General features: G+C 37.4%; 1 protein-coding gene, 1 long non-coding RNA gene and 1 pseudogene across 5 annotated transcripts in view; 2 read left to right on the forward strand and 1 right to left on the reverse strand.

Moving 5' to 3' along the window:
• CCDC178 (coiled-coil domain containing 178) overlaps window positions 1–22196 on the reverse strand; it is a 395761-nt gene extending 373565 nt beyond the window's left edge. For all 4 annotated transcript variants that reach the window (XM_070452800.1, XM_070452799.1, XM_070452797.1 and 1 more), the window contains exon 1: window positions 22125–22196. The gene's annotated coding sequence lies outside the window, so the exon portion shown is untranslated. The remainder of the gene's footprint in view (window positions 1–22124) is intronic.
• Window positions 22197–55059: 32863 nt separating this feature from the next.
• Window positions 55060–56312, forward strand: LOC110146516 (eukaryotic translation initiation factor 3 subunit M pseudogene; annotated as a pseudogene).
• Window positions 56313–65242: 8930 nt separating this feature from the next.
• LOC110146484 (uncharacterized) lies at window positions 65243–102158 on the forward strand. The gene is made up of 3 exons (XR_002316569.2): window positions 65243–65294; window positions 81449–81578; window positions 102076–102158. It is a non-coding gene; the product is annotated as an uncharacterized lncRNA (long non-coding RNA).
• Window positions 102159–133304: the final 31146 nt, after the last annotated feature.

Genomic DNA, 133304 nt, shown 5'->3' on the forward strand with positions numbered 1-133304 from the left:
GACTGAAACAAACAAAAAAATAGTTGCAACACTAAATCCTGGCAGGAATGTGGAGAAATTGGGTCATTCTTACACTGCTGGTTAGAGTATGAGATGACATAGCTGCTATGGAAAATAGTTTAGCAGTTCCTTTTAAAACTAAAAATGACTGTCAATATGACCCAGTTAGTTGCACTCTTGAATATATATCCCAGAGATATAAAAAACATATTTTCACTCAGAAACTTATGCAAGAATATTTTTAGGAGCTTTGTTCATGCTAACCAAAAAGCACACTACCCAAATGTCCTTCAGTGGTACATAATGAAAAGTTGTGCACATCTGTAACATGAATACTACCCCACAATAAAAGGGAACAACTCTTCATACACACAACACCTTAGATGACCCAAGATGAATTATGCTGAGTGGAAAAAAAATCTCAGAAAGATGTGTATTGCATTTCATTTATGAAATAACATAGAGATGGAGACAGGATCATTGGTGGGAAGAGGGTGACATCAGGGAATATTGTGATGATGTGCAATTAAATATCTTGATGGTGGGTAGTAGTTGGTGCTTACACAGAGCTACACATGTAATACAATTTCATAGAGCTATATACACACACACAAATAAGTGTATATATTATGGGTGAAATCTGAATAAGTTGTATGGTTTGTGGTTTGATACTGTACTACAGTACCTTATGATGCTAACACTGAGGGGTGGTGGGTGAAGCAGACAGAAAAGCTCCCTGTATATTTCTTTGCAACTTCTTATGAATCTATAATTATCTTTAAATTAAAAACTTACAACAAAAAAAAAAGCTATAAGGAAAAGAAAAAAAGATACCTAGAAAATCCTCATGCTTGTGGAAATTAAGAAATAAAACTATAAGTAAACTATAATAGAACATATCACAATGGAACTTAGGAAAAATTTTGAACAATGATCATGAATATAAACATATCACAACATATGGGACGCACCAGAGCAGTGATTGGAGGAGACAGTGTGAAGGTGGGAGGAGGTCTATTTTAAATAGGGTCTTTGGAAGGAAGAAGTCCTCCTTAAGAAGGTAACTATAATGAATTGAGAGAATGTGCCATAAAATTTTAGGGAAGAGTCATCCAGGAAGAACTGAAAGAGATCCAAAGCAGGAATAAGCTAAGAATGGCCCAGAAACAGTAATTGTAAATAATTAACTCTAGAACCAGCATTAATGCGAAAGCAGAAGTTAACAACCAAAAGGTCTAGAGCATTCCAGCTGACATTCATCAAAAGCATCCTATCAGCCGGGGCCTGGCCCCTGCTTCCTGGAACCCTCAGGCTTTTTTCACCATGGCAGACTAGCTTGTTAACCTGCCCTTCATGGTTCTTGCCAGAAAGCTGATTGTTAAATTTTCATTAATTTTGCAAGTCAGTTGAGGCCATGTGGTAGTTTGAAAAGCCATGGTGAGTAGATTTACACCATGAAAATCAACAAATGCCACAAATCAGGTCTTGTTTCTGTTTTTGTTTTTGTCTTGAAATGTGGTTGTTAAATATTTATCAATGCACTACTACCAGAAAACACAGATTCCTAAGAAAACAGGACATAAGCTGCATTATTAGGTAAAATATAAGGCTACTGGAAGAGAGAATGAGACAATTATAGATAAGATTATTGGATTAAGTGGGGTTATCAAAGCTACAATCCACTCAGAAGGAAAGCAATGAATAATTTGTTTCTAGAAATTGAGTCATGAGGAGGAATAGGGTCATAAGAATGGAATGGTAGGTAAAGGAGAATGTTAATTTTAGGCTAAAAAAGTTTAGATATCAATTGTTTCAAATATTATATCTTCTTAAACTATTTCCAATTTGTCCCTTTTGAAAATACCACCCTCTGCTTCAGGGAGGAAATAGAAGGAATCAGATTTAAATTCTAATTTAATATTACCAAACCCGTAAACCAAGCACATGTGTACCTCGCAGGACCTCCTCCTGGTCTAACAATGCAGGGTATCCCTTGGCTGGCTTGTCCCTAGTTGTGCCAGAGCTCACAACACCTCCCTCCTAACTTACCGCTTCCAATTACAATTGTAAAATTCTTGTGCTCTTTTCTTAAAACAGTTGTTTTTGTTGACATTTGCAAGGCCACACATTTCTTTCTTTTCAGTTCCCTCCCAATCAGTTGAAGTACCTTTCTTTCTGTTGCTCTGATTCCTTATGAAAACCCCTGCATCAGAGCATCACTTTCAGTCTCTATTTACTCTACTACATTTTCTTCTAATAACTCATTGTTCAGTTCAGTTCAGTTCAGTCGCTCAGTCATGTCCGACTCTTTGCGGCCCCATGAATCGCAGCACACCAGGCCTCTCTGTCCATCACCAACTCCCGGAGTTTACTCAAACCCATGTCCATCGAGTCGGTGATGCCATCCAACCATCTCTTGTTACTTAATATTTATTATAATTTTATAAACGTTTCCTTTATTTTCTCTTTTTCCGTTAGAGTTCAGGATCTACGATGTTCACTGCTGTGGTCCTAGCATCTACAATAGCACTATTAAATTGAACTTTGTACAGTGATGAAAATGTTCCGCATCTATTGTCCAAAATGGTAAGCATTACCCTAAGCCACATGATCACTTAGAATCATTTGATCACTTGAAATGTAGCTAATGTAACTGTGGAATAAATTTTTAATTGTATTTCATTTTAATTATTTGAAATTTAAATCACCATATATGGCTAATGAATATGATACTATATTGGACAGCACCTGAAACATTGGAGGAGTTCAAAAGGTCCTACTGAAAATGAGGGACTTGCCTGGTGGTTCAGGGGTTAAAATCCACCTTGCAATGTAGGAGACATGGGTTCAGTCCCTGGTGGGGGAACTGAGATTCCACGTGCCACAGGCCCACTAAGCCTGCACGCCACAACTGAGCCCTCACACAACAACAAAGGATCCCGCCTGATGCACAAAGATCCTACAGGCTGGAACCAAGACCCAGTGCAGCCAAATAAATGTTTTCTTAAAAAGCATATGAAAGGATGCATGAATGAAAACAAAATGCATTTAAGAATGAAACACCTGCAGTCAGTTTATCATCCTACAGATTTGTTTGGGAATGTCACTTTCTCCTCTTTCTGTTTGTGCTTTCTGGCACTGACTTTCTTATTCAATTTTCAGTTAACATTTTTGCTTGTTTCCAAACTTGAATAGTGTATGACATGTAGAATTCCTCTTGTTTCACCACTCTTCATCTGGCATCTCAGCAAATCACTACATTCCTCAAATTTTGTTTGCTTCTTCACTGCTAAAACAATTTCTGAGCTATCTATCTTTCTAGAAAGAAAACCTTCTCATCTTACCCATTTCCTCTCATGATTCTGTGTTTAATTGTTTGTTTTAAATATTCTTATTGTGAAATATTACATAGAAATATTTTTAAAAATACCTTGTATCCAACAATGCAGCCTAAGAAATAAGTGGTTAACAGTAATACTCAAATTCCAGTGTATTCCTCAGTGGTTCCCTTCTTCCCTCACCAGAAATTGCAGCCATCAAATATATAAACCCCATGGTTTCAGTTTATTTCTATCACATATGTATCTCAAAACGATATGCTTTATAATACTGATTTAGTGTTTTACATCTTTATTTGAGCTTCCCTGGTGGCTCAGATGGTAAAGAATCTGCCTGCATTGCAGGAGACCTGGGTTTGATCCCTGGGTCAGGAAAAAGTTGGCTTAAAACTCAGCATTCAAAAACCTAAGATCATCGCATCTAGTCCCATCACTTCATTGCAAATAGATGGGGAAAAGATGAAACAGTGGCAGATTTCATTTTCTTGGGATCCAAAATCACTGTGGATGGAGACTGAAGCCATGAAATTAAAAGACGCTTCTTGGAAGCAAAGCTGTGACAAACTTTGCATGTTAAAAAGCAGAGATATCACTTTGCCAATAAAGGTCCGTGTAGTCAGAGTTATGGTTTTTCCAGTTGACATGTACAGATGTGAGAGTTGGACCATGAAGAAGGCTGAGCACAGAAGAATTGATGCTTTCTAATTATGGTGCTGGAGAAGACTCTTGAGCGTCCCTTGGACAGCAAGGAGATCAAACCAGTCAATCCTAAAGGAAATCAGTCCTGAATATTCACTGGAAGGACTGATGCTGAAGCTGAGGCTCCAATACTTTGGCCACCTGATGTGAAGAGTTGACTCATTAGAAAAGACCCTGATGCTGGGAAAGATTGAGGGCAGAAGAAGCGGGTGAAAGAGATGAAATGGTTGGATAGTGTCACTGACTCAGCGTACATGAGTTTGAGAAAACTCCAGGAGAAAGAGAAGGACAGGGAAGCCTGGCATGCTGCGTTCCATGGGGTTGCAAAGAGGTGGTCATAACCTAGTTACTGAACAACAGCAATCTTTATATGAATGATATTATACTCTACAAATCATTCTACATTTTTACTTGTTCATTACATTTTTGTGATCTGTCTGTTTGCTATTTACAGCTGTATTTCATTCTTTTTCACTGCTCTATAGAATTCTATTCAGTATAATATTCTCCTGTTAATGACCATTTCAATTTTTTTCAAGTATTTTCCCTATGTTACTAAGTCTTCTGTAAGATTCATGTACACTTTTCTTTGTGGATTATACTGGAATATTTCTAGGGTATAAACCTGGGGAAATATGTGCTCTGATGTGTTTGTTTTCTTTAGTCTTTACCAATTTGAGATATAGGCCTTTGTTATTAATATGCATTAAAAAGATATTCTCACAGTTTATTCCAGCATTTTTACTTTTTAAAATGTTTATTTTTAATGGGAATAAGAATAATAAATCAGTTACCCCTTGCCCAAATCCACAAACAATATCAAAAGTCACCTCTTAAGAGACCTTAGAGACTCATACCCAACATCCACAAAAATTAAAGTCTTAAATCAGTGACAATAAGTACCATACACTCTTCTAATACCTAACAAGTTGTCTGTATTTATAGATTTTATCTTTATAAGATGCTGTTTGTTTGTATCCATGTTATTTTAATGACTTTGATAAGGCTATGAAATTAATGTGCTATTTTCCTGCTCTTTCAAATTCTCATAAAAATATTAAGCAGTCTTACCTTAAATCATTTCAACATCCATGATTCATTCATACATTTTTTTCCAGTAAACAGTGCAAACATACTGATATTCTTCCAGTAATTATGAATACCATATTTATTTGTTTACTCTCCCTGGCTTTATCTATAATTCAGCTAGTTTATTTTATTCTAATATAAATGTGCCCCAAAATAATTAAAGTCTACATTCTTTTCATAAAGAAGGTTTTTAAAAAATGACCTGACAATGGAAAATACTTCATAAACTGTTTTAATATTCAAAAAGTGATTACTTTTTACCCCATCATATATAGCTGAAATTTTAAGCTCATTTAAAGTTATGATTCAAGCAAAAATTATGTCAAATATTCTATTTATATAACTTCTAAATCCAGTTTAAACATAGCCAGTAAAGAGCACAGAATAAAAATGCAAACCATCAAACAAGGAGCAAATGGGAATCAGAGTTAGGATCCTGGCCAAGGCCAGTAATCAGAGATTCAGAATTTGAGCAGAAGAATGTCCAGCCACCACTGAGACTAACAATCTAAAATGACTGAACCAGATTACCAATTATATTGGTTATTATTTAGTTGCAAATGAGAGACATTCAGCTTAAACAAAAAAGAAAACATAAAAACACACACACAAAAGGAAAAACCACAACATTAAAAGGACTATTTATGGAAAAGACTCTGGTTAATTAATGGGAAATATCAGCAGTCCATCTGTAAGAAAAGCAGGAATTCAGGGACTCAAATGCCATCAGCAGAGAGAACTGCCTCAGCATCAGATGTTCCTTTCCTACTTGTTCTGATTTTCTTTTTACAACTTGACTCTTTCTGTTTCAGACACCTTGGCTGTTGATACCTTCTGAGTTTTATATTGAAGAGCTTCACCCATCAAAGAAATGCTGTCTTTTTCTCAGATTTGATTCCAGTTATCTCTGGGAGAATTTTAATAAGCCTTACTTGGACCAAGTGCCTATATTTGACCCAATCAATTATTGCTAGGAAGTCAGAATATTATTACTGCACTAGTTTAAGTCTGCTCTCTATTCCTGGCCATAGGTATAGGGCCAGGGTAAAATTGCCATGTATTAGCATCACTGCCCTACTATAATCTGGGGGGTGATGGGTTTGGGAAGAAGATATACAAGACCAAGCAAACTCTCCTAGAGGCCCTATTCCAAAAACAGCAGGCAGATTCATAGGTGGTGGTTCCACACCAAGAAGAATATTTTGTCAATTATGCAGGGATGTTTTGGATAATTCCAGTTTTTCCAACAGTGAGCAAAGCTTTGTTGTGAGGTAGAAAGCAATATATCACCAAAAGTGATTAAGGACAAACTACAAAATCATTTATGTATTGTATAGGAAGAATTTGGAAAATGTCTTAAGAGATTGGACTGATTTACCTTCTAAGATCCACTTCAGTTTAATATTTGATAATGCTTAGTTTATTTCATTTCATCCATTCACTGATTCATTTCACAATTTTCAGTTCGGATCTTATTTATGTTACTGTGCTACTTGTTTAGGGTACAAAAGAATAAGATATATGCCCTCAAGGTATATATACATTTGATTATATATTTTATATTTTTAGTAATACCAAGAAATTTTAACCCAAGGCCTAGAAGTTACATGTCCATGAGAATAAAAATATTCCTTTCCTGTTTACCACATGTTCTATATTAAACCATACCAGTCATAAAAACAAGCCCCACTTACACTTCCATGCTGCCATTCCCCTGCATATTCTTTTTACTCTTTGTAAAGAGACCTAAAGGAAAGGTAGAGTAATAACATAAAATGCAATATAATGTCTCCTTTTACTTCTCATCCCCAAATTTACTTATTCCTTCTCCCTATGCTTTCTTATATAAATTCTGCCTTGAGTGCTGCTTTCACAAAGAACCTGGTTTGTCTAATCTTTTAGTTTGGTTTATACAATAGATTTTTTATGACACTGTTGAAGGTATTGCAAAATAGTAATGAAAAGTGCAGGAAGACAGGGCATTTTTCTACATCATTCCTATCTGTACCTATAATAGTTTCCTTTATAAATCTTTAAGCTCTATTCCTCTGATTTCTAATCTCTTCTCTTTCTTTAATGACTTTCTATTGACTTTATGTCTATATTACATTCAACAGATTAGAGTTAAGATGCATTAAATATTATATCTCATGGTTTTACTAAAGCTGAGCACATCTTCAGAAAGATTAAATATCATCTCTTCCTACAAATCAAATTAGTACTGAAAAAGCCAGTTTCTACACATTTATTCATAAAGATATCTCTACTGTATTCTGAATTTGTCTAAGAAATGAGCTTTCACCTTTTGATAATTACATGAGGCATAAAGAAAGGCAAGCAAATCAAATCAGCTTTTATGATGTTAAATTATTTCATAGGTCAATATCATGTATTAAATTATGATTTCACCTCTGGGTCACATCAAATGATTTTACAGTGAGTGTACTGAGAAACATTTACATTTGCTGTAAAATATGAACTACTTAAATCGTTCATATTCAGTAACTACTTTATGTCTCAAAAGTAAAATAACAAACTCTTATGAATTTGAGCTTTAAAATTCTTACAGAAGAAATACTTTATAAATTAGAAAATATTACATCATTTTAATATGGGGTAGTTTTTGCTCCTGAAGAAACGTGCCTTTTGATTTTACTTTTTTAGGACTTTCCTAACTATGGATCACTTCAAATCTATTTCTGATAGACATTTTGTGGAATACAACAAAAATTTGAGAATAACCCCTCCCCTCTCAAAGTTTCAGTTTATTTGGAGATACTACTGTTTGATGAAATAAAGGCATCCTGACCCAAGGAAAACAAAAATGATAGCTGTTACTAATACATACTGTCTCTCAAAGTCACTCAGTCATGTTGTACTCTTTGCAACCCTATGGACTGTAGCCCACCTGGCTCCTCTGTCCATGGACTTCTCCTGAAAGACTGCTGGAGTGGTAGCCATTCTATTCTCCAGGGGATCTTTCCAACCCAGGGATCGAACCCTGGTCTCCTGTATTGCAGGCAGATTCTTTACCATCTGAGCACCAGGGTGGCCCCACTAATACATATTACATATGCATTTACTCTTCACAACAACCTATGAAGTTTGTACAATACTGGCCCTATTTTGCAAGGGAGAAGACACTCAGCAGTGTCTTGTGGCTGCCAGTGCAGAACCAGATTTAGCCCTGAAGTCAACCACCACTCTATACTCCTGCTAAAGAGGGCCAGTGTTCCTAAGATGACACAAAAGAGCAAAAGAGTCTTCAGGACCCTCTAAGGTGCTATTGTTTTAAGGTTAAAAATAAATATGCAATTTTCGTCAATTATTTGTTAAATGTAAACCTGGTTTGACTTTGGAATCAGTGGGAAATTATTTCAAAGTCTCTGTTTGAGACTATAGAATTACTCTCAAAATTAAATAGATTTAAAGCTTAAATGTTAAAGAAAAGCAAGCAGCTAGAGATTGTTTATGTAAAATAAGATGAGAAGGGCCTCTGAGCACAGCACCAAAAACACATTAACATTCTAGAGATAAGGCTCCACAAAAATTTAGTCACCTAGCTATGAAAAGGGCTTCCCTAGTAGTTCAGCCAGTAAAGAATCTGCCTGCAAAGCAGGAGACCCCAGTTCTATTCCTTGGTGGGGAAGATCCCCTGGAGAAGGGATGGGCTACCCGCTCCAGTATTCTTGGGCCTCCCTGGTGATTCAGACGATAAAGGATCTGCCAGCAATGCAGGAAGCCTAGGTTTGATCCCTGGGTTGGGAAGATTGCCCTGGAGGAGGGCATGGTAACCTATTCTTGCCTGGAAAATCCCATGGATGGAGGAGCCTGGTAGGCTGCGGTCCAAGGGGTCACTAACAGTTGGACATGACTCAGCAAGTTCACTTTCACTTTTCATGTCCATGCATTGGAGAAGGAAATGGCCACCCACTGCAGTGTTCTTGCCTGGAGAATCCCAGGGGCAGGAGAGCCTGGTGGGCTGCTGTCTATGGGGTTGCACAGAGTCAGACACGACTGAAGCGACTTAGCAGCAGCAGCAGGAGCATAGGGGAGAGAAAATAGCATAATATGAATAACATACATTTCTCTTTTGGAAAGGAAATTATAAAATTTTTTAAAAAGACATCTTTTAATTCAGGGAACCATACTTAAAGAGATAGAAAATGAAAAATCACTTCTACCTAGAAATTCTTTTTATTCAGGTACCCATGCTGTAAATCACTTATCTTTATTAATCATTCAAACTAGAGGATGTAGAATATTTGTAACCCCTAGGATCAAAGAACTTATTAAGAAAAGTAAGCTTGAACTTGATTGCCTCACTGTGAGAGTTAAGTTCTAATGTGCTAGGTTTTAGACTAGTCATTCTATGTAAAAAGATAAGCATCTCCTCATAAAATGATTTTCTTTCCTACCTAAAATGTAACCTTTTTGTTTTTCAACACTTTCAGAACATGTAGAGATAATTATGAGATATGATAAGGAACAACGACTATAAGAAAAAGTTTTGGTTTATAAATTGAATTTATTTTAATCACTTCAGATATATCGGCACCTACAAAGAATTATCTCTCAAAAAGATTAGCCTTTGTTTTTCCAAAATTGAAATATGCCAGAACAGCCTTGCTTGAATAAAAAGCAGGCCTGTGATAGCTTCTAAACCTAAACATAATAACCCTATTGTGTGACTTTATTCATTCTTAAATGACATTTTTCTTCATTTTTTAATAACGGTTTTATCAGCAATAAACATATTAAGTTCACAACAGAGCACTTTTGATTAAATAGTCTTTATATCTTAACTATCCTGAATTATATTTGAGGGTGTGAGAGTCAACACTATGTGTTCATTGCATAATTTTCTCTTTCTGGGCACATAGGAAAACTAAATTACAGCAGTCCTTGACCTTATACACATTCCGTTTGCTCTTTCAGCCTTCTTTTCCTTTCCACAGCAACATTGGAACCCACATGTTCTACATCTTAGATCTACAGTGATAGAAGCTAGGTTCCTGGGCTATCTCTTACAAAAGACCCACTTAGGAAAACTGCCTGGTCTACATCACAGTGACATCATTACAAAAGAGATATTTGTTTCATTAAATCATTGTGGTTTTGGAATTTTTACATAATGTAGTCTCAACCATTCTAATAGAGGTTTGCATTATTAAAGCAATTAGCTGATTTAAAATATCGATTGGTAGGTAAAACCATCATTATTTGAAAATGAAAAAGAGCAATAATAATGAAAATGGCTGAAATGATGACTCACTGTTATCAAAACTAAAGAATCAAGTCGATGTAAGTGAACTATAAGTGATTATTCCTTTAACAGTGTTTTGGTAGAATATGGAAAATAGATCTCTTGTGTTTTATAAAGTTCTCTTTGTTGAAAGCTAAGAACATGTTCTGTATGGTAAAGCATGTTCACATTTTCCTTGGAATAGCTGAATTACAGAATTCTCAGTTATGAACATATTTTGATTTTGAATTTAGGAACATGATTTTTCATAGAAAACACAGTCATACTGTATTATTTCACATCTGGCCATTTGTATACCACCATCATTTTTTTGTTGTTATTAGGTTCATATATTCCCTATGCTTTCAGTTCAGTTCAGTTCAGTTCAGTCACTCAGTCGTGTCCGACTCTTTGTGACCCCATGAATCGCAGCACGCCAGGCCTCCCTGTCCATCACCAACTCCCGGAGTTTACTCAAACTCATGTCCCTCGAGTCGGTGATGCCATCCAGCCATCTCATCCTCTATTGTCCCCTTCTCCTCCTGCCCCCAATCCATCCCAGCATCAGGGTCTTTCCAATGAGTCAGCTCTTCGCATGAGGTGGCCAAAGTACTGGAGTTTCAGCTTCAGCATCAGTCCTTCCAATGAATACCCAGGACTGATCTCCTTTAGGATGGGCTGGTTGGATCTCCTTGCAGTCCAAGGGACTCTCAAGAGTCTTCTCCAACACCACAGTTCAAAAGCATCAATTCTTCAGCGTTCAGCTTTCTTCACAGTCCAACTCTCACATCCATACATGACCACTGGAAAAACCATAGCCTTGACCAGATGGACATTTGTTGGCAAAGTAATGTCTCTGCTTTTTAATATGCTATCTAGGTTGGTCATACCTTTCCTTACAAGGAGTAAGCCTCTTTTAATTTCATGGCTGCAATCACCATCTGCAGTGGTTTTGGAGCCCCCCAAAATTAAAGTCTGACACTGTTTCCACTGTCTCCCCATCTATTTCCCATGAAGTGATGGGACCAGATGCCATGATCTTGGTTTTCTGAATGTTTAAGCCAACTTTTTCACTCTCCTCTTTCACTTTCATTAGGAGGCTCTTTAGTTCACTTTCTGCCATAAGCGTGGTGTCATCTGCATATCTGAGGTTATTGATATTTCTCTCAGCAATCTTGATTCCAGCTTGTGCTTCCTCCAGCCCATCGTTTCTCATGATGTACTATGCATGTAAGTTAAATAAGCAGGGTGACACTATATAGCCTTGAAATACTCCTTTTCCTATTGGGAACCAGTCTGTTGTTCCATGTCCAGTTCTAACTGTTCTTCCTGACCTGCATACAGGTTTCTCAAGAGGCAGGTCAGGTGGTCTGGTATTCCCATCTCTTTGAGAATTTTCCACAGTTTATTGTGATCCACACACTCAAAGGCTTTGGCGTAGTCAATAAAGCAGAAATAGATGTTTTTCTGAAACTCTCTTGCTTTTTCGATGATCCAATGGATGTTGGCAATTTGATCTCTGGTTCCTATGCCTTTTCTAAAACCAGCTTGAACATCTGGAAGTTCATGGTTCACATATTGCTGAAGCCTGGCTTGGAGAATTTTGAGCATTACTTTACTAGTGTGTGAGATGAGTGCAATTGTGCAGTAGTTTGAGCATTCTTTGGCATTGACTTTCTTTGGGATTGAAATGAAAACTGACCTTTCCCAGTCCTGTGGCCACTGCTGAGTTTTCCAAATTTGTTGGCATATTGAGTGCAGCACTTTAACAGCATCATCTTTCAGGATTTGAAATAGCTCAACTGGAATTCCATCACATCCACTAGCTTTGTTTGTAGTGATACTTTGTAAGGCCCACTTGACTTCACATTCCAGGATGTCTGGCTCTAGGTGAGTGATCACACCATCATGATTATCTGGGTCGTGAAGATCTTTTTTGTACAGTTCTTCTGTGTATTCTTGCCACCTCTTCTTAATATCTTCTGCTTCTGTTAGGTCCATACCATTTCTGTCCTTTACCGATTCTATCTTTGCATGAAATGTTCCCTTGGTATCTCTAATTCTCTTGAAGAGATCTCTAGTCTTTCCCATTCTATTGTTTTCCTCTATTTCTTTGCATTGATCACTGAGGAAGGCTTTCTTATCTCTCCTGGCTATTCTTTGGAACTCTGCATTCAAATGGGAATATCTTTCCTTTTCTCCTTTGCTTTTCGCTTCTCTTCTTTTCAACAGCTCCTCCTCAGACAACCTCCTCAGACAACCATTTTGCCTTTTTGCATTTCTTTTCCATGGACATGGTCTTGATCCCTGTCTCCTGTACAATGTCACGAACTTCTGTGCATAATTCATCAGGCTCTCTGTCTATCAGATCTAGTCCCTTGAATCTATTTCTCACTTCCACTGTATATTCATAAGGGATTTGACTTAGGTCATACCTGAATGGTCTAGTGGTTTTCCCTACTTTCTTCAGCCCTATGCTTTAAGTAAAGCAATTATACCAATTCACATTTTAATATATATTTTCTACTAGATATTAAAATAAATACTTAGCTATTATTAATGCAAATGATCAAGGATGGTCACAAATTAGTCTTGTTGTCACCAGTGATATAAATACCCCTCTTAGAAACCACTCTTATAATAAAGGATGGTTAGGTTCCCAGGTAACCACATCACATCCACATTTCCCCCAAATAACACCAAGTTTGTTAAAATATTGCTATATCAGATAGGTCTGTTGAAATATTAATTTGTATCTATTCTCCCCATATGCTCCTCCCACACCCTTCTCCCATTTTTATCTCATAACAAGATTTCGTAGTTCTCTGCTGCAAGGGTTTTGGACTGGAGGAAAGCACAGGCAGCTTGAGATGACTTTGATCTTTAACTCAAGGTGTGTCCTGAAGATGAAGTTAGGATCAGTAAGAAGTATTTAGTTAGGATCAGTTTAGAAGTTTTCCCCAAGACTTGATGGTAGAGGTCTGTGAGTCCAGGAAGGCTCTGGCAGTAACCAAGGAGGTGACCAGACCTGCGGCAGGGGGATGACTGTTAGGAGCAGTCAGAAGGCTGCCTCACAGGCATGAGGACTTCCAGTTGCACCCAGTGTGTGCACTCCTGGGGGGCAGACCTGTGTAGTCAGCCAAGCCTCCGAAAAGCCTGGAACTCCCGTTGGACCACAGCACGCATGGGAGACAGTGTCTGGGTGGGACTCTTAAATTTCCATATGCTCTTGATGCAGCTACAGACCCCAGACACTTGGTACAAATGGTTTGATCTCATTTGCGGAGTGGGACAGAGATGACACCAGATGACACCAGAGTGAATAAAAGTAAATTTCCTGCTAAAATGGTGGAATGGGGCCACGAATGGAATCTAGTTGATTTAGGGGGAAATTTTAAGTGTGGTATTCTTTATACAGCTCAGTTTGTACACTAAGATCTATGCTTTTCTACACTAATAAGATCATTCTGCCAATAGAATCTAACCACATTTTAGCAGTTTTTCTAAGGGAACTGTGTTTTACTTTAAGATTGCAGTTCTATATTTCTCCAACCCAGATGTTAGTATTAGCCCCTCATGTCATCTCCCTATACACACACACACCTACCCACACACACACAGACGAACACACACCCCAATACAATACTCCTAGGCGTACAAGCCAGTGAGGGCTCCTCCTTCTAATTTTTCACACTGTAGGATCCTTAGCCAACAGAGATAGAAATCTCTTTTGAAAAACACATATAAAAACTTCTCTAAAGAAGGACTGAACAAACAATGGGGAAAGCCTTACCATTTATTATCATTGGTAAGAGAAACCATAGAAAATACTTTGGAAAGTGGTATGCCTTTGCTCGTTGATTTAATTACTGTTTTATAAGGTATCAACAAGTAGCTCCCTTGAAACTGTTCAGATCTATTATCTGTTAAGAAACTTAAGTGTTGACAACTCAGGTACATTGATTAACATGGTATTATGATACATAAAATATGACCTTTCCAGAGGTTTGTTTATTGCCTTTATAAAAGTGTCTGTGTGTTAGTCGCTTAGTGGTGTCTGACTCTGCAACTCTATCGACTGTACGTAGCCCACCAGGCTCCTCTGTCCATGGAACTGTCCAGGCAAGAATACTGGAGTGGGTAGCCATTCCCTTCTCCAGGGTATCTTCCCTGCCCAGGGATCAAACCCAGGTCTTCTGCATTGCAGGCGGATTCTTTACCATCTGAGCCACCGGGGATCCGGCTTTATAAAGAAAAGACTCTAACATTATCAACTTTTCTAAGGTTATATTTGAATAATGAAAGTGAAAGTGAAGTCGCTCAGTCGTGTCTGACTCTTTGAGAATCAATGGACTGTAGTCCACCAGGCTTCTCCGTTTTCCAGGCAAGAATATTGGAGTGGATTGTCATTTCCTTCTCCAGGGGATCTCCCCCACCCAGGGATCAAACCCAGGTCTCCCGCATCGCAGGCAGACGCTTTACCCTCTTGAGCCACCAGGGAAGCCAAAAGCTACTCAATGTTTGTTAACATTAGTGTAGATATTTTAATGACACTAATCAAAATTTGTTAATTCTTCTAATGCAACACTCTTCATTCTGCCTGTCATTTTTATAAATTTTGTAGGAATCCTGAGTTTTCCCACAAGGGATATTTAAGTTCTACTGAGAATTGTTAGCTAGTGCTGATTTTTCTGCTTTTGCTAAAGGATATCCATGCCTTGGCATGGCGCCTCCAGAGTATAGCTGATTTGTATTCATCCAGATTCCCTAAATGATCTTCCCCCAAATGCAAGCTACCGAATTAATACAAACCATATGTTACTAAATAAGAAAGAATTCTAGCTCATATGAGCTACCAAATTAAAATTTAATAAAAATGGTAAGACTAACTCTCTCTTGAATATGACCTCGGCAGAAGGTCATTATTTTTTCTCCTCGAAATTTCCTCAAACCCGAAATTGAAAACAGGTAATGTACTACCTCCACTGACCCCATCACCTTCTATTCAGTCAGTGTTCCTCTTCTTACCTTCTTTACCAGAGCCCAGTAAGTCATTCAAAGGGAAGGAAAATATGAGACTAAAACTAATAAGAAAATAAAGAAGAATAGGGTGAAGTTTGACAATGAAGCTTTATTTCCCTCTAACTATAGCTGTAAGCCATTAGTTGAAAAATTTAATAATATACTAAGGTTTCCTATTACACGTTTCATTCTAAACAGTAATGCACCTTAACAGCTTCCCACTCCATGATTGACCAGTAATTCAACAAGAGTGATTTCTTTGTATGGAAAGGTACTTTCTTATACATTAAAAAAAAAAAAAAATCAAAGTAGATGTCACTCTGAGGTTGTCATTATGCCATGGGGGGAAAGAAAGTAAGTAATGCTTTCATTAATGGTTCTGTTTTTGAAAGGTTTTAAAATATAAATATTTGGATTTTTTCAATTACTATGATTTATCAAAGATCTCAATACAAGCATTACTTAATATATTTTCAAGGATTTGTATAATTTTCACTACTACATGATTTTAAATAGTTAATATTTAGTGTAAAAATCAGAAATTCATCGAGTGGTATAGCTCTTGAGAAATACTAAGTCACATTGGAAAATTAAGCTCTTCACTTAATTTCCTATTTGTAAGTTATCGGTTAAGAGAAACAGTTTCTCTGTTTTAAGACAAACCAAAGATATAAATGAAAATAAATAAATAATAGCACCCAGTAAGAAATCTGTGCTTAGAAAAATAACTGAAAAATAGAGTGTAAATGTGTGGCCACCTGGAGAAGAAGAAAATCAAAAGCAATTGGCAGCATTCAGAATCTATTACAAAGGAGTTATGCAAGAGCTTCTTACTGCAGGTTTCTGTGGAAGTGTTCAAATTAGTGAGTAAAGAAACACATTACATACTACACATTTGGGCCTAGTGATATCATTTTATACATGATCTCATGGCATAATATTTGCTAACTAATATAAATTAACTTGGCTATAAATGTTATCATACTGATTGAAAATTTGCTAGCATACCACAAAAAACAGCCAGTTATAATGAATGACACAGTTTGATGAAATTGTCTAGAGCCAGAGGGATGATATTGGATCATCTGTGATACATCAGATTATAAAATGCAAAGAAATTAATAAATCTGAAAACAGTTGAGATATCAAACAGGTATAAAATAAAGAGTAGAAAAGAAAGGAGATGTAATGAAAATGACATAAGTCAAAGAAACCAGTAGAAGTTCATTATAGTGGGATCCAGAATGGTTCCCGTCATCATCACAAGTATAATTTTGACAAGTACATTCCCATTCGCTCCTTCCAAATCCGAATGGGGGAGGAGGGAGAGAAAAAATAATTTAAAATATTCTTTACCACTATTATCTAAATCAGTCCTTCAAAATTCCCCCCAAATGGCAATAGTTCCAAAATCAAATTCCATTACCAGTTGATGTTTTCCTGCTGTACTTTTGAATGAAGAAATATGTGTTTTATTTCTCTTTGAAGGTAGCCATAAAATTTTAAAATTAAACTTCTGTTCTTTAGCTACACTAGCCACTTTCCAGTACTCAGTAACCACACAGGTATCAGGTAGCCTCTGCATTTTAGAACAGTTCCATCATTGAAAAGTCTTTTAAACAACACTGTTCCAGAGCATGTCAGTAGAATATCATCATTTTCTATGCATATTTTCTAAACTGTATATTCATTTATTTATTCAAAAATACTCACTGAATATACCTTATATACTAGTCACCAAAAATACAAATATGAGTAAGACCCCCTTTTTAACCATTTAGAATCTTTCATAGGAGAATGTTAGTGACCAGATAGTCACAGTCTAGTGCCATGCCATGGACAGTTAATAGGAAGAAAGCAAAAAAAAAAAAAAAGTGATGCAGAAGAGTACTAAGGATTGATTACTGAGGTAATCAAGGTAAATATTTTTTTAATTAAGCCAGAAGAAGTAGAAACGGAGAGGAGAAGGAAGAACCAAAAGGTGTTTAAGAGGCATAAATAGTGTGATTTGGTGAGAAATTGAGTGTAATAGAAAAGCTTCTAGCTTGAGGGGATGAAAGAATCATACCATCATTATCCTGAATTGAGTCTATGTGAGGAAAAATTAGTAGGGTTTAGAAGAGAGATGACTTTCAATTTTTATATGTGGATGCTTTTTAATAGTTGTATGTATGTTTGTGCAAAATTCATGAGAAAGTTTGAGACTAGAGCTGAAGTTTTGGGTATTAATATTGTGGAGCTGGTAGTGGATGAAATCACACAACAACAAAAAGGAATGTTGTCAATGAAAGCCAAGAAAACAAACATTAAGAACTTGTTAGAGAAATTGCCGGAAAAACAGAAATGAATGAGATCATAGAAAACAAGAGAAAGGAATTTTAAGAAGGTGCCAACAACCTAAAGAGCTTCAAAAAAAAAGTTGCATAAGATAAAAACTAGGGGGAAAAAAATGTCCATTTAATGTGCCAATAGGTCAGGAGTGACCTTAACATGAACATTTACCTTAAGTGACATGAGCAGAAGATTGGTAGCAAGAAACCCATGAGTTAATATGTGGGGAAGAAGGAAAGATGTGAGTAGGACACTTTTTCTGGAAACTGAACAGATTTGAGATGGAAAGAGCTATACATGAAGTGATATGTAGATGCAGGAAGGGATTTTTACTCATTTGCTATTTCTATTATGGAAAAGGTTTGAGCATTTAGTTTAAAAGTTTCTGTGTCCATAGACCATGGGTCCACCTTAGCTGGTGTGGATTACTTATAGCTTACCTACAGAGCCACTGACCCTTGGCCAATGCTATGGAATGCATTAGCTAAAGATAAATGTTTTGAAACCATGGGCCTATAAATTGTTTCAGAACAAGATATATCAGCCTGCAAGTACTGTTTAGTAATAATAATTGGATTTATAATTGTACTTAATTTCAGAGTCTGGAGGAGGGGGCTTTCAAATTAAAGTCTGGCAGCATAGCTAGAATATACCTTTTATGAGGAGTTCATGATAAGAGATCTCCATCATGAGCAAATTTGAGTTTTCTGCTTAGGAGGTGCTTGAGATGTGTACACATATGGTTAGACCAAGAATACCTGTGTGACCCAGAGATGGGAGAATAAAGAAATCTATGCCTGAGATCTCTGGACCCTTCCCTGTGAATGTCTTTCTTCTATTGTTTCTGTGCTATATCCTTGCACACTTGTTCCAAGAGCATAAGCTAAGTAAACTAAGCTCTGTAAATCTGTGGAATACTGAGGGTGATTAACACATAATTAACACTGGCTAACATAATTTTAATAGCAAAAGTCCTCAGTTTTTCAGCCTCTTGAGTAATTTGTCACAAGTGTAATTTAGGGGCTCAATAATTACAATTACTGAGGCTAGGTTTTTTCTCAAGGAAAAAAAATAGAAATATAGTTACATTTTCACAAAACAAGTTTAAAAGAAAAAAAATTGTCCAGTTAACCATGAAATTTGTTACTAACAACAGCACAGGGATATTTGAATAACTGATTTTCCAGGCGAACTATTTGATTGGTTCATTAAGAGAATAATCTATTTTAGATATTCACACCTTCTTGGTTGTACTCTTTCACTGTATTTTCAGCTATTTATTCACCTCTCTATCTTCACTATGTAATTTCACATGCCCAAGCATCCCATCCATTTCTTTGGTTTATGATTAAAAAGCCAAAGTTTTTCCATCATCCTCAACAGTGGAGTGAATCCCTTCAGTTCACAGAGAAAACACTTTTAATTACCTCTGTTCACACAAAGATCCTATAAGTACTTAGGAAAGAAAGCCAGATGGCAATGTTCATAGATATAAACTAAGCGATACAAGTAGGAGACAGTTTAATAAAGTGCTAAAGGACATAGATTTAAAATCAGTTAGATGTGGAATAAAATTCCAGATGGGCTTCAAGGTATGACCCTGAGAAGGGTAATGAATTTGAGCATCAGTCTCCTCCACTGGAAAATGGTGAAAACAATAATGCTTCACAGTGTTACTATAAGGATTAATGTAACATATATATGCAAACTGTTTAGTCCATTGACGAGCATATAATAAGTGCTTAATAAATGGTAATGATTTAAATTCAGTGAATAAGGGTTCAATAGCAAAGTATATGTTTATGAATATAATCCTTAACCTTTCCAAATCTCTCCACATCTCAGTTTTTTCCAAATAGGAGAGTAAAATTAAATTTACTTAACTGAATTTTTATGAGCATGGAGGGACTGAATATATAAATGGTCAATGACCAGATCACATATAAAAATAGAATTCCAACCCACAATCTCTGCACCAAACCATCCAGAAGCCAAACCAAAGCCTCTGCAGCAAATCTTCCCCGAACAGTCAGTGCTTCGTCAGTTACTTCCAGCTCCCCTAATATCTGCCTGCACTTCTAATTTAGGACCAACCAGAGAAACCCAAATAAACTCCTCAAACCAACCTCAGAGGATGCTCCACTTGTAGTTAGCCCGCCTCTGGTTTCCCCATGTCAGCAGCTTCTGGTCAGAGCATACCTGAATCCTTTCTCTTTTCCACTATAAAACTTGACCACTCCTCTCTCTGTCTTTCAGTTTCTATCCTAAACAATGATGGTGGCTGACTCCCTTGCTATAGCAAGCTCTGGATAAAAAAACTGTTTTCATTTGGGTGGTCTTTTTTTCCACAACATTATAACTGAGTTTAACCTCAGTTCAATGCCAATTTTAAAAGGCCACATATATTTTATTAGTGTTATTATTGTGCAATAAACAGACATGATCATTAAGGCTCACCCATGCAACCACCTGCTTGTGGCTGTACTACTTTTCCATCAGGTATGTAATACAGATGCTCATGATCAATCCAGTTCTGTCCCTGCATTGTTAATCAAAACCCATTCTTTGCTGCTGTGAGAGTTCCAGGTGCTTAAACTCTCTTCTTTTCCTTTCTGATCATATGTCCTACCTTCTCTGTTTTGTCTGGACTCGTGTCTAGCATTCTAGCAATTCTCTAGTCAGCATTCTCATATACCTAGATAACTCTGAGTAGAAAAATACTCTTTTTTCCCCAGAAAGGGGACTCATTTCTTTTTGAGTGTTTCCCCACTCCATCCATGTGGTTTGATAGATGCTATGAATTCTAGTAGCCCATCCCAAACATGAATGCTGTAAAAACAGGCAGGTTGAACCAACTGGGGTCAAGAACAGTTGTCCTAGGGCATTTCTAGATTTTTCTTACTAGGTTTAAGACAGAATCTTTTAGTCTTAGAGCTCACAAATTCCCAATTTGTGAGATTTTCAGAGCTCTTGGAAGTCATGGTTCTAGCCTGGTGGAATAATACATTGTGAGAATGATGTCTGTATTCAAAAAGTAAAAGAAAGAAGAGTGTATGCAGATATCATTCACTGCTCTAGGAAACAGAGAAGAAAGAACAAAGTTTAGTTGAGTATGGGCTTACACTGAGTCTTAGACAAGAGCAGAGGAGAGAAAGCAGGGTTGTGGATAAGAGCCAATGCAGTTACCACCATGCCAAGACTTCACCCAGGGAGAAGGGGAGGATTAACTTCACACTCAGATTTTTAATAGTTTTGGAAACTAGCCAGATATGGTTAATAATAAAGCCTTCAGAATACAACAATAAAATGAGAACTGTTATATACCTGAGTATATATACATGAAAATGCAGCAGTCTCACATATAAATGTCTAGATAATTGTTCAGCATAAACTGAAAGTGAAAATCCTTCAGATTGTTGATGTGTCTTGACAATTAGCTATCCATTTTTCTCTGAGTTCTTGACTTTGGTAAGTTTGCTATTGGCATAGTAGGACCAAGAAAAATTATTGGGGTAGAGGGAGAATATCTCAAGAATGCTACACTTGGGTCAGGCTGCCCAGACATGTCATGCAGTAGTAAGTAGGCCTGGAAGCTACCAAATCAACTCACAAGTATTTGTTGAATAATCAATGAATGTCAAGAAAGAAATAATAGAAAATGCTTTGAATTGGGAGTCAGGAGACCCTTAGTCTTCCAGGTCTGAAATTTGCAAATTCTTGACTTTGATCAAGTCAATTAACAGGCTCTGAGCCTCGTTCTTCTCATCTGCTGAAGGGAGGGGTTACAGACCATCTCACTGGAGGCCTTATAGGAATCCAGCCACACAACAGGAGGTGAGCTGCATCCGGGAGCAAGCAAAGCTTCATCTGCTGCTCCCCATCGCTGGCATTACTGCCTGAACCATTCCCTTCCCCTCAAAAAAAAGTGTCCCAGAAACCAGTCCCTGATGCCAAAAAGATTGGGGACTGCTGAAAAGACAAAATCCCCAGCCTCTTTCCTAAGATGTGCAGTATTTGGGCAAGGCACTTGAAAGATGAAATATCAAAAGAGGAAATATAAATAATAATTCAAAGTAATAATACTCGAGCCCCACACTATTATAAGCAAAATAAAAGGTAGAAATAATTATTTTAAAAGAATAAGACCTTAGGGATTCAATTTTAGACAACGTGAAGTTCAACTGGGCGGCCAGTGGAGGGAGACTTCCCCTGCCTGCCTAAGGCCCTGAGGATTTTTCTCATATGCTCGCTGAGTGACAGTTTCGCCTCAGCCTCCAGAAGGAGACTGATAGCTAAGGGATGGACCGAATGGGATAGTAACCCAGGCGGAGGCGGCCCAGGGTACTCGGGTCTGTATGCTGCCGTGTGGGCGGCTGGAGAGCTGGGAGCTCCGGACTCACCAGCTCATCTGTCTCACCGCGCTTCGCCTGTCCACCCCGCCGGCTCCGCTGCGCCCGCGACCGAGGCCCCCGGGTCGGTTACCCGGTGTTCAGGCAACAGCGGCGGCAGCCGCTTGGGACCGCGGGCTCGCGCTCTGCGGTGCCTACTAGCCGGTCCTGTGCCAGCCCCGCGTTTCCTCTGCGGACCCGTGCTGCCGGGCTCTGCGCGCGCTCTAGGCTATTCGGCGCCGCCAGCTCCCCACTCTTATTTCTTTTCTAACCAGTTCAATCCCACCAGACTCCTTTTGGTCTGTAGTGAAGTGGGACGCGGAGGTGGGGGGTGGGGGGCGGGGGAGGGGACGACAAGCAAACTGTAGCAGTTATGATTAGAATCAGGATCAGATTTCTTTAGGGCTTTCCAGGTGGCGCGATAGTAAAGAAGCTGCCTGCCAATGCAGTAAGACGCGGGTTTGATGCCGGGGTAGGGAAGATCCCCTGGAGTAGGAAATGGCAACCCACAGTCCATGGGGTCACAGGGTCGGACACGACTGAGCACGTGCCCAGAGTTCTTTAAGGTGAAACAGCAGAATTCCACTTCTTTGCTCCTGAATGGGAAGTTTCTGATATCCTACCCTCATCGTCTCCTCTTAAGAGAAAATCTTGCAGCCTCTGCTGTCCCAGTGTGAGGACTACAGGTGATAAGATCCTTTTGGTTTGATTGTTAGTTCTAAGGTGACGTTAGTACTGAGAAACTTGAACAAACTACAAGGAAGGATAGGAAATATTTGCTTTGCGTCCGGAGGTTGAGGTGGGGAAAGTGATGAATTGAAGACATCTATGGGTTTATTTCTAATAAAACAAATTTTTGAAGTGTGATTCGTCTAAAAAAACCTTAAGTGTCACAAAACACATACCTAAACTTTGTTTCCAGCTCAGTGAAATATACTGTGACCTGAAGTTAAAGTGTTTTCAAAGAAAGAGTCTTGTGCATTACAGTATGCTCACCAAATGTCTTCTTGGATAAAATCAAACACTAAACGATGGAATTGAAGATGGTTAAAAACATAAGATCAGAATAAAGATTAGTATTCTTATGTAGTCAAATCATACTTTCAGGCAACACTGGATACAGGCAAAGGTCTGGCAAGGTTAAGGAAGCAAAATCTATTACCTTAAGAGACAATTCAATTAGTAATCCTTTTTAGGGGAGGGGAGTCTGCAAGGCCATACCTGGAATAAGATCATTCCAGCCAAAGATGTAAAAGAGGAAGCAATAACAAGCAACCTGGAGAGAGGTCTTAATCTTAAATTCATATATGCAGAAGCAGAGCTCTTTTTGTAATTAAAAAATAGATTCCAGAATGCACTCTCCAGTTTCCCATCTTCCTCCATTAATTATTTAAATTTGACATGTTAGCAATACAATGTTAAATTTAAACCAAATGAATCATTTGCATACCAGTAAATATATATTCATGAGGGTTCAAATCATCTAAGTGAATATATTAAAACAATAGCTAGCCTTTTTTCCACCAAAAAAACTTTACCTACTAGAAACTTCTTTCTTGAAATTTTTTCACTTAATTAATTAGAACTCACTGATTCATAATTCCTATACATGCAATTATGGTAGAATTCTAAAGTGAACCCCAAGGACCCTGACTCCCTGGTATACATACTTTGAATACTTCTGGGCTTTTAATAGGATGGATTGTATTCTGGTAATTAGCTTGCTATATGACACCATTGGCTTTAAGGGAGATTATCCAGGGTGAGTTGGATTTAACTGGGTGAACCATTGAAAGGGGCTGGCCTCCTCTTGGAGTCAGAGATTTGAAACTTCAGAGGAGCATTGGACACAAGGGATATTCTTTTTGTCAGCTTTGAGGATTGAGAGGGCCTTAGCAAGAAATGTAAGCAGCCTCTAGGAGTTGAGTATGGTTCCAGCTGACAACCAGCAAGGAAACTGAGGACCTCAGTCCTACAACCTTCAAGGAACTGAATTTTACCAACAATCTAAATGGGCTTAGAAGAGGACACTGTGTTCCAAATGAGAATATATCCTGCCAACACCTTGATTTTAGCCTTGTGAACCCTGAGCAGACCACCCAGTTAGCCTCTCCTGGATTTCTGACCTACAGAACTGTGAACTAATTGTGTTGTAGGCTGCTACATTTGTGCTATTTGTTACATAGCAATAGAAAATTTATACACCTATTAACTTACTTCAAATGAACAAAACTGGGAATTTTTTAATAAAGATACAGGGTTATCTCAGGAAACCCAGGGCAGGATTGTAGAAGAAACTCAAATGGACCAAACATCAGACACTGCAAAATGAAATCAGTACTAGACCTAGTGTCATAAAGAACACAGTGGATAAGGTTATCTTATTAGCAAATAGGAAAAACAGATTTTTTATGAAAATAAAACAGAAGTAGCTGATTTTTCTATAGCAAGAATAAAGGATAGATTGAAATATTAACCATACATACAGAAAATAATGATCAAATACACTCCCTGCAAAACTATCACTCAAGAATGAGAACAACAACAAAAACTCCATATTTTGAAAAAAAATGAAATTTACCATTGGCAGAGCTATACTGAACTATGTGCTTTAGGAAGAATGAAACTAATAAAGCTATTGAAAAGATGTGTGGTTAAATCTAAACAACCTGGCTATATGACAACAGTCAATCATCCACTTGTCTTCCAATTGTCCTTGGCTTTCTCTTCCTAATAATCTCCTATCCAATTAGTCCTTAAGACCTACACATGCAACTGTTTTAATATATCTCCTGACAGTACTAGACTATTTCAAGAATTAGATTTAACAACAAAGTGCTCTGGGCCTCTTCTTTATTACTTACACTGGAATTATTTAGAGCTGCTTTTAGATTAACTAAATGCATACCACACCTGCCATAGAAAATTGGCTGAATACTCCTATTTATTAATAATAATGTTTTATTAAGATGGACCAGACGGGTCCTCAGCAGACAATTGGAATTGGCATCTAATTATATCTAACAGAGTGGCATGATATAAATTTTTTTAAATTAAAAATTATTGTCTTTGGCAGACATTCTCCAAAATTCAATTTGCTTACATCAAATTACTTCTTACAGCAACTTAGCTCATTTTTATGTTGTAAGTAATTCATACTGATGTACAGTGAGAAAATAAGACATTCAAAAAGAGCACTACTGATGTTTTTCTATAATGATATATGATTCAAAATATTTCAAGATCAGAACCATTTTGCTCTATCATCAATGGTATAGAATTCAAAGGTAGTCTTATCTCTATTCATGTGCTAAAGATTACCATTTATGCTTTCTAAATTAAATTTTAAATGACCCTAAAGGCTTAACATGTTTAGAGATATCTCTGTTGCCACCCTCTGTAAATTGTGGTAATTTATCCAAGTGAGTGCATCTGAATTTTCATCATAAGATTACATCCATCTCATCTGCTTTTAATAAAGCATATGGATCTGCTTTCAATCCATATGCATTATAAAATACCTGCAATATAGTACTTCATCAGAGTACATAACCTCAAATTCTCTCTAGGCAGTTTTATTAAAAACTTGCCTGAAGGGATACTAGATGCAGAATATTTGTTGTTTTAAAGATGCAAAGTTATCTGCCTTTTCTAAATGTTTACAGCTCTTTTCCAGAATCAGATGCAGCCCACGTCAAATTACCTATTTGAACATTATTAGCTTCCCACATAATGGGATCATTTTTACTGTGACATTAATCTTTCAACTTTTATCAAAAAGCACTCTGATTAAAAAGACATATGAAATGTGCCAATGCACTAATAATGGATGATAATGTCCATCGTATCACTCAATGGACCCATACAAAATTCTGTGTAAGAAATTGGGTATCTGTGTGTGTATATGAGAGAGAGAGAGAGAGAGGGAGTGGGGGAGGAAGGGAGGGAAGGAAAGAGAGGTTGAGGAGACAGTATTAAAAGAGATTAAACAGGCAGTTGTTTAACTCAAGAAATCAGTATAAACTGTGTATAAATTATGAGATTTATATAGATATCTGAGTCTCTCCTTTTATCTTGTCTGCCAGACTCTAAGCTTAGTTTTAGCAACCATATTAGCCCTTTGGCCTTTATTTTCTACTGCAATAAACATTGCATTTGTTTTCATAGTATATTTTTATTGTTTGCATGTGTGCATGCTAAGTCACTTCAGCCATGTCCAACTCTTTGTGAACCAATGGACCATAGCCCAATAGGCTCTTTTGTCCATGGGATTCTCCAGGCAAGAATAGGAGTCAGTTGCCATGCCATCCTCCAGGGGATCTTCCTGACCCAGGGATTGAACCTATAGGACCTTACATTTGTTGTGAGAAACAATGACTTATATCAACATAAATCAAATGGTTTTATAAAGGATACTGCTCAATATAACCCGTGAAAGTCCTATCATTCAATAAGCTATAAACATTAATTTCTGCACAACTGGGGGAAAATAAGTTGCTATTTCTCATACAGTCATGATGCCGTCTGGTCCATAACACTGTCTTAGCACATTGAAATGTTGCCTATAAGATAGCGTTGACTAAAGCAGAATCTAGTGTGTTAGAATTAATCTCAGTAGTGAAAAGTAGCAGACTTGCAGTCTGCTGAAGGCACAGTACTCACATCTCCAACCTAAGCAGCATAGTGAAGAATTATTCTGGTGGTTTTGGTATATTAGCTATGCCAGAATCCCTATCTCAACTATGTGTGCAAAGCAGAACTTTTGGTACCAGGCACCATATTAGATTTGAATGTCTTTACCTCTTGATTTTTCCATCCCCTTTCAAGGGGTAGAGTCCTAATATTCTTATGGGAAACTGTCTCATCATCAAACAAGTCATGTAAGAGAGATGAATAGATAAATAAGTACATCCATACATATATCATGAGCAAGTCTCATGAAGTACCTTTCATTAAAAACATTAATGAAAGGGGAATAAAAGAATCTCCTATCTCTGCTCAAAGCTGTGTATCTGTGATCAATGAGAAGGATCATTTGTAATTTCTAAGTTTACTCATTGATATTTTGCTTTTCCTGAGAAAGTTTTGGATAACAAATTGTATTATTTATGCTATTATCTATTTGTGCACCGTTGGTGGTGTGGTGGTGAGTATAGCTGCCTTCCAAGCAGTTGATCCGGGGTTGATTCCTGGCCAATGCAGTGGGCCGACTTGGGCTGCCCTGGTGGCTCAACTGGTGAAGAATGTCGAATACTGCCACATGCCAGCCTCTGTCCATTTCTCTACTCAGATCTACCTCTTCGGTAGATATTATCCCCCCCTTTTTAAGTGAGATTGTCATTTAGAATAAGTTCAATGACTGGCCCAGAGGCACAATTAGTAATTAATGAAGTAATACTCACACAAAATTGTGACTAAAATCAGTGCTCTTCACAACACACCACTCACAGAGCCTGTTTTATAGGAAAATATAAAAGCTCATCCCCAAATAGGTGTTTAATTATTGTTTACTCCACTTAGGTCCTGTGAAACATGAACCAGACAAGATCGTCATAATAATCAAGAAGGACATGAGGTTCAGAGTCAGAAGGAAAAAAAAACCTCTTTTCTTTAGTTGGGATTCTGTCAGGAAGTAGATGAAACACTCAAGAAACAACTGTTTTAGTTTTGTTTATTAAACTTATTTACACAGAGCACCAGACAGTATAGAATTATAGAAGCAGTATAGAATTAGTTGAAAGCAGACTTAGATTAGTTGTAAATGTACTCTGAAAAATCTATGGGAATTCCTAAAAACGTCTCTAAGTGTATTTGATATCATTAAAGAAAAGAGAAAGTGGAATCATACAAAACGCCCAATGAAACCCCCCAAAAGGCAAAAACAAAGGGGAAGACTTTTTAAAAAGAAAAAAATTCAACAAACTGAAAACTGATATTATCTGACTTCAAAACTACTATAAACCTTCACTAATCAAGCAGTGTGATTTTAGTAGGAGAACACACAAACAGATCAATGGAACAAAATAGAAAGCCCAGACATAGACCCAAACAAATACAGTCAATTAATCTGTGACAAAAGAGCAAAGGCAATTTCAGTGGAAAAAATATAGTCTTTTCAACAGATGATTCTGGAACTACTAAATGTGCTCAGTCACTCAGTTGTGTCTGACTCTTTGTGACTCCATGGACTGTAGCCCACCAGGCCCCTCATTCAATGGGATCTTCTGGGCAAGAATATTGGAATGGGTTGTTGTTTCCTTCTCCAAACTACTAGATATCCACAAGGTTAAAAAAAAAATTAGACCCTTCCCCAAAATATTAGCTTAAAATTGATCATAAGCCTCAGTGTAGAATGCAAACCTATAAAACTTCTAGAAAATAACAAAGGAGAAAATCTAGGTGACCTTAAGTTTGGTGGTGACTTTTTAGATACAACATCGTAAAAGGACAATCCATGAGAAAAAAAATTGATAAGTTGGACTTCATTAAAATGAGAACTATCTGCTCTTTGAAAGATGCTATTAAGAGAATGAAAAGTCAAGCCATAGACTGGGAGAAAATATTTTCAAAACATATATCTTATATAGGACTGGCATCTAAAATATATTGTAAAACTCTCAAACCTCAACAACAAGAGAGCAAGCAACTCTTTTTATTATTATTAATGGCCCAAAGGTCTGAACAGACACTATAACTGAGTTCTGATATCTGTGAAAGGAGAGTGGTAAGATGAGGCTATAGTGCAGCCCTGAGAATGTCTCGGCCAAACCAGGGGCGGAATCCAGGGCCACAGCTGTCCCTGATAGGAGTCCCATTTGGAGCAGCAGTGGCTTGGTTCTAGCAGCTGCCTTGGTATCACTGTCATACTCAGTGTGAAAGCTATGAGGCATCCCAAAGTTGCATCACAGGCTGACAGCTAATTACACTAACTATATTATATCCTTTCTCCCAGGGTCATCTAAGCTGGGCATTTCCATGGCTTTCAAAGTAGTTCTGAGTAATTATTTGGTGTTCTAGTTCAGATGTACATTCCAAGAGAAATCCATTTAACAATCCAGGAGCAGTTATTCAAATAGACAATAATTTTCAGCAGAATAGATCATGAATTTTGACAAAATGCAATATGAGCTCTAGGGCAGCTTCCCAGTGGCTCTGTACAACACCTCAATTTGTGACAGACTCCCTTAATACTGTCACATTCACCATGACAGAAGGCAAGAAGCAGGATAGTTGACACCCTCAAGATGCGGCACAGCACTTTACAGCTCCTGGTACAGTTGGAAACTGGCAGCATTAGGGTCACCTGATAAATAGATCAAGGCAGCACAAACAGAGTTAGTATATGTTGCCTTCAATATCCAAAGAGGTCCACCAAGTGACTTGCTTCTTTGATTAGTGATGAGGTGCCACCATTTGTATTTCACTTCCTAGGTGGTCTAGTGGTAAAGAACCCACTTGCCAATGCAGGAGAGACAGGAGACCCGGGTTCAATACCTGGGTTGGGAAGATTCCCTGAAGGAGGGCATGGCAACCCACTCAGTATTCTCGTCTGGAGAATCCCAGGGACAGAGGAGCCTGGCAAGCTACAGTCCATAGGGTCACACACAGTTCAACACAACTGAAGTGACTTAGCACATAGAAAGTAACTTCACGTGCTCAAGACCACCAGACCCTTAGCAGCTTCATATATATAGTATTTACGTCATACTGGAGAATTCCAATTCTCTGGAATCAGTGTGGTTTACTAAGGCACCTAGGGAAATTTCATTTTCTTAATCATCCGTAAAAGTAGCATTATTTCATTAACACAAGGAAGTTGTATTGTATGCTCTGGAACTTGTCAAATGCTAAAGGGTCCTTCAGACTAAGAAAAGAGAAGTGAAGATTTGGCATATTGTTATGGCAGGAAGTGAAGGCATGTTGCTGTCTTCCAAGTTAATTTCAACTTGTTTCTGATTATCTTTGCTGATAGGAGTGGAAATAAGAGCATTTGTTAAATCTGTGCATGAATAACCTGGACTAGGGGATCTGTTGATCTGCCACCATAAAAATAACACATCTAGAACCACAGGTACAAATCAGCAGCTGAATTTTCAGCAATTCTGCAGTCATTCTTTAAAGACCCAAGTACTTTTGCACCAAACACGGAGGTAAAGAAAGAACACAGTAGGAGTAAGTACCTTGGTTTCTTCATCTTCAATCATAGCACTAATTTGTAAAAGTCCTCTGGAGATTTGGCATCATTACCTTTGGTTTATTTTCTTGGTCAGAGGTGGGATTAACTAGAGGGGCTTCCACTTGGCTTTTATACCATAATAACTCCCACTCCCTGGACCACAGTATCACTGTAGATATACTACTAGATGCAAAATATATCCATTTCCACTATATGTTTTTTGGATTAGGTAATAACCACATGATTGGTGTACAGTCACAGTGAAACCAGCAGAAGGAAAAAGGAGGCCAAGTTCCATATATAACTTGAGATTTCTGTAGTCTTCACTGTGCTGTACTTTAGACATTTTGGGTCTCCAGAGATAAGCATCATTTCAGAGGCAGGATCTAATAATGTACAAAAGTTCTGGGAAAATTCCTTAACCCAGTGCATATCAAAATGACCATTGATCCTTGTGGGCAAGGTTTTGAGAGAGTCACAGTCTATATGAGCAATTGCTCAGTTAAGGTATTTTATTTCTGGGAACTGGCTGAGGTCTGAAAGTAGGTAAGAGATTATGAATCCCTTAAGAAGATATGCTTCCCTAGTGGCTCAGAGGGTAAAGAATCTGCCTGCAGTGCAGGAGACCTAGGTTCGATCCCTGGGTTGGGAAGATCCCTTGAAGAAGGAAATGGCTACCCACTGCAGTATTCTTGCCTGGAGAATTCCATGGACAGAGGAACTTTGCGGACAATAGTCCATGGGGTTGCTAAGAGTTGACTGAGCGATTAACGCTTTCACTTCTTCACTTTTAAGAATATGTAATTTTGGTTTTTGTGCAATAGATCCAGATACTTTCTGCCTATATGTGTCTAAATGCCCAACTGTTTTATTCCTACGACTCCCAAAATAATTGGACTATAACACAATTTCCTATGGGACACTTCATCTGATTGTCATTCTACCTGTGCTATTTATTATGGTTATTGTTCTCACTTTGTATCTGACAGTAAAGTGTATACACTTGGCTTCTATAAGTGAAAGAATAACTGACTTGAAGGGAGGTTCATGGGAATTGAGGATTCAATTTCCATAGCCTTCACTGTGTCTGTCCAATGTTTTCCTTTTTACTTCTCAATTAATCTCTTCCTCATCAATGCCCTTGGCTTAGCATAAGAGACCTAGAAATTTTGAGTTTTTAATTGAGGCATGATCCCTGCCTTCATTAGAGGCAAGCCATGGACCTTATCCTTAGCCATATTTTCTCTGAGACTTCAGGAGATAAGGAGTTTGTTGAAAGCTAACATAGAAGCTTTCTGATTTTCCACTCACATTCTGTACTAGCATTCAAGGCCCTCAGTTTGTCATTTTCTCTGTATATACTATACAAGTTCATCTGAAAAGTCAAGTAATCACGTAGCCTTTATAATCATTATTGTTGCCACAGTGACTAGTTAACAAACCTAGTTTATCTCCCAGCACCTTACTTTCCACATAGACTTCATCTTATTTGGTAACAATTTGGGCAGTAATAATGTCATCACATGAGTCGTATTACTGTTATATTTCTCTCTAGTGAGCAGTGTTCACTAGTGCTCCTTAGGTATTTAAGAAAACAAGTTTCATAAGCTCAACTTGAAGTTCTGTTTTCAGGGACCACAATCACTTACACTGTCAAATCCGGTTGATCCTTGAAAACATGGAAGTTAGGGGTGTTGACCTTGGCAAAGTGAAAAAATCCACTCTAACTTCGCATTAGGTCCCCCTTATCCTTGGTTCCTCATGTGCAGATTGAACCAGCATTGAATAAAATTGTATGGTATTATACTGTGTTTACTGAATTTTAAAACTGCTATGTAAAAGTGGACCAAGGACGTTCAAACCCGTGATGTTCAAGAGTCAACTCTAACAGTCAAAGTAGAATCCGCTAAAAAAAAGGCATTCTAAAATAGTAATGCAGAGAAAAATCAAGAAATAATTCACAACATGTAAGTAGGTTTGGCAGCTTCCCTGGTGCTCAGATAGTAAAGAATCTGCCTGCAATGCAGGAAACCCGAGTTCAATCCTTGGGTCAGGAAGATCCCTGGAGAAGGGAATGGCTACCCACTCCAGTATTCTTGCCGAGAGAATTCAATGGATAGAGGAGCCTGGTGGGCCATAGTCCATGTGGTCACAGAGAGTCAGACTCAACAATGCAAGTAGGTTGAAAGAAAAATAAATTGTTAGTGAAAATTCCTGGGAATAACAAAAAGGGGAGCTGTAACCACCTGAGGATGTAACAGGAAACAGAAGTTAGCAGAACAGAGAAAAATGAAATATCATCCTAGAAGAGGATGTTTGACAAGATTTCTGACCCTCAACAACCTGGTAGGGCTGAAATGGGAGAACATATACCCTAATAGCACTCTTTTCTTCCCCTCTAGTTTCTTGATGATGTCCGCATTAAGAGATTGAACTAAGAGAGCAAGGGTTCCTTTGGACTTAATCCAAATAATTCAGCCTTCTAATGCACAGAGCAGAGTGGTGAATGGTGCAGAAATGAATGCAAAGGAGCAAATAAAATGTATCCAGCAGAGTTGTAAATGCTCTCATGATACCTAAGAAGGCACATTGAACCCACCTGACTCAGTGTGGACCTAACCTCGTGGTAAGGGATGATAGAGATAATAGGAAATAGCAGAAACTCTAGATATTTGGTGTAAGGATCTAAAAAAGCAGAAGGATCCATGAGCCTCACTTTCTGATTAAAGATGCCAAACATCAGAAAGAAGTCTCTCAAACCAGCATGGGTTGCTGATAGTAAATTTGAAATTGTGACTACATGGAATTCAAGCCGGCTTGAAATTAAACATTTAAAAAAAAATTAAGATTATGGCATCTGGTCCCATCACTTCATGGCAAGTATAAGGGGAAAAAGTGGAAGCAGTGACAAATTTTATTTTCTTGGGCTCCGAAATTACTGCAGATGGTGACTGCAGCCATGAAATTAAAAGGCACTTCCTCCTTGGAAGGAAAGCTATGACAAAACTAGACAGTGTGTTAAAAAGCAGAGACATCATTTTGCCCACAAACATCCACGTAGTCACAGCTATGGTTTTTCTGGTAGTCACATATGGATATGAGATTTGGAATATAAAGAAGGCTGAGCACCTAAGAACTAGGATACTTTCAAATTGTGGTGCTGAAGAAGACTCTTGAGAGTCCCTTGGACTGCAAGGAGACCAAACCAGTCAACCCTGAAGGAAACCAGTCCTCAATATTCATTGGAAGGAATATTCATTGTTACTGAAGCTGACGCTCCAATACTTTGGCCACCTAATGTGAAGAGCTGACTCATTGGAGAAGACCCTGATGCTGTGAAAAGATTGAAAAGATTGATTCCCTTTTGGAGAAGGGAGCAACAAAGTATGATATGCTTATATGGTATCACCGACTCAATAGACATGAATCTGAGCAAACTCTGGGAGATAACAGAGGATAGAGGAGCCTGGAGTGCTGCAGTCCATGAGGTCACAAAGCTTGGACAGGACTTAACTCCAACGTGTTCAGGTCTCTTACAACCATAAAAAAAAAAAAAAGGGAAAAAATGCAAATGAATTTTCCTACGCTTACCACATTCTTTGAGAGGGTTGTGTAAGGTCTCAGATAGCTGGAGGGATTTAAAAAGCCCTCCAAATAGTCATGAAAGTCCACAAGCCAACCAATAAAAGGCACAGTGAGCCCTTAAAGATGGCCCATGATGCTTGTGGGACAAAATGCTCACAGGCAGAGACCATAGGATGAGCTCTCTCTCAGTTTGGCTGCATCGGACAGAGAATATGCCACACTCATCATCAACAGTTGGGAGAACCATCATGGGAGGAAGTTTTGGATATCTCTGATTTGACTGATTACAATTGAAATGAAAAATTATGAAATGTCAGCATGTACCTGAAATTGATTGGAATAAATTATCAGCCATCCATCAGAATAGGCGTTCAAAATAGAGGTTGTTCAGTGAACAAGCAAAAGGTTACATTTGCCACTTGAATATCTGACTTAAGAAATCTTGCCCCCAAACCTGTAACACACACATATTGTATAACCACATAATGTGCTTCACTAAGGGTAATTTGAGCAAAGGTTTAGATTAGGGGGAACAGAAATAAAACTTCCAATATCCATAATTCTGTTCTGCTTACCCTCAGGCATTTCAATATATAATTTCAACAAAATATTTTACCCAGATGGCACATTGGGTTAATCAACACCATTAAGCTTAAACTATGCAAGTTTTCTCTTTAACACATATTTCTATAACTCAGCATCATCAGGAAGTTATGTTTTAAAGTAGCAATACATTTGCAGTTATTTTCTTTTACTTGAATGTGAGATTAATTCTAATTGAGTGTACTTAGAATTTATAAATTTTACAGAAGGAATAGCACAGTTATTAGCCCTAATGAAGCCCCTGTGGTGTGTCAGCCCAACCAGTGACTATTTACCACATGTCTTATTTGGCCTTCAAATTCTTCCTCTGCCACAACATGCTATTGCTAAGTTAATTATAATCTAGAACTCCCATTAAGTTTATGTGCATGTGTTGCCTTGCAGTCTTCAAAATTTAATCATGACTTCTGAAACAAAAATTTCCATTTTAAGAAAACTATGCTTTCCATTAGAGTTTAATAAATTAGCAATATAAAATGAATGTTTTTTCCTGCTTTTCAAAATAGAAGAGTGAAAATTTCTAGCTAATGGAAAGACATTTGTGCTTGAAATGAACACAACATATACCAAGTTTTAGCCCCAAGCCAGTTTTTATGACCAAGTCACCAGATCCTAAAAAAGAAATTTTTATGGTAGAAATGTCACTCTTTAATATACAGACAGTAATTTCAAGGCTTTTATCACTTTAATTATTTTTGTTAATAATCTAGAGGCTCAAAAAGGTTTCTTGATTTTAATGTCATGATATCTATTAAAATATTCTTTTATATCTTTATCTTATCAAATTTATCTGCTTTAAGATCTGTTTTTCGTTGAGAGATTTCTGCATCTAGCTAGAAACACACACTAATGAAAGTAGTGCTTCTAAGGATACATGGACTACTGGCTTCATTTAAGAAACAGTTACATCAAAAAGATTAAAATTCTCCTTAATTTATTGTTAAAAATAAAGGGTATCTCCACTTACTTATTTAGTAAGAAGCTTGTATTTGGCTGTAGCTCTTTTTGGCATACTTAACTGCTTTGCTCCTCATCCTGTTGATTTCCATCCTAATTTAGGAAGAATGAAATATGGCAAATACTTATTACACTTACTGAATATTTATTACATACCAGATATTGTCATAATGCTTTACATTCATTAATTTATTTAACCATCATAGTGAAACTCTTGGGTACTTATAGGTGAATAAACAAAGATAGACTTCCCCAAGATATCACAAACAAGTAGTTGATAGAGAAAGTAGTAAAATCTAGCTAAGTGGCAGATACACTCTTGACAACTTTGTTGCACCACCTCACATATGAGACTTAGTTGGTTGGGCCGATCTCCTGGAGAAGAGAATGGCTACCCACTCCTGTATTCTGGCCTGGAGAATCCCATGGACAGAGCCTACAGTCCATGGGGTTGCAAAGAGTGGCACAACCCACTCCAGTTGTGCCTGACTGATGCACAGTCAGAACTGTGATTAACACAGTTCTGCTTGGTAAGGGTCAAAGCTGAATTTTTAACAATGGGAAATGAGACCTCACTTTTCCACTTGACACATTAGAAATAGGGAAGGTTAATAGAGGATTATCAAAAATATGTTGATATTGCCCAGATTTTTTAACAATGGGAAATGAGACCTCACTTTTCCACTTGACACATTAGAAATAGGGAAGGTTAATAGAGGATTATCAAAAATATGTTGTAAAATCCAGACTTAAAGGGAACAAATAGCTTAAGAGGTTAAATGTTTGTATTGCCTAGTATTGATCCTTCAGATATCTCACTGGAAAATAAAAAACTTAACTAAACAAATGTATGGGTACTACTAAAGTCAGTTAGACTTAATTTTTCTGATTTAAAGATCTGGCATTCCTACCATGCCACAGAGCTTTAACTTACTCTCTTGAAATTATTAATGACAACATTAAGCATCCTCAGGCAATTCTTTTTAGTTAAAAGAATTTTAGCAATTACATTTAAGTTATTAGCATTGGTTTATGGCTAAATGTATTAGCTCATGAAATTACTTTAACTCTAAGGTTTAAAATAATTTATTTTATTTAATATGCAGTTGAAAATGAGAAATTATTTTCCCAAGGTAGTCTGTATCAAAAACTATTTATGGAAAAAACTGTTTATTATAAGAGGAAACTGTCCACACATTCAGTCACTTATTCATTAATTCAACAAATGCTTACTGAGTACTTAGCTACTTGCCAAATATTTTTATTGCAGTGAACAAAACACACAAAGGGCCTGCCTTGATGGAACTTAACGTTCTTATTGCAAGAGACATTCAGTTACTCTATACACAAGTGAATACATATAATGTCAGGAGCCAAAAGACAGTTAAGAAAAATTAAGGCACTAGAGTAATAAGGGTGGGTGTTACTGAGACATTTTATATGCAAAGGCCTCTTGGGGAAGATGTCATTTGAAGAGAGGCTGAATGAACTATGGAAATAAACCATGAGTAATATCTGGAAGAGTATCACTGACTCAGGGAACCGCATATGCCAAGTCTCAGAGACAGGAGAATGAGGAGTTTCTGCTATATTTTTTACTGTATTTATACTAATGGTAGAGGGCAGAACTGCTTTCTGCAAGAAATATGGGCTTAAAGGGAAATTGGAGCCTTTGTGGCTCAAACGGTAAAGAATCTGCCTGCAATGCAAGAGACCTGAGTTCGATCCCTGGGTCCAGGAATATCCCCTGGAGAAGGGAATGCAATCCACTCCAATATTCTTGCTTGGAAAATTCCATGGACAGAGGAGCCTGGTGGGCTGCAGTCCATGGGGTTGCAAAGAGTTAGACATGACTGAGTGACTAACACTTCACTTCATGGAAACTCTAGAAAAAAAATAAAATTGGGCTTCCCTGGTGGCTCAGATGGTAAAGAATCCACCAGCAATGTGGGAGACGTGGGTTTGATCCCTGGTTGGGAAGATCCCCCGGAAGAGGGCATGGCAGCCCACTCCAGTATTCTTGGTCTTCCCTGGTGGCTCAGATAGTAAAGAATCTACCTTTAATGTGGAAGACCTGGGTTCAACCCCTAGGTTGAGAAGATCCCCTGGAGGGGGGCATGGCAACCCACTCCAGTATTCTTGCCTGGAGAATCCCCATGGACAGAGGAGCCTGGCAGCCTACAGTCCCTGGGGTCACAAAGAGTCGGACTAATCACAGCACATCTTGGGCTTCCCTGGTGGTTCAGATGGTAAAGAATCACCTGCAGTGTGGGATACCTGGATTCCATCCCTAGGTTGGGAAGATCCCCTGGAGAAGGGAATGGCTGCCCACTCCAGTATTCTTGCCTGGAGAATTCCATGAACAGAGGAGCCTGGCAGGCTACAGTCCACAGGGTCACAGAGTTGGACACAACTGAGCGACTTTCACTTTCAAAGGGGGATTAAGATTAAGAGCAGATCCTGCAATATCTTTACAGCTGTGAAACCAGAGAATATGTAAGTCATTGGTACCACAAACTGGGTTACCCACACAGGTAGCTAAGTTTGAATGGAGACAACCATAGTGAATATTTAAAGTGCACAAAAGCTACAGGTTGGAAATCAGTTGGCAATGCTTAATATCATAACATGACTGTTAAGAGCTGAGAGACTGCAGAAAACAATAAGGTTCTAGGAGCATGAGCCAGCCATTCAATGGGCTTGAGAGACAGTTCAACCCACATAGCTGAGAGCTACATAAGGTTGGTAGTTGGTTGAAGAATGCTGGGAAAGGAGCCTTGTTCTTTCTTAGAGTAGGTTCTTACCCCCAGTGCAGCAACTGAGCAAAGCAAAGCTTTATCTCCTGCTGAAGTAATATTTTGACTCCCTTTGGCTAGGAAAAAATCACATATAGATCCAGTGCAATGTGGTGGCTTGTTATCCTGTTCACCAAATAGAAGCTAACACGCATTACTAATGCATGGAGAGAAAAGACAGAATTTGGTGTATTATTGGAGGAAAAATTAGATCAGTGTGTCCAGAAGTCAGTGAGTGAACAGGAATTCTAGGAAATAACAGCAAATAAGTAGGTAAGTTGCCAAGACCAAATCCTATAGAGCTTAGAAGGGCAGACAGGTCCTAATCATACAGACTTTAGGACTTTGGATTTTTGTGTAAGTGTGATAAGAAGCAATTGGAAGGTTATGAGCAAGGGAATAAAGTAATCTGTCTTCCATTTTAGAAGGAACATTCTGGCAGCTGTGTGGAGAATAGGATCTAGGGATCAAACAGGAAAAACTGAAAATGAGTTAAGTAGCTATCCAGATAGGAGATTATGGAGGATTAAACATCACTGAGCCATGGTGATTATAATAAATGGTCAGATTGTGAATGTTTTTAAAGATAAAGCCAACAGGATTTTCTGATGGACTAGATATGGTTTCTGAGGAAAAGAGAGAAGTCGATAGATTACAAGGTATTTTTGGCTTAATCCAACTGAATATATGTCCTATTTACTGGGATGATAGACACAGGGAAAGAAGTTAACTTAACAGTGGCTCAAAAAGGAATCACTCGCCTCATTTAGATATATTAAGGTTAAAATACCTAATAGAAATCAAATAAGGAATGTGAAGTTCCAAATGAAGAAGAAAGTTTGGCCTCAAACTATAAATAATTGCATTATGATTATATGGATAGCGTTTGAAGTCATGGAACTGCAGGAGGTCACCTAGGGAGTACGTTTAAATACAGAAGATGTCTGAGCGTGATCCCTGAGCCAAACAGATATTAACTAGAAAATAAATCAAGGTGCGGTGAGGACTGGGAGCCAGGGGCCCGGGGCTGCACGGGTCCTTGGGCTGGGTGCTTTCAGTGAGGAGGCGGAGTGCACTGAGGACAGAACAGGAGAAATGGCAGTGGAGGTGCCCAGTACAGACGACCATCGTGAGGTGTGTGGTGTAAAGCCGAATTAAAGTGTGAGCTATAGCTGGAGGGAGATGTGAGATAAAGGAGGGTTTTTGGTAAGAAGGAAAATTTTATAGCATGTATATGTGGAAATGGAGATAGTCCAGCATAGAGTACTTGGTATTCAAGAGAGGAAGGACATAAATTTGGCTAGAGAAAAAGCAAATGAAAAGTATAGGACAAGGGTAAAATTCATGATTTATTTACCTTCTAGGTAAAACTTCTAGGTTAAAATCAACAGACTATAAGAAGAGAAAATTTTTTATTTTAATATTTCTGGTCTCACAAACAACACGAGATATTCCTTAGGAAATGGAACAAGGCAGAAATACATAATAGTTCTAGGAGCAGAAGTGGGAAAGTTCTTGGGCTCCAGAAACCAACAGAAGCACATGGAAATTAAATTATATTAATAATTGGAATTAAAAGTGCTCTTTAAGAGTCAGGGACCAGGACTTCTCTGGCAGTTCAGTGGTTAGGACTCCACACTTCCACTGCAAGGAGTCCAGGTTCAATCCCTGGTCAGGGAGCTAAGACCCCTCATGCCAAGGGATACGAAGGAGTCAGTGACCATGCAACTAGCGATTGTCATCCTAAGTGAAGTAAGCCAGAAAAAAACAAATATCATATGATATCATTTATATGTGGAAACTAAAATACGACACAAATGAACCTATCTATGAAGCAGAAACCGACTCAGACATAGAGAACAGATCTGTGGTTGGTAAGGGGGAGGAAAGATGGAGCAGGGGCAGACTGGGAGTTTGGGACTAGTAGATGAAAATTATTCCATTTAGAATGGATGGACAACAAGCTCCTATGTATAGCACAAGGAACTATATTCAAAATCCTGGAATAAACCGTATGGAAAAGAATATGAAAAAGGATGTATATCTACATGTATAACTAAGTCACTCTGTTTCACAGCAGAAATTAATACAACATTGTAAATCACCTATACTTAAATTTTTAAATAACCATGTCTGAGCCAAACTTACTACTCAAACTTTGCCTATCACCTGTCCAACTTTTGAGCAGGTGCTGGGGGGGAAAAAAAAAAAAACCTGTTGACCACTAATTTGGCTTATATGAAACTATTCTTAGGGTGAGAGGACTTAATTGTGACCACTTGCCCAGAAATTGAACCGAGACACCTTTTGTCTTAGAAACTCTCTTGAAGATATTTCCAGTATCGTTAGATAGCATACAGCCAAAGTGGCAATAGAAGTTAGACAGTTCAAGCAACTGCCAAGAGAGACAGAGGAGTATGTGAGCATTTTGTTTAAGAAAAATCTGCAAATCAAAACTACAAAACACATAAGAAAAATAACAATAAGAAAAAAATTCAACAATTTGGAAGTGAATTTGTTTCAGGTGACATTAAAAAATCAGAATGGTCTGGGAAAAATATTTCAAATATTTTAGAATTCTAAATGATATCAACCAATATCTGAAATTCTGTTCAGAGGCAGACACTGTTCTAGGTGCTGGGAATAGAGCAGATAAAACAAGACACCCAAAATTGTTACCTTCATGCAGCTTACATTTCGTGTAAGTAAGAATAATTGAATAAATAATGCCCATGAAGGTAGGCAAGAAATTCTGAAATAGAACAAAAAGAAATGAGTCTGTATGAGATTCATTAAAGTACTGAAAATAAAAAGATAGTCACTAACATTGTAATACAAAAAATGAATAAACTCTAGATTGGAAACTTTAAAAGAATCAATATATTGGAAAACCAGGAACACATGCAGACATGCAACCATCATTTAAAATATGAAGAATCACTTAAGAGATTTAGCGTAAAGAGAGATTTAGAAGAAAAAAGAGGAATTAGTGAGGAATCAATATTTTGAGAGGTAAAGATAAATAATTTGCAGCAATAAAAATTCATTAGTATTCTATTCAGAAGGACTCTCAGAGCTAAGCAGAAGTAATAAAAAAATAAATCAGTGCATAGAAACATTAAAGCATGATTGCAAAATCTCAAAGATAAAGAGAAGAATCTTAAAAGCCACCTGAGGTAAAAAGCTGATGACTTACAAAGGAATAATAATTATACCTACAGCAGTTTCCTTATCAGCTCAGTCATGCCAAGAGAAAATGGAATAATGTGTGCAAATTGTCAACTTAAACCTAAAATGTAATACCCTAATATTACTCTAGAAGGAGAGAAAATTAAATGACTTTATGTTGAAAAAGGTTAAGATAACTTGCCAATATCAGACACACAATAAAATCTGTAAAGCCTCAGCTTCAACAAGAAGAAAATCCAACCCAGGATGAAAGAATGGGATAAAACTATATAGTTGACTCTCATTCACAAGTTGTGTTTTAGAAAGTCACTGGGGAACACTCAATTCATGAATACTGAACCAGTGCTCCTCAGGGAAACACACATATCTCTCACGGAGATTATAATCTTAAATCACTCATTCTGGTAGATTCTATTTTCTTTATTTTACAAAAAAGAAAACAAAGTTCAAAAGCTTTAAGTGACTTGCCTGAGGCCACTGCTACCAACAGATGCCAGAGTGGGGACTTCCAGCCGACTCAGAGCCAGATCTTCCTGCCCTCCACTGTACTGCCTATGACGCTTAATCCTCCTGTCATCCTTGCAGAGGAGCTTGAAGCAAGAAGGCAAGCAACGCCTTGTGACCTCAGCTACAAATATCTATCTTGGTGGATTCAAATGTCTCACCACTAAGTGCATAACTACAAATAATCATGAAAGCCAACAGTATGGATTTGGGGGTTACAAATAAACTTTAGTGAATAGGTTACATACTACTTACGCACATGCTAGTGAGTAGTATGAAAGCTGGAAACAATGAAGATGGACTATATATCTATCTATACGTATAGTCAGTTACATCAGTACAGTTTACTAATACTTAAAAAACAAATAAGTGGTTTATTTTGTTCTTAAAAAACATAAGCAGAAATAGCAGGCAGAAAAACAAGATAGAAGGACAGACAGATGATGTTAAGTTCTATATATCATTGGTGAATAAGAGATAGCAAATTGTGCAGAAAAGATTTATCATAGTAAGTCTGAGACTGCTATTCTTAGATAACTTGCAAAGTTTACCCTTGGCTGACATCTAGGAACTACTAACTTAGCAAGGTTCCCACCGTTCCCTAAATGATATGGTGGCTCACTAAACCCAAAGTGTTTGTGCAAACAACATGGTTTATACTGAACACCTGCTTTCTTTGTGGGAATCTGGAACTTTGATACAAGTTAGGCATAGGGGACTGAATCCAAAATACCCAAGCACTGAGTTTCTAATGAGCCTCCTCAGTAGACAGTATTTCACTCCTATTGTTACAGCTCATTGCTGAAGAAACTAAGTGATCCTTTGTGACACCACTGGGAGAGGACTCTCAGATGTTTGTGTCTCGCTTCCTGCAAACTTTGCCCTGCGTGCCTTTTCCCTGTGCTGATTCCGTTTTGTATTCTCTTGCTGGGATGTCAATAAACCATAACCATGAGATGGCTAGATCATGAGCCTCAGAGTGAATCGCTGAATCTGCAGGTGGTCTGGAGGATGACCACACACAAATGAATTGAGATATTTTAAGAAATGTTTATTTGTTGAAATTGTGTAGCCTTAGGGAGTGTTGTGTCCTGTGATGATGGCATTATCTAAACTAAAGGAATTTCCTTCCCACCCTATACAGCTATAAACTGGACAAAACATATAAAGCATCTCACTTTTTGAGCACTAGAAAAAAGCAAAGCAGGGTCATAATCCATGAGAAAGAAAAAATAGGAGGTGAGCTGCACATTTGCCGAATTCTCTGCCTTGGAGGTCTTTCCCTCTGCTGATACAGGGGGCAGAAGCTCACTCCAGTGTGGTGCAGTCTCATCCGGCTGAGAAGCAGGAACTTGTCCAAGGTTACCGAGCAATTAAATTGGGGATCAAGGTAGTGAAAGGTTGTTTCTGAATCACGCAAAGACGCCGGGGTTCTTGGCCTCCGGAGGAGAAGAATTCAATCCGGGGCCAGAGACGAGGCTGGATCGCTCAGAGCTTTTGTGTAATAAAGTTTTATTAAAGTATAAGGGAGATAGTGAAAGCTTCTGACATAGACATCAAAAGGGGGTAGAAAGAGTACCCTCTTGCTAGCCTTAGCACTGGAATTATATACTCTCAAATTAGTTATTACAGTGAATCAAAAGAATGTCTAGAGGTTTTAAAGACCTTACCAGACCTACTCCCATGATTTACATTTAGAGATAACAGAATTAGCCAAAAGGTTTTTTCCAGAGACTGTCCTCAAGCAGGATGCATTATTGTTATATAATCCTGAGGAATGTAGAGGGGAAAAAAGTTTGTCCTTTCTTCCTCCTTGAGAATTCCAGACCCCTCTTTCCATGGAGACCCCTAGACTTCTTATCAAGCTGCCTAGGAATTGACTCTCTCAGTAGTAGGAAGCAATGCTGCGTGGAGCGGGCAGAAGTCTGCACTTCCACCAAGGTGTTGATGGGTGTCGGGAAAGTCCGTCGAGAGAGATCATTGTAACAGGCCGTGAAGAGTCATTGTCAAACACAGAAGTCATTATTCAGAGTTCGTAAAGGGGAGACTCATCGTCCCTAAGCAGCAGGGCTTAGTCAGGGAAGAGCTCGGAAAACTACAGAAGCAAGAGAGTGAAGACTGAACCCTGACAGGAAGTTCCCGGCTATTAAAAATGCTTATTTTGAAAGTCAAATAGTACCTGTCCTCCAAAGGGAGAATAACCTGCTGTTGACTAGTGGGCATTGAAACATGCCATACTTTGATTTCATTTTCTCTAAGTCTTCATGGTCTGACACAAATGCTTCCATCTCATGTTTTATGGTTTTTCTTTTATTGTTTATTTCCTATATATGCATCCATGCAACATATTACATTAAAATCTGTTGAAAATATGTATCAATACCATGAAATAATGAAGTTCAATGAAGCAACTCCTGTGTATCCCCCCAGCCTTGCTCTTGACCTCAGATCCAAGCTATCTAATACTCTTATCTCCACAAACTCAAAAGTTGAATGTTTTCAAAACACATTGAGTGTCTTCTCTAAACCTGATATTCCTGTGCTTCCTTTTGTGCTCCGTACAAATTAATATTCATAGTACATACAACTCAAGGCCTTGGAGAGACATTTGAAGACACCCAAAAGGGTCAAAATCTAAAAAACTTGGAGCCCCATTAGAAGACTTCTTGCTTCACCACCTCCCACCCTACTCTGCTCGACAACCAATTGGTTGCCGAGTTACGTAGATGCCATTCTGTACTCTATAATCCTGACAGATTCATGTTCCCAAAGCACAACTCTAAACACATCATTTCCCTGCTCCCAAAGCACTCCTCACCTAGTGTACATTACTTTAATTGAAGAGGAGCTATGAAAAAATAAATAGCCTCATATACTAAATTTATAATCACTAAATATAGCAAGAGCCATAACGTTGCAAGGACCTTGAATCATCACAACACTTTAGGTTCAGGAAAGCATTGAGTACTATTCAGCCACTAATGAAGTACAGTAGACAAATTCAGTTACAGCACAGAATGGCCATAGTATAAATAATGGCAGCCTATTTAAAATGTAATAGCACATTTTGCTCCCAGCAGACTTTGGTTTCTGTCTATCTGTTCGAAAATCATCAAAGATTTTTGCAAATTGTGTGTGTGCACATGTGTGTGTGGAGAAAAAGAGAATTTCATTTATTTTTAGTAATCTATTCTTTTCACAGCAATGCCCACTAGCAGAAATACTTTGATTGAAAAGGAAAAAGCATATATCACCACGCATCCATTTGTGATAAGAGGGTTTTTCTGTGTATAATAAAAGCATGAATTCACCAGAAATATAATGTATATTTATAATATTCCAGTTGTAAAGTCACCCTGCATTAATGTTCCATGTTAAATAAAGAGAGAGGAAAATGAGACAGAAAAAAATAGCTACATTCCTATTTAACTTTTTGTAGCAATGTAAAGAAATAGAAGTCTCTTTAAAAGCAGTCATACTTAGATTAGGCTTCCCAGGTGGCACTAGTGGTAAACAACCTGCCTGCCAATTCAGGAGACATAAGAGACACGGGTTCAACCCCTGGGTCGGGAAGATCCCCTGGAGAGGGGCATGGCAACCCATCCAGCATTCTTATCTGGAGAATCCCATGGACAGAGGAGCCTGGCAGGCTATAATTCATAGGATTGCAAAGAGTCAGACATGACTGAAGTGAGTTAGCACGCACACATACTTAGATGGGTGGTAATTCACCTCATTGTGTTCATGTTGGCTAAGCACTCCACAGCACTCAATGGCCATTATCCATATTATCTATTTTTATCCATTTATCCATTCTTAGCACTCTTTCTCTAGTAGTGTACATCACCTCTACTCCCCTAAAGCTATGTATGTAACATATAATCCTTTAGCTTCCTTAGTAATTAATTGAAATAAAAAGTGAGATTTCCAGCACAAACATCCTCAATTTTCTGCCATTCTTCTTCCAGAAAATTGTCCACACCTACAGTTCTCCTCTCTTCCTTCCTATGTATGACTGTGAGTATTCTTCCTATTCTAGAGCAATTCTTCCAGTTGTTTTATTTTTATAAATAATTTATTTCTCATGAGAAAAGTAATACATACTTTGTTGTTCAGTCACTAAGTCATGTCCAACTCTGCGACCTCATGAACGGCAGCACACCAGGCTTCCCTGTCCTTCACCATCTCCCAGAGTTTGCTTAAACTAACATCCATTGTGTCAATAATGCTATCCAACCATCTCATCCTCTTCTCCTCCTGCCCTCAATCTTCCCCAGCATCAGGGAAAGATCTTAATATACATGTTAAAATAAAATGCTAAAACTACACTGTGAAAATAATATCAACATAAAACAATTTTCTTACACCATATCCTTGGTGCCCCTTCCCTAACAAGAAATTTAATAACTTTTTACACAAAATGAAGGCATGCCTTTGTATGTCTTTAGATGGAGTATGCTCAGTTCTTCTTATGTCTTCAGCGTTTCCATGCTTTTTTAGCTTCATAGCCTCCTCTACTTGACTCTTAAGTTTTTGTTTTACAGTTTTCTGTTCTGCCATTACCACTCCTTCCAAAGTGCAGACTCTTTACTGAAATATATACATTGTATATACTTTAATAGTCATCTATTTGACATTACAAGCTTCTGTCTCTAAGCAAATTAGAACTTGTGTAAAGTAGCAAACATAACTCTTATGGGACATGTACATTTACGATGTACATGAGTTTTCAACTTATCCTGTCCAAAACTCAAGTCATCTTTAAGAAATGCCTGAAGTTTAAAAAATCACAGCAGTTGCTAGCCTGGCATGGTGACTTTGGGTGATACAGTCTCTTCAACAAAGTATTAGCTTTTTAGTTTAATTGTGTCTTGTCATTTTAAAGTACCTGCAAACATGGATGTAGTCTAAACATAGTCAATAAACCTAAAGAATCTAATCTTTAATTGGCAGGCCATTATATCTATCATCTGCTTCATTTGCTTAGTGGCCATTAACTAGATACATTTTTAAAATGTAGTACTTGGTAGGAAGGCAATACTTTAATCTCGTTTTTTGCTACTTGGGACCCCAATCTAATATCCTGCTAAGGCTGAGACTTTGTTCCCTCTGATACTATCAATTTTAGAAGAAAATTTGGTTGTTATTATTGTTTTACGCCAACATTTAAGGTTTCAAGTTACATACTCAAAAAAGCTAACCAAAAAAAAAGCCTTTATTTTCTGACCTTTCAGTTTTCCCACAGGCTAGACAGGCTACCTGTATTCTTAGTTTATCCAACTTCTTATAGGACATTGCTAAAATCATTGAGATAACTACTACATGCCAGTCTTTTGCATTTTTCCATAATTAAACTAATGAGGCATAATAAGCTTCACCTAGCACCAACTTCACTTGACTTTGAAAGATAAAGGACAGGAAATAGTGAAGCATGCACAGCAAGAAAAGAGCAGAAGTCTCATGACACCCAGACATAACTTCCAGTTACCCAGGCATTCTTCCTCATCTCTACTGCACTAGTCCCGGTACTCGGGGCAGCTTCATCTCATCAGTGCTCAGTCATGTCTGATGCTGCGACCCCATGGACTGTAGCCCGCCAGGCTCCTCTGCCCTTGGAATTCTCCAGGCGAGGATACTGGAGCTGCCTGCCGTTTCTTACTCCCTGGGATCTTCCTGGCCCAGGGATCAGAACCAAGTCTCATGAGTCTCCACCACTGGCAGGTGGATTCTTTACCACTGAGCCACCTCAGAAGCCCCTTATCTCATCAGTACCAGTGGTCATTAATCTCAGTGAAGAAGTAAAAATGAAAAGCTTGTTCTAACATACAGAACTTGACCTGATTCTCTTTTATCTTCCATCAAGTGGAGGTAATGTACTGACAATTCCTTGAGTTAGTGTTGCAAGAGGGTTTGCCAAGAGTCATGAGATGAAACTTGAGGAAAGGCTGCAAAGCCCGTCATGAATGTTCCTCATCACCACTTCTCTTACTCCCTAGTCCAGATTAGCACGTATGTCTTTCATCCTATATAGTAAGATCAAAATACTTTAAAAAGATCACACATTTTTGAGCTTTGAATAAGTGTCTTTCTGCCCACCTTCTGCCCACCTGTGTCTTTCAGCATCACCTTCTGTCAGTCAAAACTATGTTTATTCTGTGTGTTTTTCTGTACTTTCCAAATTTTCTACCCTGACAAATATTACCACTAAAATATATCTTTTAAAAGAATTATGTAGAATTTTTTAGATAAATCTGTGGAAATGCCAAGAATTCATTGGATTTAGAGATAGAAATAGATATATATGGAAAGACAAGTTTAATGAGAAGCTGTGTTTCTCCTGTATATCTGTATGTGTTCTGTATGTCTCCTGTATTCTCTGTACGTATACAGTATATATATATATACATGTATGTGTGAGTGAATGATAGTCACTCAGTCCTGTCCAACTCTTTGCGACCCATGGACTGCAGTCCACCAGGCTCCTCTGTACATGGAATACTCTAGGCAAGAATACTGGAGTGGGTTGCCATTCCCTTCTCTAGGGGATCTTCCTGACCCAGGAATCCAACATGGGTCTCCTGCATTGAAGGCAGATTCTTTACCCTCTGAGCCATCAGGGAAGCCCATTTGCATGTATACATACATACAAAGAAACATACTTTCTCATAAAATGCATATTTAATATCTGTAAATACACATGTACAAATACATATTTCCCTCAATTTTTCAACATGTTTACAACTGTTGAAATAAATTCTCTAACTTGAGTTTCTGACCCTTATTAAAACCAAACTTAATCCCCAGATTTTATTTCTTTAATTGCCATAATTAAAATGATGTCTCTGCTTTTTAACATGCTGTCTAGATTTGTCATAGCTTTCCTTCCAAGGGAGAGGTATTAGTATATGCTTCTAGCTAGGACTGGATGGAGCGTGAATCTAGAAGGAAGAGGAGGTATGGTTAAGATAGACCTATGCACACAGCAGGGGAAGGAGAGGCTAGCGGAAACTGAGAAAGCAGCATTACATATACAGTATCATGTGTAAAATGGGCAACTAGCAGAAAGCTGCCATATAACACAGGGAGCCCAGCCTGTGCTCTGTGATGGGATGGGGGAGAGGGAGGCTCAGCAGGGAGGGGATATATTTATAATTATGAGTGATTTGTACTGATATACGGCCGAGAACACCATAACATTGTAAAGTAATTAGTCCTCCAATTAAAAAAAGACTGATCTCTGATGTGATGTTTAGAATTTCATTAGCAAAATTTATGTGCATCCTTTATAATAAAGATTACTACAGTACTGTTCTATATTGTAAAATTCTTAAATTCCATCTTAGATTGAGAGAGAAATACGACTTACACTTCTAACTTCTGTCAACAAAGGTATTAAAGTCTAGGTGCTTTGCTTTAGCTGGCTATGACCAATAAGCCCATGAATAAATCAGTTTTTGAAATTTATGAGTTTTCAATTTTGGTTACATCAAAACATTAAAATAATTCAGTCTTAGATTCTTAGTTTTTGGAATGATGACCAAATTTGCAACAAGCAATGATTAAATTATGCTCTTTAATTTTACTTTGAATGTTAATACTATAATTTGATTTCAATTAAGATCCCAGTTTACTCAGATAGTATTTAATTAGAAGGATGAGAAAGAACTGGAGGCTATATTCTCTGCATCAATAGAAAACAACTGCATTTTTTTTAACAGCCAAATCGCAAAGACACTACTACAGAGAAAAGCTCCCATGTTTAGCATAGAAAATATTGTTTTGTAAATAATTTAACTTTCAACTTTCTACCCATATATTGAAAAAGAAATCTAGAATCTAAAATATTATCTGAGATGGAGCATGTAGAGGATAATTTAATTGTTGAATGATTTCACTGTGGAAAATTAATGATTGGAATACAAGGAGGCATTTTTATTCTAGGTTGCAGCTTTTTTGCCTGTGTTCTGCAGTTAATTGCAGACATCTCAATCGGGCTTCAATTTGCACCAATAGAACCTTTTTATAGGAGAAAGGAAGAAAATTTCCTTGGCTGGATCAGAATGTCAGAGAACTCTGGCATTTAACCTCAAGACAAAGGCTTAACTAAACTCACATGGAGAAAGGAACCGCAGAAAAAAGCTCATCAGAAGTCATAAATTGTGTCAAGATAAATCTTTGAATGTTGGCACCTTTGCCCATCTGTTTAAATTACTTGAAAATGTTTTTGTAGGTGAGAGTGAATAGATCTTGAAAATAAGAAGTCTGTGAAGTTTTTTCCCACTTAAACATCAATTTTCATATTAACACAAGTGTGACCTATTTAAAGAGGAACAAATTAGTCAGGAAAAGAAGACTATAATTCAAATAAGTTACCTAAAATCTTTAGTTTAAAACAAACTTTATGAAATATCCTTAGCAACTTGAATATGAAATATTTCCTTTTTTCTTTTTGTCAATTGGGTTCCCAGCTTTAGAAATGAAAAACAGACTCTGAATATGACTTAAATATCAGATAAACAAGGGATAATTTTTTAACATAAGTATGTCCAGGGCAATATTTGGGAGATACTTAACTAAAATATTACTTGTTTATCTGAAACTAAAATTTAACTGGTGTCCTTTATTTTACTGACAGCTCTATTTTTAGGGAGCAAAAAAACAATCATAACCCCTTTTATTTTGGTTGTATATGTACTTAAAACTATAAATATTATGATCTTGTATACATTGTCCTCATTTATATTTTTATACCTCAATTTCATTTCTCTGTATTATCAAGACTTACTTAAAATTATATGACTATGAAAAGTAAGAAACTAAATGTTTAAAAATTCCCTTCCAACACGGTCTAATGTATTCTATGGGTAATTCAATCTGGGTATGCTGCTCACATTCACAACTATGATGAAGTCAATAGAGGTATCAGTCATTTTAATGCAAACTTGTATAGTCTTTATTAAGACACTGTATTTCTTTTTTAAGTTATAAGCAATAACTCTAAAATGGTAGCTTTTAGAGGATAACATGTTGAAAGGCTTGCCAGATAAAGTGATGCCCGTAGTAAATTTAACAATACTGGTCTAAAAATATCTGGTAGTAACATTAGCTCAAGCACAGGCTCAGATATACACTACTATATAGGGTGCCCTGTATTTGGAGACCTTCGTAAATATACTTTATGGTTCTATCTGGGCCACCCTAAGATTGGTTTGGATCTTCCATTTTGTTTAGTAACCTCATGGTGAATAAAAATAAATATTAATCAATATTCTAGCCTAGTCCCAGCATTAGAATCCCTGTGCTAACCTAGCCAGTTTTGTGCCTCTTCTAAACCTTGTGTCCAGTCTTGTTTACGTCATCACTCTCAGGCCCCTCGCTCCCAGGGATTTTCTTCTCTACATCAACAGAAATACGTATGTTTTCATAGCAAAATTCAAGTTAAAAAGCATAAAATATCAGCAATTTTAACATGGTTTGTAGAAAAATAGTAGATACATGTTTTAACCAAAGAATTTAACTAATTAGTCCTTCATTGCCCTACAAATAAGCCTACAAATAACCTAGATTAGCTCGCCTACCCAGTTCATATCACCAAAAATGCAAAAGGAATAAATGCTATTAATAACTTATAATAGCCTATGGCATATATAACATAATTTACTTCATGCATAGCGTAACTTTTTAACTAATTAGGCAAATTTTCTATGAGAGGAGCACATTATACTCACCAGGGAAATTTTTCAAAACATACATGCCAGGGGCTCACCACTTATTTTTTTTATTTTGCCGATAGGAACTGAATAGCAGACATGAGATTAAAACTCCCTAATTTGAGCTTGATACCCGTATCTGGTTGAGAACTATTATTTTTCCCCCCGGATATCTTCATGTGAGAGTAGAAATCCTATAAATTGTTTTACATAAACAGGTTGATAGTGGCTCTAGGAAAATAAATGGTAGATGGTGTTAGGAAGGAGTATTGTGATTTTTCTCTTGTTATTCTTTTGTTTATTCACAATGAATGATGAACTACAATGATAATTCTTAAAGATATGAATTCTGTAAGCTAAAATGAAGCTATGCTATATCTATCCCAAAAATAAGACTAGCAAACAATATGCTGTATATAAAAGGTACAGAGTTGCAGTTTTTACAGCTAAAGTCTAATTGAGAAGTAAAAGATCTAATAGAGAAGTGGGAAGAGATCAGACTTAGGAGTCAGAAAAGTTGTGTTTAAATCTCTATACCTCCCAGTTTTACCAGTTCATATTTATATGACTATAAGCTGGTCTCTGTTTTTCTAGAGGAGGAGAAGTCCCAATAAAGACAAATACCTGGATTAACAAAGCTGAAATTTGGTCATCCTAAGAGTTTAATGAAATTTATAAATCTTTAGCAAGTCTAATCAAATAAAAAAGAGAAAATGCAAGTTATTGGTATCAGAATTGAAAACTTCACATTGTTAGACATCCTATAGATGTTAGTAAGATAGTCATGGAATTTATAAAGAACTTTATGCTAATAAATCTGACAGCATGGTTCAAGTGGGGAAATTCTTGGGGAGAGGGTTAAGTCTTAGTAAAACTGACAAACAAGAACAGATAATTTGAATAACCTATATCTATTTTATTTATTTATTTTTATTTATTTGGCTGTGCCAGGTTTTAATTATAGCACCCAGGATCTTTAGTTGCCACATGTGAGAGCTAGTTCCTTGCTCAGGAATGGTACCTGGGCCCCCTGCATTAGTCTTAGCACAGAGTCTAAGCCACTGGACCACCGGGAAAATCCTATGAAACTTTAGAAAGCCCAGAAAAATAATAATTTGCACAAATACTTTTAGAAAATAGAAGAAACAAATACAGTCCAACTCATTTTATGAGGACAACTCTAACCTGATACCAAAAACAGACAAATATATCAAAATAGAATGATACTCCAATTAATCTCATGATAGGATATGAAATCTTTACCCAAATATAAACAAGGTAAATCTAGCAACAGATAAGTAAATCATAACCAGGTAGGATTTATCTCAGAAATACAAGATGATTGCGCCCCTCCTACTATCTTGCTGACATGGGATATCTTTTTTTGGTGGGTTCCAGTATCTTCCTGTTGATGGTTGTTCAACAGCTAGTGGCAATTTTGGTGCTCTCACAGGAGGAGATATGCTAACATCCTTCTACTGTGCCATCTTGAACTGGAAGCCTTGTCTATATGAAATTTAAAATCTGTCACCTATTCACAACCACATAAAATTGGTAGAGATTCTATTTTTTAGAAAATAAATTTAGATATTCATTTATTTAGGCTTTGTTTTATCCTCCTCAATTGTATTTTATGGAGAATTTTCTAATGTTATACTCAACATCTCAAATTTATCCTAGCTGTTTTGTAGCTTTTATGTGGACATTGCATGAATTATTTTTGTCATTTGCTTTCCTGGGATTGTATTGGTTGTATAGAGAAAACATATGGATCTTTATTTACTTATTTTATTAATTCTGGGAAGTTTTCTTAATCTCTATGTTAAGTATAGAATCACAAAATTAGCAACTGCCTGTAGTTTAGTCTCTTATGTGGATTTCCTTCTCTATTTGCATTAACTAAGACCACCAAACAATATTGAGTCATTAAAATAATAGTGAGTCTTCCACAATGTTCTGATATTCAGAATTTCATTAAAATTTATTATTGACATTTTGAATATGCTGTTTATAAATATAATAGATGCTTTTATTCATATTTTAAGATTTTGTCAAAAGTGACTGCTACACTTTATACCAAGTGTCTTTATACCAAGTGTCTACATTATACTAAGTGTCTTTTCAATAGCTGATGACACAATCAAGAGATATTAAAATCATGAAATTTGATGAAATATTTCTTGATACTTAATTTTCTTTCCATTCCTAGACTAAATTCCATTTTATTCTCAAATTGTTTTTAAATGCACCGCTCTTGTTTCAAATTGCAGGCATTTTGTATAGAACTTTTGCATCTGTATTCAGAGTTGAAACCAATGCTTTGTTTGGATTTGGCGAAATAGCATGTCAGCTTTTCTAAATGAACTGAAAAATATTTTCATCTTTGTGTATAATCTGATGTAACTTCTATTAAGAACATAGAAATTATAGCTATTTTAAATAGAGATGAATATATATGGGAATATACTATATGATATGGATGACATTACCCCACTCAGTACTCTTGCCTGGAAAATCCCATGGATGGAGGAGCCTGGCAGGCTGCAGTCCATGGGGGTTGCTAAGAGTTGGACACGACTGAGCAACTTCACTTTCATTTTTCACTTTCATGCATTGGAGAAGGAAATGGCAACCCACTCCAGTATTCTTGCCTGGAGAATCCCAGGGACGGGGGAGCCTGGTGGGCTGCTGTCTAAGGGGTCGCACAGAGTCGGACATGACTGAAGTGACTTAGCAGCAGCATGGATGACATTCTCATCAGGAAAATAAATATTAATAAATAATAATGGGTAGTAAATAATAAAATATAGAAAATAAATAAAAATAAAATAAAATAATAAATTTTTTAAGATAAATAAATGAGTAGTCATAAGAAATAATTCACTTCTTATGTATTTTCAGTGGATTGAAGATTTAAATGTACAATAAATAAAACTATAAACACACTAGAGATAGACAGGAAGGGAGGATAGCAATTGTTTTATATCCTATTTATCTGAAAGAAGGGAAAGTCTTTCAAACTACGACAACAGAAAAGAAAAGCAAAAAAATTAAAATTGAAAAATTTGACTTTATAACAATAAATATTTTTTTTGACAAAAAGGGTCTTCATGAGTCAGAGTCTCAGGAGAAAACAGAATTCAACTCAGGTGAGTTTTGAGGAAAAGTCTAATAAATGAACCACCTGTAGAGGAAGAGTAGCCTTGAGGGACACAACAAGGAGGGATTGAAGCAACCAGAAACTATCAATGATAAGAAAACATACCACCCCTTGCTTTGAAGACTACGGGAATGAAAAAAATGTTCTTGGAGCCCTGTAGGAGCTGGAGCCACGGAGCTGTGGCAGTTCATCAGTAGAGATGCAGCAACTGCCTGGAGTGTGTCTCAAAGCAGACAAGAAACAAACAAACAAAAATATTCACCTTTTCCGTTTGGCGTGGTTTGCGAGTGGAACGTCCACGGTGTCCGGGCCTTCACCGTGAGTGTTCCGGCGTTCATCGACATCAGCGAGGAAGATCAGGCTGCTGAGCTTCGTGCTTACTTGAAATCTAAAGGAGCTGAAATTTCAGAAGAGAACTCAGAAGGTGGACTGCATGTAGATTTAGCTCAGATTATTGAAGCCTGTGATGTATGTTTGAAGGAAGATGATAAAGATGTTGAAAGTGTGATGAACAGCATGGTATCCCTCCTGTTGATCCTGGAACCAGATAAGCAAGAAGCTCTGATTGAAAGCCTGTGTGAGAAACTGGTCAAATTCCAGGAAGGTGAACGTCCATCTCTGAGACTGCAGTTGCTAAGCAACCTTTTCCATGGGTTGGACAAGAATACTCCTGTAAGATATACAGTATATTGCAGCCTCATTAAAGTGGCAGCATCTTGTGGGGCCATTCAGTATATTCCAACTGAGCTGGATCAAGTTAGAAAATGGATTTCTGACTGGAACCTCACCACTGAAAAAAAACACACCCTTTTAAGACTACTTTATGAGGCACTTGTGGATTGTAAGAAAAGTGACGCTGCATCAAAAGTTATGGTGGAGTTGTTAGGCAGTTACACGGAGGACAATGCTTCCCAGGCTCGAGTTGATGCCCACAGGTGTATTGTGCGAGCATTGAAAGATCCGAATGCATTCCTTTTTGACCATCTTCTTACTTTAAAACCAGTCAAGTTTTTGGAAGGCGAGCTTATTCATGATCTTTGAACCATTTTTGTGAGTGCTAAATTGGCATCATATGTCAAGTTTTATCAGAATAATAAAGACTTCATTGATTCACTTGGCCTACTACATGAACAGAATATGGCAAAAATGAGACTGCTTACTTTTATGGGAATGGCAGTGGAAAATAAAGAAATTTCTTTTGACACAATGCAACAAGAACTTCAAATTGGAGCTGATGATGTTGAAGCATTTGTTATTGATGCGGTAAGAACTAAAATGGTCTACTGCAAAATTGATCAAACCCAGAGAAAAGTTGTTGTCAGTCACAGCACACATCGGACATTTGGAAAACAGCAATGGCAACAACTCTATGACACTCTTAATGCCTGGAAACAAAACTTGAACAAAGTGAAAAACAGCCTTTTGAGTCTTTCTGACACCTGAAGTTTTATGCTGTATAATTTTGTTCTTTTTGGAAAATCATAGTAAAACATAGGCTAAAATCTGAAAAAAAAAAAAAAATTCAAACCTTTCTGACTTCCTGACTCCTTGTAAAGGACAGACTTCTAAATGAGACTTCAGTGAGCCACAAATCCTGGATTCCACACCCTCGTGTAATCCTTTTCCTTTCACTGTGGGCTGAGCCCAGTAACTTGCTTCTAACCAACAGAATACCACAAAACTGGTCAGGGTTAGGTTACAAAAGATTTCAACTTCTTTATTGATCAGTTCAGTTCAGTTCAGTTGCTCAGTCATGTCCCACTCTTTGTGACCCCATGAATCGCAGCACACCAGGCCTCCCTGTCCATCACAAACTCCCGGAGTTTACTCAAACTCATGCCCGTCGAGTCGGTGATGCCATCCAGCCATCTCATCCTCTGTCGTCCCCTTCTCCTCCTGCCACCAATCCCTCCCAGCATCAGGGTCTTTTCCAATGAGTCAACTCTTTGCATCAGGTGGCCAAAGTACTGGAGTTTCAGCTTCAGTATCAGTCCCTCCAATGAACACCCAGGACTGATCTCCTTTAGGATGGACTGGTTGGATCTCCTTGCAGTCCAAGGGACTCTCAAGAGTCTTCTCCAACACCATAGTTCAAAGCATCAGTTCTTCGGCACTCAGTTTTCTTCACAGTCCAACTCTCACATCCATACATGACCACTGGAAAAACCATAGCCTTGACCAGACGGACCTTCGTTGGCAAAGTAGTGTCTCTGCTTTTCAACATGCTGTTGGTAGTTGACTCCATTCTTTCTGTGCTTGAATACTTTGATGAAACAGCTGCCATGTTAGAAAGGCTCCTGTGGAAAGGAACTGAGGGAGCCCTCCAAACAAGTTCCAGTGAGACTGAGCCCTCAATCCAGCAACCTCCAAAGGACAGTCCTGTCCATCACGACATGGATCCTTTCCAGCAGAGCTTCCGACCCTGGGCCAACACTGATTCCAATGTTGCTAGAGACCATGAAACAGAGGACCCAGTTAACACATGTTCAGTTCAGAATCCTGTGTAGTTTTTTCAACTCCCAAATTTTGAGGTTCGTTGCTAAATGAGTATAGATAACATAAAGATTTTGGTACCTGGAAATGAAGTGCTCCCATGACACATAAATGGAAGTATGGTAGCAGTTTAGGATTCTTAATTTGGTAAAGAGTGAGTGGATTTCAGTGATCATAATAAAGGCTAAATTGCCTTGAACTGATCATTTAGAAAAAAGCACAGTGCCCGTGAGTGCTCTAAAGGAAGTAAAGAAAGTGCCACAGATCACCAGCCAGGTTGGGTGCATGAGACAAGTGCTCGGGCCTGGTGCACCGAAGACCCAGAGGGATCGGGTGGAGAGGGAGGTGGGAGGGGGGAACGGGATGGGGAATACATTGTAAATCCATGGTCAATTCATTTCAATGTATGACAAAAACCACTGCAATGATGTAAAGTAATTAGCCTCCAACTAATAAAAATAAATGGGGAAAAAAAAAAGGAAATTGAAGGGTGGAGGATCCCAGCCAGAAAAGACAAATGCCTTTCAAGTCTTTGTTTGCCTTGTTTGCTAGTGTCCCATTGGCCAAAGCATGTCACATGACCTGCCCAGATTCACTCAGTGGAGAAGTAAATTCCACTTTCAATGGGAGAAAAAGAATGAGTGATAATTTTTTAATGTAATCACAATCATTCCTCAAGTTGTAAATTTCATATCATCCCACTTGTAAAACATCATCACCTCAATCCAGGATCACCAGTGTCTCATCCCTAATGACATCAACCTTGTAGCTCAGGATCTCATGGTCTGCATCAGATCTGGATGTGGCTCTTGAGCTAAAGACCTATGAAATAAAAAGACAAGTTATCTGTCTACACATACCCAAAATGCAATAGTAAGATACAGATAGAATAACCACTGTAAAGACCCCTTCCAGAATGAGAGGAATGTGAGGTTCCAAGGAGTCCCTTTGTTGCTCTGTGCTTAGTTGTGTCTGACTCTTTGTGACCCTATGGACTATAGCCCACCAGGCTCTCTGTCCATGGCCATTCTCCAGGCAAGAATATTCTCCATTCTCCAGGAGTGGGTCACCATGCCCTCCTCCAGGGGATCTTCCCAACCCAGGGATCAAACCCAGGTCTCCTGCATCACAGGCAGATTCTTTACCATCTTAGCCATCAGGGAAGTTCAAGAATACTGGAGTGGGTAGCCTATCCCTTCTCCAGGAGAACTTCCTGACCCAGGAATCGACCCAGGGTCTCCCACATTGCAGACAGATTCACTACCAGCTGAGCTACCAGGGAAGCAGTCCCTCAGTTCAGTTCAGTTCAGTCACTCAATTCTGTCCAACTCTTTGCAACCCCATGGACTGCATCACGCCAGGCTTCCCTGTCCATCACCAACTCCCAGAGCTTGCTCAAACTCATGTCCATCAAGTTGGTGATGCCGTCCAACCAATCTCATCCTCTGTCATCCCCTTCTCCTCCCGCCTTCAATCTTTCCCAATATCAGGGTCTTTTCCAATGAGTCGGCTCTTCCCATCAGGTGACCAAAGTATTAGAGTTTCAGCTTCAGCATCAGTCCTTCCAATGAATATTCAGGATTGATTTCCTTTAGGATGGACTGGTTGGATCTCCTTACAGTCCAAGGGACTCTCAAGAGTCTTCTCCAACACCACAGTTCTAAAACATCAATTCTTTGGTGCTCAGCTTTCTTTATAGTCCAACTCTCACATCCATACATGACTACTGGAAAAAGCATAACTTTGACTAGATGGACCTTTGTCAGCAAAGCAGTCCCTGGTCCATAACAATTCTGAAATCCACCTGGAAAAATATTACAAGGTTTCCTTCCTCTGGGGACATGGAATGCACCTTGTGTGAAAAAGTGAAAGTGTTAGCAGCTCAGTCATGTCCAACTCTTTTGCAACCTCATGGACTATAGTCCACCAGGCTCATCTATCCATGGAATTCTCCCTGCTGGCTAGAAAAGGCTCTCTAGTCTATTGTTCTATTTGTGTCACAGTTAACCACTTTTGATTCTTGACTCAGCCCTCTGAGATGGTCTTCCATCCTGTGGTCAATTGCATAAGAGTGATACCTTGTTTGCTTATGAAAAGCTTTAAGTTCATTTTAGTCCAAGTTGGTAGCCTACCTGCTAGTACAACTTCCTAAAAAGCTTCATAGGCTTTCTCTGTATTAGATTATTTTCAGATTAACTTCCTCTCAATTAGACAAAAGCTATATCCATATTTCTTCTAAATGCAAGCTTAAAAACATATCTTTAAAAGGTAGATATCAAATTATCTTTCTGATGTAATAAAAGCAATCGATCTAATCAGATTTGGGTTCTGACATTTTAAATCAGTTTTATGGAAGCATAATTTATATACAGTAAAACACACTTCCTATTTGTCTGTTAATGGATTGAGCATACTCTGCAACTGGAGGAAGCCCTCAGGCAGAGATAAGAAACTTCAGTTTGTGAGCAAAGGAAAGCAATTTTCCTGTTGGCTTCAATGCCACTGGTCCCTGAATCCAGGCCAGGCATAGGAAAAACAAAGTCCCACACCTGCTTCCCCATGCAGATCCAGCCACATCATGCAACCTAAAAGACTAAGCCAGTTCCTAAGCTGGTTGTGATGGTTCTCCAGAGAATGATGAAGAAAAACATAACTGGATGTGGCATAGACTTTTCCTCTCTACTCCTTTTAGCCAAGTACAACTATAAGCTCTGAAAATTATATAACAAACAACGAATGGGGTACTCTGAAAGTTGTAAAGAGGAAGGCAAACTTGTTAGGGACCTCTGGACGTGAGAAACATCACAGCAACAGAGCATTATATTGACTCCTCACCCATAGGGCAAACCAGTGACATTCATAACCCTCATGCAACCTTCCAACAAAAATTGGCCCAGAAAGACTGATTCCTCCCTAAATCAAAACACCATCAAAACCAGGCAAGGCTGACAGCCCTGGCAAGTGTGATGGATAATGAGAGCCCTGCTGATGATAGCAGACAGAGGAAGTGCACCTGTTCTCCTGAGGTTATTCCCCACCAAGAGATCTGAGGTGGCTGTACGATAGAGACCAGAGGGATACTTCCACAAAAGGCACCTGGCCAAGAGTTAGGGTAAGAGTTGGAGAAAATTAAAAAATCAACAGTTCCTCAGGGACCTGAGGAATGGGTTCTGTTCTCCATTCCTCTCAGGCAGACAAGTCCCACCACTGTAAGAGCCAGGCCCCAGAAGGGCTCTCCTTCCTGAGAGGGCTGAGAATCCTCCCCAGCTAGAGACACTGGGGCAGTGGGCTGGGCTAGGAGGTGCACCAAGCCTGGAAAGACCAGCCAATATAGTCTGTTGCAGTTCCTTCCACTTCCTCAAACACCACCAGCAGAGACTACTGCAGGATGCCCCTGCAATAAATCAAGCAGACCAAAACTGCACTGCAAAGCTCTGCAATTAGACTTAGCTTTGGGACCACAGCCCAAGAAATTAGGCTAGGATTTGCATGCTCAACATAAACAGGGTGACTGCTCTGCAAAATAAATGATTTTAAAGTGCCTCATTATCTCCTAACATAACAGCTAACATGTCCAGGATGCAATGAAAAATATCCCCCATCATACCAAGAACCAGGGAAATTGCAACTTGAATGAGGCAACAAAGTTAACTGATGCCAACGCTCAGATGAATTAGATATTAGCATTATCTGATGAGGATTTTCGAATGGCCATCATAAAAACGTTTCAATGAGCAATTACAAATTTTCATGAAACGAAAAATAGAAAACATTAATAAATAAATAGAAATTATAGTTTAGAAATGCACGGAAATTATAGAACTGAAAAATACAGCGGAATTAAAACCTAGCTGGTTGGGTCAATAGTAGAGTGAAAATGACAGGATAGAATCCATGAACTTGACAGATTAGAGAATTTCCTTTATCTGGGTAACAGAGAAAAATCAACAGAGCCTCAGGGACTGAGGAGCAATAACAAAAGATACAATGACTTGGATCAGCTGGAGTCCCAGAAATGAGTGAGGATGAAAGAAGATTTAGAAAATATTAATAGCTGAAAATTTACCAAATTTGCCAATAGACATAAACCTACAGATTCAAAAAGCTGAATAAAACCCACATAAGAGAACTAAAAAAAAATGCACATGAAGACAGCATAATAAACTTTATAAAACTAAATCAAAGGGAAAATATCAAAAATATTCACATAAAAATGACACATTATCTGTAGGAGAACCACCTCGGATCTGTTGGTGGGGGAGATAACCTATTTGAATGATAGTGGATTTCTTATCTGAAACTGTGAAGGTCAGAAGAAGTGACAAAACTGTTAACTGTAAACTTCATAGGCAGCAAAATTACTCTTCAAGAGTAAAAGGGAAATAAGTACATTCTCAGATAAAGAAAGAAGAAAGAATTTGTCACTCACAGACCTATCCTTAAAGTTTGGCCAAAGGAGTAGTAAGAATGTGCAAGACAGTGGAGTAGGAAGAACCTGATCTCATCTCCCTTAGGCACACAGAAATTGCAACTGTTTACAGAGAAACTATCAGTAAGAGTGACCAGAAGACTAACAGAAAAGATCTTGTACAGCTAAAGATATAGAGAAGGAACCACAATGAGGTGAATAGGAGGGACAGAGACACAGTAGTCAAAACTCATAACCCCAGGTAGGTGACCCACAAGTAGGAAGAGAATTACAATTATAGAGGTTTCCCCAAAAGGGTGAGTGGTCTGAGCCCCACATCAGACTCCCCAGTGGTTTGCTTATATTTGGTAAACTATAAGAATCTGATGAGAGAGTGGGGCTCAGACCACTTAACGCTTTCTGATGAAAGAAATTGAATACACACAAACAGATGGAAAAATATATAATATAGTGCTCATAGACTGGAAGGATTGATACCATTAAAATGACCACAGCACCCCCAAACAATCTACAGCTTCACTGCAATCCTTATCAAAACACCACCACCATTTTTTCACAGAACAAGAACAAATAGTTCAAAAATTAGTATGGAAACACCAAAGACCCTGAATAGTCAAAATAACCTTAAGAAATAAGAACAAAAGAGGAGTTATCATGCTTCCTGATTTTAAATTATGCCACAAAGCTACAGTAACCAAATCAGTATAGTGCTTGCACAAAAACAGGCTCATAGATCAATAGAACCTGCTAGAGAGACTGGAAATGAACCCACACCTATATGGACAAGTAATCTGTGACAAAGGAGGCAAGACTATACAATGGGGAAAAGACAGTCTCTACAATAAGTGGTGCTAGGAAAACTTGACAACTACATGCAAAAGAATCAAAATGCACTACTTTCTCACACCATATATAAGAAAAATCTCAAAATGGATTAAAGACTTAAATATAAGACCTGAAACCATAAAACTTCTGAAAGAAAACATAGGCAGTACACTCTTTGACATTTGTCTTAGCAATATTTTTGGATATGTCTCCACAGGCAAGGGAAACAAAACCAAATATAAACTGGGTATCATGAAACTGAAAAACTTTCCAATAGCAATGGAAACTATTAACAAAGCAAAAACCTACCTACTTGAATGGGAAAAGATATTTTCAAATGATATATCTGACAAGGAATTAATAGCCACGAATATAAATTCAACTTCAAAAAAACAAAAAAACCCAATTAAAAAAAATAGGCAGAGGACTTGAATAGACATTTTTCAGAAGAAGATGGAGATGGCTAAAAAGCATAGGAAAAGATGCTCAAAACCACTATTCATTGGGAAAATGCAAATCAAAACCACACACACCACACACACACACACACACACACACACACACACACACACACAAAATACTGCCTTATACCTGTCAGAATGGCTGTTTTCCAAAGAACAACACAAAACAAGTATTGGTAAGAATGTGGAAAGAAGGGAACCCTCTTTCACTATTTATTGGTGGGATTGTAACTTGGTGTCCCTGCTGTTGAAAATGGTATGGAGATTCCTCAAAAAATTTAAAAAAATAGAACTACCATGCAATCCAGCAATTCTACTCCTGAGTATTTATCTGAAGAAAAGAGACACTAATTTTAAAAGGTGTATGTACCCCTCTGTTCATTGCATCATTATTTACAGTAGTCAAGATGTAGAAACAATGTAAGTCCCCAAAGTAGATGAGTAGATAAAGAAGTTGTGGTGTACATATATACTCGACACATGCAGTGGAATATTATTCAGTCATAAAAAAGAATGAAATCTTTCCATTTGTGACAACATGGATGGACCTAGAGAGTATTATGTTAACTGAGAAAAAGAAATACTGTGTGATTTCACTTACTTGTGGAATCTGAAAAACAAAGCAAATGAACAAATATAACCAAACAGAGTCATGTATACAGAGAACAAACATATTACTTCCAGAGGGAAGGGATGTTATAGATGAGAGAAACAGATGAGGGAGATTAAGGGGTACTAACTTTCAATTACAAAATAAACAAGTCAGGTATGAAATGTATAGTGTTGGGAATATAGTCAACAATTACATAATATCTTCATATGGTGACAGGTAACAACTGGAATTATCATGGTGATCATTTTGGAATGTATAAAACTATTGATTCACCCTGTTGTGTACCCAAAACTAACACAGTGATGTAGATAAATTATACTTCAAACAAACATCTCATTGCAATGATATTAGATTTGTGGCTATCTGAGGCAGGAGAGAAGGAGGAATTGGATGAAGGTAGTCAAAAATTACAACCTTCCAGTTATAAGATAAATAAGTATTAGGGCTATAATGTACAACATGATAAAAATAATTAACACTGCTGTACATTATAAACAAAAATTAAGAGGGCAAACCCTAGTAGTTCTCATCACAAGGAGAAAATTGCTCTTCTATTTATTTAATGTTGTATCTATATGAGATAATGCATGTTCACTGAACATGTTCTAGAAATCATTTCATTATGTATGTAAGCCATTGTATTCTACATCTTAAACTTACACAGTGATGTATGCCAATTATACCTAATATAAAAATTACATCTACAAACAGCAGCAACAACAAAAGAACAGCTAAAGGAAAATTTTTCAAAAGGAAATGATGAAAGGAAGAATCTTGGAGCAACAGGGAGAACAAAACAAAGATAAAAAATGGAAAGAAAAGTAATATAAGTACAGACTATCCTTCTCCTTATCAGTTTTATAAATCATTTCTGACAAATGAAACAAAAATTACAACACCAGCTGATACTCAAGGCAATGATATTTAAATGTGGGGAAGGTGAGGGACCTACGGAGGTCAGGTTTCCATACTTCACTTGAAGTCGTGGTGAGGTGAGGTGGTAATAAGGAGGTGATATGTGTTTGGAAAAGGCAACAGGAAGAATCCTTGTGGTATTATAAATATTCTGTATCTTGACTATGATGATTGATCTATGAACCCGTGATTAAATTGCACATGAAAACACACAGATGAGTACAAGACAGATGCAGACATCTGAATAAGATTTGTGAATTGTATAAATATCACTATAGTGATTGTGATTTTATACTGTAGTTTTGCAAGATGTTACCACTTGGGTAAAGCATATGTGTAATCTCTGTGTTATCTCTTATAACTGTATGCTAGTCTATAATTATCTCAAAATGAAAACTTAAAAAATTATTCAGCCATGACCCTAAAAATCCTATAAATACCCTTCCATAGCATCCTCCTTCTTAGACATCACTAGAGCTGTCAAGACAGAGTTCTCCTTGCCGCATTAAGTTTAATAAACTCAGTTTTGTCCAATTAAAAAGAAAAGAGTGTCACTGACATGTACATATATTCCCAAGTTTCCAGAATGTGCTCAAATTCTTACTAAATGAATTCCATATTTTCTACTAGTCACCAACCACAGGAAGACTTTACATATTCAACTCAGTGAACATTCTTATGGAATAGTTGTGTCATAAGCATTCTGGAACCTTGACTCAATTTGGGGGCTTTTAAGTCTGAATCAGTTTTGACTGCTCTTTTTAAAAGTAAGTGCCTCTTGATCATCAAAGCAATGTTCCCTTAAACCGCCTCACATAACAAAGTCTTTGGTTCTGCATCTACACATAGAATCACAAGAATGCAAAGGATACAGAGGATAATCAAAGAATATATAGCTTTAACAATCAAGCCAACAGATAATCCTGAACATGTACAAAACATTCCTTTTATTCCATGTTGCTTTATTTTCCAAATCAAATGCAATCAGTAGGGTGGGAGAAGGATGGAGAAGATCTGAATTTTCTTTTTTATTCTTTTAAACTTATGGTCATTTTCTTAACAGGCGATGGTCCTTCAGCTTAGACTTATGTATACTGTGAGACCATCTCTCTCATTAGAATCACTGGAGAGCAGCCACTTCCCTTTTGGAACTTCGTTCTCTTCTGTTTTCATACTGAGGTCTATGTCTCTTTACCACCTTTGCACCTCTGTCTTTGGAAACACAGTTTTCATAGTAGGTTCCCATCATGGGTAGGCTCTGACTTCCACGAGTGATGTGTCTATTACATAGATACTTTATACTATGAAGGAGGATCCTCCTTGTCTTTATTATCTTGCTGAATACATCTAACTTTGTCTTGACAAGGGCATGGTAACTACCACTGCCATACAATGTGCCTTCCTTAAGAAAGCAGGAAGAAACAGAGAAACTTGTCACTCCCCAAGTTCGTAAGTTGGCTTATCCATTAAATAGTCTGAAAGTGAAAGTCAGTCAGTCGTGTCCAACTCTTTGCGACCCCATACACTCCATGGAATTCTCCAGGCCAGGATACTGGAATGGGTACTTTCCCTTTTCCAAGGAATCTTCCCAACCCAGGGACTGAACCCAGGTCTCCCTCATTACAGGCGGATTCTTTACCAGCTGAACTATAAGGGAGGCCCATTGTAGTTCTACATTTAGAACTACATTTATAGCAATCTACATTTCTCTGAAGAATGGGGCTTCCCAGGTGGCGCTAGTGCTAAAGAACTGCCTGCCAATGCAGGAAACACAAGAGTTTCAGGTTGATCCCTGGGTTGAGAAGATCCCCTCGAGGACGGCATGGTAATCCACTCCAGTATTCTTGCCTGGAGAATCCCACGGACAGATGAGCCTGGTGGGCTATGGTCCATGGGGTTGCAAAGAGTCAGACAATTTAGCATGCATGCATGTCTAAAGAATTTTTTGTGATATCTTTTGTGATATTTTGTGAATATTTTGTGATCAGATAAAACATCAGGTATATCTCACAGTCTTACTGGAAATTAAAATGATCACAATTATGATTTTTTAGGCAAATTCATAAACTTTGGATTTTAAACAGAAAAGAAATGTAAGTAATGATGAATTCTGCTATTTATAATCTTGAGTTTGGGCACTAAATATATGAATTTCATGCTATGAATATAATGGGAAAGAAGCAAAACCTAACATGTTTATATTATCTTGTATACTTATAACAAATTTATATAGATAAAGATAAGAATGAAACTGTGATACAAGAACTGGAATAGAGCGTTGTGCAGTCCATGGGGTCGCAAAGAGTCAGACACGACTGAGCGACTGAACTGAACTGAACTAATATATTAAATTAATTAAACAAAGAGGCCATGAATTTGAGGTGCCTTCAATGCCTTAGTAGCCTACTTCAGTAATCCAAAACCTAAGCCTGCAATAGGGCTTTCCTGGTGGCTTAGACAGTAAAAAATCTACCTGCAATGTGGAGACCTGGGTTGGGAAGATCCACTGGAGAAGGGAACAGCTACCCAGTCCAGTGTTCTGGCCTGGAGAATCCCCATGGAGAGAAGAGTCTGGAGGGCTACAGTCCACAGGGTCGCAAAGTATCAGACAGGACTGAGCAGTTAAGATAGGACACAGCAAGCCTACAGTACCTCAAGGATAACAAATAGAAACGGGACAACCCATCACGAAAGACCAAATAAACCTTCCCAAGTAAGGTGACCACTGAGCAACAGCCATTCAAGTCATTTCCTTGCTTTGCTTCCAACTCTTCCACCTAAGAGTCTTTTCCTAGCCCCTCTCAGTGGTGTGCTCCCAAATGCTTTCAGTTTGATGATGCCTGATTGCAACAGGTTTTTAAACTGCATTTATTTATTTTTAATTGATTGATGATTCCTTTTATAATATTGGTTTTATTTCTGTCATACATCAACATGAATTAGCCATAGATTTTTGGTTGTTGCATTTTTCTTTCTTTCTTTTTATTTTTTAAATTATTAAAGTATGATAACACATTTACGGGAGACTTAGAAAATACATGTGTTACATATGTTCCACTATATATGACAATTATTTTTTTAAGTAGATAAAAATTTTTAGTTGGAGTTTCAATATCAAACTCTCAAAAATTAATAGAATATATAGAAAAGTAAAAGAATATAGCAGAGCTGAAAAGCACTATGAATCAATTCAACATAATTAAGATTTACACAATTTTCACACAACAGCAAGATACAAATTCAAGTTTCCATAGACTATAAACCAGGAGACATTGGAACATATCCAGGGACATACAACAAGATGCACAAATTTAATGGTCCAAACGTATTGAAATCACAGTCTGTTCTCACCACTGTGGAATTATGTTCGAAATCAATATCAAAAGATATTTGAAAATAACCTGTATATTTTCAAGTGCAATGTGACAGTTACCAAGCAAGATCTTTGACTTAGCCATTGAAAGCCTCAAAGTTAGAAAGCTGAAAAACACAGAGGACAATGGCAGAGAAGAAATCATTTAAATGAGAAATTAATATCAAAGATACTTTAAAAACCCCATGTACTTGGAAATTAAATGCTCACTTTTAAATAATGGGTGTATCTAAAAAGGCATAACAAGGAAAATTAAAAATATATTTGTGACAGAATAAAAATGAAAACAATTTATCAGAATTTGTTGCATGCAGCTGAAACTGTTCAGTGCAACTAAATACAATGTGGAATGTTGAATAAGGTATGAAAACAAATAATGGACACTAGCATAAATTCTGTAAAATTTGAGCAAAATCTGTACTTTAGTTAATACTGTATCACGTGTTATTTTCCTGTTTGTTTGTTTTTTATTTTTACAACATAGTATTTCTTTACATTCTCAGAACTGGGTTAGAAGTTTCAAGCCTTATTCAGCTTACCTTTAAATCACTAAGATAATAAGCTTTCTGGACTTTTAGCAGTAATACTAGATGACAGGATAAGTGGAACTACATCAAAGTTTTGAGTGAATGTAAGTTAGAAACCTAGCATTCTGTTCATGCTTAGTCACTCAGTCATGTCTGACTCTTTGTGGCCCCATGAACAGTAGCCCACCATGGGATTCTCCAGGCAAGAATATTGCAGTGGGTTGCTAGTCAAAATATGCCTCAGTTTGTCTTTTAACAGAGAGAACTGTTCCCAATCTTTTGAACTGGAAATGTGACTAGCCTTTTTAGCGGCAGCAGTGGTAACTGCCACACAGTAAACAAATTATAAAATTAGAATGACTGATATTCAAATTCAAAGCAAGTTCTTTTCAACCACTCAGTGTTGGAGTCAGATAGACTTGAGTTTGAATCTAGCTTGACCAGAAGCTCTGTGACCTTGGACAAATTATATAACTTCTCCAAACCCTAAGTTCCTTATCTATAAAATGGGGGTGATTATAGTATTTCCCATAGAGAAATGTGGGCAATAAATGATTTAATACATGCAGAGTACTTAAAAATTCCTAGCACTTAGTATTTTAAGTATTAGCTCTTATACTGTTACACTTTTTATTACTTCCCCATTCCTGCTTTTCTGCTTTCTTTCTGACAGAGCTACTATCACTTTAAGTATGGTGCTCTTCCGTCCTGTTGTGACCATAACTGTCATCTTACACCTCTGTCACTGACACTAGTGCAGACCGAGTGAGACGCATCTTGGTTTGGGCACGTCACAAGGTGGGTGGAGGCTGTCAGATCCAGACAGCCGACACATTCCCAGCAGACCACCACCGACTAGCCCAGTGCTTACACAGCTGACAAACCCGGTCCTAGAGCCAAAACATATCACTCAGAGATGCCCCTTTCCTAATATGGGGCAGTGACAGTTCATTGCACCTTGCCTTTAAAACTCTACCCCCTTTCTCCTACTTTTGAATTTCCTGCCAAGATCCTACCTAGACTCTGTGCTGGATTAAATTCCCTGCTTGGGAGGAAAAAGTTTTAATCAGTGGTCAATGTTTAGTCTCTAATAGATTTTTTCCTCTTAAACAGTATGCGTAATAATAACAGATTCTTGACTTATTTATTTTTCTCCTTGAAAGCTGTGTAGATTGGTATTGCTACTATTACAAATTTCCACAAACTCAGTGGTTTAAAACTCACAAGCATATGCTTATAATTCTGAAGGTCAGAAGTCAGAAGGCAGTTTCACTGGTCAAGATGTTGACAGGCCTGGTTCCTTCATGAAGCTCTGAGGGGAGAGTTGGTTCCCTTGCCTTTTTTAGCTGTAGTGACTTCCTGTATTCCTTGTCTTATGGCCCCTTCCTCCACTTCAAAGTGCATCTCTCTACTTCCATTTTCACAATATCTTAACCTCTAACTCCTGTGTGCCTCTTATAAAGACTGTTATGATGACAGTGTGCTGGCTGAATAACCCAGGGTGATCGCTCCATCTTAAGAATCTTTATTAATTTTCTTAAACCATATCAGGTAATACAGGTTCAAACTGTGATGCTGGAGAAGACTCTTGAGAGTCTGTTGGACTGCAAGATCAAACCAGTCAGTCCTAAAGGAAATCAACCCTGAATATTCATTGGAAGGACTGATGCTGAAAGTGAAGCTCCAATAGTTTGGCCACCTGATGCGAAGAACTGACTCATTGAAAAAGACCTCAATGATGGGAAAGATTGAAAGCAACAGGAGAAGGGGGCAACAGAGGAAGAGTTGCTTTCACCAACTCAATGGGCATGAGTTTGAGCAAACTCTGGGAGATAGTGAAGGACAGGGAAGCCTGGCGCACTGCAGCCTACAGGGACGCAGAGTCAGACATGACTCAGTAACTGCACAACAACAATACAGGTTCCAGGGCTTATGAGATGGACGTATTTGGGTGGTCATTATTCAACTAACCCCACATGTATTTCACCTAAGAGAACAAAATAAAAAAGGAAAAAGGGGGGAGAAGGAGAGGAAGGAGGGAGGGAGGAGGAAGGGAGAAGGAGGGAAGGAGGGAGGGAAAAGTGAAAGAGAGAGATGGAACAATAAAGGAGATTTTGCATCACGGGACAAAATCAAATCATACACAGCTCTTCTTTAGTGAAGCATAGAAAGAAGCGACCTTCATCATGACCAGATGGATTTCATGTTTTCGTAATAAAAGAGATATGATTTTCTAACATAAAAGAAGAAAGAGGGCGGGTGGGGGAGTAAAGCAGGTAACACAAAAGCTATCCAGTTTGAGAAGTACCGTCATCAAGGACAGTATGAATTGCTTAGGGAAGAATTTTAAAAGAGCCCCACTGCAGAGATTCAGAATGAAGGAGAAAATAAAAAGCCTTGTTTTATTGTAACTCAAGTGAAACCCTAAATGGCAAGAGCCCTTCAAGTAATTCTTTTCCTATCCATGCTTGCTGCTCACAAACATCCATCTGGTTGATCCTGTTGAGAGTTTAGTGGAGGAGAGTGCCACCATCTGCTTGATTTCAGTAATAACAAGTCCAGCAGGATGCTACAGGGGAGGATCCTGTTGTGTGTGGTGTGGTGTGGTGTGTTGTATTCCAGGTAGTCAATGCTGGGTTGTTTGATAACAGCCAATTTTAAGAGATGTAAATGAGTATAAAAGTAATGGATAGATTCACATTCTAGGGATAATTTTCTTATAAAAATTCATTCTTTCCTATGTGGTCAGGCAGAGAAAAACCTCAACAAAGATAATTATAGCATATTAATTTACTCATTGTGAATCCTGGCTAGAAATTTTGGGGGGTTAAACTTGTGTGTTTAATAGAGAAACAGTGTTAATTATTCATAATAAATAGGTATCTGATTTAAGCTATCTTGTCATGTCATTAAATTAATCATGAATATGTATTTGTGAAACATTTTCATCATATCTCATGATTTACAGATGCTTCTGCAAATGCCTATAATGCAGTCTTTCATTAACATTGCTGAGCTAAATGCATTTTCAAGAAAGAAGTCTTTAAAATAACATGAGATGTAAGCAAAATAACTAAACTGAATTTTAACATGGAAATTTGTGTAATAAGGATTATGAGAAAAATATTCATGAAGCACAAAATGAGAAGACTATTATTCAAATAAAACAGAAAGAGCTTCTATTTTTATATGCAGGCAAATGCCAAAAAAGGAAAAATGAAACATTTGAAAGAGGAAATAAAACAGCTTCGGGTTTTTCCTCTCAATATAAGCAATAGTTTAACATCTAGAAAGTTAGAAGAGTTTTTCCCATTTCATTTAAGTCATATTTGTTAATAGAATGAAAGTAGGAATTGAATGGTTATAATTCACATGTATATTAATACATACACATAGTGCTGCCAATTTCAGTTAATACTATTAGTATTTGAAAAATGGACAAGAATAAATTAGACTATCTACTAAACTAATTCACTCTAAAGCATTTGATTTAGATAACTCCGTTCATGTAAATCAATTTATTTCTGAGAACCCAAAGAAAGGGAGAGAATGAAATAGAGATGACATTTTCTGAAATATCTTACTAATGAAAATTGAAAAATGAATGAGTTATACACCTTTATTTTCTTTATTGCCCAGTCAAATACTTATCAAGAAACCATTCTGTGAGTAATGAATAGGTGAGACATCTTGTTAGGTTCTGTTCAGCGTAATTGTGTGAAACATAGGGAAACCATCTCCTCTGGACCATCTTTAGGCAAAACTACAAAATACATTAAACTGAAATGCTATGAATACTATCACTACCCAAGTCCCCAGATTCTGGGGTCTCTTCAACCCTCCCACACTCAGGTCAGGCCGTAGTCTCAGGCGGTTTCCTGAAGTTCTTTCTCAAATCCAGCATTTGTAAATTTGTCCCATTTTCTCGGGGAGGGGGTGGCTTCCTATGTCACTGGCTAGTTAACTGAGAAGATTGATTCCAGCTGTGACAGATAATACCAGGCTTGTTAAATTTCATTCTAGGCTGGGAAGGCGGCCAAAGCCACAGGACAAATATGGAACATTAGCATTGATTTTAAGCACTTTCAAAATACTTTCATATATATAATCCCAATTTTTGCCCCAGAAAAATCTTGTTAAAGACTGATGTCTCTCCTTCTTGCAAACCTGACTTCAAATTGCATTACCTTAAATATAATGCACTGATGCGTGCTTGCATGTGTGTTAAGTCACTTCAGTCATGGCCAACTCTTTGAGACCCCATGGACTGTAGCCTGCTAGGCTTCTCTGTCTCTGTGATTCTCCAGGCAAAAACACTGGAGTCGGTTGCCATGCCCTCCTCTGGGGGCTCTTCCCAACCCAGGAATCGAACCTGCATCTCTTTTGTCTCCTGCATTGGCAGGAGGGCTCTTTACCACTCGCACCATCTGGGACATCCATAATGCATTGGTATTTGTCTTTAAAATACTCATGTATTACAAGCTAAGAACAAAAATTGTTTCAAGAAATTATAGAATTATTCTTTAGTGTAAATTTGCTGTTGTTTTTTTTTAAGTAAAAGGTTATTTGATAAGGTATCTATGAACTATAGGAAAAGTTTTGTTTCTTCTGAGAATATCTGCTTAGAAATAACTAAGAAATAACTCAGGAATAACTGCTCAGTTTTATCCTATATTAAGCCATCAGTTGAGTGGTAAATCAGAATCCCAGTTGGAACGACAATAAAAAATACTGGAGAAGAATGTTCAATGAACATTGATAAGTAATCATGAAATAGAATAATTTCCATTTCATAAACATATTTGGAAGAAGTACTGTACTCCAAGAGTATACACATTTTAAAGTTTTGCAGGGACAAATAAATAAATCTTCCCCACATTACAATGAGAAAAAACCAGATTCAAATTTGGACAGTTTGGAGCTATCTTAATAGTCCATTCAATCACAGCACAGTTCATTAAGTAGATTGTGCCACGTTAGAATGGACTTAGAAGTCAAATCAACCGAAAAACAGCTGATTTGTTGATATGACCAGGCACAGGCTTTGAATGTGTAGTAATTTCCCCAGACTTTTATAAGGACTATTTCACTTGATAGAACTTTGCTAATCCAGATATATGGAAATTATACTAAAGCTCATATTTTGCATTATCTGTGAAGAAAGGACAGGCTTAGCAAATTCACAGCTGAAGAAGATCCTAGAAATGTTTAATCTATTTGCAACTGTTTTCAAATATTGTGGTAGTAACCATTTGTACTACTGAGGCAATTAATGTGCTATTAAATAATTACAGATAGAAGTGTCTTTCTTCCTTGGAATAAGCAAGATCTCTGTAGGGTTTTTCACTTAGTTTGAAGGACTGAATGTACTTAGAAATAAGGTTGAGTTTTTTAAACAAACAAGGAAAACTTCAGTTTCATGTGGCTGATTATCCCCCAGATTTGGGTATCTCACTCATTAAATTCACCCTGTGGAACATAACAGCACCTAGCGTAAAGCTCTATTGCAAAATAATTAATTTATAAAACAGGTGTAACGCCTACTTCTTCTATTCCTCAGTCTCACTATTAAAAAAATAGGCTCATATGATCTATAATTAAAATACTACACCAGTTCCCTAAGTGATTAAATTTTACCAAGCTTTACTACAGGAGGGCAAAATTGGTTTATGTAACATTTAAAAGTGATAAATTATTTATCTTTAATGTTAAACACACTACACTCGCAAGCATCATTGAAGACAGAAGAATCCAGGTGGGAGAGGAGTTTTTTGTTAGTTTAAATACAGTCTGCTATTTCCCTGTTTGCTGTTTTTGGCAGTGTATGTAGTTTTTTTCTAGTTATATGGGATTTCATTCTAAAAATCATATTTGTAATGCCAACTTTCATAGAACTCAGGTGCTTAGTAATATTGGATTTAGATGAGCAATTAACATTACTGTGATTGTGGCATAACTTTGAAGTATTTTTCTTCTATCATAATAGTTCTCTACTTTAGCACCTATTTTCCTTTATATTGGCCCAAATTTATTAAGAGTAATGGAAGAAAATATTTAGTAAATGGTGGTAGCCAAAGATAAAGGAATGAAGCGAGGGAGAAGGAAAAAGAAGAGAAACAATGGGGCAAGTGGGAGGGAGGAGTGAAAAACAGAGGAAAATAGAATTGGGAATAAACAAATGAGAACTAATTAAAATTAAAAGCTTTTGCACAGCCAAGCAAACCATAAAGAAAGTGAAAGGACAGCCCACAGAATGGGAGAAAATATTTGTAAATGATCCAGCAAACAAGGGGTTAATTTCCAAAATATACAAGCAGCTCATGCAACTCAGTGTCAAAAAACAGACAACCCAATCAAAAAGTAGACAGAAGGTCTAAATCTACATTTCCCCCAAAGACATACAGATGGCCAACAGGCACATGAAAAGATACTCAACATCACTAATTATTAGAGAAATGAAAATCAAATCTATGAGGTATCACCCCACATCAGTCAGAATGACCATCATCAAAAAGTCTACAAATAATAAGTTATGGAGAGGATGTGGAGAAAAAGGAAGCCTCCTATGCTGTTGGTGGGAATGTAAATTGGTATAGCCCCTTTGGAGATTGGTATGGTGTTTCCCAAAAAAACTAAAAATAGAGCTACCATACGATTCTGCAATCCCACTCCTGGGCATATATTTGGAGAAAACTATAATTCAAAGATACTTGCACCCAAATTTTCAAAGCAACATTATTTACAATAACCAAGACATGTGGAATCTAAAACAAAAATACAAAGAACTTACTTCCAAAGCAGAAATAGACCCACAGACATAAAAAATAAACTTAAGGTTACCAAAGGGGATAGAGGTGGGGGAGTATAAATTAAGAAGATGAGATTAACCTATACACACTACTATGTATGAAATAGATAACTTACAGAGATCTACTGTATAGCACAGGGAACTAGACTCAATATTCTGTGATAACCTGTAAGGAAAAAGAATCTGAAAAAGAGTGTAGGTATATATACATACAAGTGAATCACTGGGCTATACACCCGAAACTAACACACGTTGTAAGTCAACTATACTTGTTTTTTTAAATATGCAACAAAATAGAATTGGGTATTGTTAGTATCATTATGGGCTTTTGAGAGGCACCTGCAGATTATCTAAATATGAAAACCGATTTTACACTATGGGGAGAGAAGAGATTCATGACTGGAAGGGACCTTAATAGGACTTCTGAGGTGCTGGTAATATACTGTTACTGCATCTGCTTACTGGTTATGTAGGTAGATTCAATTTGTAACAATTCATCAAGCCTACACATATGATATGTGTACTTTTGATATATTATATTTCACTAAAATACTTTAAAATAAAACATGTGCTACAGGGGAACATGTATTACTTTCCATCTGTTTTAAGTTTACCTGGACAAAGTGACTTTGAAAGTGACTTCAGGCCATCGATCAACTTCATAGTTAAATAAGATCTTTTCTTATTGAAGAAAACTGCTAAGCTTAGGTTTCAGTTAACTGGCTCTAGCTTTTTCATAACTTAGTTGTCTTAGACAAGTGACCTATGTCTGCAAAATCTCAGTTTTCTGTTTTGAAAAATGTTATAGGATCATTTAATGAGATATTAATTCTAATCTTGTTTTTCCTGAGGTAGGATGGACAGTCATATTCTAGCCTTCCTAACCACCTTCTTTAGATTCAAGATCCATTCTTAAGAAAATTTCTCAAACCAGTCCTTGTTTGAAAAAACCAAATTGTGTGTGTGTGTTTTTTTAAATAAAGGAACATGCAGTTACATCATTGTTGTGAGGATGGAGGGAAGCTAGAGCATTTTGAGGCAGAAAGAAGAAATAGTTGGAACTCTGTCTAAATCAAGTGGAATCCTAGCAGGTTCTGTGATCTGCTGAGTTCTGGTCATACTCCTTAGTTCTCAGCAAACAGCAAAATCCCCATGGTTCTGTCCACAGTATCATTGCTAACCCTCAGAGCAGTTTCTCAGCCTTGGCCTGTTGATATATTGGGCTGGATAATTCTTTGTTGTCAGGAGCTATCCTGGCATTGCCAGATGTTTAGCTGCATCTCTGACTTCTACTCACTAGATGCCATTAGCACCTCCCCTCCAAACTGTGACGACTAAAAATGTCTCCTATTATTGCCAAATGCCTCCTCAAGGGCCAAATCCCCTTCACCCTGTGGAGAACCACTGGGTTACAGTAAATGTCAGAAGCTGAATTCGGTATTGAAAGAATGGAGGGCATTCTTTAAGCTGCAAAGTCACCTGCCTTTAAATGGGTCTCTAAAATTGAATAATAAGCACATAAAATGATGTACATACAGACTAAGTCCAGCTTCTCTAGACTAAACCTCAAGTTTATATCAGTCCCAAGGGTTGTGGGTGGAGGACTAGTCAGATGATTCTTCAAACCCTGGCAGGTAGTAATTAAGCTAGAATTGACTTGATTTAGAAAACTAAAGAAATGTAACAATTATTATATGTAAGTGTTATGGTGCCAGTTTGTACCTGTTATGTGTTTAAAAAAAAAAAAAACCGCCTTAGCAATGTTCCTAGTATATTGCAAAAAGCCAACAAAGTAAATGTATTAGTATCATCCCTACTTTATAGATGAAAATGAATGACAAAGAGCATAAACAACCCTTCAAAGAAACAGAGCTAATAAGCAAAATGGATACTGAAATGAATTACTTCTTGTGGCCTTACTTTTTGTACACTGTTGCCCATGTTAAAGGCGAATTTTGTTGGAGAGCCTAGAAGATACCACTTTATCTCCTCTCAGTTCAACTCAGAAAATATAGTCATCCATTATGATCCTAACACCCGTTTTAGTGATTTCAAGATACATGGCAAATATATAACCCAATTTAATTTTTTTGGAATTGAAGACACTTAAGTAGTAAAATTATGTATATAGACTACAGGCACTGGAAACATTCTAAAAAACTCAAAATGGATTGAGGTAGGTGAGGAAAGAGACATGGGATTTTAGGTAGAAACTTAAGAATAAGTAAAACAAGTAGAGAAAATTTAGGGAGAGACTTAGAGATCAGAAAAACAACATATATATTTCTGTGCAGAAAGACCCCATAATCTGGCACCGACATTTAATCTCTAGCCTCTGCTCTCTTTACAGCCCCCACAACTTTCACTCTCCATACGCAGTCAAGCCTGCAAATACTATCCTTCAGACATGTCAAACCCTCTCTAGATTCACATCTTTGGTACAGGCTGCTCGCCTGACCTGCAATCATTCTGCTCACTCTGAGCTCTTAATTTAAAAATTTTTCCCTTTCAAATTCAAAATTCAAATTTACCTCCTCATATTTCCTAAGAAAATGCCAGCAACTTCCTCTTCTCTATTCCCAACACTGTCATAGCACTTACTATATTGTTTGGTTGATTTATATCTGCTATATGTGCCTATATGTGCTCCTAACCATGTGTCCAATGCAAATCTCTGATAAGTATACCTGTATTAATCCAGCATGACCCATAATTTTGTTCTACCTTTCAACTGAGCACCATCAAAGTCCACTTATACAAATATTTACCAGACCCTTTAAATTCATTTTTAATTGCACAACTAAGATATAATTACAATTTCCTTTTACATTTTCAAAAACATTATATCTAAATCTAAAGTCCACTTTGACCTCCTCAGTCACAGTATCATTTCCCTTTCCTCTAGGTAATCAATATTATGTCTTTGGTGCATATCTCCTTTTTAAAAAAAACCTCAGTGTATGTGTGTGCGGTTTTAAATTATTTTATCTATTTGTTTTTATTTAAAGGTTATCATATTCCATGAACTGTACAATATAAAACTTTTAGTGTAATCTATGTTGATAGTTATAGATTGTATATTTTAATTCATAGACAGTATTCCATAAAATGTACATTTTGTGTCTTAAACTTCTTTGGAAAGATGTGTAGTTTGTTTTTAATGTTTTGATAACTTAAATAATTCTGCAGCAGACATTCTTTTGCCCTCAGGCAGATATCTAGAAATAGAATTGCAAGGTCACAGGCTCGGAAAATTTACTTTTAATTATACTTCCAAATTTCTACCTAATGTGAGTAAATCAATGTTTTCATACTCTAAAAATAGCTTAGAATGAATCTGTTTTCTACATTTTTTCCTGATACTTATTACCATACTTTTTTAAACTTTTGCATAAAATAATCTCACTTTGTTTTTATATACATTTCTATGACTAGATTGATTTGGAGAGGACTGATATTTTTCCTCATGTGAAGAGTTGACTCATTGGAAAAGACCCTGATGCTGGGAGGGATTGGGGGCAGGAGGAGAAGGGGACGACAGAGAATGAGATGGCTGGATGGCATCACCGACTCGATGGGCATGAGTTTGAGTAAACTTCGGGAGTTGGTGATGGACAGGGAGGCCTGGCTTACTGCAATTCATGGGGTCGCAAAGAGTCGGACATGACTGAGCAACTGAACTGAACTGAACTGATATTTTTTCTAATACTGAATATTGCCATTTATGAAGATAGAATATTTCTCCTTTTAGTTATACCTATATGTATTACTGAATAAAGTTTTATTACTTTCTCCCAAAACATCTTGCATTTTTTTTTAAACCAGGGATCTTAACTTTCTGTTACTATTGTAACTGTTCTTATAATATATTTTGATTTTTAGTTTTTTACTGATGAAAACTAAATTGATTTTGCATGGGGAATTTTATCCAGCCAACTTGCTGAGTTCTTTTATCAATTCCATTGTTTATTAGTTGATTCTCTTAAATGTTCTAGGAAGAATGTTATCTTTGTAATCTTTGAGCCATTTTTTTCTTTTGCTATTTTAGTTTTATTCTTTAGTATAACAATCAATAATAGAAATGGTCAAAGAAATTCTGTTCTTTCTGCTGTTACTGAGCATGTGTTCAATATTTCATTATTAAATGTGATTTTTGCATCAGTTTTTACCAGGTGGTACTTAATGAATTAAGAAACTTTCTACTTCTCATTTTTTAAGTTGTTACCATGAATGTATGTAGATTTTATAAAATTCTTAATCAACATCCATGAAAACAATTATATAATTTTCTCCTCAAATCTGTTAACAAAGAAAGTTACCTTGATAGAGTTTCTCATTTTGACCCATCTTTTCAATGCATGGATAAGCTTTCTTGGTCAGTATATCATAAAGTATTGCATTCAGCTACTAGTATGAGAGACCTGGCTATGGTGAATTATACACATGAGGGCTCATATTCCCGACATAATCAGGTCTAGAGTAAAGCAGTTGCTGGCACTGGTTCAGCAATTTAAGGATATAAGAGGGGAAATCTCTGTCTTCTTGTTTTTCCTTGTAATCCCAAGATTACCACTAGAAATGTAAGCATCATGTCCTCATTAGAGGCAGGAAAAATGAGGTGGGGAGTTGCTTGGAAGGGATTTGAGTAATGGTAGTTTCCCAGAAGTCCTAACCCCAAGTTTCTCTTTGCATTTTGTTATCAATTCAACCTCCAAAAGATTGAGAGAAATATAATTTTTAGGCTCGTTATATTAGTCACTGGATTAAAATGAGGGGTTTGTTACTAGGGAAGAAGGAAGCTGAGTATTTAATAGATAGCTGATTATCCTCTCTATGTTTGTAATACATCGTCCTTTTAACACATTACTTGATTTGATTGGCTAATATTTTATTTGTAATTCGGCACTATCACTGGTACAACCCCTTAGAGCTTATTCAGATTTCGCCAGTTATACACACATTCATTTATGTGTGGGAGGAAGGGGGTATAGCTCTACGCAGTTCTAGCACATGAATAAGTAATCACTACAACAATCAAGATACTTAATTGAACCATTATGATAAGACTTCTCTCTTCAAGTTTTTTACAGCCACACTCACTCCTGCCTCTGCATCTTAACCTTCAACAATCACTAATTTGTTTTGCATCCATGTGTTTGCTACTTCATGAGTGTTATATGAATGGAACCATGCAGTATATATCCTTTTGATATTAGATGTTTTTCTCAACATAATGTCCTTTACGTTCATGCAAGTTATTGCAGCTTTCAATAGCAAGTTATTCCTGAGTAGTATTCTATGACATAGATGCATCTTACTTTATTAATCATATAATAATTAATTAGGTGTAGGACATTTGGATAGTTTCTGGTTTGGGACTGCTGTATTAAAGCTGCTAAGAATATTCATGTCCAAGTTTCTACAAGGAAAAGAGTTTTCATTACTTTGGCATATGTACACAATACATATGCCGTTTCTAGATCATATGGTAATCCATTTTTTAATTTTAAAGGGAACTAGGAGACTCTTTTCCAGAGTGCTTGCAATATTTTATATTCCTATTAGAAATGTAGGAGCAATTTGGTTTTCAACATTCTCACCAATATTTGGTATTATCACTATTTTTAACTTGGTTCTTCTGACAGTCAGTTGATTTTAATTTGCATTTATTTAACTGACTAATGATGTTGAACATATTTTTATGCACTTATTTTCCATTTTCATATTTTCTTTTGACAAAATGTCATTTCCAGTCTTTTGCCCTCTTTCTAATTTGATTGATGTTTTTTAAATATTGAAGTTTGAGAGTTCTTTATGTTCTAGATGCAAGTCCTTTATCAGGTATGTGCTTTACAGATATTTCTCTCACAGTGTGATGTGTTTTATTATCCTCTTAACAGAGTCTTCCACAGAGCAAAAAATTTAATTTTGACAAGGCTCAATTTATCCATTTTTAAAATTTTATGGATCATGCTTTTCGGTATCAACTCTAAGAACTCTTTGCTGGATGTCAGCAAGAATGGTGTAATAAGGAGCTCCAACAATCTTCTCCTTCTTAAAAGCAGTGATAACATACAAAATTGTCAAAATCAACATTTTCAGAAATGTGGAAACTAGCCAAAGACATTCAATAACCTGTATGTTGTTTATTCAAGAAAATTGGCTGAATCTTGATAATAACAGTGAACTTTGTGCTATTTTTACTTCTCATAGTCTCATGATTCTTCATCAACCCCACAGTAGATCTGAAAACCAATGCTCCACCAGCTTACTGATAGCAACAGCTTAACAGCCTAGAAGGTGAAATAACAGAGTGAGATCACATTTAAAACCCAATTCCCAGGTAAGTGTCATTATTCAACCTGTCTGGCAGTTTTCTGGGCAATCCTAACAGTAAGGCTTATCTTTCTTTGGCCTGACACAGAGCTGGCCCAATGTAGAGAGCCTTTTCCCTAGAGATATTTGTCAGAAACAATCAGCCATAATTGTTTAATGTCCCAGCTGCATAGGTAGCTATGGAAATTGACACAAACATCAAACAGATAAAAAATCTTAAAAGGGAAGGTTTTGAATGAGATATATGTAGATGACTTTGAAAAGCTCTGAAATATTCCTAGAAATCTGGAAGTCCATGTGCATGCAAAAGGCTCTGGGAACAGCTATGAAAGAGCTGAGAGGGCCCTAAGCTCTCCACCTCTGAATGTGAAGTTCTGCACAAATAGGAAATAAAAGTTAAGGTAGACTTGTAAACTTCATGTCTGAACATTAAATCAGTGCCTCCCCCAAACCACACAAAGACTTTGTTCATGATCTGAAAGACTTGTTGCTTCATGCATTAAAAGAAATCTTTGTCCAGTCAATAGCTAGCCATTAAGCTAACTGAGCACAGACTTCACTGGCCACACACTGAAAAGAATACAGACCAAAAAGAATTTATCCAGGAAAGCTGCTAAACAAGCAAACAACAAAAAGACAATGACAACAGCAAACAGCAACAATGACAAACTTTTTAATGTTTAAATGTCCAGTTTTCAAAAGAAATTAATAAAGCATGTAGAAAAATGAGAAAGCATGGTTCATACTTGGAGGAAAAAAATTCAATTGATAGAAATTTCCCCTGAGGGTACTAAGTCATTGGATTTACTGGACAAAAACTTTAAATGAGCTATTTTATATATGTTTAAAGAACAAAAGGAAACCATATCTAAAGAATTGAAGGAAAATGTGCATCTGTGCGTATCTCATAAATTTTTGTTCTACTCCAGACATTGTGTATACAAGGACAATGGAGACTGAGTGTAGGATTTTGCAGAGTTTTTTTTTTTTTTTCTTAGAGACTATGAAAGTCTTTCTTCTGTGGTAGCTAAGATTATTATTGATTATTTAAATTCTTCTTAAGAGTCAAGTTGATCTTATGCTATTCCTTAGTTTTGATTAGGTTAGTTTCTCCAGTTGAGTTCTCTGCATCTAACCTCTCTCACATATCTGCTTTTCAGTATAGTCACTTTTTGACCTGGGAGAGGGTAGCTGTACTTTTCAATCATTTAGTTTACCTTGGAATTCAACTTGGTTAGGATCTTAGAATCCAATTATCACATGAATGCATGAGACAGTGTCCCTCCACTTTGAACCCCCTTTCCACTTTTATTTTCTTTGTAGAATTTGGGAGGAGAGAGCATTTGTTGATAAGATTGCTGGACTAATCAATTCATTTGGGCAATTAGGGCTCCAGATCTTAATATGTTTCCCTAACCCGGTTGACTCCTCCTCATTCCTGATGCTGAGGAAGACTGAGGGCAGGAGGACAGAGGATGAAGTGGTTGGATGGCATCACCAACTCAATGGTTATGAGTTTGAGAAAACTCCGGGAGACAGTGAAGGACAGGAAAGCCTGGTGTGTTGCAGTCCATGGGACTGCAGAGTTGTACGCGGCTTAGCAACAGAACAACAGCAATTCATCTCAAGCAGACTGATTTTTGACCTGCCTCAACTCAGGCAAGATGTTCACCTCCAGCTGTAGAATTTTCCTCAGCTCCGTACACAGCTGTGCAGGTTTGTTCTTCACTAAGAAGTGGCTATTGCTGTTGGTGTCACCACAGAAGGAAAATTATATCACAAGCATCCTACATGCTAATCAAAAGAGAACTCTCAGTTTACTTATTGTTTATTTTTCTATTTTCTAATATATTTAAGTTCTACATTTTGTCTCAAGGCTAGAATATCCCACACTGTTTATACATAAGTAGTTAGCCATTATTTATTCTAAATCTAAATGTTAACGATTTCATTTTGATGTTCTCTTTGACCCACCACTTTTTTCTCAAGTTTATTTTATAACATTGCTATTGCACAAGATGTTTGGCTTTCATTTTGTTGTCTGAGTGACTGAGCACACACACATCAGACCTTTATATTTGTTGCATTTTGATCAATGCATACAACTCATTGGTTGTTTCTCAATTTTTGGAATAATTTTTCAAGCTCATTATGATTCTAGCACATGATTACGTTCGTCTTTTAAAATTCTTGAATGTTTAAAAAACTATGGCATCGATTTCATGTGCAAATAATCTGAGTAACTACCAATTAGGTCAAGCTCATTTATAATATCTAAAACATCTAGAGTTTTATTTACTTCATGGTTATTAATCTGAGAGAGATTTTAAAATCTCAATATAACTTTTTTCAGTCATTTATTTCATTGCATTTTATGAGTTTATTTTGTAAAGACCATGGCTATTGTATTATTTTAAGGCATTGGGTTCCTTTTATGGAAAAAAAGGATGCCTTACCTTGATCCTTTTAATGCTTTGTACCTTAGGTTATTTTCTCTATGTTAGTACTTGCTAGATTTTTTTTTTCCATCATCCTGTGTCACTTTGTTTCAGACATGTGTCTGGTAAATAAAATGTAGCTTTATTTCTGACACAAACAAGAAATATTCTTAAGCCAAACACTATTTATTGTTATTGTTAATTTATTTGAACTTATTCTTGCCATTTTGTTTCATGTTTCATGTTTACAGTACTCTCTTTTTCCTTCTCATTTTTAACATTTCTGTCTTTTATTGGCCTGATTACATTTTCTTTGTTCCATTTACTTCTCCGTACATTTTACAGGCCATTTCTATAATAGTGGTTTGCTTTAAAATGTTAATACACACGCAGGATCGGAATTTTTAATACATCAAGATTTAATCTGTTTTCAGTCTCCCTCGTATACTTGTATGCCATCTTGAAGCCAGATGTCTTTCCCAGATATGTGAGGTTATACTTCGCTGAAATTTGGGGGGAGATACATTTTATTCACATGTCAGTAATCATTTATGCCTTTAAAATTCTCTTCCTCAGATCTGCATTTCAGCTCCCAATGCTTTGCTGACTTTGTCCTTTGGTTCCTGACCTGGTAAAAATGGCAGTGAGATAAGAGGGAAATGTCTCACCCACTTAGTGAGATAGATATTCTGAGCCAAAATTGTGGCAATTAATAAAAAGGAAAGAAAATGAGTAAGTAGTTTGACAAACAAATTTTCGGGTTAAGATAATTACTTGCTACATGCTTAAAATTCAGCAGGAAAATGTTTCAAGGAAAATATATCTTTCCTGCAGGTTGTACAGAAGAATGACTGTGCAACAGCCCTAATATTCTAAGAAGTAACCCCAAACTGAGAGATTCAAGATACATTTACCAAATACCTATGACAGTCCAAGGACTGTACTATGGCTGGTTGTATGATGTAAACAAAACAGGCGTGGTTTAATAAGTACACAGATGCATTTGTAACAGGATGCCCCAGCAGAGACAGGATGTTTCAAATTTTCTACTCTTTTCCATAAAGAAAGATGCCAGAAAAACAAAGCAAAATCATGGAAGAAAGTGCTTCCTTTCCCTAAACAATAAAGTTGGGGATCTCAGAAGCAAGGAATTATTCTATTCAGTTTCCTGGGGGAAAATAATTAGACCTTTTGGTTCTAAGGCTTGAGAAAAAATGGTTGTCCTCTAAAGCATGAATTCCCCAGAGGCATGTTAAAATACATATAATCCCACATTCTCCGCTCCCCTCCCACGGCAAATGCACGTTCATCAGACTTACTAAAGGAACTCCTTTTCAGTAGTGGAGTTGATGTCTGTGCATACCAAGACAAAGCTTACTAGATGTTAGTTCTTCGGAAATGTTTAGACTGAATAAAAGGATGAAAAATGAAATGGATATAGCACTATTTAAAGAGTATCAAATTAGCACATGACTGCAACATGAAATGGTGACAGGTGGGCCATGCCTTGCATTGATAAAAGATGTGCTTTCCGGGTGGGCTTATGAAGAGCTGTGAAAACAGGAATCATATATTTGTCGACATGAACAATTAATTAAACTAGTGTCGTTAGCAAATAATTAAACCAGGAAAACTAAATCCAATTCATTAATCATTTTAAATTAATTATGACAATGATGTTAATAGCAATTTATCATTTGCATTTGCATGAACATTTTAGAAAAGACGTATGTATATATCCCCAGACTTTGAAGTTGTTGCTCACAAGAGGTAATATGAATCAGAATCTCCCTGGGAGAAGAGACTTAAATGTAAATTATTGAGTCCCACCCCCAGAAATTTAAATTCACTAGTTGTGAAAGAGGCCCATGAACCTGGATTTAACAGCCTCTCCCCTCCCTGTATACACACAGAGAGAAATGATCATTCTGAGGCAATTTATTGGGTAGATAACATTTGAAAACCATTTTGCAAAAACAAAACATTGATAAAAATAAGAACTGTTACATTATCATGAGTTAGCATTTGTTTGAATATTTATATTTTATTTTAAAATATTTCATTGTTAGACAATGAGCTTTAATTATTTATAGATAGTTGTTGTTTAGTCACAGAGTCATGTCCGACTCTTTGCAACCCCATGGACTGCAGCACACCAGGCTTCCCTGTCTTTCACAGTCTGCTGGAGTTTGCTCTGACTCATGTCTGTTGAGTTGGTGGTGCTATATAACCATCTTATCCTCTGCTGCTGCTGCTTCTTTTGCCTTCAGTCTTTTTTTTTTTTTTTTTTGCCTTCAGTCTTGCCCAGAATCAGGGTCTTTTCCAAGGAGTCACCTCTTCACATCAGGTGGCCAAAGTAATGAAGTATCAGTCATGTCCAACTCTTTGCAACCCCATCGTCTATAGCCCACCAGGCTCCTCTGTCCATGGAATTCTCCAGGCAAGAATACTGGAGTGGGTAGTCACTGCTTTCTCCAAGGGATCTTCCTAACCAAGGGATCAAACCCAGCTCTCTGGCATTGCAGGCAGATTCTTTATTGTCTGAGTCACAAGGAAAGCCCTCAAAGGAAAAGAAAGTAAGGAGTTAAAAAAAATAATAATAATCAGATTTCTTTGTAAAAAAAACAGTCAGATTTATTACTCCTGATTTTAAGGAGGTATTGTTGTCACCTGAGCTGTCCATCTATAATTGTGGCATTCTTCAATAATCTGAGGTAGGTGAGAGCTATATGGACTCCTTGAACAAATTTTAAACTAGGTTGTATATCATAATAAAAACTATTTTCAAACAAATTCTGCCATAATAGCAGGCAATCATAAATATACTAAACAATCTATTCTTTCCAAGTTAATTAAGTCCTATTTCTCGATCCTTAAGAAACTGTGATAAGTACTTTGTATGAAACTTTTATTGGAGGCAGATGCTTCAATAGTCTAACAACATGATCAGATATTTAGTCAGATGGGGAACAGAATTCTCATGCCTAAATATACTAGCAATAGCAACTATAATAAATATTTCAAGATAAAATTATAATGGAGATTTTTAAAATTAACCGATTTCTATGCTTATTATGTTGGTGACTAAAAGCAATCTGGTTGAAATGAAGGGTAAATAAAACATAATTGTAAACTATATAAAAGGCAAAGCAAAAGAGTATCCTTGGAGGCGAGATCTCCTTTCTGAAGAATCTTGAAATGCTGTTCAGGCAACAGGACAGATATTTGTACATTGCTTAGCAATCTGATTTAGGATTACAAATATGGATGTCAGAGGTAAGAGAAATTTTAAAGCTATCAGTTTCCTGACCACAGGCTTCCATATGTACCATTTCCTAAAGTCATGTTGATTCTTCCTTTTTCACCTGCCATTTACCCATCCATAATCTAACATGGTGCATTGCCCTGAGTACATCAAATCTGGATATTTAACAAAGAGGCTGTTATACAGAAGTGTTTCAGGGAAGTGTCCTTTAGATATAAATCAATGCAACTGACTGTAACATTCTTTCTTTTTTTTTTTTTTTTTGTAATCCAGTTTTCTGGTTTTGTTATCAGGGCAATGCTTTCTTATTAAATGAGTTGGCATGTGTCCCCCTTTCCTCTATTTTCTGAAAAATTTTGTATGAGAATGGTATTATTCCTTATGAAATGTTTCACAGAATTTACTGTTGAATCCATTTGGGACAGAATCTCCTTGTGAAAGACTTTTTACTTGTAAACTCAATTTTTTTAAGAAGACATAGGTATTGAGATTTTCTATTTTTTAATAGAAAGCTGTTTTAAAGACATTTTTGGTGCATTTATAGTGCTTTTTTCCTGGAATTTAGCCATCTACTAATACATGCCTCTTTCAAGGGTCTCTTTTGAATGCTTAGGATATTTTCCAGAGATTCTCTATTTTGACTGACTGGGATGCACATGTCCAGCTCTGTGTGAGCTTTGTGAAATATTCAGCTTACACCTTCTTGGTTACTCTTTGAGCAAACATGAAGATTTCTGGAGCCATTTCTCTACATAGATCCCTCTTCTTTGTGACAATGACGTACAGATTTCCAGCTACTTCTGCCTCCCAGAACTCTGATCACCTTCTTCTCTTGCTCATTCTTAACTACTTCCTACTGTTTTGGTTCCACTTCCCTGTGTCATATGTCAGAAACATTTCCACACAAAAAGCTGGGCAGATAGTAGGACGTGCTAAGATAGATTATAACTTGTTTTACACAATACTAGAAGATTTTAAGTACACTTTTCTGATAGTAGTTTACCTAAACCAGTTTCAATGACTATTTATCTGTTAAAATGCTTTCACTTATTAAAAAGTTTCGAGTCTTGTATGTCTTTATTCTTTAGCTCTTTCTCTTGTAAACAACATATATCTTATCCAATCTGAAAATGTGTCTTGAATGTGAGTTTAGAGAAACTACATTTAGATTAATTTTTCATATATTTGTATCTAATGCTAATATTTTGGTTTAATCTATATCTCTGTATCTATTTTAAAACTCATTTCTACTTATTGTCTTCAACTACTGTCTATATCTCTCATTTCAAATAGGATGGTATACACTTTCTCATCCTGCTGGCACACACCCCTTCCTTCCTTCTTAATTTGATGTGATCTAGATTTTAATTCTGGGATAATGTGCATCTATTTTCTTTTCTCTGACACTGTGATTTTAAAGAAAATAAACTTCACTGACATATTTTATTTCTTCATATTTCTTGTAGCAGCTCATAGAGTTACTGAAAAATAAAAATGTTATTATTTAAAATGCTATTTTTAAAAATATCCAAAAATATTTTCAATGCAAATCCTTTTTTGGAAAAACTAATGCTTTGAATTCATGTGAATTTTTTTTTAATCACATAATATTTGAATTAGTTTGGTTGGGTCTAAGCATCTATGTTCAAATTTTTTTCTTTCAGTGTCTTCAAAATACTGTTCCAACTTCATATGGCTTTCAGTGATGTCATTGAAAAACGTGTTGCTAATCTGATGACTTTCTTGATATGCTCCTTCTTTCTGAAGCTTTTAGAAGTTTCTTGTTGTCTTTGATAGATTCTTTAATTCCCAGGTGGTTTTCTTCTATTAATTTCTCACTTTTAACAATTCATATATGCTTGCAATATGAATTTTTTCATTTTTTTTAATTCCAAGAAATATTTTTCTATTACTTCTTTCAGTTTTGTATGGTTTTCTTGAGGCTCTATTATCAGTATTTTTTATTCTTTAATTCTATCTCCCAGATAGCTTAATATTTAATATTTTCTTATCTTTCTCTTTTAGTTCTTTCTCCTGGGTAATTACTCAAGTGGGTCTTCCAATTATTAACTTCTCCCTCAGTTGTATCGATTCAAATCTTATAGCCATTGTGTTCTTTACAATGACTATTCTATTTTTCAATTCATTTTTTTCCTGTTTGTTCTTTTAATGTTGTCTTACTCCACATTAAAAATACCTTATTTATATTTTACTATACTTTATTAATTTAAAATTTTGTCTGCTCTGATGGTTCTATTTCTGAAGGACTTTTATGCAGTGTGTTCTTTTTTCTTTACAAATCATTCTTTTCAAATAGCTTGTTATTTTATTCTGTGAGGACATTTCCTCTGGGGGTATCAGATATCCTGTCAGATAATAAGTATGGGAGGTCAGATCTCAGGTTATAAAGCCTAATAGGTTCCAAGGGAGGAGAGTGGATATGGTCTGTGATTACAGAGGTATAGACACCAGAAAGAACACAGATAATCATTCTTCATTTGGGAAAACTTTTCACTAGAGTTCCAAGCTTTGTCTTTTGGGTATAATATAAGTTGACTTAAGAGGGATGACTCCTTATATTGTCCTATTAGCTATTGAAAGAGGCACAATAAAATCTCCTGATATGATTGTAGATTTGTTTATGTCACTATTTACTTTCACTAGGTTTTGTCTGATATATTGTCAAATATGTAACTGTACACCCATATACTTATTAAGGTTTTTATTTCTAACCTCATTCCTTGAGGTTCAAACATTTTGTGCCATGGAATTTACTTCTAATTACTATGTTATATTTCAATTCTGAGTCTGAGAATTTGACTCTTGTACTGAAATATTTTTTCCATTTATTTTAATTATTGATTTACTTGGGTCAATGTCTGTCACCTTGCAATCGGCTTTATATGTGACTGATCTCTTTATGTTTACTTTTCTATCCCTTCTTGTTTTCTTTGAATTAGCAAAATATGTTAAATTATTTTATTTCCCCATCTTTAATTGGTTAAACATTCTTTTACTATTTTTTCCTGTGTGTGTGTGTGTGTGTGTGTGTGTGTGTGTGTGTGTATCACATTGATGTGACATATTTTAAAGCAAGTGTGGGATTCACCATTACCTTCCCACTGCTGAGGTGATTGCTAAAGCTGCTACCAAGAGGAATTATTTAATGGTCATTTTAGAGATCTTTACTTTAGAGGACAGATATGTGGCCTAATGCATCTAATAAAATGATTAATTTTGTCATTTTCCTGATAATGCTTAGATCCTAGAATGGTTGAATTCTACTTTTGTGCCTTTCATCTTTTGCCCTGCTGTTGTCATGCATGTCAGTTCTACATGTATTTTGAATTCTACAACATATTGTTATTATCATCTTGTGCAGTCAGTATACATTTGTGTTTACCATTTATTGCTTTTCACTGCTTCCTCTGTTTCCGCATAGTTTTTTGGAATCATTTTCCTTCTGCTGAAGGGTTTTTTTCTTGGTTAGTCCAGCTAGAGGTTTATACATTTTATTGATATTTTCTTTTTCATTTATTTTTATTAGTTGGAGGCTAATTACTTTACAATATTGTAGTGGTTTTTGTCATACATTGACATAAATCAGCCATGGATTTACATGTATTCCTCATCCCGGTCCCCCCTCCCACCTCCCTCTCTTCCCAATCCCTCTGGGTCTTCCCATTGCACCAGGCCCGAGCACTTTGTCTCATGCATCCAACCTGGGCTGGTGATCTGTTTCACTATAGATAATATACATGTTTCGATGCTGTTCTCTCGAAACATCCCACCCTCACCTTCTCCCACAGAGTCCAAAAGTCTGTTCTGTACATCTGTGTCTCTTTTTCTGTCTTGCATATAGGGTTATCATTACCATCTTTCTAAATTCCATATATGTGTGTTAGTATGCTGTAATGTTCTTTATCTGTCTGGCTTACTTCACTCTGTAAGTACCAACTTTTGGTTTCATTGATTCTGCCTATTGATTTCCTGTTTTCAATTTTATTGATTTCTGCTTTTTCTTTTCCTTTTCTTTCTTTTGACTTAAATTGCTTGCCTTGGCATAAGTTGCTTTCTTTCTCTAATATCCTAGGGAAGAAGTTTAGATTTTTAAATTTTAGATATGTTTCTTCTCCAATACATACATTTTATACTATAAGCTTTCCTGTAAACTTTGTTTTTGCTGCACACTGCACATTGATAAGTTTTATTTTCACTTTTAGTTAAAAATATTTTAAAATCTCACTTGAGACTTCTTTGACCCCATGTTATTTAGGAGAGTATTATTTACTGTCCATTATTTTTGTTTTTCAGCAGTTTTCTGTTATTTTTCTGATCTCTAGTTTAACTCCATTGTCTATGAACATACTTTGAGTGATTACTATTGCATTAAATTTGTCAAGCTGTGTGTTATAGCCCAGAATGTGGTCTATTCCATTTGAGATTGAGGAGAATGTGTATTCTGCTGTTGCTGGATGAAATGTTCTATAAATGTCAATTAGAACAAGGTGATTGAAGCTGCTCTTTCATTCAACTCTATCATTACCGATTTTTTTACTGTTGGAAGTCCTAATAAAGAGGTGTTGAAGTTTCCAACTATAATAGTGGATTTGTCTATCTTAATAGAGAATGCTCTGGGTACATTTAAAAATGGATGCTTTCCTTCATCTCCTGCCATAAACATGTGGAGATTTTCACCCCACTGCTTTACTATTAGAATTTAGCAGAGTTTTTAGAGGAAAAATCCAGGAAATGTGGGGCCCCAAAGAGTCTCTCACTCTGAAATTAATCTATCCTTAGCCTCCCACAATTCATCAAAATTGTCATTTAAGTATTCCCACCAGAATGTGGCTTTAGTAATTTTCACTCCAGACAAACCAGTCTCAGCTGTGAGTCCTTCCAGATTTCAGGGCGGCAGTTTGCCTTGTGACCCCATTTCTCTGATGAATCTAAGAAAAGTACTTGGTTTTCAATATGCTTAGCTTTTGTCTTATTTTAAGGACAGGAGTGATGACTTCCAAGCTTTTACATAACAGATCTCTAGAATTTTAACTGCTTTATATTTTTCGGGCAAGTCTGTAGGCAACATACTTTTGCAGTTTCTGCTTGTCTAAAAACCTCTTTATTTTACCTTCATGGAGGTATACTGAAGAATGTTTTTCCTGGGAAAGAATTCTAGGTTGGCAGTGTTTTTTTTCAGTTCCTTAACTGTGTGTTATTTCACTGTGTTCCAGCTTCCATCATTAGTATATTCTTCCTTAGAAGGTAATGTGTCTTTTCTCACCTCCTACTGCTTTTAGGACTTTCTCTTTGTCTTTGTTCCCAGAAGTTTTATGGTGACATGCTGTGGATAGGTTATCTTTCTATAGATCCTTCTAGGGATTCCTGGCTTCCCTGGTCGCTCAGCTGGTAAAGAATCCACCTGCAATGCAGGAGACCTGGATTTGATCCCTGGGTTGGGAAGATCCCCTGGAGAAGGGAATGGCTACCCACTCTAGTATTCTGGCATCTATGGAGACGCCAGAGAATTCTGTGGACTGTATAGTCCATGGGGTCGCAAAGAATCAGACACAACTAACTGACTTTCACTTTCACATAGGGATACCTAAAGATTTTTAAGATGTTGAGCTATGACTTTTTCAAGTGTTGCTTCTGGTCCATTCTTTTTCTTATTTTCTTCTGGGATTCTCATTACACGTTTGATAGGCTTTACTTTGTGCTTTATGTTTGGGTTTCTATTGTCCTTCAATTTACTAATCTTGGTGTATGCTACTTCTGGTTTGATGTTAAGTGTAGTAAATAAGGTTCTAGTTTCAGATAATGTATTTTAAATTCTAGAATCTCTGTTATATATGTTTTCCTTGTGTAATCCAAGTATCAATATTTTCTTGTGTTTTCTACAACTTTTTGTTTCTTCTCCTGAATGGGTTAGTTATAATTGTTTTAAGGTTTTGATAGCTTCACTGTCTAATCTGCATTTTATTCTTTTATTATTGTCTATGTATTCCTCCTTAGCCCTGTCAAATTGTCTTGTTTCTTGGCTAATATTATTTTATTGAGTCTTTATGACAATGTTATCATATCCTGAGAGTATTTTCCCTTTTTTATGCTAGGCAGATGGAGCTGGCTGCTTGGTTGACATTTTAATAAGGCTTGGTCGGCATCTGGTTTGTTGTATCGTTAGGGCTTGGCCTTCAGAAGCTTTTTAATGATAGTATGCTTATGTTTGGGCTTCTGTGCTGGCTCAGATGGTAAACAATCCACTTGCAGTGCAGGAGACTTAGGTTCGATCCCTGGGTTGGAAACATCCCCTGGAGAAGGGAATGGCAATCCACTGCATTCTTGACTGGAGAATCCCACAGACAGAGGAACATAGTGGGCTACAGTCCATAGGGTTGCAACTAACACTTTCACTTTTCATGCTTATATTCACTGGGGCTTCTCCTGTATTTGGTGTTTGTCCTCTCAGCAGTCCAGAATGACATGAGTACTATGATCCTTTCAGAGATTTTGGGCATAACTTTTCCATTTTCTTCACTGAAGTGTTTTAAAGTTGTGTAAATGTTTAAAAGAAAGAACGTCTTCTTTTGAGACTCAGTTTTCTATCTTTCACAGTTTTCTATCTTTCTCTCCATCCCATATGCTGGCTAAAAACCCAGCTTTCTCTGCAGAGGCCCTCTGTCCTGCGAAGCCAGAAATCTCAGTCCATAGCCTCAATTCCCCCAAATTAGCAAAATGCCCTCATGGTAAAATTGGCTTCATATCATCAGATCACTGGTTCTGGTGTATTTGCTGGAGTCATTCCCCCTGAAAGGTCTTTGTTTCCTGCAATTGCATTTGATTCATCTCTGGTTTCCATTACAGCTTGTTTGCTTCACATGCCACATGAATTAAAAATTCAGCAAATGTGCCATGTCTCCTCTTGTCTCCACTTTTGGCACATCAGCTAATCTGATGATCCAAATTTCTACTATTCCTCTAATGGGAACTACCTCCTGCAGACACCTGCACTAGAATTCTGTATCACTTCTGCTGTGGACAGACATTCTTTCTACCAAGGCAATAGTGGGGAGGAAGCAACAGCAGAAATCTAGCTCCAGCTCCAGCATTGCTACCTTCCCTCTCTCAATAACCCCAGGCTGCCAATCTTGACCTGCTTAAAGTCTAGAATTGACCTCCCTCAAACCCACTGTTTTGCAACAATTCCCCTATTACCCAGAAGAATTTTACGCTTTTCTTCTTTATTTGGTATTTTCCAGCCTAGCTTCTCAGTGGTTACTTTTGGAGAAGGGAGTCAACTATCATGCTGTTTTAGTATCTTGGGGCTTTTTTGATGGCTTGGACAATAAAGAAGCTGCCTGCAATGCAGGAGATCCAGGTTCCACCCCTGGTTTGGGAAGATACCATAGAGAAAGGAATGACTACCCACTCCAGTATTCCTCCCTGGAGAATTCCATGGACAGGGGAGCCTGGTGGGCTCCAGTTGATGGGGTAGCAAAGAATTGGACACGCTGAGCAAACAACACTTTTCCTATTCACTTTTCTTCTCCTTTGTATTCCTTCTCCTTTCCTCCTCTAAGACAGATATTCCAAAGTATGCATAGAGATATCCCAACGTTTTTAATCCCCACTAAATAAGCCCTTAACGACTTTTCTGGCTGTGAACAACCTCCTCAGAATTACAGCATTTTGATCATTCATAGCTGGGCCATGTCTGCAATGCTGCAGTAGTCTAAAAATATACCAATATTTGTATTAATTTAAAATTGTTAAGCATTAGTAAAATGAATTTTTAGATGTTGATTAATTGCATTGATTTTTCAGTCCCTCATGTGCAGTGATGCTGCTCCTTCAGGTAGAAATATTTCTTTACAAAAGGACACATGCCACATCTATTTCTTCTTTGAAACTACAACTTAGCTGCCAGCAGAAGTTCCTCAAGGGTTTTAGAAACATCAATCAGTTTCACAGCTGGAGAGAAAGTACCTTCTTAGAGAACAGTTTTAGGTACAAGAATAGGCTTTGTCATTTTTGAAGGCACATAATGAGTTAAATTGAAGAAATTTCAAGAAACAGCTTTTTACTCACACCTGACTTTATTTGAAAAGAAAAAAGCTAGGGTAGACATAGTGACTAAGCACTTTACATCCCAGGTACTCTCAGGAAGCACACAGTGAACTGTGGTGAGAGCTACTGGGCGGGCCGGGCCTGGGAACACTGCAACTCCCACCCTACAGAAAAGCCCGGATGGACCAGCGCTCAGACAAAAGCACTCTCTGACTCCTGCTTCTCCCTGAATCGAAAGGTATTTCAGTCTCAGGTATGAGTCTTAACAAAGGAAATCTGAAATCTCGAGTGAAGTATTGCCTTTGATTAATGTGCGTGCTCAATCTTTAAGTTGTGTCCAACTCTTTGCGACCCCATGGACTATATAGCCTGCCAGGCTCCTCTGTCCACGGGATTCTCCAGGCAGAAATACTGGAGTGGGTCGCCGTTTCCTTCTCCAGGGGGTCTTCCCCACCCAGGGATCAAACCTGCCTCTCTTGGGTCACCTGCATTGGTAGGTGGATTCTTCAAGGCTGAGCCACCGGGGAAGCCTCCTAGTTAGTTTAGTAGTTGTACCTTTAAGTGAAAGTAGGTTGTTTTTACTCACAGATGTGATGAACATGGAGATAATTTTATAAAGAGATCTTGATTGTAATTTTACCTTTCAAATATTTATTGTAGTTGTTATTACTGGTTTGTTTAGGCAGAACATGCAATGAATTAATTGTATCTTGGTGGCATTTTAAAGGAAAATATAGTTTTTAAAAATGGATAATTATTTGACATATCTAATAAAGCTTGGTTTCAGAGTAACTTTCTTTTTACCAGTATTTTAAATAGAATAATTTCCTTCCCTATGTCATTGTCACAATATTTTGATCCATATGCCAAAGAATCAAGGGGATACTTTTAGTCTGCTGAAATAAATGTAAGAATGTACTATTGAATAAACTTGTTCATTTTATACTGGTTCATACATATGAAAGACAACTACCAGTGCTGTATAACAATTGAGCTATTGCCTTTTAAAAAGTTTATAAATCTGTGTGCAAAAAATGCATTCATCTATGGCTAAACATGTAATAATTTGGTAATTAATATTTAATTTCACTCAAAGAATTGTTTTAAATAAACCCCAGAGATTTCCCTGAAAAAAATCTATCAAACGTGGAAGCAAAAGAGATGCTTTATTTCTTTTGTAGCTTTAAATACCTTCTAAATGTCTGAAAATGGGGAAAAAATAGCACCATTTGTGAAGATGGATTAATGCTAATAAATCTCCTGAAACCCTCATGTTTACATTGATTGTATAAATATAAAATTATGACTAATAAGAAACTCAAATGTACTCTGAAAGAACAACTTGAGACTTTCAGTTCTTTATTGCAAATGTTCGCTCATATTATTTGTCTTGTGTTATTTGCTCTGACTGGCTTTAGTCTTTGAAATTATCCATTTTATCCAGAACACTTTTTGCCAGAATTCTCTTTAAAATTCAGATGTGCTATAATTGTCATCCTTTATTTAAATAGTTTACTTTTTCCATTAACAAAGGAAATATGGACTGAACTGGAAATCAAGTTAGCTGATGATGAGTGATGAGGCAGTGGGGAAGGGCAGGAAGAATAGCAAGTGCTATAAAGAAGAAGAAAGCCTTCCTTGTCATTGAAATGAAATGATTCTGGCCACTTCATTTTTAATCCTCACAGATACATTCTCAGATAAGTATCATTTTCTAGTTTTAAAAATAAAGGGACTTGGGATGAAGATTAGGTAACTTGCTCCAGAGCTATGACATGTGAATCCAGGTCCAGCCAACTCCAAGGCCTATGAGATGACTAAACACAGAGGCTTTATTTTTCTGTAGGCCTGTGGAGATGAGCTAGGCCCCTCTCCAGTAAAATCTGTGAAGTGGACAGAACTTTGATTTAGTGTCTCAAGGCTTTTTAATGTTTCAATTCCTATACCATGCCATAAATGCAAGCATGTCCATCCTAATAGTGACTCCAAGAACCTGCAGTCCAATCCTATTTCTTTCTGCCTATCCTCCACTATTCATTCATCTAATGTTCATTCATTCATGTGTGCATTCATTCACCAAATACTGAGTATTTGCTATGTGCCAGGGCACTGAGGCTACAAATGGACTAAAGGAACCCCATCCTTGCCTTCATGGAATTACCTCCTAATAGGACTTGAGAACAACTTTATGGAGGTACTCTAATTACACAATAAATATTTAAATTATAGTCACCCTGTTTCCCCTGATCTCCATCATCAACCCAGTCAGTGTCATCCCTCAGTCAAACGAAAACTAAAAACTCAAGTCAAATATAAATCTCTAAATTTTATCCTGCCACATTTTCTTAAGAGTCTAGATACCAACCGAAAGTGCTAAGGGTAAGGGACCAGGAGAAGGGGAAGGAGATGTGGAGATGAGGAAGAGCCTCTAGAGAAGGACAAGAAAGAAAGTAATAACCAAAGAAGCAAGAAAGAGAGAGAAAATGCATGGATAATTGGTCAGGGATGAAAGAAAAAGGCAGAAATAGAGCTAGGCTAGAGAAGTGGAGCAGCAGCAGCCTGACTGGCAAAATGAGCGGTGTAACATTTGTCTCTCTGCAAGGCTCTGAGCCCTTTGAGAGAGGAACTGGGCCTCTTAACTATTTCACTGTGCTTCATGGCCATGTCACCCGGGATTCTGTCTCACACACAGTATGCATTCCATAATATTTGCTGACTGAAAAATGAAAGGAAGAAATCTATTATGTTGCCATAATCTGACTTACAATTTTTAAATACTACTTAGTGAGAGGGCTTCCCAAGAGGCACAGTGAAGAATCTGCCTGCCAATGCAGGAGACACAAAAGACTTGAGTTTGATCCCTGTGTCAGGAAGATCCTTTGGAGGAAAGCATTCCAGCTCACTCCAGTATTCTTGCCTGGGGTATCCCATAGACAGAGGAGCTTGGCAGGCTACAGTCCATGGGATCACAGAGTCAGACATGACTGAGCAACTAACTACACACACACACACACACACACACACACACACACACGTAGTGATAAGTGATGGGCAAGTTGTTAAGTGCATATAGCTTCATGCCTTCTGACTCCCACAAGCAGCAAAGGCTTAAGGAATCTGTTTGTGACTTTCAACTCTTTGGCCTGGTTTTATGATAATGACAAAGTCCCTGAATTAGCCAGTGCTAAGATTTTTAGCCACGGACTCAGCAGAGGAACATGAGTATCTATAATGTGTAAATTTCATAAAAACCATGATCAATACAGGAATCTCTTGACTCTCTACCCTGACTTCTCAGATCTCCATATGTCCAGCTGGATACAGTGCTTTTAAATCAGGCTGACCCACTCAAAGGGGCTTCCCAGCTTGCTCAGTGGTAAAGAATCTACCTGCCAATGCAGGAAACATGGGCTGGATACCTGGTCCAGGAAAATCCCCTGGATAAGGAAATGGCAACCCACTCCAGTATTCTTGCCTGTAAAATCCCGTGGACAGAAGAACCTGATGGGCTACAGTCCATGGGGTCACAACAAGTCAGACGCAACTGAGCACGCGTGCATGACCCACTCAAAGGCACCGTAACCTTGTTGGGAGAGATCCCTTTGCTACTCTGATCTTTCCAGCTGCCTCTGCTCCCTGTACCAATCCAGTGCACGCCGATCCATGATCTCTTGTCTCAAGCCCATGCTCGGGCATTGCACCAGACAGGATTCAGCAGTCATCCTTGGACTGTAGTACTTGTTGTAGGTCTGGACTTGAACTTGCCCTTCTGTTCTTCCTTCTCTTGATTGCTGTGGATAACTCAGTAACATAGAACCCAGTGTCTGCTCCTGAAATTTCAGTGTCTATTCCTGCATTTCAGCCATTGCGACCTCATATCCAACTCAGACCTACTCTAACTCCTCAGGAAGAGAAATTAAACCCTCACATGCATAGGCCTCTGTATAGTTCTGCCTATGTGGATGAACAGCTTGAATCTTGACTCTGGGTTTGGACTCCACTGTTGGATTCCCTTACCATGGAGTAAGCTCATATCTGCCTTTGTGCTCAAATGCCCACTTTTCCTCTTTATCCTTTTATCTCCTCAGGTTTGACTTAACTGTTCGGGTCAGCTTCACAAGTGGCCAGCTTTTCTCAGTCAGAATTTTTTACCACAGTGCAGTTCTTCTGTTTCTTAAACCTTCTGCCTCACATGCTGTGAAAATATCTGGAAAACCAATTGACTCTCAAGTTGAGTAGAGTCATCCAGTAGGATTTCTTGTACCTAAGAAATTCTAATCTATCTGGCAGAATTTAAGATAACTTCAGATCACTCAGAACAGCATCTTTAGAAAAACCTCTTAGATCTTGAGGATTGAACCCAATTCTCCTAGGAGAAATCTAGCAAAATTACAGAGTAGTTTCTACAAATTTAGAAGAATACAAATACGAGACTTTAGCCTTAGAAAAGTACTTGATAACTGTAGGAAATACAAGAAGCTCTGTGCTAACTCTTCTCTCAGATGGTATCTTGTGATCCTTGGATTAAAAAAAAAGGCATAAGAGAAATACCAGAAATTATCTCTTTCATGACTCTCAATATCAGTGAGTTGAATGTTGGTGTAAATATCTCTAACATCACTGTTATCCCATCTCTGTCTCTGGGGGTGCAGGAAATGGAAAAGAATGGACTCAATTCAACTGCTATTTATTTCAGTGATGTTGGTACAAATTTATTAAGGTGCAAAAATTTCTTCTAGTCCTAACTGGCATCAGAATTAAGATATCAAAATACTTACCTAAAGACTTTATCAACTAAGAAATATTTGCTTACAAAGAATTAATCTCAAAAATACACAAGCAGCTCCTGCAGCTCAATTCCAAAAAAATAAATGACCCAATTGAAAAATGGGCTGAAGAACTAAACAGACATTTCTCCAAAGAAGACATACAGATGGCTAACAACCACATGAAAAGATGCTCAGCCTCACTCATTATCAGAGAAATGCAAATCAAAACCACAATGAGGTACCATCTCATGCCAGTCAGAATGGCTGCTATCAAAAGGTCTACAAACAATAAATGATGGAGAGGGTGCGGAGAAAAGGGAACCCTCTTACACTGTTGGTGGGAATGCAAACTAGTACAGCCACTATGGAAAACAGTGTGGAGATTCCTTAAAAACTGGAAGTGGAACTGCCATACGACCCAGCAATCCCACTGCTGGGCATACACACCGAGGAAACCAGATCTGAAAGAGACACATGCACCCCAATGTTCATCGCAGCACTGTTTACAATAGCCAGGACATGGAAACAACCTAGATGCCCATCAACAGACAAATGGATAAGAAAGCCTCTGGTACATATATACAATGGAATATTACTCAGCCATTAAAAAGAATGCATTTGAATCAGTTCTAATGAGGTGGATGAAACTGGAGCCTATTATACAGACTGAAGTAAGTCAGAAAGAAAAAACACCAACACAGTATATTAATGCATATATATGGAAAGATGGTAACAATGACCCTATATGTGAGATAGCAAAAGAGACACAGATGTAAAGAACAGTCTTTTGGACTCTGTGGGAGAAGGCAAGGGTGGGGTGATTTGAGAGAATAGCATTGAAACATGTGTATTATCATATGTGAAACAGATTGCCAGCCCAGGTTCAATGCATGAAACAGGATGCTCTGGGCTGGTGTGCTGGGATGACCCTGAGGGATGGGATGGGGAGGGAGGTGGAAGAGGGGGTTCAGGATGAGGAACACATGTACACCCATGGCTGATTCATGTCAATGTATGGCCAAAACCACTACAATATTGTAAAGTAATTAGCCTCCAATTAAAATAAATTAATTTAAGAAAATAAAACAAAGGCAATGGAACTTACAAAAAAGTAGAGAAATATTTGCTTAAAAAAGAAAAAAAGATGCAAATTTATCCCAAAGAAACTATTGTTTTGAATTGTAGGGTATCATCATGCCTGTGGAAAAGTTTCTTCAATATATATATACATTTCTTTATTGCCTCAGGGGAATGTTACGTCTCCTTTTCCATTGAATACATACATATTTAGTTGTGTTTATATAAGAACAGAAGAACTTTTGAGCAGAAAAAAAGGAGGGACTCGAGGACAAGTGTGACTTTCTGACCTAAGATTTACAGTCTCCCCTTGATGTGGAGACAGTTATGCATGTAAATCTTTGAGCACTAAGAAGTGAATCTATTCCCTATGCTCTGTGCTATGTGGGGGGAAAAGAGAGCTCAGCAAGAACAGATGTGGCCATTCGCTCACTTACCCAATGAAAACAAGTAATTGCCATGGCAACTGGAGAATATTATGGGGGGCACAAACTGACCTCTAAGACTCAGCATGCTTTATGCCGTAGGAATCACATATGTATACTTGCTTGCGGTGTAGATTTCCTTCCTATGTACGCTACTACAGTATTAAAATACTAAATTTTTTTCCTGCCTCTAATACCCTCTAGTTTTATTTTGATCCCAAACTGAACAAACTGGAAAGAACATATAGTCCTTGATGTCAGAACTACAAAATGTGCTATTAAAAGATGTAAATAAATGGTGAACTATCACAAAAAGATGAAAGGATGCCTACTTACAAACAACTCAGGAAATAGAAAGCTCAGGTTATGTTTGAGAGCATTTCAGCTATCCTTTAAAATAGCTGCACACTGATCCAAAGGTGTATTCTTAGTTGTATTTGTTTAATCCCTTTGCCAACCACAGGTTCTTTCTGCTTGAAAAGCAACAACGAAACTGAAGGGTTTACCTGATTGCTGGAGCAAATGAAAATGATTGGTATTGATGCACTAAAGGTCAAAGTAAGTAGTTAGGCATCTGCAATGTTTACTGCTTTTCCTGTTATAGGAACTTGGAAACACACAACAAACATAATTACACTGTAATTACTCTGGTCAACAGTCTCTATATTGTGAACAATGTTTAAAACTTAACTTTGGCACATGGAAACCTGGGATTAGTTCAGCCTTACTAGAGAATTTCTCTAAATGTGAAAACAATTTTCTAGGAGCTGGAATTGGTAAAACTTCTGCAAGTTAGATTAATTTCCAGTCCCTGCCACCTGCTGAGTGGAGTCACCAGGAAGAGCAATGTATGTGGTGCGTGTGCCCCCTCACTTGTTTAAAAGAACCTAACTGAATCATGTTCTTACCTTCCCCTATTACAAAGAAAGTTGGTGTTATCTTGAAATATGAGAAATGACTGTCAAATGTTACTCATTTATGGAAGGAAAGGAAACATGCTAGTTAAGAATACCAATTACTTTAATTCTGAAACGTGAAATATATCTGTTTGCTCTTGGAGTTGCTTTGTGGTTCAGGGAAACTACCCCAAACTAGTAATAAATAGGCATTGATTTTGGCTGAATGTCCCCATAGATACTGGGTTTTTGGCCATTACATTTTCTTGATTTTAGTTCCAGCTTGTGTAAAGCAAGAAAAAGTTGATCTCTAAGACTGCTTTCAATGCCAAAATGTACAACTTTGGGAATCTAATCCTGAATCAGTACCATATAGTTCCATATATATTTTAAGAATTCAAAGCTCATTGATGTCATTGATCAAGGAAACATAATAATTATGATATATTCCCAAGGAGGTCAGTTTTCCAAATATGTTTTTCTTAAAAGTTAAATATTACTTCTCAGCTTGAATATTTAATTAGAGCTGTAAGTCAAGGAGAACTGGAACACAAATTATTGATATACTTCTTGGTCAATCAGAGGAGACATTATAATTAACATTTTTAATAATTAAGACATTTTATATATATAATCAAAATTAAAAGATAAACAAATAAAAGATATTTGCAACATAGTAAATATATTATTTAAATCTAAAATATATAAGGCTCTCATGCAGATAAATAAGAGAACAAAAGATGCTATAAAAATATGTATAGGAAAGTCACAAAAGAGAAAGTCTGAGTATCAGAAACAGTGCAATTAATGTTATAAGAAAATCTCTCACTCATTATGCTAATGTTTTACATCTACTATGATTATACATTCACTAATAAATGAGGAAACTGAAACTTCATTCATAGATTGTGGAAGTGTGCATTGGTGTAATCACTTTGTTCAACACTTTGAGGGAATCTAGTCATGTTGAAAATATCCATACCCTATAACCCAACAACTGTCATGATGTCTACCCTCTAACAAGGTCATAAACAGACAGATATGAAATTGTTCACTGAAAACCTTTTTATAACAGCAAAAAGATGCCGTCAGTATGGAAACAGGTTTTAAAATATAGAAGATTAGCAGAATGGAAGAGTGTACACTAATAAACTGAATAAAATAGGTCTATTTTTTGGCACAATAAATTTTTTAAAAGCCAGTAGCAGAGTGATTGAATAATATGCCATTTATATACAATTTTTGAAAGAGCTACAAATTGTATTATATTCATTGATGCACATATATATGCTAAAATATAAAATAAGAACTGATGGAATAAATATCAGATTCATAATAATTAAGAGTGAAATGGGAATGATGGACAATGGACATTTTTTCTGTTTTTTGGAAATGGAAATGTTAAATATACTTATAATTTTGCTTTTATTAATACTTATGAAGCAAATAATAAAATGCTAGTGTTTATTACTTTCAGCATGTAATTGTCTATAATACTTGTACTTTTCTGTTTTTAATTTTTTCAAAAATAATTTTGGAAATATGTGGTATTTAAGTACATCTAAATACTTGGTACTTCAAAGTAAGTAAGGATATTTAGGAACTGAAGAATATATTTAATTGGATCAGTCATGAAATCTGTACTAAATTCTCATGTATTTTTTGATCATATTATTTTTTGCTCTTGCAAGTGACAACAAAAACTAAAATGAACACACTGCCTCTTTACTTAACATAGGACAGAATGAATTTATTCAACAAAATTAATGCAAATTAAGCATTAGCTTAATATATAAAATCTAAAGAATGCTAACAAAGTGTCTGGAATTCCCAACTCCTCTGAGATGGGAGAGAGCTGCAGAATAATCTCCCACATATTTGCACATTAAAAGAGCACCTACAAACTGAAGGACCAAAGAATTCATGTTCTGATAAGTGAGTGTTTCATATTTTTATAGCATTTCAAACTTAAAGAACTGATAGATGTGTGACATTTACATTGCCTAAAATGTAGAGAGAAATATTGTGATTATATGTAGGGTATTCTGGTATTAAATCAGAAAATTTTAAAGTTTTAATTTGTACATTAAAACAGTAGAAATTACAGCATTTCTTGAATGTTATGTCCTTCAAAATAATCTGAATAATCTGTTTTTTAAAGAAACAAGTAAACAATTACCAGTACTTTGTAGAGAATGATAAACAAAATGACACGAGGTGGGTAGAAGCTCATTTGAGGATAGCTTTAAACTTTTCTGGCTTTAAAAACTTACCTTTAAAAAGTTATAAACCATCAAGTAAGCAAAGGGGAAAAATCCAGCAGATCTTTTTGTCAATAGGGCAAGATTTTTACTTTCTTGATTATCTGAAACCAGAACCAATAATCTTATTTCTAATGTCAGTAAGTGTTTCTTTGAATAGCAGTAGTCCATTTACAAAAAATGTACTTATCTGTGAAGGAGCTTGATTTCAAATATGAATCTTAAAAGAGTAAATATAAGGTTTCTGTAATTGGAGCCAGTCTGTGTTCCTGACAAAGGAACCAGGATAAAACTAGGAGAATGAAATGTAGTAGGGTCAGAACAAGAGAGAAGGTGGGAAATAAAAATTAACTTGGGATAAAATAGAGAAAAGTGGCTTGGGAAATAATTCAAGCAGGAAACAAAGAACATATCTGGGAAAAGAGAAAGGAGGAAAGGCCTAGGGAACCTGGACTTTGTTGACTCTGAGTTATTGTGGAGACTGGCTTGTCTTACATGGATGAAGCTAGTATTCAGGAAAAGTTCCCATCTTCAGCTAACCACACATGCAACAGAGTACTATTTTCGTCTAAATCAAGTTCCAAATGGGGCTTCCGCGGTCGCTCAGCTGTAAAAAATCCAGCTGCAATGCAGGAGACCCTAGTTTGATTCCTGGATTGGGAAGAGCCACTGGAGAAGGGATAGGCTACCCACTCCAGTATTCTGGCCTCGAGAATTCCATGAACTACAGTCCCTGGGGTTGCAAAGAGTCAGACGCGACTGAGCAACTTTCAGTTTCCAAATGTTTGGGAACTAGTGTGTTAAACTACAATACTCTGAAGAAAAGGAAAAAGAGGAGGTCATTGTTCATTATGGGACTTCAGTTCAGTTCAGTCTCTCAATCGTGTCCAACTATTTGCGACCCCATGGACTGCAGCATGGCAGGCTTCCCTGTCCATCACCAGCTCCCGAAGTATACTGAAGCTCATGTCCATTGAGTTGGTGATGCTATTCAACCATCTCATCCTCTGTCATCCCCTTCTCCTCCTGCCTTCAATCTTTCCCAGCATCAGGGTCTTCTAATGAGTCAGTACTTTGCATCAGGTGGCCAAAGTATTGGAGTTTCAGCTTCAGCATCAGTCCTTCCAATGAACACCCGGGACTTATCTCCTTCAGGATGGACTGGTTGGATCTCCTTGCAGTCCAAGGGATTCTCAAGAGTCTTCTCCAACACCACAGTTCAAAAGCATCAATTCTTCAGTACTCAGCTTTCTTTATAGTCCAAACTCACACCCATAACTGACTACTGGAAAAACCATAGCTTTGACTAGACATAGATTTGTTGGCAAAGTAATACCTCTGCTCTCTAATATGCTGTCTAGGTTGGTCATAACTTTCCCTCCAAGGAGCAAGCGTCTTTTAATTTCATGGCCTCAGTCACCATCTGCAGTATTTTGGAGCCCTCAAAAATAGTCTTTCACTATTTCCACAGTTTCGCTATCTATTTGCCATGAAGTGATGGGACCAGATGCCGTGATCTTAGTTTTCTGAATGATGAGTTTTAAGCCAACTTTTTCACTCTCCTCTTTCTCTTTCATCAAGAGGCTCTTTAGTTCCTCTTCACTTTCTGCCATAAGGGTGGTGTCATCTGCATATCTGAGGTTATTGATATTTCTCCCAGCAATCTTGATTCTAGCTTCTGCTGCCTCCAGCCCAGTGTTTCTCATGATGTACTCTGCATATAAGTTAAATAAGCAGGGTGACACCATACAGCGTTGACATACTCCTTCACGATTTGGAAACTGTGTTCCATGTCCTGTTCTAACTGTTGCTTCCTGACCTGCATACAGATTTCTCAAGAGGCAGGTCAGGTGGTCAGGTATTCCTATCCCTTTAAGAATTTTCCAGAGTTTGTTGTGGTCCACACAAAGGCTTTGGCGTAGTCAATAAAGAAGAAGTAGGTATTTTTCTGGAACTTTTTTGCTTTTTTGATGATCTAATGGATGTTGGTAATTTGATTTCTGCCTTTTCTAAATCCAGCTTGAACATCTGAAAGTTCACAGTTCACGTACTGTTGAAGTGTGGCTTGGAGAATTTTGAGCATTACTTTGCTAGTATGTGAGATGAGTGCAATTGTGCAGTAGGTTGAACATTCTTTGGCATTGCCTTTCTTTGGGATTGGAATGAAAACTGACCTTTTCCAATCCTGTGACCAGTGCTGAGTTTTCTAAATTTGCTGACATATTGAGTATCACTTTCACAGCATCATCTTTTAGGATTTGAAATAGTTCAACTGGAATTCCATCACCTCCACTAGCTTTCTTTGTGGTGATGTTTCCTAAGGCCCACTTGACTTCACATTCCAGGATGTCTGGCTCTAGGTGAATAATCACACCATCTTGATTATCTAGGTCGTGAAGATCTTTTTTGCATAGTTCTTCTGTGTATTCTTGCCACCTCTTAATATCTTCTGCTTCTGTTAGGTTCATACCATTTCTGTCCTTAATTGTGCTCATCTTTGCATGAAATTTTCCTTTGCTATCTCTAATTTTCTTGAAGAGATGTCTAGTCTTTCCCATTCTATTGTTTTCCTCTATTTCTTTGCATTGATCACTGAGGAAGACTTTCTTATCTCTCCCTGCTATTCTTTGGAACTCTGCATTTAATTAGGTATATCTTTCCTTTTCTCCATTGCCTTTCGCTTCTCTTCTTTTCTCAGCTATTTGTAAGGCCTCCTCAGAGAACCATTTTCCTTTTTTCATTTTTTTTCCCTTGAGGATAGTCTTGATCCCTGCCTCCTGTACCACGTCATGAACCTCTGCCCATAGTTCTTCAGGTACTCTGTCTAACAGATATAATCCCTTGAATTTATTTGTCACTTCCACTGTACAATTGTAAGGGATTTGATTTAGGTCATACCTGAATGGTCTAGTGGTTTTCCCTACTTTCTTCAATTTAAGTCTGAATTTGGCAATAAGGAGTTCATGGTGTGTGCCACAGTCAGCTCCCTGTGTTGTTTTTGCTGACTGTATAGAGCTTCTCCATCTTTGACTGCAAAGAATATAATCAATCTGATTTCAGTATTGACCATCTGTTGATGTCCATGTGTAGAGTCTTCTCTTGTGTTGTTGGAAGAGGGTGTTTGCTATGATCAGTGCGTTCTCTTGGCAAAACTCTGTTAGCCTTTGCCCTGCTTCATTCTGTACTCCAAGGCCAAACTTGCCTGTTACTCCAGGTATCTCTTGACTTCCTACTTTTGCATTCCAGTCCCCTATAATGAAAAGGACATCTTTTTTGGGTGTTAGTTCTAAAAGGTCTTATAGGTCTTCATAGAACCGTTCAACTTTAGCTTCTTCAGTGTTACTGATCGGGGAATAGACTTGGATTACTGTAATATTGAATGGTTTGCCGTGGAAAAAACAGAGATCATTCTTTCATTTTTGAGATTGCATCCAAGTACTGCAGTTTGGACTCTTTTGTTGACTATGATGGCTACTCCATTTCTTCTAAGGGATTCCTGCCCACAGTAGTAGATATGATGGTCATCTGAGTTAAATGCACCCATTCCAGTCCATTTTAGCTCACTGATTGCTAAAATGTCGATGTTCACTCTTGCCATTTCCTGCTTCACCACTTCCAATTTGCCTTAATTCGTGGACCTAACATTCCAGGTTCCTATGCAATATTGCTGTTTACAGCAACGGATTTTACTTCCAACACCACAACTGGGTGTTGTGTTTGCTTTGGCTCCGTCTCTTCATTCTGGAGTTATTTCTCCACTGATCTCCGGTAACATATTGGGCACCTATGAACCTGGGGAGTTCATCTTTCAGTGTCCTATCTTTTTGTCTTTTCATACTGTTCGTGGGATTCTCAAGGCAAGAATACTGAAGTGGTTTGCCATTCCCTTATCCAGTGGACCACATTTTGTCAAAACTCTCTGCCATGACCTGTCCATCTTGGGTGGCCCTACACAGCATGACTTATAGTTTCATTGAGTTAGACAGCTGTGGTCCATGTCATCAGACTGGTTAACTTCCTGTGATTGTGGTTTTCAGTCTCTCTGCCCTCTGATTGGGAAGGATAAGTAGTTTATGGAAGCTTCCTGATGGGAGAGACTGACTAAGGGGGAAATTGGGTCTTGTTATGATGGGAAAAGGAGTAAGTCAATGCTGTATATTGTCACCCTGATTATTTAAATTATATGCAGATTACATCATGAGAAACGCTGGGCTGGAGGAAGCACAAGATGGAATCAAGATTGCTGGCAGAAATAATAACCTCAGATTTGCAGATGACACCACCCTTATGGCAGAAAGTGAAGAGGAACTAAAAAGCCTCTTGATGAAAGTGAAAGAGGAGAGTGAAAAAGTTGGCTTAAAGCTTAACATTCAGAAAACTAAGATCATGGCATCTGGTCCCATCACCTCATGGGAAATAGATGGGGAGACAGTGGAAACAGTGTCAGACTTTATTTTTGGGGGCTCCAAAATCACTGCAGATGATGACTGCAGCCAAGAAATTAAAAGATGCTTATTCCTTGGAAGGAAAGTTATGACCAACCTAGATAGCATGTTAAAAAGCAGAGACATTACTTTGCCAACAAAGGTCCGTCTGGTCAAGGCTATGGTTTTTCCAGTGGTCATGTATGGATGTGAAAGTTGGACTGTGAAGAAAGCCGAGCACCGAAAAATTGATGCTTTTGAACTATGGTGTTGTAGAAGACTCTTTTTTTTTTTTTGGAGAAGACTCTTGAGAGTCCCTTGGACTGCAAGGAGATCCAACCAGTCCATCCTGAAGGAGATCAGTCCTGGGTGTTCATTGAAAGGATTGATGCTGAAGCTGAAACTCCAATACTTTGACCACCTCATGCGAAGAGTTGACTTGTTGGAAAAGACCCTGATGCTAGGAGGGATTGGGGGCAGGAAGAGAAGCGACCACAGAGGATGAGATGGCTGGATGGCATCACCGACTTGATGGACATGAGTTTGAGTAAACTCCGGGAGTTTGTGATGGACAGGGAGGCCTGGCGTGCTGCGATTCATGGGGTCACAAAGGTTGGACATGACTGAGTGACTGAACCGAACTGAACTGAACTGATGATGTGAGGGGCCATGTTCAGTAAATCTCTAATCCAATTTTCTGTTGATGGGTGGGGCTGATGGGTGGGGCTGTGTTCCCTCCCTGTTATTTACCTGAGGCCAAACTATGGTGGAGGTAATGAAGATAATGGCAACCTCCTTCAAAAGGTCCTATGAAAGAACTGCTAGACTCAGTGCCCCCAGCCCTGCAGCAGGCCACCACTGACCCACACCTCTGCCAGAGATTCCTGGACTCTTACAGGCAATTATTGGGCATTATGGGACTTAAATTTCGCCTAAAGGACCCCATCACATAAAAGTGTTCAACCAGAAATTTCTGGAAGGGTCCTCTCATCCTTTATTAACTACAAAATAAACACCTCTCTAAAAGCCCTAAAATTCAAATCAACTTGTGCTCTGTTTAAAGTAGAATTAATTGTAATTTAAGTGGTCCAGACGTCTTAGAAGAGTCAGTTAGCTTTTCCTCAATAGCATGAGTTTATTCCATCACAAAAGTTAATACCAAAGGGTAAACAGTATTTGGAGATTTTGGTTAAGAGAAAAAATTAGGAAAACATTACTGAAAAGGAAAGAATGTTAAGAAGAAAGTAATTGCCCATATATCTTTCTAGAATTTTATTCATTAAATCAATAGGGGGGAAAAGTCCTTGTGTGTTAAAGACACTTGTCCTAAGAGTGATTTTCAAACTTGAGCCTGAATCAGCATCATCTGGAGAGCTTATAAGTTCCTAGGTTCCACCCATAGAATTTCTCATTCAGTAGGTGCCAGATGTGGTGGAGAATCTATTTCCATGTGCTGCTACTTCTACACCAAGAACGTCACTGTGAAAACTCATACATTGATGTATGAGTTAAACATGGCCAAGTTTGTAACTGGAGTTTTGTAAGCTGGAATCAAGATGGCCAGGAGAATATCAACCACCTCAGATATGCAGTTAATACCACTCTAATGGCAGAAAGCAAAGAGGAACTAAAGAGCCTCTTGATGATGGTGAAAAAGAATGAGAAGGGTGGCTTGAAACTCAACATTCAAAAAATTAAGATCGTGCCATCTGGTCCCATCGCTTCATGGAAAAAAAGAAGGAGAATAAGTAGAAGTGACAGATTTTGTTTTCTAGGTATCCAAAATCACTGCAGATGATGACCACAGCCATGAAATTAAAAGATGCTTGCTCCTTGGAAGGAAAGCTTTGATAAACCTAGACAGTGTACTAAAAAGCAGAGACATTTCTTTGCCGACAAAGATCCATAGTATCAAAGCAATTGTTTTCCCAATAGTCATGTACCGATGAGAGAGTTGGACCATAAAGAACACTAAGCACTGAAGAATGGATGCTTTCAAAGTGTGGTGCTGGAAATGACTCTTGAGAGTCCCTTGGACTGTGAGGAGATCAAACCAGTCCATCCTAAAGAAAATCAACTCTAAATATTAATTGAAAGGACTGATGGTGCAGCTGTAGCTCCAATACTTTGGCCACCTAATGCAAAGAACAGACTCACTGGAAAAGATCGTGATGCTGGGAAAGATTGAGGGCAGGAGGAGAATGGAGCAGCAGATGAAGAGGTGGTTGGACGGCATCGCCAACTCAGTGGATGAGTTTGAGCAAACCCTGGGAGGTAGTGGAGGGCAGAGGAGCCTGGCATGTTACCGTCCATGGAGTTGCAAAGACTCAGACCTGATTTAGTGGCTGAACGACAATTTTGTAATGGAAATTCTAAGAATATAACCTAGATATTTCAACAGATTTTTGCTTGTTTCTAGCCTTCTCCTTTTTGGTGGTGTTAGTAGAGGGAACCAGATGGTCACCTAGACAGGATAACTGAAGAGTAAGATAAATTCTCCTCACTGAAGGTTATTTCTCAATAATTTGACACAAGACAGCCCTCCCAGGTGGAGAGTATAGTCACTTAGAACAGATTTATTCACCAGACCTTCCAGGAAAACTCTCACCAGAAAACCATTTGGAATTGCTGTGGATTGTCATCACATAGGATCATCCAGACAGAGAAGAGTCAATTTTTAATAACTTGTTGAGTTAAGGAGCATTGTTCCAATTCACATAAAGTTATCATTCAGAAACAACGTGCCAGCCTAATCCACTGTTAGTGTTCATAAAACATGTTGAACATATCATTTCTAGAGAAAAACCTAAATTAATTCCAATGATCACAAGTAACTCATTGGTCTGTGTGAAAAGAAAGACCAAGAAACATTAGGGACATCCCTGGTGGTCCCCTGGCTAAGACTCCCTGCTCCCAGAGCAGGGGCTACAGGTTCAATCCCTCTAGGGATGTAGGGAACTAGATCCCACTGCCCCGACTAAAGATCATGCATTTGGCAACAAAGATTGAAGATCTCACATACCACAACTAAGACCTGGTGCAGCTAAATAAATAAATAATTTTTTTTTAAAGAAAGAAACAGACTTCAAAAGTTGATGTCAAGTGAGTAGGCAGTTAGAGATTTACTACATCAAAGCTATATAGACTTAAAATGCTTGCTCTTAAAGACATGCATTATTGGTATTTCTATTTAAGTCCTTCTTCCAGGTAGATTGTAGACCCCTAGAAAACAGAGAGCATGCCTGACTTGTCTAATATTTTGCCATGACCACAACTAAGTTCTGACTTTTAAGAGGGAAATCCTATTTGTGAAACACAAAGAAGGTCTCTCTTATTCATTCAGACTGAGAAAATATACACTTCTTTGGAGCTCTGTGAGCTATCATATTTCCTGTGGTACAATTTTGACTAAATTCTTAGTTAACTCATTACATCAGAGCTCTACTGAAAGTTTTCTGGTAAAATGGGAGTAGGAAACATTCATCTCTGTGCTTTTATATTCCTCCGGTCTTAAGATGGCTGTGGATTAGGTGAAAATATCAAGTGATCCAGGTAAAATACAGAATTTAATCTAAATACAAAAGTATATTCTCCACTACCTCTTTTCCAAAAGCTACACTTCAGAAACTTGGAAATTAATGATGACTTTCAGCCAGTGATACGTTGGATGGGGCTGAATCACATCTGCCGATAAGAGTGGATGGTGCCTATCCCTTCCCAAATCTGTTCAGTGATGTTGGAAGTTTGAAATTAGCCTTGGTGAGAATATTTACAGAGATGGCAAACCCTGCAAATCAAGACTTCTGGTTTCCTAGAGAGCCAGTTGCTAGACATTTGCAAATATAGCTCAACACAATAGTACAGCATGTGTTTGTGGCAAGTCAACAAGTTTCTGGACTGATTGCCCAGAGGGTGTCCCTGTTTCTTATCTGTGTTCAGAGTCATAATGTTTGGTGAAAGTACATATGCACTCCAACTGATGCACTGCTGAACCCTGCCCAGCTGTGGTAGAAATATCAGGGAAACTCTTCTCTGAAGCATTTGTTGATTTGGTAAGGAGATGGTAGAATCTAAATTAAAGAGGCCAATGCCAACTGATTGTTTTCTGCATGTAGCAACAGCTTTTCCCCAGACCAGTTAATAAATCAACTTTATTTTACATAGCAGCACTTTAGAAAGTGTTTGTCGCTCAGGCGTGTCCAACTCATTGTGACCCCATGGACTATAGCCCGCCAGGCTCCTCTGACCCTGAAATTCTCCAGGCAAGAATACTGGAGTGGGTTGCCATTCCCTTCTCCAGGGGATCTTCCCAACTCAGGAATCGAACCTAGGTCTCTCACATGGCAGGCAGATTCTTTACCATCTGAGCCATCAGGGAAACCTTTAGTTTATAGGAAAAGTTCGGCAATATCAGCTGTATGATCTTATGTCCTTAACCTCTTTTAGATCCTTTGTTTTCCTGTCTCTAAAATGGAGAAAACCCTTCTTTGTTTACCTTGAAGGTTTGTTGTAGGAATCAAGAGATAATACATGTCAAATGCTATGTAAACTTCAAATCAGTATGCCCATATTTAGTGTGAGAGCTATTTCCTAAAAGTAGGAAAGATAACCATGCAATTCTTCTTATCTCTAATGACATTTTGAAAGCAACACAAGTATTTCTATGGTTAATACAAGTAAAGATTGCAGCTTTTTCTACTTTACTATTCAGATACATCTGTCAAAGTTACATAGTAATATCATGCACTTGTTTTATATAGTTTATATGAAATCATCTTGGAACAAAATCTGGGGTCCGCCAGGCACCCCTGTCCATAGGATTTCCCAGGCAAGAATACTGGAGTGGGTAGCCGTTTCCGTCTTCAGGGGATCTTCCCATCCCAGGGATCAAGCCCATGTCTCTTGCATCGCAGGCAGATTCTTTACCATATGAGCCTCCAAGGGAAGCCCCAAAAATAGTAATAGATAAAATAAATTTATCAATCCAATATTCAGGGAGATAAGACATAGAAGGAAGCGATTAATGACAACAGTGACCTTTTCATTTGAAGGATTTCAAAACACTTTGTAAACAATAAAATTATGATATTTTTTACTTTACAGTATTTATTGTGTTTATTCCCCTTCAACTTGCCTTATTCAATGAAATAATCCGCTTACTTAACTTCCTAGTGCACTTCATTAAATTAACTCTAAAATATCTTGTTAGAGGTAATTTAGCCAACAAAAAGCTCAATATTGTATTCATTAACATCCATTTAGTCAAAGAGACTGTGGTGGATTTACCCATGGATTCATCCAGAATGTGTAGTAAAACTTCAAAGACAGAGCAGTAAATTGATTAGGGGATGAAGGAAAGAAATTTGTTTTTAAAACCTGAATCACCTGGCCAATTAGCATAAAATCAGGCTGGGGATATGACTTCTGCAATCAAATGATTCTGAGTTCAATTTGCCAAAAGACAATTTTGCCTAAGGCACTGAATTTACGGCTACATTCTGTATTCTGAGTTTAGTACTACACTCATATGTAATTCAAATAGTGTATGCTTTCTTTTAAACTACCACATGAATGATTCTATATGAAAGGCATAATTATGACAAGGAAGTTTCAGAAAGAAAGTGAATAATTGCTCTAGTCCTTCTAGACAGTCACTATGAAGCTACTGGTCGTTCTTTATATATTAGGGATGTGTGTGTGTGTGTTAGTCATTCAGTTGTGTCCGATTCTTTGTGACCCCATGGATTATACCACATGAGGCTCCTCTATCCATGGAATTCTCCAGGCAAGAATACTGGAGTGGGTAGCCATTCCCTTCTCCAGGGGATTTTCCCAACCCAGGGATCGAACGTGGGTCTTCTGCGTTGCAGGCAGATTCTTTACCATCTGAGCCACGAGGGAAGCCCATATATTAGGGATACTAGCCTTTAACTATGCTGTAAACTTAAATTTTTCTCCAGTTTCCTTTGTTTTTAGATTGCTTTATTGTGTTTTCATCACCCAAAAGTTTGGATTTTTCTAATATAATAGAATTTGGCAACTTTTCAATATTATATCTGCATTGTGAGTCATATTTAGAAAGTCTTTTCTACACCCAAGTTTTTGAGGAACTTGCACAACTTGTCTTTTTCTATTTGTATGCATTTTTATATGGATGTCCCTGATACAATTGAATTTTTTTTACATATAGTGTCTGGTATGAATCATCATCTTCATCTTTTTTAAAATGGCTAGCCAATGATCTCAGCATCATTGAGAAAAAGCTTACCTTTGCCCAATGATTTGTGATGCCATGTCTGTTATGTACTTAATTTCCATATGTACCTTGGTCTGTTTCTGAAATTTCTGTTATACACTGGTTATATCTGTTTATGAGTTAATACTATACTGCCTTCATTGTGGGGGCGATTTCGTGTTTTAATATCTTGTGGGTCTATTACAGGGTTTCTTCTTTTTTTTTTCTTGTTATTCTTGCATTATTATTTTTCCCATGAAATTTAATATCAAATTTTCTAGCTGCATAAAACTAGTTTGTTGGTTTCAAATACTTCAATAATTTAAGAATACTTTAAAGAATTGTATAAAGTTTAAAAATTACTTTAGGGAGAACTGACATCTTTGTGATATTGACTTCTTCTGCTGAAGAAAAGGGATGCGTTTTCTTTGTACAAATCTACATGTGTGTCTTTTAGGACTATTTTGGTTTTGCTCATGTGTTAAATTAATTTCCAAGTATTTTAATTCTCTTTAGTGATTAAAAATGAGGTGCTTGCTAACATTTTTGCTAGGTGGTTATTTATATATATGAAAATCTGATTTTTTTAAATAGCATTTGTATACCTTGCTACCTTACTCATTTTTTGTGTTTGACAATATGATAATTGATTCTCTCGTGTTATCTAGGTATACTATTGTATCTTTGCTAGTGGGGAATTTTTACTTCTTTTTAATTCAGATGTCTCACTGCTTTCTTTTATCAAATTACATTAGGTAATACCTCCAATACGGTGTTGAATAACTAAATAACAGAGAGGCAAGAGAGGGGAGAGTAGGACTATTTCTCTTTACCTAATATATGTCTATGTCTGTATTTGTATCTAACCTACATAAATAATCAACCTTGCTTTCCTGAAATAAATACCACTTACTCACTCCAGTGCTCTTGCCTGGAAAATCCCACTGACAGAGGAGGCTGGTAGGCTACAGTCCATAGGGTTGCAAAGAGTCAGACACAACTGAGCAACTTTACTTACTTACTTACCTTTCATTATGCGTGTGTGTGTGTGCGCGCGCTTAGTCATTCAGTCATGTCCGACTTTTTACAACCCTTTCAACTGTAGACCACCAGGCCATACAGTGGGTAATGAATATTCTATTTACTGGTTTGTAAGTTTTTGTGCTATCTTTATTTGGTTTAATTATTGATTTTAAACTAGCTTCAAAAAAAGTCGGGGTGTATTTCTTCATTTACCCCTCTCAAAACATTTTATTTGGCATTGTGATTATCTGTTCTTCAGAAGTTTGTATGTTTCTTTTGGGAAACTGACTGGACTGGGTCCTTTATTATAGAGTTGTTGCTGTTTATTCACTAAGTCATGTCTGACTCTTTTGCAAGCCCATTAACTGTAGCCCGCCAGGTTCCTCTGTCCATGGGGGTTTCCAAGCAAGAATACTGGAGTGGTTTGCCATTTCCTTCTCCAGGGGATCTTCTTGACCCAGGGATCAAACTCACATCTCCTGCATTGGCAGGCAGATTCTTTACCACTGAGCCACCTGGGATGCCCTTTATTGTACAGTAGTTTCTTAGTAATGTTTAAAATACTTTCTACAGAAATTAATGTGCTAAGCTTCTTACCTCTAAAAGATCAGTTTTGTTAAAAGTTATTTTCCTATATGCATTAATTTAAGCAAGGCTTTCAAATTTATTTTCACAGAGGCTTTCAAAGAATCCTCTTTCAATATTTTATTAAATGCTTCTTCTATTTCAATGTTATTACCTTTATGCCATTTCTCACTTTGTATGTCTGTGTTTTCTCCATTTTCTTTATTAATTAAGTAGAAGTCTACCACCATTAGGTAGAAGTTCATTATATTATGTAAATATTCTGTTGTTTTCCAAAGAACCAATATATTTATTAGTCAAAGTTATCACTTTTTTGTGCTGTGTCACATTAAGTTCTTTTTTAAAAATATACTTTATTAAAGTATGACCATCACACAAAAGGCTATTCCTATTTAATACATACCAGTTAATGATTTGGAGACACATGTACACCATGATACCATCACGATGTTTGTCCTAAATATGCCCATCCCCTATATAAATTTCCCCTAGCCCTCTCTATTTGTTGTTATTATTATTTTTGTGATAGGAGTACTTAACATAAGGTATACACTTTAAGGCAATTTTTAATTTGCAAAAAATTAGCAGACACAAACCTCAGTTAAACAGAGTTGGGAGATCAGAAAGGGAAGCTCTCACATCCTGGAATGATATCAGAGCCGACGGGGAAGAAGAAAGACTCCTCCTTCCTTGCGAGGACTCAGCCGATGAAAAGCCGTGTACTCTTGTGCTGAAGTCACCCCACCTCTCTTTCCCTCTCTATATAAGTGCTTTTCTTTTGCTGTGCGGCGGCAGCTAACCTGTAGCTTGTCACCAGGGCTTCCCTGATGGCTGAGTCAGTAAAGAAACTGTCTGCATGCAGGAGACCTGGGTTTGATCCCTGGGTGGGGAAGATTCCTCTGGAGAAAGGAATGGAAACCCACTCCAGTATTCTTGCCTGGAGAATCCCATGCACAGAGGAGTCTGGTAGTGTCGCAAAGAGTCGGACATGACTGAGTTACTAACACTTTCACTTTCATTTGTCATGGTTGTAGACTCCAAACTGTAAATCTCTGCTGATCCCAAATAAACTCATCTTTTCTAGAGACATACCTAGCAGGCTGTTTGTTTTAGGTCTACCTTTGGTGGCCCCTGCAAGGGATGAGAGAACCCCCAACAGCTCTGAGCCCAGTGAGAAAACAGGCCTTGTACTCACAATTGAGCCCATTGCTGCGCACTGCTTGTCTCTCCAACCCTGGATTTTGAAGGTACCTCTTTTTTTTTGGATGCAAGCTCCACCCTCTGCTTCTGGAGCTCTCCAGGCTTTGTTTGGGATCTATTATAAGGTTTTATTTCTCTAGGTAAGGCTTTGTTCTGTAGGCAAGTATTCATTTGGCACTTTGGTCTGATTTTGAAATCAGACTGTTTTAACCAAAGCTAGCTGAAAATGCTTTTCACTCTTTCCCTCTGGAGCAGGGCTACTTCTCTGAATCTGTGTTGGTTTTTCAGCCTTGGCCTATAATTTTGGAAAGAGCTATTCTCTGAAAACTGGCTGGGACAAAAGCCTTTAGCCTGACTTCTCCAGGACCAAGCTGTCTCTTTAGAACTGGCTCAGATTAGCTGGTTTGCATTGAGCTGTTTGAGCTGTAAATTGTTTGAGCTATTTGAAAATTGTTCTTTAGAGAAAACTGTCTGAGAAAAGAGATCCAAGTTATATAAATATTTTAAGGATGCTCCCCTACAGGGACTGGCCGATTTTATTTTTAAAAGCTTCAGTCATTCCTGACGCATGCTTTCAACAAAATGGACAAAGGAGGCCAAACATAATTTAGAATATCAATAGCCATTATGAGAAATTTTTGAAATGCACAAACTTAATTTCCTTAAAACCCAATTGGACTCCAGAAGCTCAAACATTTCCAGGACTTAGTGGGATGCTTATTTCATTTGTTTTTTCGAGGCTTTCCAATGTTATCAGGAACCTACGATTGCCTCCCCACAAAAGACTTTGAGATTAACTGAGGCAAGCAAAGTATTAAAGGAAAATAAAATTGATCCCAAAGCTGCGAGTTCTTTTTCCTTGGCTCCTCTATCTCAGGCTGTGCCTCCGCCACCATCTTGAGTCTCTTCCTCAGCTCCTTGCCCTCAGACTCACCTCTGGCTCCTTCTTTCTCCTTCCCTTCTCCACTATCGGTGCCTTCTCTAAACCTCAGCTTCCCCAAGCTAATTATCTTGTCAAACTTCGCTTTCTCTCAGAAACTCTCTTCCACTCACTTTTCCTCTGGACTTGTCAGAACCTGCCCCTTTAAAAGTAAGCCTTATGGGGATCCAGAAGGGAAACCCTTAATTTCTTGTATTCCCTGGGCTCAAGCTGAACTGTGAGGCATAGTCAGATTTTCCCAAAGTAACCAAAGATCTTCCCAGATCTGATGAGGATTTTAATAGTCATTCAAACTTATCAGTCTGGTTTCCTTCACTTATATCGGCTGGTTCATATACTTAGTGAAAGTCAGGCCTAGCATTGGATGACAACTGCTAATTGGGAAAATCCTGAAGAGTTGCTCAAATTACAACCGGGAGACCAGCCCATGAATTATTATACGACTAGGCTCCATTATTGAGCACTTCTGAGGGCTTTTCAAGAGCCTGTTGATTGGAACAAAATTCAGGCTTGCATGCAAAAATCTCATGATCCTGTTCATGAATATTACAATCCACTTCAGAGAGTTTTTAAGGAAACAACTGGGTAGCTTTTAATTGTTATGATTATTAATGGACTGAACCATGACCTTTTCCTTCTAGTAAAAAAGACCAGGATGGACTAGGAAACTGTGTGTACTCCGGATTGAGTTAATCTGGCAAATGAGCCCACTCCCAGTCTAGATTTCAAAGGAAGACCACCAAAACTCTTGATCATCAACTGTAGTAAGTGAAGGCTCCTAAATGAAACCCACACCCTCCTAGTTTCTGCTGTTATTGCAAAGAGTCAGGACATTGAAAATGAGATTTTTACAAATTTAAGCAGTTTAGTAACTTTTTAGCCCCCTAACTATACTTTCCAGTGTCCTCCCAATTCTCGGTGATCGGGCTCTGAGAAACTGCAAGAGCTTTCCTAGTCTTCTCTTGAAATCAGTCAGAGAAACATTTCTCTAACTGGGGATGAATCTCTTTCAGTCCTAATGTATATCAGAGCCACACTCTCGATGTTCAATCCCAGTGCTATAAAGCAGCCCCTGCCTCAGAGTACTGAAGCAGTTCAAATAGCTAAAACGAACTTCACAAAGTTCCTGTCTCTGATCCTATTCCCATTTGTTTAGGCTCTTTGAGATAGACACATTCTTTTCTCCTTAGTTTCTCCACCCATGATCCATTTATTAGGCCAAGAATTCTTTGAGAAGTATCATACTGGAATTTATCCCAAAAGAGAACAGTGGGTCTAGAAACTGGTGATAGTTATCGAAGTAACCAACCAGGTGAATGAAATGAAACTTTGACATATTTGTTCCATCTCTGATGATACTGAGCAGATTCAGAAAATATTGGTCATTTGTCCCTGTTGAATTCACTATCACTTTTCTTATGAGCACAGTCTTTAACTGATATTGGCCAAAGTCACAGAGCACCTACCATCAAGATTCTGTCTGTCAAATAGGTCTGTCAAAACCTTCTTCCAAATTAATCAATACCCTATAAGTAAAGAAACCCATTATAGGAGATTAATAGTGTCAAGACCTCATTATCCATCGTACTGGCCTTTGTAACTGTTCTTTTTTACTGGTGAGAAAACTTATAGGCTGAGGGTGGAGATTTGTCCAGGACTTCTGAGCAATAACACTGTTATCCCTTAATACCCTATTGTTCCTAAACCTCATACATTACTAACATCCATGGGAATTACCAGAAGTAAATTCTTTACTGTAACTGATTATGCAGTGCATTTTTTAGTATTCCATTTGATAAAGCTCACCAATATCTTTTTGCCTTCACTTGGGAAGAAAAGCAATTCATCTGGGCAGTGATGCTTCAGGGTTTTCTGAGAGTCCTTTTTGTTTTTTTTGCAAATCCTGAAGGCTGATCTGAATGACATAAAGTTCCCCAGTGGTTTGATTTTGTTGCAATATGTGGATGATTTGCTTCTTTGCTCTCCTTCTCAAGCCTCCTCACAGAAATACAGCATCCACTTGCTGAAGCTTTTAGCCTTAAAGGGACATAAGGTCATCAAAGAAAATTGCAGTTTGACCAAACCTAGATTTGATATTTAGGGCATGTGCTATCAAAACAAGTCTATATCTAAATAGACTTCATGGTGTCCTAAGTTTTTCAAAGCTCAAAGCTAAGAAGCAGGTGCGAGGTTTTCTCAGACCAGTTGGTTACTGCTGAAACTGTATTTCAGTTTTCTCTCTTATAGCCAATCTCCATATGTTTTGTTAAAATAAAAATGACCCCAACCCAGTTTTATGGGAAGAACCAAATGACATAGTCTTCAGGGTTTTAAAGGACAGTTTGATGAAACTACCTGCCATTAGGCATACTGTTTATTGTATTCACTTTTCCTTTTTGTAGATGAAAACTACCTTTGGGGTATTCAAGCCAGCTTGCCTCCTATGAAGTCTTTTTGTTAATTGTTCCTCACACAACTCTTTTACATTGTAAAAACCTTAACACAAACACACACCCGCCTCATAGATCACAGCCTTGTTGTGGTGAAGGGGCTTATATAACTCAATGAAACTATAAGCCATGCCTGGCAGGTCCACCCAAGACAGAGTGATCATAAGTGGAGAATTCTGAAAAAAAAAATAGTCCACTGGAAGAGGGAATGGCAAACCACTTTAGTATTCTTGCCACAAGAACCCCATGAATGAAAAGGCCAAAAGTACAAAAACACAAAAAGAAATGACCCTGGAAGATAAGCCCCCAGGTCAGTAGGTGTCCAATATGTTACTGGGGAAGAGCGAAAGGCAATTACTAATAGCTACAGAAAGAATGAAGTGGCTGGGCCAGAGCAGAAACAACATTCAGTTGTGGATGGGTCTAGTGGTGAAAGTAAAGTCCAATGCTGTACAGATCAACATTGCATAGAAACCTGGAATATTAGGTCCATAAATCAAGGTAAATTGGATGTGGTCAAGCAGAAGATGCAAGACTGAACATCAAAATATTAGGAATCATTGAACTAAAATGGATGGGAAAGGGTGAATTTAATTCAGATGATGATTATGTCTATTACTGTAGGTAAGAATTCCTTAGAAGAAATGGAGTAGCCCTCATAGTCAACAAAAGAGTCCAAAATTCAGCACTGTGTGCAGTCTCAAAAATGACAAAATGATCTTGGTTCATTTCCAAGGCAAATCATTCAGCATCACAGTAATCAGTCTATGCCCCAGCCACTGATGCAGAAGAAGCTGAAGTTGACCTGTTCTGTGAAGACCTACATCACCTTTGAGAACTAATGTCAAAAAATGATGGCCTTTGCATCATAGGGGATAAACCCAAGGAAACATACCAAGACCCATACTAATCAAATTAACAAAGACTAAACATAAAGAAAGAATATTAAAAGCAGAAAGGAAGAAGCAACAAGTAACATACAAGGGAAACCCCATATGCTTACCAGCTGATCTTTCAGCAGAAACTCTGCAGGCCAGAAGGGAATGGCAGGATATATTTAAAGTCCTGAAAGGGAAAAATCTACAACCAAGATTACTGCACCTGGCAAGGATCTCAAACTTGATGGAGAAATAAAAAGCTTTTCAGACAAGCAAAAGGTAAGAGAATTCAGTACCATAAAACCAGCTTTACAACAAAATTTAAAGGGACTTATATAGTTAAGAAATACAACAGAAGAAAAAAGATCTACAAAATCAACCCCAGACAACTAATAAAATGGCAATAGGAACATATATATCAATAATTAGTTTAAATGTAAATAGACTAAATGCTCCAACCAAAAGACACAGACTGGCTGAATGGATACAAAAACAAAACCTATATATATATATACTGTCTACTAGAAACCCACTTCAGACCCAAAGACACATATAGACTGAAAGTGAGAGGATGGAAAAATACATTCCATACAAATGGGAAGCAAAAGAAAGCTGGAGTAGCAATCCTCATATCAGACAAAATAGACCTTAAAATAAAGAAGACTGCAAGAGATAAGTAAGGACACTACGTAATGATCAAGGGATCAATCCAAGAGGAAGACGTAACAATTGTAAATATCTATGCACCCAACATAGGAGTACCTCAATACATAAGACAAACATTAATGGACATAAAAGGAGAAATTGACAGTAACACAATAATAGTAGGAGACTTTAACGCCCCACTCACACCAATGGACAGATCATCAAAAAAGAAAATTAATAAGAAAACACAAGTTTTAAATGATACATTAGATGAAATGGATCTTGTTGAAATCTTCAGGACATTCCATCCAAATGCAGAAGAATAAACCTTCTTCTTCTCAAGTGTACACTTCTTCTCATGTACACTTCTTCTTCTCAAGTGTACATGAAACCTTCTCCAGGATAAACCACATCTTGGGTCACAAATCAAACCTCGGTAAATTGAAGAAAATTGAAATCATATCAAACATCTTCCCTGACCACAATGCTATGAGACTAGATATCAATTACAAGAAAAAAATTGTAAGAAATACAAACACATGGAGATTAAACAACACGTTTCTAAATAACCAACGAATTACTGGAGGTATCAAAAGGGAAATCAAAAAAAATTTCTAGAAACAAATGACAATGAAAACACAACTCAAAATCTGTGGGATGCAGTCAAAGCAGTTCTAAGAGGGAAATTTATAGCAATACAATCCTACCTTAAGAAACAAGAAAAACATTGAACAGACAACCTAACTTCACACCTGAAACAACTGGAAAAAGAAGATCATAGGGGATTGGAATACAAAAGTAGGAAGTCAAGAGATACCAGGAAAAACAAGCAAGTTTGGCCTTGGAGTACAAAATGAAGCAGGGCAAAGTCTAACAGAGTTTTGTCAAGAGAACATACCAGTCATAGCAAACACCCTTTTCTAACAACCCAAGAGATAACTCTACACATGATCAACAACAGATGGTCAATACTAAAATCAGATTGATTATGTCCTTGGGAGGTCATATAGAAACTCTGTACAATCAATAAAACAAGACCTGGAGTCAACTGTGGCTCAGATCATGAGTTCCTTATTGCAAAACTCAGGCTTAAATTGAAGAAAGTAGGGAAAACCACTAGGCCATTCAGAGATGACCTAAATCACATCCCTTATGATTCTACAGTGGAGGTGATGAATAGATTCAAGAGATTATATCTTGTAGACAGAGTTCCTAAGAAACTATGGACAGAGGTTAGTAATACTGTACAGGAGGCAATGATCAAAACCACCCCAAAGAAAAAGACTTACAAGAAGGCAAAGTGATTCTCTGAAGAGTCTTTACAAATAGCTGAGAAAATAAGAGAAGCAGAAGGCAAAGAAGAAAGCAAAAGTTATACCCATCTGAATGCACAGTTCCAGAGAATATCAAGGAGGGATAAGAAGGCCTTCTTAAATGAACAATGCAAAGAAATAGAGGAAAAGAAGAGAATGGGAAATATTAGAGGTCTCTCCAAGAAAACTGAACATACCAAGGGAACATTCCATGCAAGAATGGGCATGATAAAGGACAGAAAGAGTAAGGCCCTAATGGAAGCAAAAGAGATTACACAGATTACAAGCAAAAGAAGTGGCAGAATACATGGAAGAACTATACAAAAAAGGTCTTAATGATCCAGATAACCATGATGGTTTAATCCCTCACCTAGAGCCGGACATCCTGCATCCTGGAGTGTGAAGTCAAGTGGGCCTTAGGAAACATTACTTCAAGCAAAGCTAGAGGAGGTGATGAAATTCTAGCTGAACTACTTAAAATCCTAAAAGATGATGCTGTTAAAGTGCTGCATTCAATATGTCAGCAAATTTAGAAAACTCAGCAATGGCCACAGGACTGGAAAAGGTCAGCTCTAATTCTAGTCCCAAAGAAGGGCAATGTCAAAGAATGTTCAAAGTATAGTACTATTGTGTTCATTTCACATACTAGAAAAATTATACTCAAATCCTTCAAGGTATGTGAACTGAGAATTTCCAGATGCACAAGCTGGGTTTCAAAGAGGCAGAGGAAGCAGAGATCAAATAGCCAACATTCATTGGATCATAGAGAAAGCAAAGGAGTTTCAAAAAAACATCTACTTCTGCTTCATTGACTACACTAAAACCTTGGACTATCTGGATCTCAACAAACTGTGGAAAATTCTTAAAGAGATGAGAATACCAGACCACCTACTTGTCTCGTGAAAAATCTGTTTGCAAGTCAAGAAGCATTAGTAAGAACTCAACATGGAATGACTGACTAGTTCAAAATTGGGAAAGGAGTATGACAAGGCTGTATATCATCACCCTGCTTATTTAACTTCTGTGCAGAGTACATAATGCAAAATGCTGGGCTGGATGAATCACTGGATGGAATCAAGATTGCCTGGAGAAATATCAACAACCTCAGAAATGCAGATTGATACCACTCTAATGGCAGAAAGTGAAAAGGAACTGAAGAGCCTCTTGATGAGAATGAAAGAGGAGAGTGAAAAAAACTGGCTTGAAACTTAACATTAAAAAAACTTATATCATGGCCTCCAGTCCCAAAGGTTCATGGCAAATAGAAGGGGAAAAACTGGAAGCAGTGACAGGTTTTATTTTCTTGGAGTTCAAAATCATTGCAATGGTAACCACAACCATGAAATTAAAAGACTTCTGCTCCTTGGAAGGAAAGCTGTGACAAACCTAGATAGCGTATTAAGAAGCAGAAACATCACTATGGCTACAAAGGTCCATATAGACAAAGCTATGTTTTTTCCAGTAGTCATGTACAGATGTGAGAGTTGGGCCATAAAGAAGACTGAGAACCAAAGAATTGATGCTTTCTAATTATGGTACTGGAGAAGACTCTTGAGAGTCCCTTGGACTGTAAGGAGATCAAACCATTAATTCCTAAAGGAAATCTACTCTGAAAATTCTTCAGAAGGACAGATGCTGAAGCTGAAACTCCAATATTTTGATCAACTGTTGGGAAGGGCCAATTCATTGGAAAAGATACTGATGCTGGGAAAGACTGAAGGCAATAGGAGAAGCGGGCAGGAGAGGATGAATTGGTTAGATAGTATCACTAACTCAATGGACATGAATTTGAGCAAACTCTGGAAAATGGTGGAGGACCGAAGAGCCTGGTGTGCTACAGCCCATAGGATTGGAAAGAGTCGGACACGACTTAGTGACTGAACAACATCAAACCTTAACCTAGCTACTCTTCTCCCTTCTTCACTGACAAAGCCCTTCATGACAGTTTTAAGCTGAGGTATCATCTCCTAATTCCTCGTGTTGATCTGCAGGAAATTCCTCTGTGTAATGCTGACTTCTCATGGATCACTGATGGTTCTTGTTTAAAAGGTGACATGGCAAATATTGTGTTCAGTATGCTTACTATTCCTTTTGATACTGTTAATGCAACATCTTTACCTATGTCTACTTTGGCTCAACAGGCTGAATTAAGCACTCTTACATGGGTTTCACATTAGCCAAGAGCAAAGCTGCCAATATTTATACTGATATTGGATGTGCTTTCAATGTAGCTCATGATTTTGGAATGTTGTGGAAACAGCATGGCTTCCTCACTTGAAACAGATATAAAATTTTAAATGTCCTTAATGTATATGAATTATTGGACCCAGTACTTTTACCTGCTGCTTCAGCTATTATTAAGATTCTAGGGCATTCTAAACATGACCATCTGGGAACAGGGGAGATTACCTTGCTGGTATTTCCACAAGGAATTCTGCCCTTAAAGGAACAAGTGGCAGCCAAATCTCTGTCATGGCCCAAGGGAATAGTTCCCTCAATGATAATTTTTAAAAATTGTCTAGAGAAGCCCAGAAATTAACCTCAAAATATGGAAAACAAAGCCTGAAATTCAACAAATATTAGTTTGATTTAAAAAAAGAAAGCTTTGGTTATGACCAAATAACAACCCAGTCCTTCTGGAGACTAAAATCCCCTCTCCTTGCCAGTGTACATGCATTAAGCCATTTGTCTACTGACAAAATGATATCCTTCATGAATCAATACTGGTGGGGTAACATTAACAAGGCCATGAAAAGTGCCTACTTCATTTATTCCACTTGCTCAAAGTACAATCAAAGGATGCCTATTTGTACAGCCCCCAGGCATTTTTAACTGCCTAATGGACCAGTCAAGGTATGGCAAATGCATTTTATACAACTTCTTCCAGATGGATATAGATGTTTTAGTCGTGGTCTACATGGTTTTACCCTTGCACATAGGCTCCTGCCTCTTGGTTGACTAAAGTCCATTTGGAAAAGATTATCCTTACATATAGAACTCCTCTCAAACTTCATAGTGATCAAGGAACCCATTCTACTGATAAGGTACTTTGACAAGTCTGCAGAGTTTGGACAGTTCTACTCTTTTCCTGTTTACCAGCCTCAATCCTCTGATTTAGTTGAATTCATCAACACCATTATTAAGACTCATTTGGCGAAATGTGTATAGGCCCTTCAAATACCTTAGTCAAAAGCATTGTCATTGGTCCTTCTAAATCTCAAATCCACCCCCTATTTATAGAAAGATAGTTTATATAACTTTCTACATAACAAAGAAAGATGTAAGTTTCATACTTCATGCAAGTTGTAAATGGTGGCATTTGGTCCTAAACCCAGGTCAAAATCTGAAGTTCTTTTTATCCAGTAGCCCCTCTACCATGGCGTCCCAGGTGATGCAGTAGTAAAGAATCCTCCTGCAATGCAGGAGATGCAAATTCGATCCCTGGGTAGGAAAGATCTCTGGAGTAGGAAATGACAACCTGCTCCAGTATTCTTGCCTGGAAAACTCCATGGACAGAGGAGCCTGGTGGGCTACAGTCCATGGGGTCACAAAGAGTTGGACGTGTCTAAGCAACTGAGCACACGTACAGAGATAAAGATAACCATGACAACTTAATAGTTTTACTGAATACGAAGCTTGACTGAGTTGGTAGCTTTCACCAGACTACCTTCCAATGGCTCACAAACATTTATAATATCTTATGAAATGTTAGTGCATTTAGTGTCTATATTTTAATCAGCCTCCTCTTGTTCACTCTCTCACATGCTGTAGGCATAATAATCTCCTTCAAGTTTGGAGGAATCTCGACTGAGGAAAGAAGTGTACAGCACAGTTGCTACTGCAGCCTCCAGTGGGTCTTGGAATAGTCAAGCTCATCCTCGGGATATAAGGGCCTGTCATGGCTACTGTGTTCCTTCGTTCTCCCCCACTCCTCTCCATCAGGCTTCTCCAGAGTTAATTAAAGCCTGATCAGCTGTGCCAGGGCAAGCCCCACGTGCACACTTGGCTTCTGGTTTCCAGTGTACTCTGTCTGATGCCCTCGTCTTGATTTCCAGGCCTTGAGTTTCCTGGTGTAATACTCTGTCATAGCATAAACAACAATTTCCTTGAATGACTATCCTTGCTCTTTTTTGCCCTGCCCTCTTTCCAAAGGGCTGGATCTGCCCAGTTACTGCGAATCCTGACAGGTCTTGTGGAAAGATGCCTTCTTGAACCCTGACCCAGTGTAAGACTTCCTGAAATAGATGTTCTTCAGGACATACTGTACCTCCTGTTACTAAAGACTGAATCACACCCAAGTTTGAAATATCTTTCGAATTTGTGGTCTCTAAAAAAAGGATACACATGTCCCAGGGAACATGTAAAATCAAGTATTGAGGATATGGAAACAAAAATTAGGTTGTCTATATTTATAACTTTTTATGATAAAAGAAAGAGAAAAATAATGGATACATTCCTATTGCTAATACTTAGAGAGAGACTGGGATACATGTCATGAAGAGACTGTCAGGTATCCTGAGAGAAGAGAATGAAAAATTATATGACACGTAGGATCTCATAGTGGCCTTCTAAGTTATTGATTCAGTTTCAAATCATTCATTCATTCACAGTGTACTGTGAAGTAACTGATTGATCAAAGAGAGTCACCCTTGGTATACACAGGGAGTTGGTTTCAAGACCCTCACTGAAAACAAATTCTGCAGATGTGTAAGTCCCTTATTTAAAATGGCATAGTATCGTAGATGACTCTATCCACAAGGATGTGGAAGCCACAGAACAGAGGGCCAACTGTACATGATTTTAAATAGAATCTTTAAAAAAAAAAAAAAGAATCTTTAGAACACCTTGTAAAGAAATCAGGAGGGACCATGAAAACCTTTTGTACCATATAGGAGTTTGAGGTTTATCCAATACTGAGATACTTAAAACAGTCATTGAGCTTAAAGAGTTATGTATTTCTTTTGTTTAACAAAAATACATTTGTTCCAATTTTTCATATTTTTATATGATATACATGGCTGTCAACTGTTATAACTGTATATATAGTTACAGTTATTGCTTTAAGGGAGAAATGATATTTAGCAATACTTGAAAAAATAGCTGCTTTTCCAAAAGAATCTTAAGAATAAAAGAGAATGCTGAAAATAGATGTTTGAAAATGTTACTGTCATTATGTGAATTTTGTGGTTGATGTGATATTAAGTATTTCAACTCTGAATAAAAGATTTTCATGTTTGGTCATGTTAATAAAAACACTTGGAAATAGACTTTTCTAACCTGCTAATCTTACAAATGAAGAATTTCAGTAATTTATTTTTAACCAGTTTGGTAAAGTGATCAATCAAAATCCAACATCTTCCAATTAGTTTGCTAAAGCAAATCATTGGCATTGTATGGAAATACATTAACTGAACTAATACATTTTTGCATTCATTATTGGTGAATGTGGTTGAAAATGTACATTATCTTGCAATTGACATGTACACATTGCTATATTTAAAACAGATAATCAACAAGGACCTGCTGTATAGCACAGGGAACTCTGCTCAATATTCTGTAATAACCTAATGGAAAAAGAATTTGAAAAAAAAATAGATACAGGTATATATGTAACTGAGTCACTTTGCTCTACACCTGAAACTAACACATTGTTAATCAACTATACTCAAATATAAAATAAAAATTTAAACAAGAATAAATTAAAAAGAAAATGTGCTTTATCTTTTAATAAGTACAGTAATTGAAACTTTTCTTCCTTTAGTTTTATGTATATTTGCAAGTTCAATAGCCACTAGAAACAGGACTTGAAATAAAGCTAATTTAGAACTTAACTATCTTTGTTTCTAATTTAGTTAATTAATAAGTTTAATTCAAATTTAAACTACATTTTTAAAAATAAAATATTTTATTACATGCTGTCACTAAAAACCAATACTGATTATTTGACATTTCAATGAGAACAAAAATGTAGTATCCTTAATGAATTAACAAAATGAAAAATGACAAGTATCTTATTTAATCTTTAGAACCTTCTTCATATTTTGTGATTTGTGTATGTTTGATAAGATATAAATTGCTGCTATTCTAGAGAGTAAGTATAGCAGTGCATGTAGTTTTAAGATTTTTTAAAATTCTTTAGGATGTGCCCTTAGGAAACTATATTGTAAAACCACTCCATTTGACCTTGTAGGTATCTTCTGGGTGTTTCCTGAGGTTAATTGTACCCTAGGACTCTATACCAGTGTGAACAGAAGACCAAAAAAAAAGTTCAATTCCTCATCACAGACTCACAAATTTATGGCTAAAGTTATTTATACATAAAGACATAAGCACATACACACAGAAAATTCAAAAGTGACAATACAGTAACAACAATTACTGAATATAAGTGAACAATATATGTGTTCATTCTTCCCAGTTTTAGCTTTATGGTAACATTTTAAGGTAAAAGGTTTGAAGACTAAAGCTCTCTATGTATACTTCATGAAAAATTAATTTCCACTTTTAATTATCTCCTAAATATCACTTCTAGTGAGCAAATAATTATTTGACTCCTGTGATATGAAGACACATATTTGAAAGGAAATTTTTCTATTTGCCTTAATTTTTCACTTTAATCTGCATACATATTTATGTGTGTATTTATATATACAGTTCTAAGTTTCAACTACAGCTGGAGAGGAATCTTTACTGAATAGGAAATATCATAAAAAGCATTTTTTTCTCTGTAAAACAGTTCTAATACATTAGCAATTCTAAGACAGGATTTATTCTTGGCAAAATACATTCTACAGCTGCTATTTATATTCATTCCATTTTAATATTTTCTTTATCAATTTGTAAACAAGAGGCCAGATAAAAAAGATGAAAAATTCAAGAGGGTTGATGTTGCCTGAAAAAAAAGGTGCTGAATACCCTTCACCATGGGAACCATCCAGAAGACAAAAATGTACACAGATTTCTAAAACGGCCTTCCAAACCTTCAATGGCATTGAAGTTGAATTTTGTAGCTTTTCTTCCTTCTGCATATGTATAAACTGAGAATAGAAACCATCCCCTGTAAGGAGGTTTCTATACATATATCAAAGGATTTTGATGACATTATAATAACCAATAGAGTGAAGCTGGGGCAGTTTGTGATGATTTTGGATTCTCAAGACATTTACCTTCTGTTATAAAATATTAATGAAACAGCTGACAAGCCAACAAAATTCTAAAGGAGCTCATCTCACAGGAGAGAAATTTGTTGACATTGATTTGGACTGCAAAGTGGGCTTTATGAACTCCCAGATATGTACGTGCCTACTGTTACCTTTGTGTTAATTGTGTATTCAAGGGAGAGATGCAGAGCTTTCAGAGGTGGACATCATCATAACCTCTTTCATTATTCAATGCATTTCAAAGCTATGGGGCAAGACAGTGCTTGGGCTGTTGCTATTTTTATTTGCTTTTAAATAGAAGTGACTTATCTTGCAAAATGAAAGTGAATAGGTTATTGTTGTTTTAGTATTAAACATTTGTGGTTTAATTTTTTTATTGCTGCAAGAATTTCAGGGCATGGTGATTTTTATTAGGTAGAAAAATCTAGGCAATGATGATCAGAAACACTTTCCTCTAATAGTAGTAAAAGTTGCTATAACTGCAAAATTTAGGGCAGTTGAAAAGTGCTGGGAAAGAAAAGCAGCAGTGCATACATACAGAGAGATAGATAATAGTAGGGCTTTTGGTTCAAGATGGCAAAGTAGAAGGACATGCACTCATCTCCTCCTGAAAGAGCACCAAAATCACAACTAGCTGTTGAACAACCATCGACAGGAGGATGCTTGAACCTACCAAAAAAGATTCCCCATGTCCAAAGACAAAGAAGAACCTGCAGGGAGATGGTAGGAGGGGCGCAATCACAATAAAATCAAATCCCATACCTGCTGGGTTGGTGACCCATAAACTTATTGTTGTGCAGTTGTTCAGCGTGTCCAACTCTTTGTGACCCCGTGGACTGCAGCACGCTAGGCCTCCCTGTCCCTCACCATCTCCTGGAGTTAGCTCAAACTCATGTCCACTGAGTCAGTGATGCCATCCAACCATCTCATCGTCTGCCATCCCCTTCTCCTCCTGCCTTCAATCTTGCTGAGCATCAGAGTCTTTTCCAATGAGTCGGCCCATAACCAAAATATATGAGCTTGAGCTTCAGCATTGGTCCTTCCAATGAATATTCAGGGTTGATTTCCTTTCAGATTTACTGGTTTGAACTCCTTGCTATCCAAGGGACTTTTAAGAGTCTTCTTTAACATCAGAGTTCGAAAGCATGAGTTCTTCAGCACTCAGTCTTTTTTACTATCCAGCTCTCACATTTGTACATGACTACTGGAAAAATGATAGCTTTGACTATACTGACCTTTGTTGGCAAAGTAATGTCTCTGCTTTTTGACATGCTGTCTGAGTTTGTCATTGCATTTCTCCAAGGGGCAAGGTCTTTTGATTTTAAGGCTGCAGTCACCATCCACAGTGATTTTGGAGTACAAGAAATGTCACTGTCAAGTCTGTCATTGTTTCCATTGTTTCCCTATCTATTTGCCATCAAGGGATGGGACCAGAGAAGACTCTTGAGAGTCCCTTGGACTGCAAGGAGATCAAACCAGTCAATCCTAAAGGAAATCAGTCCTGAATATTCATTGGAAGGACTGATGCTGAAGCTGAAACTCCAATACTTTGGCCACCTGATACGAAGAACTGACTCATTGGAAAAGACCCTGATACTGGGAAAGATTAAAGGCAGGAGAAGAAGAGGACAACAGAGGATGAGATGGTAGGATGGCATCACTGACTCAATGGACAGGAGTTT

The sequence above is a fragment of the Odocoileus virginianus genome, chromosome 22, assembly GCF_023699985.2.
Source record: "Odocoileus virginianus isolate 20LAN1187 ecotype Illinois chromosome 22, Ovbor_1.2, whole genome shotgun sequence".
NCBI lineage: Eukaryota > Metazoa > Chordata > Mammalia > Artiodactyla > Cervidae > Odocoileus > Odocoileus virginianus.